The sequence below is a fragment of the Hermetia illucens genome, chromosome 4 (assembly GCF_905115235.1).
Source record: "Hermetia illucens chromosome 4, iHerIll2.2.curated.20191125, whole genome shotgun sequence".
Lineage (NCBI taxonomy): Eukaryota > Metazoa > Arthropoda > Insecta > Diptera > Stratiomyidae > Hermetia > Hermetia illucens.
The window spans coordinates 145,317,006-145,449,029 of record NC_051852.1 but is presented as its reverse complement, the minus strand read 5'-3'; the positions used below and the strand labels follow the sequence as shown (position 1 = coordinate 145,449,029).

The following is a 132,024-nucleotide window of genomic DNA, read 5'->3' as shown; positions in this document are numbered from 1 at the left end:
GCTATCCAATATGCCAAAAGTAGAGGCATGGGGGTAATAGCAGGATACGATGTCAACGCTCACCACATGTGCTGGGGAAATTCGAACATCAATGCAAGAGGATCGAGACTACTGGAGTATCTAGTAGCAACCGATTTGCAGATCCTTAATTTGGGTAATGAAACCACTTTCTTCAACGTGGTCAGGCGAGAGGTCATCGACATCACGGTGGCATCTCCTGACATCGCGGCTCTTATCGGAGAGTGGAGAGTATCAAACGATACCACACTCTCGGATCACATACGCATTGATTTCGTAATGGGCATGGAACCACCTCTACCCACTCCATTTCGGAATCCGGGGAAGACAGATTGGGTGATGTATAAAATAGAATTGAGCGCTCGAGTCACGGTCCCTGGGAAGCGCATCAAATCCATTGCTGGAATTGAAGCTTTCGAAGAAAGCTGTCCACTCAAGATGCCAAGGGTAAAAACCCATGGTGGAACCCGGATTTGGCAAAACACAGGAGAACGACAAGGATGCTCCTCAATCGTGCTCTGAAGTGTAGTAATTATAGAAGTATCACGTTGCCGAGTACCATTTATATAATATTTTCAATACTAGATCCGATAGCCCTATATGCCCACATTATCATTGGCCCATACCAAAGAGACTTCACTCCAGGCAATACAGCAACGGATCAGATTTTTTTTCCGCAACAAGCGATGGAAAAAACTGTTTGAATATGAACATCAGTTGCACCATCCCTTCATCGACTTTCAAACCGCCTATGTGCGAGGCCAGATAAAAGCAGCAGGATCACTCTCGAGACCATTCAACATCAACGACGGTCTAAGACAAGGGGATGGAGCATCATGCGTCACGATATTTACATTATGGAAAGAAGAATCCGGGATGTACAGTCTACCTTTATCCAAATCGAGCAGGCGGCGCGAGATCTTCGGCTGCACATTAATGAAGGCAAGACCAAGTGCATGGCGGCAACGTCAACGCCAAAAACCAAAGAACGAATACCATCGAATCGCACTGGTCAAACGAAAACAATAAAGACAGAAGACTACAACTTTGAGACCGATGAAAATTTTTCCTATCTAGGGTCCAAAATCTCAACCGATTACAACTATATCGATGAAATCCGCGCTCGGTTGTTGGCAGTCAACAAAGCCTATTTCAGCTTACAAAAACTATTTAGCTCGAAACATCTCACCATAGGGTCAAAGCTGTTACTATTATATATAAGACAATGATCTTGCCAGTCTTTATGTATTCTTCGGAAACCTGGGTTCTTAGCACGAAAAATTGCGAACTCTTGGCCGCGTTCGACAGAAGAATCCTCCGTGGCCTACATAACGACGAAATCTGCGAGAGATATCACGACCGTCTGATTGTGGATAAAATCTGGCTCAGTAGGTTGCGGTGGGCGGGTCATTTAGTCTGTATGGATGAGAATGATCCCACCCGAAAAGTCTATAAGGGCAATATCTATGGTAGAAAAAGAAGGCAGGCGGACCCTGCCTGAGATAGGACGATGGCGTAGGTCAGGACGCCAGACAGTTTTTAGCGGGGTGTCTGAAGTTCCTTATTTAGGCAGGCCTAGACCGGATACCGGTTGTTGCGCCGTTGATGATGATGATGATAGCTGTTAGCTTCCCTGGAATGTCAGTATTTGTATGTTACGGTGACTAGTCATTTCATTCACAAGAAGCTGAACTTGATCATATATAATATAGTTAAGAATTGTGGTTAAGTGCTCCTTCCACCTCTTCGAACGTTAACGTCCTTCAAAGGACCATCAAAAAATCTGCAACCACATGGAAGTTCTTTCGTGATGCGGTACACACTTCTGAAATCATTGCAGTTTGCGGCGTCTTCCGCTTCCCTGACCAGCGCAATAACAAATTTATCTTTTTTCACAGTAGATACTATATTGTACATCCCGAGATTCCACGCGGCATCGGAATGTGGCCAATGTACTGTGTAGCAAAAGAGCATTTTTTTATGGCAACTGACGGATAATAATAATCGTTGGCGCAACAATCCATATTGGATCAGGGCCTTGAAGTGTGTTAGAGCACTTCATTCAAGACCGAAACGGTACACTACAGTATACTGCAGGAGGCAATGTGGTCAGCATTGCGCTCGCCCGAGATTATTACCCTGATTTGACTCAGGTACTCATTCACAACTGAGTCGACTGGTATCCGACGTCAAATCACGATACAAATTCCACTGCCACCAGTGAGATTTGAACCGCGACCTTCCGTACGATAGCCTTGTGCTCTAACCACTCAGCTATCCGGACACATACACAAAACACAACTGACGGATGCTCATCAATATTCTCAGATATGTTACTCAGTGTATCTCCCGTTATACAAGCGGTCGATGTTGAACTTATGGGGTCGAAGCTCCCTAACCCTGCGAGAACTGGTGGACACAACACGTAAGCGACCATCAGATGGTGATCCCTTCCGAGGACGTTGTCAACGCGTCTCTTCTTACGTACATCCAGGAGACAATTCCTAAATTTACTGTTGATCACGAAGTGGTCCATTTGGTTGCTCATATGGTGTCGGTCAGTTGAAACCCAACCAACCTTATGATAGGCTGTGTGCTCGAATAATGTGCCACCAATGACGAAGTGGAACCGATGCGACCACCAAGACCTTGGCATTCAAATTACCCATCACGATCACAATGTGATTCTTAGCAAGTCTTCCCTGAACTACGTATAATTGCTCGGAGAAGGCATCCTTCGCCACTATATCGCTAGTGTCCGTTGGTGCATAGCATTATATAATTTTGACTGAACCGCTTTTCAGGTCAAGAGAGCGCGTCTTGCGGTAGCAACCAGATGTCGGATTGGCGTCTATAACCATTTGGCTTTCCAGAGTACAAAAGCCCATTACCATCGTTTGGACCCAGAATGCTTACATCCTTAGAATTTCCGCTTAAATTGGTGAAAGCGAGCATTCTGAGGACCCTCGCTACCATTGTCTACCTCGCTGTCGGACCGCGCGCAAATTCCAGAAAATTTTTTCTGGTACGTAGGTGAAATGCATTTACGCACGAAGTGCTGGCCTCCAGTCTCAGATAAACTATTGGTTAAAGTACCCTCTGTTGCGTTTAGGACACTAATCCAGAATCGTTTGACATGTTACCCCCAAAAAAGCATGCGATGGCGGCTTTACGGTTTCTTACCAGGACAGAGGCAAATCGTCAGACGCTGCCTCACCTCTGCCCTGGGAGCAGCGTGACCGTAGCGGCTCCACCGCCATCGTTTGCTTTTTTGAAAAGTTTGGGTGCTAGCCCTAAGCGGGGTCCGTGGACCAGGAAAGAGGGGGTAAGTTGCTCCCCATTTGGTCCGGTCCAGCATTAAGTTGATGCGGAGTTAGAACCCCATCATTCTCAAAACTAATGTTACCCCCAGTTAGGTCTATTCAGTGTAGAAGCACACACCTTGTGGTTCATGGATGGTCAGCTACTTTGCTGTCTCTTCTGTCCATCTCCCTATTTTTCGACTTAAGAATACCTCGAGTTTAACGTGCCACTCTGCCCCTCGTGCCCTCGCTCTCCAGAATGGCCTCAATTATGGTGTCCGAAGATATTTGACACTATTTCCTTAACAGGCGATGGAGATGCACCCCCAACTTCTATAGAAGAAAAGGATGTGGCAGGTATCTTTCGCCACATCCATGAAGTAGATACCGTCCAGCGACCACGATTTGGCGATTATGTGCAGATCAGACCCGTGCCGATGAGCAGCGAGGTTAGGTAAAAGTCTACCTCACCGTATTTTCATTTGAGCTGATTCGTTTTCCTTCGAATGCTTGTATACGCTGAGAGCGGAGTTCTCTCTTCACAGACGACGGCTTCCATCATTTTATAGACCTGCAAAATGGAGAGCGATCTGAATAAAAGCTATCACCATTACTATTGGCTTGGAGATTGTCCGTGATACTTGCGCAACATCTTCTTACTGAGGGCGCCAGCCTTCACTTCGAAGCCGTAAAGAAGGACGGACTGAACCACACACAGGGAAGGACACCTACTGGATAAGTGAACTCTGACATTAGCTATCAGTAAACAAATCTCAAAAATTCGAACTGCAGCCTTGTCTAGGGCGTTGCGAATCAGCTCGAAGAAGCTCGAGTCTATTATAATGCCAGCTCCAACAAGACCATAGTTTCACTAACCTAAACTCTATTCAGAACCGTGAGAACCCTATCATCGGTCAGGATGACCACTCGAACTAGCCAGAACCCATGGTCAGTTGACTGTTGACTCGCCGCGTTACCATTCCCAGTGTGAGCTAAGCTTGTTCGGCCGTACGTGCGGCAAATAGTATTACAACACCGTCCGCGTATCCGACGAGATGCAATTCATGCGGCATCACGAGTCGTAATACACTATCGTAAATCCTTGAACCGCCCGCAATGTGACCTTCATACTGCGTTGTGCGTCCCGGGTCTCGTAGGACAAGACGCGATTTTTCTTTTTCTATCTCCAAAATTTGTGTTTCCCGAGAATGTGGTTGAAAATCTCCTTCAACTAGAATTCTCCCATCCATATTTCAAATTTCACCTTCAAGCTGGCAAGCGGACATACATAGATTCGTTTGGTGGAAGGTATACGCTGAAAAGGACACTTCGTGCTACGAACTCAAATGAAGCCATCTCCTTGATCATGGCTCGCCGCTCGCAAGTTGAACGTAGCACGATGGAGAACTCCTATCTCGGTATTGCTCGCTGAGAAGTAACAAGTCTGCTCGCCTTTCTACTCCATCGGGTCGTGAGGAGTTGCACTCCTCTGCATGTTGGTTAATTATGGTGCTTGGCTTTTTATTTTTTGCAACTCGTCATTGAAGACAGGGCTGGAACATGAGCCACGTCTCTTTTGTGCAGATTGCGGTCTTCCTTTTCTGAAACGCAAGCTTTCGCGTTGTGCCCAGGTTCGCCATATTCGTAACACAAATGCTTCCGGCCCTGCTATGTGCCCGTAGGCCCAATACTTAAAATAGCGGATTGGAACGTTGTTGTGGGTCTTCGAATTGTTGAATAAATATATCGATGACATCTTCTGGTTTGGCATTATTGGTTATTTATCAAAGAACTTCCGCGAAAGATCGTCGTAGTTGACCTTGACTTTGCTACAGTAGAGTCACTGCCGTCGCTATCTAACTTGAGCTGTTGTGGTATTTTCATTTCTTTTCGATACTGCTTGTTTCTTTTGGTTGTCACTTCGTCGAATTCCGCTTGTTGCGCCCATGATGGACGATCTAAGTTTTTCCCTCTGGTCTCCTTTTATCAATTGTCTGTTCTCCCTCTAGCAAGCTGGGAGTACCGCATTTTGCGCAGAAAGGAACTGCGCTAGCGATTTGGTGTTTCCTCAGCTGCTCTTCGGCTATCTTCCAGGTGTTTTGTTGGCGTGTAATAAGGTCCGAGAGTTTCTTCAACTACATTAGGCCATTTTTGTCATCCATAATGATGGTCCTTTAGAAGTTTGCAGCAGTCTCCATTTTCGGTTAGACCATCCCGCACTTCTTGAGTATACTTTTCTCCTTTACCCTTTCGGATGAGGTCCATCCTCTCCGATGAGGTGCGTTTGAGGAGTTCATCACCCTTTTTCCTGACAAGAGAAGTCACGCAGCTCGGGGTCTGCCATCTTTTCTCGTTGCCCTTCTTCCAAAGAATTCAATGGTGTTGTGGTTCTACCTTGTTTGGTAAAGTGACACACTATTCATATTAATCCTTTCACATTTAATAATCACCATTATTCAAGTTAATTCTTTTACATTTAATTAAGAGCATTAAAATAGAAAATCTTTAAAATGTTTTTCAAATCAATCTCACTTCTAAGCTTATCAATATTATTGCTTTTAATTTAAAAATTAATTAATCGTCATTCTACTTTTTTCTCCTTGACACCGCCGGCTAATCCCATTTTTTTTTCTTAAGCTGACATTCCAAAAAACAATTCATTTTTTTTTTAAATTTATTATTTAAACCATGACCTGCTCCGCCACGGAGAACACCGATGGTGGCCACTGTCAATCGAATTAACAATATCTTATATATAAAAATCAATTGCTGTTCGTTAGTCTCGCTAAAACTCGAGAACGGCTGAATGGATTTATTTTATCTTGGTTTTGAAATGTCCGTGCAGGTCTAGGGAAGGTTTAAAAGGTGAGAAAAATTCGAATAATTGCCGGTAAAACCCTAAAAACAACACTTTTCTTCTTCCCATATAAACGTTTTTTTCTAAATAAAAATAAATAAATAAAAAATAAAATTGATATTCAATAAAGTTCAATCACTCACTATGTTCATCGGACCTCATATTACAACCAAGTGATAATCTTTTATTTCTAAAAAGACAAAAGACATCAAATGTTTCACAGCTCAGAACATGTTGTATTGGAAAATAGAATTTCTGTTTTTAGTATTTTTGTTTCTCATCGTTTAAACCTTCTCTGAATTTCCATAAATATTTCAAGACCAAACTAAACTACCTAGACCTAGACTAGATATTAAGTTTTGTTACAAATTAAATTTCTGAATGCAACGATAATATTTGACATTAGATTTGACAACCAACTAATATGTCAATCCATCCCCTTGCACTTTAGAACACGGAAAGAAGTATTACGATATTGTGTTAGGATATCTATGAGTGCACGAGAACTTTCTTTACTTTGGCGATCCTTTGTGATAGTGACATTCCAGTAAAATGTGCTTTTTTTTGATATTTTGCGATTGTGACACTTTACTGCTAAGTGAGCGAAAAATTTTCTCACTTTGATTATTTACAATTTAGGATGCCGAGGAGAAGACGACCTGACTTAGGTCGTCGCAGTCAATAAAATGTGCGAAGAGCTACCTCACGTTCTAACCGCACTAATGACCAGAGAAAGACAGAGCAAGAAAATAGTCGTATTGCTATGTCAGAATTGCGTTATTTAGTGAGTGATAATGAAGTAGAGAGGTTTAAAATGCAACGAGTTCGTGCACATTAAACACAACAACAGCAATCACAACATAATGAAATTGATCGAATCCGCAGACGGAATGCTCCTGTGATTCTTGAACGAGCTGCATTGCACTATGATCCGGCAATTGATTATAGTGCTGACAAATCGGTAACAATTGGGGAAATGAAAATAATTTGTAAATATTGTAAGGCGTTAAAATACACTCATAAATCTACTGGATTATGTTGTGCTGGAGGCAAAGTAAAATTGCCACAATTGCTCCCACCACCAGATCCTTTACGATCTTTAGTTTCTGGGATTGAAAATGATTCTAAGCACCTCTTGGCCAACATTCAAATATAACAGCTGTTTCCAGATGATATCATTTGGCGCTGCACATATTATACAGGACAATTTCATGCCACTTTCAAGGTTCTGGTATATAAAATTTTTTTATAATATTCAATATGTACTAAAATGTATGTATCGGAAATAATTAATCGACAAATTTTTAAAAATTACAGATACAAGGACAAATTTATCACTTATTGGGGACACTGTTACCAGTACCTGATGCAGATTATCAATTTTTACAAATTTATTTTATGGGCGGAAGTTATAATCGCAATAATCGTTATAATCGTTGTGCTCATAATCCAACAGTGAAGAGAACCAATGTCCATGAATTACAAATGTTTCTGCATCAGAATAACAATTTAGTAAAGATGTTCAAAATAGCATTGGATCAGATGCCATCTGATAGCCATAATATTATCGTTCGAGCTGACAAATCGATTGAGGCAGTTCGAAATCTGCCCGGTCAGCTAGTTCGAAATAAATTTTCAATGTTGTTAACCCCACTGCGCTACACCACTCCGTCCCCAGATGAAACCTAGGGGTTTCAGCGACTGCGAACGCGACGTAGATTTGGGACGCAAATACTTCGGTCCGTAGGTTGTGCTGACGACCTGCACACCCGATCGCCCTTTTCGAGCAGAAGACCGCGAGCGAACTCGCGACCTGGCGCTCGAACGCTGAGCGTCCAGCGTCGCCCTCATTTCAGCCATACTGGCCACTAGCGCGGCTATTTCACGCTTCAGCTCGCCAACTTCGCCCGACGGCTGTTGAACGGCCGCTATGGTCGGGCGCGCGTGCACCTTGTCGGCCGCAGCTGTCAGTGCTTCCAAAGAACCGGAAATACACGCGAGGACTGCCCGCACACCCTCCGGGAGTCGACGCAGCCAGAGCGACTTCATCAAGTCATCGTCGATCTTGCTCCTACCAATTGCCTCATTTCGCGAAGCAATTGGCTGGGAGTTGGATCGCCCAATGTTAAACCTGCCAGCAAATGATCCAGTTTTGCTGATTCACTTAGCGACAGGCGGTTGATCAACTCCGTCTTGAGAAACGAGACCGATTTTACCACGTCGGCCACCAGTAGGATGGACTCCTTATCTAGACCGACTATCGCGTAGTTAAATTTGATTGCGTCGGCCGTTATTCCGGACATATGGAACTGCGCCTCCAAATGGACAAACCACAGTTCTGGATTCCGTTGCCAAAAGGGAGGGACGCGGACAGCGAGGGCGGTCACATGCGGGTCAGACGGGCCTGCGCGTCTTAATTGTCAAACGACATAACTAAAGCTAAGTTAACGACGCGAGTGTTATCGAAGGCGTGGCTGTACCGGATTCTAACAAGGTCCTGCACTAACTACGGCAGACCGTACCTATAAATGCCCGCTCGAGTAAAACGCAGATTTAATTTTTTTCCTTTCGGTGGCTCCTTGCGGCGACGTCGTCGAAGTCAATTGATTGTTGAGCTTGTCTCGCCGAACTGGTTGCAGTCGATTTGCTGTAAACTTGGTGTAAGCAGACTAGCTGGGACTGGTGGAAGAGCCTGAACTTTGAACTGGCCGGAACTTGAAGTAGTGGAGCTCGATGGACTGGGCTGCTTCACCACGGAGAACACCGATGATGCCTACTGTCAATCGAACTAACAACATGCGCCACAATGTCTCTACTTTTTGACCGCCAGAACTCTTAATCTCTTCGATGTGACTCCCTTTTCACCTTCATCGTTGAGACAGTCGGCCTTTCCACTTTTTTAGTAGGTGACTGTCGTGACTTCACGTTTCTTGCAAGGGGATTTATAGCGGAATCTCCCATTTTAACTGTCAGCAGTGGTGGTGGTTATCCGGGGCTACCAACTGAGAGGTATGAGTGGACTTGGTTCGGAAATAACAGGGAACGTTGCCTTCCAACAACTTTGCCCTGTGTGTCTCAATTTTTTAAGGTTTTGTGTGAAACAAAACCTTATTAGAATCGATTCGATGTCTGTCTGTCCGTCTGTCTGTCTGTCTGTCTGTCTGTCTGTCTGTCTGTCTGTCTGTCACACCCGATTTATTCAGAAACGGCTGAACCGATTGTCACGAAAATTGGTAGGAGTATGTTATCTGCCGTTCCCTTTACATGCAGCAACTGACGCCATTTTGTGTTAAGTTTAGGGGGGGGCTCCCCATACATGTGAAAGGAGGGTGCAAAAATTTTTTTCATAAAATGTGGCCATGTGGGGTATCAAATGAAAGGTCCCAATTAGTACTTTTCGAAACTGGCTCAATATTTGATATTGGGTGAAACATAGGGGAGTGAGGGCTCAAAATATGACCCCTAAAAAGTGTAACAGGTCTCGTTCTCAGAACCTATCCAACCGAAAAATCTGAAAAAAATCTCAATAGTGCATCTCTACGAAATCTAGGCCTCAAAATATATCCGGTTCCGATATCTGCACAAATAAAGTTAATAATAGTATATTTCCACATTTTAGAAATTTACCCGGCAACCCCCCTTATATTCATCCCAGAAGTACAAAATTTGGCATGCATATAATAAAGAACATAGTGCACAAGTTAGTCAAGTTTGAAGAAAATCCAACTATTATTGACAAAGTTATAGGGGGTAAAACTTTACCATTTTTTTGTGAATTTCGGGCACTCTTCATGCATGATTGCATGACGTCATCATCACATATCAATTCGTCAATACCACAACCAAATGAGTTCTTAAGAATGGGGTCCCAAAGAATTATTTTGTTTTAGTTTTTTAGTCATTTGTATATGAATATCAATTGTGTATGTAGGTATATAGTATATGCCTGCTAATGAACTTTGCGGGTCGTGACTATTCAGATAGATATAAGAAGTAAATCGGAAATATGGGTACGATCAATTTATATACGTGCATATATGTGTACGGTATTCGGAAATAGGCAGATTGTTTGTTTAGGGTGAGCGTAATATCTATGGCTGTAATATGTACGTATGTCTCATAGTTTGGAAAAATATGAAGCAATATGTTGGGTTTGTAGCTATATACGGATAGAAAAATGTGCGTTGAAATTTCTTACATAAGATGAACACAAAACCTTTATACCCGAAGCGCGAGCTTCCGGTATTCCGACTTGTTTAGGATTACTAATGATCCTCATCGCGGCGATGACAAAAGAGAGAACATTGCTCTGAACAAATCATCATTCTGGGCACTCCGTTCCACGAAAAACTATATATCAGGAAAGAGCTTGGTCAATATTCAATAATCGTTGATAATTCTGCTCCAATGCAATCCAATGCATCCAATGGAATTTGTTCTCTAAGCGTAATCGAGCAGCAATGTCTACCATTCCTATTCAGGGTGGCACAGGATATTATACATCTCCAGATCCTAAACAGGTTTCATAGCCGATTCTCCATAGCCAATTAATATTGAAAACACAATCTCTATTCTTCTCCACCTTTATGACGTCATACTGGACGGAGGAGCGATTACGGGTCGACCAACTATAAATTGGAAATTAGAATATTTTCAGTGTTCTTCTTAGCGTTGGCGTGTGATATTAAAAAGTATTTACAAAATGAAAAAACCCGTATTATACGGAATGGATATCAGTTCAGTGTGCCGAAGTGTTTCTCTAGTGGCCAAAGCGATAGATCTTGATCTAGAATTTGTTGAAGTGAACCTTTTTGCTGGTGATCACAAGTCACCGGAATTTTTGAGAATGAACCCGCAGCATACAATTCCGACCTTGGACGATAACGGAAATTTTCTCTGGGATAGTCATGCAATCATACCCTACCTGGTCCAAACGTACGGCAGAAATGATGATCTGTATCCACAGGATGATATCTTCAAAAGGGCACGAATCGATCAACGTTTACATTTTGATAATGGGATCCTTTATGCCCAGCTGCGCAAAGCTGTGGTGAGTGTGCAGACAGGGACATTCAAATTATCTAAAATATAATATGATACATAATGTAACATTTCCTCAAAAACAGTTAAACTCCTCCTGTCAATTTGCATATTCTTGTATATAAGGAGGTTCAATCTAGGACCATGTCCACCGCGGTTCAGCTCAGGATTTCACAGAAATGATAAAGTCCTTCCGGCTTTGAGCTCTAATTAGAAAGTTTTCGCTTAAATCGTTTTATTATTATTAAAGTATATTCTAGGAAAATAAATACTGTAATATTTCCAATTTATAACAATTATTTCAGACGCCAATCTTCTTTAAATTCGGCACTACAATCCCACAAGAAGTAATTATAGAAGTCAATGCTGCCTATGAATTCATGGAAACGTTTTTGAAGGACGGCCTCTACTTGGTTGGAAATTCATTAACCATTGCGGATCTATCCTGTGCAGCAAGTATATCGTCCCTCTTTGAGCTTATTCCTGCTGAAGTTATCAGATTTTCCAAGCTGCATGCTTGGTTCCAACGGATAAGAGGGCTACCATATTACCATGAGGCAAATGGGAGAGGTAACACTAAATATATTGCATTGATTAGGGAGCTCAGAGAGAAAAACGCAATGTGCTAGCTTTAGAATAAGTTAATATCGAATGTGCATCATGTCAAATTCTAGTTTTAATTTTTTTTGTTTAATTAAATTATTATAGCTTTTTATTGGCTTTTATTTTATAAAATCATTTATGTAAGTGACGCTTTTTGAAATATTTCTAAGTCCAAGTGCAAGCGTGTTTAAGTATTGAAGGATCATAGGATTCCTCGTGAAAATAGGTCAAACAGAAATATAAAATTATTAAAGGCCTTTGTTACTAGATACGAAGACATTTTTAAACTGTATGGGCCTAAAAACCAAAGTAGTAGGATATCAGCCATGATTTTTGTATCAAAACATGCAAACTTTCTGGCATTTTTTTTTATAATTAATCAAGTGTAAAATATATTTGTGTTATTTCCTCAATATGTCAATAAATAAGTTAATACGATCATTTACTATTCCATTCATTTACTATTCCATTCCCAGCATATTCATCTGAGGTAGGCTGTTATTGGAGTTATCCCGAGTGAGCCCCCTTGAACTGAAAGAAACAGGAGGTGAGTACGAGATCCAAAATGATGCCGTTTCACTTTACCACCACCACTACTAAAACCACCTCCCCCCTTTCTTCTTCTTCCTTCCCTGCGAAATTGCCGCAAAGCAGTACTCCACGGAGAGGACTACGCTTTAAGCGACCAAATCTTCCGTTCTTCGCATCCTTCATGCCCGAGTTAACTATTCTATTGCTTGCGATACTAAAACAAGTCGGGAAACGGGAAGCTTGAAGCTTCAGGTATAAAAGGTTTTGTGTTTCCCTATGTGAGGAGCATAACGCAGTTCTTCATTGACTGATAACATTGGTTCGAGATATTTAAATCGCTCAGTTCTGTCAGTGGCAGTAACCTGCTCAGAACTGAGCGAATTAAATATCTCTTTCTCTGCGTAATGAAATTGGTTCACGCATTAACGCAACCTGGATGAAGTGGCATTCCACAATTGGTATTCTTTGTGATCGACGTATCAGCGCACGTCTCATATCTAAAATTGACTGCAATGTCATCCGGCTGGAGCTCTCTATAGTTCTCAGTGTTGGCCGACTATAAAAGGCAAGGAACGGTGTCTTGCGGTAACAGAGACGAAGATGTTGCATTGCACTGGTGGCGTGACACGTTTTGATCACATCCAAAATGAGAATATCCGCGATCGATATGGAATTGCACCGATCGTAGGAAAACCCCAAGTTAGGCATTTTCAATGGTGTGGTCACGTAAGTCACGCTAACGAGAATTCACTTACCAATATTGGTCTGAACATCTAAGTCAGTGGTAAGCAACCAAAACGCCGGCCGAAACAATGGTGGCTTGATACAATGGATGGGGATTTAAAGGACTCACGATTACATCCTGATTAGGCATTTGATGAAATAAAATAACGAAATCGTTCACGACGAGCCGACCCCGCTTGTGAACGAGGCTGAAGAAAAAGAAGAAGATGTGAGGAGCGACGAGTGCACGACAGTCCGTGTCACATAGCTAAAAATTCCATTGCCCTCTATTTTTTAGAAAGCAATTTAAATAAAGCATTTGATGAAAAGCCCTGTATTGATAATTGTCAACCTCATACGCTTCACGCTCTCAGTTTAATATTACTAGCAAATGCGAAGAATTCAACCTATATCAGATATAAACAAGTCGGGAAACCGGAAGCTGGACGCTTCAGGTACGAAAGGTTTTGTGTATTTTTTAGTACGTAGCACGTAATATATCCATATATTATGTGAGAGTATCCACTTTCGGGTGATATTGACGTTCATAGTCTTCAATTTTCAAAGAAGCAACAAATTTGAGGTATTATAACTTTGTTAGTAATAGTGCGATTTCCACCACTTGGTAAGATCATGCTCTATATTATAGCCTATATCACTGCAAAATTTCATGGTATTAAGGTGAATTTAAGGGGGGTTTCTAACCAATTACAAAAAATTGTAGTAAAATACTATTATTAACTTTATATAAACAGATATCGGCATGGAAGGTATTTCGGAGCCCAGGCACCATATAGTGGCAGCCTCCTGATTTTTTTCAAACTTTTCGGTTTCGTAGTTTCTGAGAATGGCCCCCTTAAAGAAGTGATCACTTTCAACCCTCCGCGCTCCCCACCCTTCCAACGAATGTCAAAACTAAGATCGGCTTTGAAAAGTAATCGAGACCTTTAATTTGATACGCCGCATGACTATATTAAATTCAACGTAAAAAGATGTAATTCGCGTTCACAGTTCCCACCTTTGTACCAACTTTGGTGTCAATCGCTATAACCGTCTCCGAGAAAAATGCGTGTGACGGACAGACAGACAGACAGACAGACAGACAGACAGACGGAACGAACGAATCGAACTCACTACCCTGCTTATAGCTAGGGTAGTGAGTTCGATCCTGCTCTTTGCAGCTCCAGTTTGGGGAAATGCGAAGTCTATCTCTCCTTTATCGCAGACGAAGAACGCCGAAAGGGAGAGATCGCTAAATAGATGGCAAGAGCGTTGGGAACGCTCGGGAAAGGGTCGGTGGACACACAGGCTCATCCCTGCCATCAAGGGGTGGTTGGAGAGACGGCACTTACTCAGTTTCTCACAGGTATGGAGGATATCGCCAGTACCTGTTCAGGTTTAAACTGGATACCTCACCCGACTGTCCAAACTGCGATGGAGTCCCAGAGGACCCAGAGCATGTATTCTTCCACTGTCCAAGGTTTGTGGAGGAAAGGAAGAACTTAGAGGAGACTCTAGGAGAGGTGCTTGTACCAGAGAATCTGGTGCGAAGAATGCTAACATGTCAGGAAGACTGGGATGCGATCAACTCCATGGTCGTATCTATCCAGAGCAAACTGCGAAAGGCAGAGGAGATCAGAAAAGCGCGGTTACGTACGCCGCGTAGAGACGAAAGGAGACGAAGCTAAAATGAGCTGACTCCGCTCTGTGATGTAATACCGTACGGTGGTTCCATGAGGCTTGGAGGGAGTCGGGGGTGGTTTTAGTGGGTAAGAATCCCACACGCTGGCGTGTCCAGGCCAGTTTCTTTTGAAGATTTCCACCTCCTCAAAAAAAAAAAAAAAAAAATTGGGGAGAATTAGATTCTTCTTAAGTGGAATTTCAATATTTCACTTGAATGTCAATTATTCTCGTTAATTACGACGTGCATTTCACGGGCTAAAAAATCAAAAGTCGCTAGGAGCCGATGGAATTACAGCCGAATTGATTAAATATAGAGACGACCAGTTACACCAAGTGGTTCATCAACTTGTGCTCAAGGTATGGAACAGGGAAACAATGCCTGACGATTGGCAAAGAGGCATTATCTGTCTCATACATAAAAAGGGGGATATCATGCATACTGTGCAGCCATTATAGAGGTATCACGATGCTGAGGTCGGATAGCCCCATAAACCCAGAACATCATTGGCCCATACCAAAGAGGCTTCACTCCAGGCAAATCAGCAACAGATTAGATTTTCTCTGTGCGGCAAGCGTTGGAAAAACTGTTGGAATATGCACACCAGTTGCACCATCTATTCATCGACTTTAACGCCGCCTATGATGGCATAGCCAGGGTAAAATTGTACACAGCCATGAGAGAATTCGGTATCACGACGAAATTAATAAGACTGACTAGGCTGAGCCTGACCAATGTGCGAGGCCAGATAAAAGCAGCAGGATCACTCTCAAGACCATTCGACATCAACAACGGTCTACGACAAGGGTATGCCCAATCATGCGTCCGCGTTAACCTGGCTATCGAGAAAGTGATCCCTGATGCTGAGGTACATGCAAGATGTACGATCCTCTGTAAGTCCACCCAACTATTGGCCTATGCTGACGATATCGACATCATGCGAAGAACCAACGACGAACAAACTGCTATCATCCAGATCGAGCAGGCGGCGCGACATCTTGGGCTGCACATCAATGAAGGCAAGACAAAATATATGGTGGCAATGTCAGCACCGAAGACGAATCAACCAACAACATCAAACCGCACTGGTCAAACGGGAAGAATAAAGATAGGAGAATATAACTTGGAAACCGTTAATAATTTCTCCTATCTAGGGTCGAAAATCACAATCGATAACAGCTACGATGATGGAATCCGCGCACGGTTACAAAAACTGTTCCGCTCGAAACGTCTCACCATAGGATCAACGCTCTTACTATACAAGACAGATCTTGCCAGTTCTCATGTATTCCTCGGAAACTTGGGTTCTTAACAAGAAGAATTGCGAACTCTTGGCCGCGTTCGAGAGAAGAATCCTCCGAAAAATTGTTGGCCCCCTACATGAGGGTGAACGATTCCGTAGCTTACATAACGACGAAATCTAGAAAAGAAGACGAGGCAGACCCTCCCTAAGATGGTGTAGGCCCAGACGCCAGACAGCTTTTAGGGATATCGAATTGGTGGACCTCGGCGCGAAACCGGGATGTCTGGAGTTCCTTATTAAGTCAAGCCTAGACCGGATACCGGTTGTTGCGCTGTTGATGATGATGATGTATTATGACGTCAGCATCTTATTTGAATGGCTTAGGATGCTGTTAACTGGCACGTAATTGATAAGTTTGAACTGCTATAACTTTGGCTTTGGCCAGATATCCATGAAATTTAGCACGTATATACGAAATATTGTCCTCTGTGCTGATACAAAATTGCGAAGTCCTAGGATGATTTTAAGGGGGGTTTTTCAGTAAAGTTTATTTGAACAGATATCGGAATGGGACATATTTTGAAGCCTAGATTTCATCTAAGCGCATCACCCTGATTTTTTCGGATTTTTGGGTTGGGTAGTTTCCGAAAAGGAGTCCTGTCTCACTTTAAGTGCGTACGTTTTGACATCTCACTCGCGCACTTTGCAATCCACGTCTATACTATTATAATATGAGTTACGGAAAGTACTAATCGAGACCTTTCATTCCAAGCCCTATACGACTATATTCGGTGAATCCCCCCTTTGCATGTAAATGGGGAGCCCCCCTTTAAATGTCGCCTAAATTTATGTCACTCACTGTATGCGTGGGATTTCATAGTTCCCATCTATTCACCAAATTTTATTCGGATCGGTTCAACCGATTTGGAGAAAAGTGCGTGTGACAGACAGACAGACATTGAATCGATTTTAATAAGGTTTTGTTTTACACAAAACCTTAAAAAAGAAAGAAATGTTTGAAACGAGTCTATTGATTGGAGTTTAAAATGACAATGAGCCCATGCCTGACCGAAAGAATTAAATTTATAATTTTCCTATTGCTGATGCAGCCTTACAATTTTTACAAAGGCGCATCGGTGGTTAATTGAACTCACTTTAAAATTGGATACATTGTGCTTTATTTGGCATGTGTAGGAAATCAGAATTAAATTATGTTGAATGTACGGCGTGTAGTATTTTGATTCCTAGTTATTTTGGGGCTTGTTACTCGCACTCCGTTTTTTCAAATTCATCCTCTATACTTTTAATTGCTGAGTGCACCAATATCCTTCCATCTTCAAAATTTCCCATAAAATGTTCTGCGGACTTATGCTAATTTTCAGAGAGTTTCTAGGTTCCTCCTCTCTGAGTATACTCTTAGGCAGTGAAGCATGCCCGAGTCTTCAGGTGTGCCACCACATCGAGGAGAAACAACCAACCTGAATTGGCGCAGATACTTCCTATAACCACCATGCCCTGACAGGAATTGTGTTAGATGATAGTTAATCACCTCGTGCCGTCACTGGATCTACTCCTCAATATGTGGAATCAAAGTTTGGGTGCAGCTACCCCTCTGCGAGTCATCCCATCATTGCTGCCACTTTTCCAGCGACTCTTCCCTTGTCGCCTTTCGGTATGCTGTATCCTTTTCGGGTGAATTCATTCTAATTTTCTCGTATAGACAGCGTGCATCATCTGCCAGAATCTCCATCGGGATCTTTCCCGCAATAGCACAGCGGTAAGTCATATCTATCCTCCTCTGATTACTCTCACACGCTAGTGCTTCCTCCCAAATTGGTGCCGCGTATAATAGTGCAGAGTGAGCCACTGTGACTACAAGTAATCTTCGATTGTATCTTGGACCTCCAATGTTAGGCATCATCCGCTTTCTTACAAACATAGTTCAGGTGTCCCAGGTGGGTGATGTGACCACCAACACGAACCATCTCCAGCCACGCTTTTATGGCGCTAATCGCTTTGTCAGCGTACACTTCAACGTCTTCACGTTGTTTCATGACGACAACCACAGCTAGATAATCTGCGAAACCGATTATCATGACCTCTTCTTCCTTTTCTTCAGCCCTTGTCCTGTTCACAAGTGGGGTCGTCTCGTCATGATCGGTTTCGCTATTTGGCTCTATCAAATGCCTGATCTGGTTGCAATTTCGAGGCTTTTAAATCCCCTTCCAGCGTATCAAGCCACCGTTGTTTCGGCCGGCCTTTTGGTCGTCAAGTGAATCCTCGTTAGCGCGAATTACGTAATCATGCAATCGAAGACGCCTAGTGCGTGAAACAATATCATAATGCAGTTCTCCATTGGCTCCATTTCTCCCTTGAACTGTGCGTAACTGCTCGTTCAAAGCATCCTTCCCCGCTATGCCGGAAGTATCCGTTGGCGCATAGCGTTGTACAATTGTTGTCGTCCAGGTTATGGACCGGAGTATCGCAGCCAGAAGTCTGCCAGAATTCTCGTTACCATTGTCGAGGAGCGTGTTCAAATTTCAGAAACCAATCATAGTCCGGTTTCGATAGCCAAAGGTCGTAGCCATGTGGCCAGTCTTATCCGTGGGGTTCGGTAGCAATAAGGTTTTAAAATTTGCAGGATGCTAGCCCATAAATATCTATCCCTTTTAGTCGCCTCTTACGACAAGCAGGACAAACTTTGAGTGAATTCTTAAACCACAACTCATTAGGCTAAAATTCTGAAATTCCAAATGCTTCACCTACATTTTTCAAAGGAACGAGGAACCTGCATCGTGATATTTTTGTTTCGGGTGTAGGGTAGGGGAATGCTTTTACGCACAGAGTGTTGGGTTCTCGCAACAGTACACTGCCGGACTGCCAACTAGACACCTTTCTAGCCTGGAACCATTTCCCACATTACTTCGGGCAAGCCCTCCCTCCTTCAAGTCAGGGAATCACTTTCACCAAAGGAGGAGGGGAGGAAGGGAGTTGTTACTTCAGGGAACCCCTTATCATCTGGTCTCTTCGCCGAGCAAATTCAATCTTCTTCGCAACAAGAAGAGCCCGAACATAATGCGCAACACAACTCCAGCTGCCAGTGCTCCTCAGCATCTCTCTGACAATGCTGTCTGGAAAGAGTTCCCCGGTGTCTGCACAAAGTTGCTGACGAAAGCCGCCCCATTTTTCACAAGAGAAGAAGGTGTGTTCAGCGTCATCTGCCACTGCATTGCAGAACACACAATCGGGAGATCCTCCCCAATCTTAGGTAAGGAAGTAATCAATCGTGCGTTCGGCTCAGCCACGAATCTAAATTGTTGATGAGCCGCGCAGTCCATCTGCCTCTTGGCTCATTTTGCCAAGAGAGTTGACCCTCGATAAGTGTGCGTTAACATTCCTCACGAATCCCGAATTCCTCACCTCGCTTAAGTTTTCGCCCTTACTTCTGTCGATAGCTTTACGCTCCTTGGCAAGGAGGCACCGGGGATCAATTCCGCGGAAATCATCACGCCCAGTTCTGAGGCGTGCGATAAGCAAATGCTACTGGCAAAGCTCCCCGTCTCTACATTTCAGCAAGTCGCTTACGATGCACCTCCTTATCAAGGGCATCGCCCATACTTCCGCGCCGTAGAGCAGAACGGACTGCGTTGCTACCATAAGAAGATTTCTTCTCGAACATATGGGACTCCAACATTCGCCATTAGTCGACTCCAGGCTGAGACTCCAACTGTAGCCCTGTCCGCCATTACTTTGACTTGCTTGAAGAAGCTCATCTTCGAGTCGAGCATTGAACCAGGATTTGCCCCTCCGTGCTCGAAACGGCGTCCTCCATAACATCAAGCCGTCGCGGAAAGTCCAGCATCGTTTTATTCGGCGTCAGGTAAACGCTAAAAATCGTTATCCCCAAACACAGAATCCAGGCAAAGCCATTCCCTCGGCCTTAGCCAAGAACACGAAGTCGAATGTCGTCCCGAACCCAGATGGCAGTGGTACCCGAAAAGTCGAGATGCCATGAAGGCGGGTGCCTATTCCAGTATTGCTCGCTGATTAGCAATCATCATCATCATCATCAACGGCGCAACAACAGGTATCCGGTCTAGGCCTGCCTTAATAAGGAATTCCAGACATCCCGGTTTTGCGCCGAGGTCCATATCCGAGGTTCGATATCCCTAAAAGCTGTCTGGCGTCCTGACCTACACCATCGCTCCATCTTAGACAGGGTCTGCCTCGTCTTCTTTTTCTACCATAGATATTGCCCTTATAGTCTTTTCGGGTGGGATCATCCTCATCCATACGGATTAAGTGACCCGCCCACCGTAACCTATGGAGCCGGATTTTATCCATAACCGGACGGTCATGGTATCACTCAGAGATTTCGTCATTGTGTAGGCTACGGAATCGTCCATCCTCATGTAGGGGGCCAAAAATTCTTCGGAGGATTCTTCTCTCGAACGCGGCCAAGATTTCGCAATTTTTCTTGCTAAGAACCCAAGTTTCCGAGGAATACATGAGGACTGGCAAGATCATAGTCTTGTACAGTAAGAGCTTTGACCCTATGGTGAGACGTTTCGAGCGGAACAGTCTTTGTAAGCTGAAATAGGCTCTGTTGGCTGACAACAACCGTGCGCGAATTTCATCATCGTAGTTGTTATCGGTTGTAATTTTCGACCCTAGATAGGAGAAATTGTCAACGGTCTCAAAGTTGTATTCTCCTATCCTTATTCTTCTTCGTGTCCGTTGATTCGTCTTCGGTGCTGACGTTGCCACCATATATTTTGTCTTGCCTTCATTGACGTGCAGCCCAAGATCTCGCACCAATCGCCGCCTGCTCGATCTGGATGAAGGCATTTTGTACGTCTCGGGTGGTTCTTCCCATAATGTTGATATCGTCAGCATAGGCCAGTAGCTGGGTGGACTTGAAGAGGATCGTACCTCTTGCATTTACCTCAGCATCACGGATCACTTTCTCGAGGGCCAGGTTAAAGAGGACGCATGATTGGGCATCCCCTTGTCGTAGACCGTTGTTGATGTCGAATGGTCTTGAGAGTGATCCTGCTGCTTTTATCTGGCCTCGCACATTGGTCAGGGTCAGCCTAGTCAGTCTTATCAATTTCGTCGGGATACCGAATTCTATCATGGCCGTGTACAGTTTTACCCTGGCTATGCCATCATAGGCGGCGTTAAAGTCGATGAATAGATGGTGCAACTGTTGTCCATATTCCAACAGTTTTTCCATCGCTTGCCGCAGAGAGAAAATCTGATCTGTTGCTGATTTGCCTGGAGTGAAGCCTCTTTGGTATGGGCCAATGATGTTCTGGGCGTATGGGGCTATCCGGCATAGCAGCATAGAATATCTTATAGATGGTACTCAGCAACGTGATACCTCTATAATTGCTGCACTGTGTGATATCTCCTTTTTTATGTATGAGACAAATAATGCGTCGTTGCCAATCGTCAGGCATTGATTCGCTGTCCCATACCTTGAGAACAAGTTGATGAACCACTTGGGGTAACTGGTCGCCTCCATATTTAATCAATTCGGCTGTAATTCCATCGGCTCCTGGCGGCTTATGATTTTTTAGCCGATGAATTGCACGGACTGTTTCTCCTAAACTTGGTGGTGGCAGTATTTGTCCGCCGTCTTCAATTGGCGGGACCTCCAACTCGCCGATGTTCTGGTTGTTCAGTAGCTCATCAAAGTACTCAACCCATCGCTCTAATATGCCCATTCTGTCGGAAATCAGATTTCCCTCTTTGTCTCGGCAGGATGAACATCGAGGTGTCTAATGCTTCATCCTGCTGACTTGTTGGTAAAACTTGCGGTTTCATTGCAGGTCTTCGCTTGGACCTACCTGACCCCTTTCCCGGCATGCTGTCCTCCTGTTCGGTCCTTTGCAAGTTGCTGATGTGTGTCCAAAGTTCAAACACATGTAGCGCTTGATGGGGATTATCCGCATTCGTACCCTGCATACCACCCATCGAATTTTGATTTTCCCGCTGTTAAGGAATTTCCTTGCATATTGCTCGGGGACTTCCACCAGGGCGAGTTTTTTTCCTCGAACATTTACAGAAGTGATACCTATCCCGGCTTTGGTTACCTCTGGACATTCAAGATCTCGGATTTCTAGAGAACACATACGCCCTAGACTAGAAAGAAGAACCTTGCTAGTCGTTTTCGGGCCCAATTCGACGAGAACTCCGCCACCCTTCGTTTTCCGTATGGAAGAGACCTCTTTCTCTTCGGGTTTGATCTTGTAGCGGATTTCACTTACGATTTCGCAAATGTCTTGCCTTCCGTCGACTTAACAAACAGAGCCGACGGTCTAGTCCTTCATCGTTTTCTCGCCTTTTCTGCTAATGGCTTTTGGTTTATAGTCTCCTTGTCTTTCGACAGACGGCGTAGTCAGTTGTTTCCTTTTATCCGTCTAAGTCTTCTTTTTTTGGGCCCTGGCAACTACTTTGATAAAGTCTTCTTCAAGCACGTAGTCCTCTTTCCGCTTTTTCCCAGCTCGCTTTGCGGTGGGCTATCTGCGGTCTGTTTGGTGCTAGCAGTGTTCTTAGCCGGAAGTGCGGCTTTTTCTGCTTTCCATGCGTCTTCTGCTGCTCCACACGTTCGTCTATACCGCATCTCCTTGGTCCATGAACAACGCAATTTTGTGCTGCGCCCAAACGCTGTCAGCTCTTCTCCTTCCCTGTTATTTCGTCAATTTTGTTTCTTTGTTTAAATTTATTTCCCATGGAAAATTCACCAGCGCATCGTGTGCAAGGGAGCGGGCCGCAATAGTCAGGAACGGGTGTACCCTCGGGGATACAACCTCTACCCCAGTTCCTGAGGGCTCATCTACGCTTAGCTGACCCAGGAACTCACGGACGAATCAGCATTCGGCCGGGGTAACGCGGTCTACTAACACCGGTTCAACGAGCACTACCTCCATCAGAAGTTCCACCTTGGCAGGCCTAGGCTCTCATCACCCTATAGATGTTGACAGAGCTTTCGAAGGCTCCGGGGACTACCAGTGGGTCCCGACGTGTACCCGTCATACGCGGTTTACTCTTCACCGAGAGACTTTTCCAAAGCTACTACCTAGGATACAGGTATATTGTCAGCTAGGGGGTCTGAACTACTTACTCGGGCAATTTGAGGACGTCATTTCCCATATTGTAAGCGACCCGTTAAAGGTCGCTGATGATCCCTGAGGGGGAAGAATTGATATAAACTTGATCATTGGGAACTGATGTTCAACCAATGTTAATCTTCAAGAATGTGGTGGTGGTGGTAGGACAAAAGAGGAAATATTGCATCCAATTTAGTAAATTTCTCCGGTGACAACAGGCAGATGGTTGGCATAGCTCAGAGACATGGATACCACTTACTATTAGATTTCCATGTAGCCGATATATTTGTACGATTCAGCACGTTTTTCTTTAGGGCGCTAATTTAAACAATATGCTTTTTTGTAGATAGTTTGAAAATTTGGACTGAATTCCAACCCCATTGTTAAACTTGATCCAATCCTCACCCTAAATAGACTCCCATCAATTCAGACATGAACCCCAGAAACTTTTCTACATCTTCAAGCTTAACTTTTCCACGGAAAGCTCATTTTCAACCCCTGGATGCGATTCCCGCATAAAAAAACTCCAACAAATCATCGGCATTGTAAGTTTCCTCCAGTTCCTGCTTCATATAAGCGACGGTGGTTGTCAGTCTAAATAACAACACCCTTAGATTGGAACGGTAATTTCGTTAGTTCCTTCTAATTTGCAGGAAAAGTGATAATATCTATCTTCAATCTTGACAGTCTTCCGTCGAAGCGATTACCTACCCTGTCTCGTCCTTAACTTTCTCTGCGGGAAAATTTCAAAAGGAAAATCCACTTTTAATTTTTCACACATAAAGATTTGATTCGGGAGCCTAGTATACGTATGAGTGCACGCCACTTACAGTGCTTTTAAATAATCGTGATTTTATTTTGGGGGAGTGCAAGGAGGGTGTTTTAATTTTTCACTTTTCTCCCTTCAGAGGAGATGTTTGTTTCGTGTATTTGCCATCCGATATTGACGGGGATGTTTAGAGAATTATAAACCCTCGTGGCAGAACATGTAACATTCTGTTTCGTCCGCAGTTTTGACGTCAAGCTCGTTTCTACCCCTGTACAGTGGTGTTGTGGCAATTTCCCTCATGGCAAAAAATTCAATGTCGCGTCTGTTTGGCCGTGTAAAGCCTCGCGACAATTGAATATGTGTACGAAAAAGTGCTAAGAGGTTTTCCGACGAGTACATAGGTTTTATGAAATGGTGGAAAATTCAAAGCTCGTAAACACATCGAGAATTACATAAAAATCGGAGCAGTTTATGGAGGTGTAGTTTGTAGAGCAATTAAGGTTTGTGTATGAAAAGTTCTTCGTGTTATATCTATCGTAAAGGGTAAAATCACCACTCGAAATGTTCATCCTGGATCCATTATTTACGTACGTGCGGAACCTGCCTCTCTAGCGCTAAAGCAATTTATCATTAGTCCTCGGCCTGAGAGTGTATGAATTGCCGGTCGTTCTATTCGCGGTGATTGTGTTGCATTCGCGTATCGTTCCAGATTCTATCTAGTATCTTTTCGACAACGATAAATTTGAAAGAGGAATTTAGGAGCCAACTGACAAGGAAAAGGATTCGAAAGGATGAGCCAAGTCTGTAAGGATGCACGCCGTATGATGCGGTAGCTTCCCTAATTTGGCAAACTCTGTAGCCAAAACGGTTGCACTGAGAAAATCAGGTTAGTATACATGTGATCAGTATTTTCTTTCAGATTGCAGGACCAGAAAATTCCACCATATATAACTACATCTGGATAAACAGAAATATATTCTGGATGTGGTAAAACTTCCAACTTTAAGAATAACTCGATTCAGATGCACCTGAATTTTAAATTAACACAAAAAGTAGAATCGGACAACTTTCCATGCTCCTATTGAACGGTATTCCCTAAGTCCAAACTTCGGTACAAGAAGGTCCTCAGCTCCTCAATAGATTTGAATATCGTAAACTCATTTTAGTGCGACTCTGCTTTGGATTTCGAAATTTTTATTTTTCCTACTAGCGTCATCCTCGATACAAGTTCACGGAAAAGAGCTTCTGCGATTTGAAAAGGATGTAAACCCTTTAACCCCTTTTACGTTCCCCGATTCCTGGAGGGTAGTTTCAATAGAATAGTAAAAAGGATTGCGACAGAAAAGATGGTGACATCTTTATTTCACCTTTATCTTCTTCTGAAATTCAAGCCCATGCCAAAAGAAGGTTACCGACTTCTTTCATATTCCTCTGCGGATGCACGATCCCGCTACTACCTTAACTTTGAAGGTTAGTTACATAACATGTTTATTTTCCACACAAAAAGTGGATGGCATACAGCCAAAAACCTATTTTTGAAAATCCCCAATTATCTAGGACACGTCTGGAACGGATATGTCAACTTTTTACTGCAAGACGTAGTAAGACGATATGTACACAGTATCCGTGTCCATAGCTTGAATTCACTGGTTGGAACTAATGCCGATACCTTTTTGAAGTTGAAAGGTTACAACCATTACTCGAACATCCAATATTTGTATGCGCATCGTAGTAGAACAAAGGAGCAACTACGTTGAAAATAGGGGTAAATCCGACATTATATGGCCTGTAATTGCCTTGACTGATCAGCCTAGATAAAATTTTTTCTTACTTTCAGATGCAATCAAGAACTCAAAAGACCAAAAGGCTCTAAATCGTTTCTACTTATGTACGTGCATGTTACCAAAGACAAGGACTCCATTTAAATTGCTCCCTTATCACTCGGAAGGAAATATCCTAGAAAGTTTACTGCTGCCTCCTAATGCTACTCGGGGAAAACGGACATGGAGTATGTACTCGTATGTGTCTCTTCTTTCTCCTGGTTTCCTACACGGAAAGCTCTTCTTGTTTTCATCTATAGACCGCATGTGTTCCCAGGGAATATATGTATAAGTGTATATGGTATCCTTATTATCAAGAAAGGATAAACATTGGGTGTCGTCACTGTTCTGCTTTCATAGTTAGTTAGTGCTGTCTGGAGGCCAACGTTGGCAGCAAATGCATAATTCAATGCAGGAGCATGCACCCCTGATGCAGTGCTCACATATTGCAATTATTAGACTCAATTGTAGCTAGCGGATTTTGGGGACGGCAGCAATGAGTCTAGTGTTTAGAACTGGTGTTAGCCATAGAGTCATGTCAGGATGCCCATCTATTATATATGTTCTGGTCACATGTACGTAGTGACATAAGGATAAAGGACTTATGCTGACCATGGAGGCAGACAGTTCCGGACCGAAGTCCATACGATATTAATAATATGATTACCACCAGCACTGTGGGGCTTGGAGAAGGAATGGAGCATCCAAATGAGAAGTATGAATAGAAGCAGATTTTCAAAGCCAATATTCCGATTGATACTTGCCTCTGAATTTCTGAAATTCACTATAAAATTTCGAAAGTTTTCCTCAAAGAACAGAAACTTCAAAGAAAAACTTCCTGGAGCTGATATCAAATGGAAGAGCTTCATGAAAAATGAAAACTCATGGCAAACTACTCTAGCTATTTGGAGAAAGAAAGCTGAAATAAAACTGCAAGTTTGCCAAATTTCAATTGAAAAATAATCTTTTAGCTACCCTGGGTCACATTTATTTAATCTAGGGTGTTGAAACCATTTCCAGAAAACAACTACCGCAATTAAAGTGTAAAATAGGAGTTTCTATGATTGCTCCAAAACATTCGTTAATATATTTTTTTAATGGATGGAGGTGGAAATTTTAAATAGAGGCTGCTACGTCAGGTTGTCAGCTCAGCTGTCGCAAGCTGAAACGGATGGAACGGGCGCCTCTAGCCCTGGTCGCGTTTTGTTTCTGGACGAAGGGCTTTAGTCAAGCTAAGGAGACTCGTTTGACCGTGCCCACAACGTTGAGTCTATAATAATGTCGGCCTCGCTCCAGCACGTCGAAAGAGCCCTCATAAGGTGGCTGCAACGGCTTCCGAGAAGCGTCCGTCCTAATTAGGACATGCGTACAGGATTCGAGATCCCTAGGAACGTCAACCACGGTTTTCGCGTGGTTGACGGATGGTGGCGTCTTCAGCTTTAATATTGTGTCATTGAACAGACGCAAAGACCGGTAGCGTTGAGTGCCGACCTGATGTCGAGAACAGGGTCGCTGGGGATGAGGCCAAAAGGAACGAGTTGCAGGACCTGTGACCAAGAAGGGTCGTCTTGGGCCAGTCTAGCGCCTTGAGCGTCCTGTGCCACTTTTCGAGCATCCCATTAGATTGCGAGTCGTACGTGGTTGTCCGATGGTGTTTAAAGCCGAAGAGTTTGCCGAACTGTGAGAAAAAGGAGGACGCAAACTGCATTCTCTGGTCGGTGATTACAATTGCCTTACCAAAATCTGGAATCTATTCTCGACACAGGGCCTCTGCACATGATTGTGCAGAAATGTCGTTCGGATGTATCGCTTCAGGCCACCGAGTGAATCTATCGATGATTGTGAGGCAATACCTGAAACCGTGCGAGTCTCGCAAAGGGGCAATGATGTCGAGGTGGATTCTGTGGAACCGCTTGGTGGGCTTTCCTCATATGCTTTATAGTTTTGCACTTCTGGCATACGATGCCCAAACATTAATGCGGCCAGAAATACTTCGCAGGTGACTAAGCGATTTGTTGTCTGAATGCCTAGGTGCGCCAGATCGTGAACGACGTAAAATACTTCCTTTCGGAAATCAGCCGGAATATATGGCCTTGATCACAGAATATACTGGCTGTTGAGCCGAAGATAGGAAACACCCTAAATGTGTTTTTGGAGTTGGTCCTCAAGCTCTGAAGAACTGCATCGTCGTTTTACGCATCGGCGATTGCCCAAAAATGGACGGCGGCAGAAATTGACCTCTGCAACACGTGACAAAGCGTCAGCAACTACGTTATCTTTTCCAGACACGTGTTGAACGCTTTGTCGGGGTTTTGTTTTAAAGGAAGCCTTGGTCTGCCTTCAAAGGAATAGCGAAAATATTTAATTGCGAGGTATGTAGCGAGTAACTCACAATCATAGGTGCTGTAGTTCCGTTGAGCGAGATTGCCCTGTTTGGAGAAGAAGCTCAACGGCTTCCATATTTGATAAGCTTTTAGATGAAAACCAGCACCTACGGCCATTTCTGAGGCATCGACGAATAGGCCTCTTCGTCCGAGTTGGTTCTATGACCACAGCACACTCTTAGAGCGGCACACCGCACTCATCTTTTGAGCATTGCAAGCAGTTTGCAATGCAATTTACCAAATTGGCATTGCGTAAAGTAGTATACAACTCACCACTCTAGCTATAAGCAGTGTATGAATGCATCGCGGGCCTCCAACGTTTGGCATCATCCTTGCCAGGGTTGCCAACATTGGACCTTGGCCTTGACCTTAGCCTTGGTGCAAACATTTTGCAAGTACTGCTTGAAATTCAGCCTCGCATCTATCATCACTCCAAGGTAATTAATTGCTGGCTTTGAAATGATGATATGCTTCCCTATTCTGATATGGCAGTGGTTTCCTTATGCTGCTTCGTGATAGGCACCGCCTCTGTTTTATCTCCGCGAGTGCAAGACCCGCAGCCACTTCTTTGTAGCAGTGATTGCTTTGGATGAATACAATTCCACATCCGCCGGATTTTTTGCAACAACAATCACCGCTATGTCATCGGCGTAACCCACTATTATTGCCTCGCTAGCAACTGGGACATTCAGGACATCATTATACATAATGTTCCATATTAGGGGTCCCAGAACAGAGCCTTGTGGGACCCGCGGAGACAATGTATCCTTGGGTTCCATTGTCTGTGTCAGAGTCTTCTATTTGTTACACCAATCGCCGCCAATGCCCTCTTTATAAGATTCCAACTGGCAGAGTTGAACGCACTTTGCACGTCAAGGGTAATCACAGGACAATACTTGCTAGTGCCACCCGTTCCGTGCATCGCATTTCCAGCTAAACCAGTGACCAGTTTGATGGCGTCGAGCGTTGATCTGGCCGTACGGAAGCCGAATTGTCGGCCTAAACGCCTCCCAGACTTTCCACAGCTGGGATTAATCTGTTGTAGCTTATTCTCTCCATCATTTTGCCCATAGTGTTCAACATTCATATAGGCCTGTGTGCAGATGGGTCACCAAGAGGCTTACCGGTTTAGGCAACAACATCAACCTTTATTTTTCCCATGTCTCAGGAAAGATCCCGTCCGCCAAGCATGCTTCAAATAACTCTACGAATATGTCTGGCCTCGACTTGACAGCCAGCTTAAGGGCTTTGTTTACTATGCGGTCGAGGCCGGGCCGGGCACTTTGTTGTCTCCTATCCTACCGCAAATCTAAAGTACTTCTTTTTTCGTTACTGGGGGTATTACAGCCACATCTAAAGATGTCTGTGGACTGTAACCGCTTATGTTCTCCTGAGGGAACAAACCCTCGACGATTTTCAGTAGGAGATAGGGACATGTAATTTGTAAACCTGCCTCACCTCTAAATTTCCCCATCACAACCCTATAGGCCTTGCTTCGCTGTATAGCCACCTTCAGGTTTCTTCGGGCTTCCTTGTAAGTTCCCTGTTTCAACTTCTGACCGATCGAAGGTCTGACGATTCACTATTCCACCAGCAGTTGGGCCTTCTACTGGGGAAAGTATAACGTTTAGGCACCGACGAGTCACCTTCGCGATACACTTCATGATATAGGGGGTTCTTTCCGATGGTGTACCTTGTATAGTATCCTGGTCCAAAAACACATTAATGAAAATTAGCTCGTCAATTGCTTTCGCAGAACAACCTGACATTCTCCACATTTTTGGACGAGTTGATTTCCAACCGCTTGACCTCAGGTTAAAGAGTATCGCCTGGTGATCACTATGGGTATACTGTTCACTGATGTTCCAGGACATATCGCGAGCTAGTGAAAGATTAACAAAAGTCAGATCCACAAGCGAACCGGACCCCCCTTTCCGGAAGTTAAAAACCTGACCATCGTTAGCCAATATAATAACTAGCTGCGCGAAAGCCTCCAAGAGAGAACGCCCTCTTGCGTTCGTCAGTGAACTTCCCCATTCTGTGGCCTATGTATTGAAACTACCGGCGATGACTTTTGGTTTCCGTCTTTCCGGCCAACGTCAGGTTTGGAGGAGCATAGCAGCTGTACACGTATATGCCATATATTTTTTCCCATATGAACCCACTTGTGAATTGCCTCATACATTCCTGTATGCCCATAAGGCCGGCCCACCTGTTGGATCGGCTACCTATACATTATTGTTAGGGTTTCCATAGGGTTCGCTTATTATAGCCGCTTGCCCCCCTTTCCATCACACAACATGGATTTGGGATCTTTGTTACAATCCCGAGTAATGTGACCTGTTTCACCACAACGACCAACGAACCTTACCTGTGCACACTCTCGCTAGGTGTCGGTTCGATAGACACTTGAAGCATCTCTTCAACGAGATTTGCTCTCGAAGGCAACAAATTACTTACCCAATACGGACCGTCCCAGCATCCAGCAGCTTGCGCGCTGCTTCTGCTGGCGGCCGGAAAGTTGCCGTTTGTGTACCTGCATACGTCTTTCTAAGGCTTACAATGGATGCCTCCTGCAAGTCGTGCAGCCTGAACTGTTTCGCTAAGTGCAGTGCAGATTTCCGCCTTGGAAGTGACCTCATTTAGATCCTTGCATTCAGCGATCTGTACTTTCTCCAAGTAAATTTTTGACTTGGCTGCAGAAGCCGTCGGCTTTGCTCTCTTCGGACCTTTGAGATAAGGATCAGCTTTCACTCTTCTTACTATGTCTGCATACGATATACTACCCGTGCTTGAAATAATGATTGCCTCGGGACGGATCCTCATACTCCCCTTCTTCTTTTTTTGGCTTCTTTGGCCCAAACTTATAGTGTACTTTTTGCGACATCGGCTCTCTTGGTGTTTTAAGCACTATTTTCTCGCCTACCGAGGTTTTAGCACCCTTTGTCAAAGCGGGTGGTACGCCGTTTTGTTTTTTGGGAACCTGCAGATGTCCGGATGCTCGCGCTTCCTTTTCCCCAACCCTCTTTTTCGCCTGCCCATCCGCAAGTATACGGTTGGGTGTCACCTGCGTCATCGGCGAAGGAGTAATTTTAGGGCTCGCCTTCAAATCTTTCTTTGTTGTATAGAACCCTGATGGTTCTCACCATATGCCTGATTGTTGGTGCACGTTATGTTTATCTTTGATGAATGCTGACAACTCAACAATTTTTACTACAAATAAAATGAAGGATGAATCTTCAGGTCGGACTTCTGTTCCAAAGTCTCCATTTTTCACATTTTCTTGCGTCAACGGGATTCCTGTGGCCCAGGCCCTTTTCCGCTTGGGTATTGGGAGAGATCTCACGATCAGTGAGCTTCTCCTAATCGAATGCGGCTCTTAATACTGAGAAGCCTGCGGCTTTTAACGACCAACATTGTCCCTTGGGCACATCCTTCTGCGCTATGCTATGGCTGTTCTAGGGAGCGATGCACTCGGTTTAAACATCTCCTTGTTGAAGCTGCTTGTAGCATTAGATGCCATGGTGGTGAAGATGTCCACCGCCGAGGCGCCGCAGTAGAGGGATATCGACGACCGGGAGCCTGCTTGCCCACTCTCAAAAGCCGTCGGTACTGGTTTTCCGAGCCCCTGCACCGTTAGTTTATACACCTTATTTTCGTCCGTATTGGTTTATTATTCTGGGCGTCCTTTCCACAGCCATTTTTATCCGAATTTGGTGGAAAGGTGGGATCTGTGAATACAGTAAGTTAATCGTTTTACGTCGAATTTGAGGGAGGGTCCCAATACATGAAACAGGGGGCGTAATTTTGTTCATCAAATATGGTTATATGGGGTATCAAATTAAAGGTCTCGATTAGTACTTTCACAATCTGATCTTAGTTTGATTTTTATAGAAAGGTGGGGAATGCAGGGAGTCGAATGTGATCATTTCATAAATCCATTCTCAGAAACTACCCAACTCAAAAACCTGGAAAAATCAAGGACCTGCCACTACATGGTGCTTAGGCTTCGATATACCCTCCATACCGATATCTGTTCAAATAAAGTTAATAATAGTAAATTACTAAAAATGCAAGACCTCCCTTAAGTTCATCCTAGTACCACGAAATTGCAATAATTTAGGGTATAATATAGAGCATTATCCTGCCAAGTTTGGTAGAAATCGCACTATTACTAACAAAGTTATAATGGGTCAAAGTTGCCGTTTCTGTGCAAATTCAAGTGAATGCCAATATCACGCAAAAGTGGATATTCTCATATAATATATGCATATATTGCGTGCTAGGTTCCAATGGGACAAATGCACACTTAAATTGGCTTTATAAAAGAAATACACAAAACCTTTCATACCTTAAGCCTCCTGCTTCCGCTTTCCCGACTTGTTAATAATTACAGGCACGAAATTCCGTTTGCTAGAAAATTTAAGGAATAACCTTTTGGTACCAATTCAATCAACTGCTGTTAACAAACAGATTCACAGATTGTTTTCAAATTGTGCACGATAATTAAGTACAGCATTGCCAGCTTGTATAAATGAAATATTTGAAAAATCAATAGCGCGGTTTATTGTAATTTCGGGTACTTCTTTGATCGAATGTACATAAGGCAGAAAAGGAAGAACCAGATCTTCTGAATAGGAAGGTGCGATAGAAGAAGTAAGAGAAACTCACTTAAAATTCGGCCTTAATGGCCTTCGCTATAAAGATTATTAAAATCATAGTTTCCGAGGTACTGTCATAATCAATCATATTAGAAACGAATTCTACCAAAAATTGGAGTTCAGTGGTAATCTCAAAAATGCATTTTTAAATGTTTTTTTCCGCACTAACAGTGACAGGATTTGCGCCAAACATCTCAATTTCCTTACGTTTCTCTGAGAGTGACAATTTGTGAGTTTTTTTCTTGATCACAATAGGAATTTTCAATTTAAAAAAAATGCATTCTTATGCAGAAAAGCCATATTCACGCAGGGGGGGGGGGGGGGAGGGGATCCTGCATAAGCTCTACAAATGATTTTGAACCCAAGCTATATCCCCAGATTAAATTTTGTTTCCATTTGCAAAGCTAAAAGATAGGACCCATGCCAACTTATTAGTCCTATTATAATTTTAGATTACCTTCCCTCCGTTCAGTTCGTCCTTAATTAAAAGCCATTATATCCTGCTTCGTAGTAACATGACCAAGCATCCCCCTCGAATTTTCAATAATTGAATGCCCAATAAACATTTAACAGTGTGTGTGGCTTATCCATTGTTAGTCACATGAAGCTTACATGACCTGATACAGGATCCTGTGGATATTTACAGCCGCCCTACAAATGAAGTATTACTGAAAATGCAACACATTTGCATACATGCTCGGGTTTTCGCATACATATGGACACATCCATATTTAAGCTGGTACAAGAGCGGAATCTCTCTGTGCCAAATGCATAACATTAAAACGTTAAAGAGGAGATTCTGTTGCGGCTTAGTTATGAATTTTCAACGATCCCTTAATGATTTTCCACACAATTTGCATTACAAACAAGGAACGAGGTTGCCAAAAACGTTATGCAGGCTTTTCTCTAATCATTAAATTTGATTTTTGTCTTTCCACCGAATGTTTATTAAATGTGCAGCATGCATGATTCATAGCACAGACGTGATATAACAACCACTTGGGACAGGATGTCGTGTTGAAAGTTGAGGGCATAGAAAAGTTTGATGTCGGAATAAATTATTTGGAGGATAGTAAGGGTAGAAATAAATAGTTTCAGCCACGCAACACTATTAAAGCTAAATAGGACTTAGCCAAATTGGTACACACAAAATTCAGTTGAACAGAGCGCTAAAGACGGTGAACGATTAGTACCACTTTTCAGGGTAAATAAAGGATAAATTCAAAATTGAATTACTGCACGAAATAAACTTTTTCTCTTCTCCTTTTATCTGACAGAGTGAAGGTTTCTTTCTTTTCATTCCTTAAGTACTTGAGAAGACTTCACATGGAGTGTGCAGTTGTACAAGGGAATTCTCACGTTTGCCGGAGAAAAATCAATATCCTTCTTCTAGGCCAAATGAACAAATCCGGTGGAAATTGCTGTATTGATGCATTCATGAAGACCTAAAATCCTAGTAATGTTGATCAATTCACGAGACATGCACTTCCGTATAAAGACGTTTGCATCCTTTTCAATAACATTTCGACTTCAAGAAAAAAGTTGCAGCTCATTCCCTTTATTATTCACGCTATGTGATCACTACACTTCACACGGAAGTATATGAGCTGTTCATAGTTTCCATATGAATGGAACAGAAGCAGAAAAGGGTAGTCCTGAACTTATGACGATATTTGCATTGGCGAGTGCTACACTTTTCCATATACATATGCTGGTGTATCTCAAATATTTCACAAGTATACCCTGAAATACAACCCATTCGCTGTAAAGTGCATATTCCGAACTACATATGAAGGAAGAAATATCGGTTTAAGGTCATATGCTCACATGGGGTTGAGCTTAAACGAATGCGTTCAGACGGGTCTTAATTGCCGGCTAGAGAGAAACATTCTAAATCCAATCCTTGCCATGCATGCTATATGTACCTTTTTACCTTTAATTTGTAGCTAGACATTTACCAGAAGCTTTTTTTCTTCAATTCCATTAAATGTTATTGATTGACTTTGATAACGTTTTATGGCTACATTGAAATATGGAGACAATAAAAGAGAAAGCGAATCCTTAGTATTCTCACCCCTACTCAATATGCAAAAGACACTAAATGATATGAGGGGGTGTAAAAGTGGCAGTGAAAGTCACGTAAGAATCGAATTAAGTATTTTCTTTGGTTTAATGTTGATGCCACTCACTCCTATTGACACTTTTATTGATATTTTGTCAGTTGTTTCTTAGTTGAGAAATTGGCTTCGTCTCAAAGTGTACAGTTTGCACCAAATGTTGGCTATTTTAAGTTATGTTTTGCTGAGCAGGATGGGTACTTATTTATATTTATTACAGTCAATTTTACACACCCGTATTTGTTACTCATAGAAACTGGTACCCGGTCCTTCCACAGGGCGAACATAATGCTAGCCACCCATGTAAAGCAAAAATTGTACCCGCGATAGAATGCAGTCATTATGACTTCCATTTGTAGGTCTTCTAAAGACGCTTCTGACCTAGTGGCAGCTACGTGTAGGATTCACACACACTGAAGTCACCTCCACCTCCACCTTTTTACCCATATCCTCGCAAATCAAAGTGAAATATTATAATACTTTGCGGGAAGGACTCTTTTTTACGTTAGGTTCACGCAGCTTTCTAAGCCGCACTAGGTTGCAGCAAAGTGTGCAAATCTCACCCTTTATAACCACCTTCACTCTTCGCGGATAGGTTTAGGTTTTAAGCGACCAAGCCTTCAAGTTCCGCCTGTATCCTTTTGAGTGCGAAATACACTGCGCACCAGTTTGCCATCTACTTCAGCACTTCCCGTACGAAGTTATGGAGGGTCATGCTAATTTTAAGAAAGTCTTCAAAACTCATCCTCCTTAAGAAAAATCATGGACAGTAAAACATAACATGCTCCGGACCCTTAAGTGTGCAACCACAATCATCTAGTCTGAATCGGTACAGGTACTTCCTGTAACCACCATACCCTAACAGGAATTGAGTTAGTTGGTAGGTAATCTCGCTATTTCGTCGTGTGTGTCTCGCCAGCCCTCTGCGAGTTGTCTCCATTCTGGATCCTTTCCAGGTCGATTCATTCTCCTTTTCTCGTATAAACAGCGTGTCTCACTTGCCAGAATGTCCATCAGGATCATTCGCGTAACTACACAGGTTGTCTCGTTTCAGATTGTCCTGAAGCCGCCCAAAACACTTAAATGCCGCTTATCCTCCTCGATTACTTTTGCACGTTAGTGCTTCCTCCCAGATCGGTGGTGCATATAACAACGTACAGTGAACCACTCCGGCCGCAAGTATGTAATTTCCGGTTGAATCTTGGACCTCCAACGTTATGCACTATCCGTGCTAACGATACGCTGGTAGTTGCCGCTTTCTTACAGGCGTAATTCAGATGTCCCTTGAACTTGACCTTTGCGTCAATCATCACCCTCAGGTATTTTATAACACCAACCAACGGACACAAATATTATTCCTTTCAATACGGTTGATAATCAAAACCACCCATGTCTTTTGTACCGGATTCCAGGTCAACCTGAACCATCGCCAGCCACACTTTAATGGCGCTGATGGTTTCACTGGTATACACTTCCACATCTTTAGATTGTTTCCCAACGGCAACTTTCCTTAGCACGGGAAGGACAACGACTGCATTGAAGATCCTTGTGAACCTTCTGTTATTCCAGGTATGACAACATACCGCTTAGGTCCCTCATCCGTACCGGACCAAAGTCTTTCTTCGGATAGATAACTTTCAAGGAGCTGAGTTCAACACCCATTTTATTCAATGAGCTTTTTAGTCACTCCTAGCTGGCTGAGGTGAACGCATTCTTGGTGTCCAGTGTTACTACGGAAAAAAATTTATTAGAAGCCATCGCATTTTGAGGCAGCTTCAAAATCACGACTGCGGCATCGATTGTGGTAGATGACCCTTTCAAGCATCTTTCCTATCGCGTCTATAAGGCATATGGGGCGGTATGACGCTGGATGTCCCAGTTGCTTATTAGTCTTCGGGAGCAAAACTAGTTTTTGCCACTTCTACCAATCAAGGAAAACTCCTTTTATCCTACATGTCTTAAATATGATGATAAAACGGTCCGTTCAGATTTTAACAGTGAGTTTAAGAACTCAATTGCGAATATCATCCAAATCAACAGCTTTATTACCTCTGATTCTCCGACAAATCTTCGCACGTTTCTCCTCGGTTACCACAGATATGGTGAAGTGCTCCAATGCTTGTTGCGAAGCATTCTCGCTTACTGCCTCATATAGTCTGCTTAAACCTATCCCGAAAGTTCGCGGATACTTTCCTTTTCTCGTCGAAGTTTGTAGACCATTAGTTCAAACTATTGGTGCGGAGTCGTCGCCTCGGCATGACAATATCGCATGCACTCGTTATGCCCTTCATCACCTATGCTACCTTTTCTGAAGACATTTCATCGGGATAATTGCCTTCCAATAGGTTTTCAAGGACCAGTCCTGACTTCCAACTCCGCGGAAACATTGCGTGGCCCATTTTCGGAAAATTATTTTGTGGTCGCTATGAGTGTAGTCCTCACTCCACCAGGACCTGGTGTTCGTAGTTCGACTGCTCCAACCCACAGTGACTTCTTACATCCGCATCCCTGCTCATAGATGGTCTGCCTCGCAATGGTTGACGTTGGTTTGTATCGACCTTACTTCATCACTGGATCCAAGGCTCTCCTAAATACTGGGTATCTGCTGCTCCTTTCCACGCACGGTTACAAAAACTGTTCCACACGAAACGTATCACCATAGGGTCAAAGCTCTTACTGTACAAAACTATGTCTAGAGTTCCTTATTAAGACAGGCCTAGACTGGATACCGGTTGTTGCACCGTTGATGACAATGATGATAATCCAGGTGTACCCTGAAACTGATCTTTGCGTCAGTCATCACCCCCAGGTAGTTGATAACCGGCTTTGGAGTGATGATGTGACCACTAACATGAATACTAATCGTATTCATTTTCCTAAGGTTGGTAATCAAGACCGCCTTCGTCTGTTTTTCCACAAGATCAAATTGAACCACCTGCAGTCACACTTTAATGGCACTGATGGCTTCGCAAGCATACACTTTCACATCTTCACGTTGTTTTGCAACGACAATCACGGCTAGATCATCTGTAAAACCGATTATCGTCGCCTCCTTTGATGTGGGAAAGACAAGGACCCCGGTGTCCATCACGTTCCATAAATAAGGACCCAACACTAAACTCTGTAGTACTCCGGCTTTGACCGTGTACTGTTTAGGCCCCTCATTTATACCATACCAAAGTGTCCTCTCCGAGAGGTAACTTTCAAGGAACTTAGTCAAATAATTAGGGAGACCGTTTTTAGCCAGTGGGTTTTTCATTCATTCCGCTAAATTGTTATCACAGCACAACATTTATTAGAGACCATCGCGTCTTAAGCCAGCTTCAAAACCACGTTTACACGTTTTTTTTTTTTACACGTTTACGTCGATCATTGAATGAACTTGACGAAAACTATCGCTCCAATACGTCATCTCTATATTTTATGATAGGGAAGTATATTTCAAGGAAAATCGAACGTTATGATGATGGTTGTTCTGGTTGCTTATTGGGCTTCAGAAGCAAAACTATTTTTTGTCACTTCCACTGATCGGGGATTACTTCTTCTACCATCCATGTCATGTGAATTTAAGAGTTCTATTGCAAGTAGCATCTCAAGCAAGAGCAAATCTCCGGAAATTCCTCCTCGGTTACCGTATAAGGTGCAAACGCCTAACGCTTGTTTATATATTTTTTACGCTCCCCTTTCTGAAGGGGAAGAGCTCCATCACTATATCGAAAAGAAGATGCGGCCAGTTGGGGTATTCGCACTCTTTTCTTCTTCATAACAACCCTGTACGCTGTTCCCCAAGAGTTTTGGTTTGCCTCCGCGAAAAGTTCCTTGAAACATTCTGGCTTAAGTCTACCTCGAAGGCTCATGTAAACTTCCCGTTTGCCGTCAAAATTTGGTCTTTTTTGAGATCGTTGACCGGAAGCATGCAACCCGCAACTCGATTTCTTCGTTCTCCCAATAGTTTGGCCGGATATTGGTGAATCTCCACTGCGTCGGTATGGAAGAATCGAGAGCTTTCCTTATGCGCTGCATCATCTGTACTACCTTTTCTGAGGCCATTCCTTCGGGATCATAGCCTCCTCCTTTCACGGACCACCCTTGATTTCCAACTCCGCAGAACGCACCTCGTTGCGTGGCCGTTGATTTGAAATTGCCTGGTATTCGCTATGAGTATAGTGATAATTGACGAAATAGACGATTCTCCACGCCAATGTGGTATTCATCACATATGTCAAGTCGACTATTGAGCACAAGTCTGTCCATCGAAAAGTGGCTACATTTCTCATGTTTAGAAGCACCAAGTGCAGCTCCGCAAAATCCTCGGGCAAAATACGGTCCCTGGTGTTCGTACTTCGTCTGCGCCAATCCAAAGCCCATACATTGAACTCACTCGCTATGATTTTGGGGGTTCGACTTCTTGCATCCGAGATCAGCATGCATAGTATTTCCTCGAGTTACGCTACGGTGGTGCTTGGTGGAGCATAGCAACCATATATGTAGTTATTTTCGTCCTTGTGAATTGAACTTCTCGAAACTTCGTCTTGACTGGCTTGATTTCCACGGGCCCATATTGCCAGTTTGTCAGTTACATCTGTAGCTCAGATCCCAGTCTTATTGTTGTGATAATGCTAGCTATTTGCGACAACTTCGACTCCCTTCCTATGGATGGTCTGTGAGAAAAACTGCTGAAATTGGGAGAAATCTTGAGAAAAGATTTAAACGCTTGAGAATTTCGAGAAAAGGAGCGAAATTCGTGATCACTAGTGTTGGGAGAGGGTATGAACTCCGAATTGGAATATAAGTTGCAGCATCTGGATGCTAGGATAATTGCTGAATTGGAGGAATCTTGGGAAAAATTTTAAACATTTGTAGGAAAATCCGTGATCACTGATGTTGGGGAGGGTCTGAGCTTTAAAATGGTATATAGGTTGTGGAGTATGGGTAGGGAGGTTGAATTGTATCAACCTTATTTCTTCGTTAGATCCAAGGATCTCCTAAATACTAGGCACACCCTTTCCCGGGGCAAGGCATACATTCAGGGTCAGCTTTGCACTCCTTAAATATATGGCCGTCTTCTCCTCCATATTTTTGCACTCTTTTATCCTACCGCTATGAGGCCAAATTCAAGGCATCTAAGGCTGAGGAACATTTGCTCTCTGAGCCGGCAAACGAACCAACATATTTTCACTTTATCAATCGCCAGCAGTTTTAACGCTGCTTCAGCCTTAAAGCAGCCTTTTGCGTTCCTCCAAATGTCTCCTCCTCTTGCAAACCGAATGGTCCGAATTGGTTTTCTAAGGCCTCATGGATAACATCCTTCGTAGTGACTTTTTCAGCGGCTTTATACTGTATCACAATCGCCTACTTGTGAGCCCGTACTTGTGTCTCTTCCCTTAAAGACTTCTCCTCCTTGCCGAGGGAAACTTTCAGCCTTCTTACTCGAAGACCTCTTTAGCTCCAGCATCAAATCGCCGCTTTGGGGACGACTAGTCTGGCTGACGCTTGCTGCAAAGTCCATCAGTTCAGAACTGGATTTCACCTCCCTGAGAATATCAGCGTATATCAAATTTCTGTTTTAAGAGATGATGATCAATTCGGATCGTAATCTTCTTTTACGTGTCACTTTCTTCTTCCCGGAAATCTTAGTCCATGCTTCTCTTGGGATCATTGAAGCCGGCGCCGCTGTTTCCATGATTTTGACAGGTTTTGTTGACCGTTCCTTTTTTTCGGTGAGGAGCCTTTTTGTCTTTCTCGTCCTACGAGGATGCAAAAGAATCGTTTGCTCCCGCTCCACTATTCTTTTCAAGTCCACCGCCCTTTGGATTTTGAAGGGGCGTCACTTGTGTTGCTATAGTTATGCTTGCTTTCTTCGAGACGTTTTTATCGTTTTTGCCACAGAACACGAATAGTCCTGACCACGGTTTTGATGGTCTGGTTTACATTGTGTTTGTCCTTTGTAAATTTAGACAACTATATTATTTTTCCTCTGAGAAATGATGCTTCGTCCGTGTTCAAACACTGTTTTTCTGTTTCTTTTTTCCCCTATGCATTTCTGTAGTTACTAACTTTCCGTGACCTTCCCTGATTTTCACTCTTCAGCGGCATTGACTTAGGAGAAGAAGAGCTTTTCCTAAATAGATCGGGTACTTGTTCATATGAGATTTCTCGACCAGGTGTAGTCACTTCATTATTTGCTGACGAATGCCTAGTCTGTGAAGCGAAATAGACTCGCTGAAGCGTTACGCGGTGACTTATCCCCACGGCAGTTTGGCTTTAGAGTAGCGAGATCTACAGTTGATGCTGTCCTGCAAGTCATGGGTGCCGTTCATCAAGTGGAGGCATACAGCCACCGAACTCGACAGGTTGTGCTCTTTGTAATACTTGACGTCAGAAATGCCTTTAATTCCGTAAGATGGAAGGACAGTATTGTCTAGCGTGCTTAGAATGACACTAGACAATACTCTCCACGTGCCGAACTATCTCTTATGTATATTGAGGGATTATTCTAGGAACCGCTCTCTACTCTATGAAGCGCTAGAGGGTCAGAGGAAGATGAAGGTCACGTCGGGGGTAGTGCAAGGATCCATCCTGAGGCTGGACCTCTGAAGCTCCTCCTATGATAGTCTGTTTAGACTCGACATGAAAAATAGTCGCGTCTGGTCGGTTCTGCAGATGATGTCGTGGCAGACTTGGCATATCAATACAATGGGTAAGCAGGTGGATGACTGCTCATGATGTCAGCCTTGCACTGGAAAAAACTAAAAAGAGAATCCCAAGCCTGCGTCCCATATCGATCGGCGAATCAACAATCGAGTCAAAACCAATGCTTAAGTACCTTGGACTGAAAGATAACATTTTTCGAGCACACTTCACGTAGCAGTAGACAAGACTTCAGCTGGAGTTTCAGTCTCAAATCGATTAATTGTAAACGTTGGGGGTCTAGCAGATAACGTCTCCTGATGAGTTCAACGCAGTCTGTTCTGCTCTACGGTGCAGAAATATGGGCTGACGCTCTTGACAAGGAAATGTATCATAAGCGATTTGCGCAAGTACAGTGACGAGACTTTTCGGGTGTCGTCTGCGTATCGCACTGTCTTTGAATCGGCCGGATGGTGATCGCGGGAGTGGGGGGAAGAAGCATAAAGCCATATAAGCCAAACGCAAAAGAGAAAAAGGGAGGTGGTTGCCCGTGAACAATGGCAACGTCCACTTGGATGAGTTTACGCAGATAGACTACGCTGCTCATCGGCAACTGAGGTGCGTGGCTAAATCAGAAACATGGTGAGACTGACTATTCCCTTACTCAGCTGCTAAATGGGCATTGAGGTTTTCAGTCTTACCTGCACAAGATTGTGTAGGCACGATCTCCTGATCTCTTTTTTTTTCTGGTGAAAGGTGAGATTGGATTCGTCAACAACTTTATTTATTTATTCTCCTCAGACAATATTGGCGAGCAGGTGCTGAGAAGTGCTGTGCTGGCAAGTAGAGCCGTGTTGCGCATTTTGTTCGGGTTCTCCTCATTGTGAAGAAAGCAGAGTTAGACCGGTGGAGGGGCCGGATGGTAGGGGGTTCGTTAAACTAACAATTCCCTTCCTCGCTAATTTAAGAGCTCCCCAAAACCGGAGAGAGCTCGTAGGCTACCCCGAAGGAATGTGACAAACGGTTCCAGGCTAGCTCTCTAACGATTAAGAGGTGTTTAGTTGGTAGTCCGACCGCATAACCCTGCGGGATTTCAACACTCTCTGCGTAAACGCATTCACATATCCTACAAAAAAAATATCTGAAGCATAATCAGACTAGGCCGTTCGTCTGCGGAGATAAGAGATACCTTAAGTAGCAATATCACCTTCCTACTGCTCTTTAGTCTTTACTCTCGCACAGGATGTATTGTCGAAGACACCTTCTATGTCCTTAAATATGTACACACATAGCTACTTCCATTCTATCGCCCGGAGGTGACACTTTGGCCCTATATCGTAAAATATAGATTCTAGAGAAAATCAAAAAAAGAAAGGCAGTTCATAGGGAAATACTATCAAATTCCCAATCTTCTTGGAACACAAATTGGTAAATAAAACATGTGGGTAATTCCAATCAAACCAAAACAATAACATTTCAAGATAATCATTTGCTAGTACAATTTGGAATTCAGGTCACGTAAACTAGAATATCTTTAATAACAAAAATGTCTCGGGGATTTTTTGAATACAAAAATTCAACAGTCTCAGCCGTACCTCATAGTATGGGCTTATTGACTACTATGTGTGGAACACGTTGCGGTAAGTAAACCATGGGGGATCTGCTAGTATGGTATCAAACTGCTACGGGTTTTGCATATTATCTTTGCGGTTATATGCAAATTATCTAAGATATATCCAAATTCAATATATGTATGTTACAGTGAATCTATTGATAATTCTATTCTGATATGCCTTGAAAATGTATGTCCAGTGAATGATCTGAAATTACTCTGAATTTGAGGTTTTTACGGGACATACTCTCTCAAGATGTTACAGATTACCTGTGATAGGAAATCAATTCTAACAAGCTTCATGCTTCTTCTTCTAATCCCTAAATGTATCTATTAGAGAAAGAAGAGCAGAGAGCAAATTTTTCAAAAGCTGGAGCAACTTTCTGATCATTACTCACAAAACCCTATTCGCGATCGATCCAAGAGCCAGTGTTATGATTCATGTCATCATTCTCCGGAAAAATCAACAGTGGAAGATCCAAAAAGATACAATATCCACTTATTGAATTGATATTCACAACGAAACCGAAGATTAACAATTACTTGGAAAGTTTTGTCGTCTTGTTTTCTTCAACTAATTTGTATAAAAGCATATCCAATTCAAGACCAACGTATCAGTACTTGTCTAGTTTTGAAACATTAATTATTATAGATACAATAAGTGGTTCCAGAACGACATCATGAAATTTGCTCTTGTCTTTTTCATTGTACTAGCCCTTGTGGCTGCCTGTTGGACATATGCAGCTCCTGATTTGGCGGATGATCAACAATTAAATCTCAGCAGTTTACTGTCAGCCGATCAACAAGAGGACGCGGACGTTTTGAATCGAAATGTTCGGTCTTTTATTTTTAATAAAAAAATCAAAGGCAAAAAGCCCAAGGGCAGTCACGGTGGCAAGGGTAAAGGCAAACGTTGACGTGCATAATGGCCAACTCTACCGATTCTTCAAAGAAAAAGTTCGAAGTTTCGATGCAAAGTGGAAGCTGGAAGTAAACTTTGTTATTCCATAATAAAGATATGTACTCACTATCTTAAGGAAATTTTTTACTACCTCACCTTACAGGGAAATCTTTAACACTCTCGATTACAATGTTGTAAACCTTCTTTCGCGAGTTCCTTCATAGCATGTGAGATTTTTCTTTTGTAGGATTTTATAGTTGGACTTCCGGGAGACCAGTAAAGTTACCATCATTATCAACGGCGCAACAAACGGTATCCTGTCTAGGCCTGCCTTAGAAAGGAACTCCACACATCCCGGTTTCGGACCGAGATCACCAATTCGATATCCCTAAAAGCTGCTGAGTGTCCTGGTCTACGCCATCGTTCCATCTCAGGTAGGGTCTGCCTCGTCTTCTTTTTCTACCGTAGATATTGCCTTTATAGACTTCTCCGACAGCCCAATCTTCTTCGCTACAAGAAAAACGCGTACGTAATGCGCACCATGGTTCCACTTGCCAGGGCTCCTCAGCATCTCTCTGACAAAATTATCCAGAGAGAGCTCTCCTGTGTCTGTATAAAGCTGCTGAGGAAAGCCTTCCCATGTTTCACAAAAGAAAACGGTGCGTTGTGCCGCCCTATTGCAGTACACACAATCAAAAAGTCGTGCCTTCCTGATCTTGTGCAAGTAAAACTGGAAACCTTTATTACCGCTCAGAAGTTGGGTATTTTACTACCTAATCAATCTAACCAGGCTTGTCGGAAAGTAACGAGGGCTCTGATGACTTGCAGATCCATACCAGGAAAAAAATGGGGTTGCAGCCCGAAGATACTACTTTGGATATATACTGCAATAGTAAGGCCAATGATTATCTATGGAGCGGTAATCTGGGCAGAAAGAACCCAACTCAGCATATAAGCCAGGGAATTACATAATCTCTAAAGGTTGGCTTGAGTGTGCATCAGTGGGGCAATGAGGACAGGCCCAACGGCATCTCTGGAGGTCCTTCTGGGATTAACCCCTCTCCATCTACACATACAGATGCAGGCAAGGAGGGCAATATCCAGGATGACCGATAGTATCAATGAGGCAGGGAGCTGCCCAAATCGAAGGAAAATTGATATTCTTGCTAGGCGGTGTCCCCAATTACTGATACCAAGGGATAACATCAGAACGTGGTTTCACTTCGATAAGGAGTCTGAAACACGTTGGAGTAACAAGGGAAACTGGGAGAGCGTGGTTGCGACATACGTCTTAAACCAGCATCTGATTACTTGGTACACTGACGGATCCCTCACAGCAGAGGGAGTGGGTGCCGGTATCATTGGTCCAAGGAAAATGTACTTTGAGCCAATGGGGAGTACACTAGCATATTCCAGGCGGAAATATACGCCATAGACAAATATGCCTCCTTTAATCTCCAAAGGAACTACAGGGGGCAGAACATAGCTATTCTCACCGATGGCCAAGCAGCGATCAAGGCACGTAGGTTCAACCAGGTGAAGTCTAAACTGGTGTGGGAATGCCTTGAGAGACTGAATACACTCGGCTCGTCCAACGAGGTCTGGATACTTTGCGTTCCAGGCCATGCTGAGTTGGAAGGCAACGAGGCAGCGGACGAACTAGGCAAGAAGGGGGCAGGGACGCCTTTACACGGGCCAGAACCCTTCTGTGGAATCGGAAACGGTTGCATGACTATGAATCTAAAAAAATGAAGAGGAACGGTTGAAGGAACTATACTGGGCGGGCCTACCAAGAATGGAGCAGTCTAGGGTACTTATTGGGGGATACGAACCCATGCGCACAAAGGATTGCTTAAACCTTACAAAAAAAACCTCCGAATCATAGTGGGAATTCCCACTGGTCATTGTCGGCTGAATTATCACCTAGGAAAGTTAGGGATATCTACGGACACTGCCTGCAGGTTTTGTGATGAGTATGATAAAACCTCTATACACGTCCTGGGACAGTATCCGCTACTTGTGCAAAGCAGGTCGAGGCATCTGAGAGAACACTTAATACCAGATGCGAAGCTGAAACATCTGCAAGTAGGGAACATACTAAAGTTCCTAACGTTTATAGGCCTACTTGAGATACTATGATCAATAGGTACACTCTAACCAGTAAAAAGGGCACAATAGTTCTTTAAGGACGCGGTGCTACTTTCTCTTAACAGAATAATAATAATAAGAATGTAATAACGACCTTCTGCTATGGAAGTTAATGTATGGTAGTGCTTTGCGGCTCCCAGTAGCTAAGCAAGCCGTTGTCGTCGGATTCGCAGATGACGTTGGAGTGGTCATGATCCAATCACCTCGACGAAGTAAAGATATTATATGCGAACGAGATTATACGGACGATCAAGTCTTGGTTTAAAGACCACAGGCTGGAGATTGTCAAACATAAGACGGAGTTGATGCTCTTTATAAGGCAGCGGAAACAGAAAACTTTTGAAATTTGCATCGGAGCGCATGCTGTTAGCTCTCAGCCATCGCTGAAATACCTAGGAGTAACATTTGACTCCAATCTGAGCTTTAAATCCCACTTAAAGCTTACTGAGCAGAAAACGACGACTATCAACTCAACACTGGCAAGGATGATTTCAAATATAGGTGGCCCGAAGCACAGCCGACGATTTCTTTTATCGCGAGTCGTCACCCCTGTCCTTTTATACGCGGCACCAGTGTATGCGTCGACGACTTCTTCAAGCTGAATATCGGCTAAGTGGTCTCCGAACATGTGGCGCTTATTGAACAACATCTTATGAGGTAGCATGCGGGATTACGGGAACGATCCCAGTGGATATTCTAGCCAATGAGGCAAGTCGCTTGTATCAGGAAGCGAGCCTAAACAAGCAAAGTGAGCGTATGACGTCAATTGCTGCATGGTAAACTGCATGGGACTAGGTGGAGAATCGTTGGTGGGCACACAAGCTTATTCCAGACATAAGTATGTGAACTATGCGGAACCATGGTGAGACGAGTTACAATTGGAATCAGTTCTCAACCGGACACGGTGGGTACAGGAAGCACCTTTATAGGTTTGGTCTAAATGATTCGCCCGATTGTCCTACGTGTAAAGATGCAGCCAAAGATGTAGAACACGTTTCCTTCACTTGCCAAGATTTAAAAGCTCAAGGAGAAACCTTGAAGCAGAGCTAAATACCCATTTAGCGGTGGAAAATCTGGTAAGGTACATGGTGCAATCAAATACAGCATGGGACGCGGTAGTTGTAACGGTGAAACGGATCCACTAGCAGCTAAAAGAAGCGAAAGGACAGCGGAGGCATAGAAAGAAAGCTACTGCAATTAACGCCACGCAAAGTCGTAGGAGCTCATTTAGGGTGAACAGCTAAGAAGTGAAAAGCCCTGCGAAGCAATACCAGAATTGTGATCTCGCGGGGAGAGTGTGAACGCGCGCGATGTTTTAGTCGGTAAGAGACCGGCATGCGTGTTCTAGATTCCAGATGCATATCCATGATGCATTTCGCTCAACCAAAAAAAAAGAGGGAATTGATTCCTGAAGAGGCGCATATCCCTCTGAAAGATAGATATAACCTTCAGAGAGAGACGGGTTGACTCCCAGGGATCTATATTTCGTGCCAGTCTATCATGCAGTTCACTGCTTGGCCCTGTAATGAACTTAAAGGAAATAGGAGGATCAGACGATCATCCTAAGTGGCCTAGAGGGAAGAGCTATCCCAGAAACCTAAAAAGTTGGCGAAATTAACCGTGAAGGTCCCCCCGCAAAGATTGAAGCTCCATCGACTGAGCTCTACTATTTCCTTTAAGTTCATTACAAATGGCGCCCAACATGGGGCCCAACATTACCTGGATTCAGACCTAATTTCTTATTTGCAGTTTTTTTGAATCACTGGAAGATAGCCTACTCCGGCTCACAACTTTGTTTAATGGTATCGGATTGAGAATCAATAGATTCTTAACATTGTCCCCGGCTAGGCCTTCACATTTCTAGTTTTAGGTTTCACGCCTTTTCCCCGGAAGCAAGTGTTCCTAAGCCTCAATTTCCTTTCGCACCTTGTAACGTAGAGTTTCCTGCCCTACCTTGGTAGAATACCATAAGAGCAAGTCATTTGTTTTGCTTGTCTTTAAGACTTAACGTCTCTTAGGTGATTGCCTTCCAGAAGCCTCCGGATCTACGGGCCTTTGCAGCTATAAGCTGAAAGGTATTCCCATTCGAGCTTCTGAGGAGTGGCTTTTCCTACCTTTATGTAAAACGGTCTCTCCTTCCTCTCCTCTCTTCGTTTCAAAATTTGGAAAAAAACAAAATATTCTTTCTTCTTCGTATGGATGAAGTGACGGGTGAGATGAATCCTTGATGGAATACGGAGGTAGTCGGTTATATGCTGTACCGTTCCGTCCTCGATGATTCATCTTCACTTTGTTCTCTGACTTCAGACGAGGAAGATTGAAATCTCGCGATCCTTTTTGTTGTTTGTTTTTTATTTTATTCTCTGCGACGGTGAGCAACTCGATTGTTGTTTCTTCGTTAACAAGCACCGTGTGTGGAAGTTTTTCTGCACACAGGCGAAACAATTTTTGAGGTTGAGATGGCATTTGACAATCCGAGAGCTTTGCGAGAATTGTGAATAAGGAGTTGACAATTTAAGGAAGGGAGGGAACCTCAGGGGACGCGCCTCAATCATGATCTGAGGCAGAAGAAACCATGATCTGGATTGCGATCCGTCGTGGATCTTCTCTCTCGATCGCGGCACTCGGGTCCGGAGACTTACGGTTTCACGCGTGCGGTCGAGGGTTTTTTTTATTTTTCAGTTTTAGCTCGCGTTCTGGTTTTTATTCGTTGGGCCGTGCGAATTCTTTCCTTTATTGTGTGTTTTGAAACCCGGTGCGGACCTACGCATCGGTATAGACACGTTGATTTTGTATTAATGACACGTGAGGGATAAAAGCACTCAAAGGACCTCCCCACATTCGCGAGCCTGGTTACAATAGAGGCGTGCAAGAACGTGTCGACCGAGCACTTTGATGCAGCTGAAATCTTTACGGGCGGACCTTCACGGTCAATTTCGCCAACTTTTTAGGTTTCTGGGATAGCTCTTCCCTTTAGGTGGTTCTCGGCCAGCTAGGATGATCGTCTGATTCTCCTATTTTCCTAAGTTCATTACAGCACGCCCTAAATTGGCAAACAAGTTAATTTTCTTAAAGAGTCTGTTGCCGCTCCTATGAGTAACCATCAGCTTTATAACTAATGACAGTAAAATCCAGATAGCCGATTCTCCCTGTCAATATCAGTATTAACGATCATTTCTGTTAAAGATAAGCCTCTTCGTTTTCTTTACAAGGCCATCCTTTCAAAGAAGTAGAAATTGGTAAAGTAATTTATCATTTATCTAACTTTATCCATTAGCTTCAAATGTATTTCCATTGCGACATTATAAATGATAGTACAGACGAATAATGGAAACACCCCCTCTTCGATTGACACATTTAGTTGCCTTTTCTCTGCAATACGGGCCACCTGCCGTACTGATGTCAACCATATGCCCTTAAAGTCGATTGTCGTCAGCAGAAGAATTTTTTATCACACATCGTCAACTAGAAAGCTCCATTATATTCTCATTAGCACAAGAAAACGTATCTTATTCTATTTGTTAGTTATAAGAAAAAAACGTAGATTTGATAACAAAAGGAATTCAGTGCGTGGCTTTTTATGTGTGTACAACATTTAATTTCGCTTCATAATGAGACCACGAATAATATACTTTCTACATATTTTCCAAGGGAAAGTACAGCCCGGCAGCCTTCCATGTAGGTCAATGGCTGTATTGAGCGGTTTTTATTCTGCGGTGTTACTAGAACAATGCAGTGAAAATCAATGCCTGAAAATCCTATGAGTCATGTAATAATAGACCGCAACTTTCCTCAGTATATCTTTTCTAAAGTTCTGGATAATTCTATTTACTTTTCCATGAGCAAACATTTTGTAATCGGCTCGAAGGTATATTTATCAAGGGAGCACGCGATATGCCACATGTGCACATAAATATATGTGTGGAACCCACTTTTCGTGAAAGTAGTTCTACCGTGTGATTCCATGTCTGCTTTCTCCGATTTCTCATTTTTCATTGAATTCTCCCTTTCTTCTCGTTGAATTGTTATTTCAATACCTGCACACGGTTTTTCTTCACGGAAACAATAGCCAGCAAAAGCTGCTAGATAAGCTCTGTGTGCTCCTTCCTACATGTTACGTTCATGACTTTGAACGACAAACTCAGTGATATGTGCTGTGCAGACAATGGTGAAGTTTAAATAGCGCCTAACACTCTTACGAACTCCAAAGTTTGCAAAAATGCCTAGCCTTCCTTAATCCTCTGAAATACAGCAGAAGTCAGGTCGTTCGTTGAATCCTTCTTAGATTTAGCTGTTCTAATATAAAACGCTGAATCATCACTGGCAAATAAAAGCCTTGAAGGAGGGACGAGAGTGAGTTAATTACCATCTATATTCGCAGTGACTTTTGTGGATAAATGGTTTTCCCATTTGTTCTGTGAAGTGATTACCAGGCAAAAAATTAACACAAGGATGTTATGTACATTTCAATCTTGATTTCACCATTAATTCTAATCTAGAGAACCGGAAGGTGTTTCCAAGTTAATTTTCGAATTTGGTATACCTGCAGGCTTTTATCATATTTAACTGACATCCAACACATGCTATAATCTAAACTTCGTTACAAGCGGTTCCGTCCCTGACTAAAGGAAAATATGAAGAATGAGGCGAAAGTTACTAAATAGTCAAGGAATATCTGGATTTCTCAACGAATGATTCAATGGTCAATCCCGAATACATAATATGAACAGCAATGCACAAAATAAGATAGAGTACTTCTTCTGGTTCCTAGTAAAAGTTAACAGAAAGGAAAATTGGAAGGTCAGCAGTTTGGTATTGACAGTTCAAGTTTGCTCCCTGAAATGCGCTTCAGCACGATTTTTTGAGATGCCTGCACTCCTTCTCTACTATTCTGCGCCAAATGCCATTGGAGCGGTCCACTCGTCTTGGAACAGTGGATTCCACTGCTTGGCATAGCCAACAATGCAATTGTTTCCCCTTCTTAAGGTATGACTTATCCACTGCCACTTGCGTCTTCCAATCACAAGAGGTACGGGTGCCAGGCCTATGCCCCAACCAAGTTCTTCGTTTATATTATAATAGTATCACGCCAGCGTACTCCGATGATATGACGCAATCAGGTAGCTTTTGAGTACCAGTAAGGGGCACTTTCCATGTTCTACCCCCGTATAGCAACACTGAAAGAACACTAGCATAGAACATTCTCAACTTGATGTTGGTGTTAAGATAACTGCATTTTCAAATTTCAGACAAGGTGAAGAAAACGGATCTAGCGTTGTTAATGTGTGGGCCAACATCAAGTTCGGTGCCACCGTTCATCATCCGCTAGATATACGAATTGATGGATGCCCTGCCCATTAATGCTGTAAGGGATAGTACGATAACCCGTCAGACTGAGAACCTTGGTTTTATTGGGGTTATCTGCAGTCCAATTTTATAATACTTGCCTCTTTTTCCAAATCCAGAGCCATTTGTTCAAGGTAGGAATGGTGAAAGAACAAACAGATATTATCAGTCATGGTCCACTTAGTTGTTCCATCTCGTCCGGATAAGGCACCAAAAAGAAATAACATCAGTAACAAGATGAAACCCTCCGGACTCCACTTAGAACCTCAAAATCCTCTAAGATTTTACTTCGGTGAAGCACATGACATTTTGCGCCATCATATGTCACTATGGTGTTAGCTATTAGTTTCTTCGGAATACTCCTCCTGCGTAGAGTTTGCTAGATACAGTCCCTGTTCACGTTATCGGAAGCTTTCTCAAAATCGATGAAAAGCAGAAGTAACGAAGAACTAAACTCCGCGGACTGTTCCAAAATGATATGTAAGGTGTTGAAATGGTGAACGTAGGAGGATCCGGAGTGAAAACCAACCCGCCCCTGTCGATCAAATTCTCGAGGTATTCATTGATGCGTTCGAGAATTATTTCAGCTATTATGTTTGCAACGGCAGATACCAATTGTCACACTCAGAACGAGTACCTTCCTTTGGAACCTTAACGATCACCCCCTTCTTCCACTTTTTGGGAAAGACCTCTGATTCCCAAGATTTCTGTATGAGTGGAAGTAGTAGATCTGCAATAACTGCAGACCATCAAATTCAGCGAATTTACTCCAATTGAAGGCACTGACGGCCAAAATGGTTTCTCTTCTGCTTGGAGGAACAGTCCATATCCACATGTTACGGTAACCAGCCATTTCATCCACAAAACGACAAACTTCAACGGTTGTGATACGATTAAGAAGCGTGCTGAAATGTTCGTTCCACCTGTCCAATTGCTCGTCATTGATGTCGACCATTAATGTTCTCCGCAGGATCATCGAAAGATTAGCGACCACATGCAAGTTCTTCCGTGATACGATGTCTGTAGATCGTAATGCTGCGGTATCTTCTGCTTCCCTGATCTATACAATAGTAAATTCTCTCGTGTCAGGGTGTCCACTACGCTGAACTTCTCAGGATTTTGCATTGGAGTTCGAGTGCGTTACGCTCGCCATCCATTACAGTGATCAATAGAACTTTCAACACCTTCCGTTCGTCGACTGGCTTCCATGTTTCCACAGCCCGTCAGATCTTCTGACGTTCCTTCTGGATGTGGCCGACGAGCTGCGTTCCATCTAAGAAAAGAGCATTTTTGATGGCTGCCCAATGTTCATCGATATTCTAAGATCGATTACTCAGTATACCTCCCATCCGATCAACGCGATAGCTCTCCCACTACTGAGGGGCAGGTGGATGACAGAAGCGGTCGACGTTTAACTTGGTGGGTCGCAGTTATCCAAGCCTGCGAGAAGTGGCGGACGCAACACGTAAACGAACGTAAGCTACCATCAAATGATGAATCCTTTCGAGGCCGATGTCAGCGCCTCTCTGGTGACGCTCATCTTGAAGTTAACTCCTAAATCTACTAATAATAATAATAATCGTTGGCACAACAATCCATATTGGATCAGGGCCTTGAAGTGTGTTAGAGCACTTCATTCAAGACCGTAACGGTACACTAGGAGGCAATGTGGTCAGCATTGCGCTCGCCCGAGATTATTACCCTGATTTGACTCAGGTACTCATTCACAGCTGAGTCGACTGGTATCCGACGTCAAATCACGATACAAATTCCACTGTCGCCAGCGAGATTTGAACCGCGACCTTCCGTACGACAGCCTTGTGCTCTAACCACTCAGCTACCCGGACACGCCCTAAATCTACTGGTGATGCCAAATTGATCGATCAAATTTTCGGTATCGGATTGTTGAAACCCGGCTGATCGTATGGCAGGCTCTGTGCTCGAAAGATGTGCCACCAGTAGAAACCAAAAACCTCCAGTTATTATCGTTACGGTCGCCAAGACTGTGATTCCGTATCGCATGTCCGAAGAAGGTGTTATCAAAGCCATTCAGTTCATCCATCACAATCACAAAGTTACCTTAAGGAAGCCTTCGCTGAACAGTGGGTAATTACTCATAGAAAGCACACTTCTCCACTATATTAAAAGCCTCCGTTGATGCGTAGCACTGTACAATTGTGATGCTCCTTAACCTAGGCCGGAAGGTTTAGAGAGCGCGCCTTGAAGTAATCATCAGAAACGCGACACCGGATTCCCGTCTCCCACCACTCGCTTTTCTAGAGTACAAAAGCACATTGCCTCAAGAAGGAGAGCAGTTCTCACCAGAGTCCCACCATCTTACTTTGCTGGGGCCCTGAATGCCCAGCTTATATCGCTGGAATTCCTGTTCAACTTGGAGAAAGTGAGCATTCTGGGAACCCTCAAACCAATCATAATCTTTTTCGATAGGCAAAGTTAGTAGCTGTGGGGTCAGTCCCCTCTGAAACAGTAAAATTTCAAAAATTTTCTTTACATTTAGACCCATTCACACATGAAGATAAAGAAAGGTAAAATTCTATTGAATAAAACAACTTAATCACTTTATACATGTAGGATGAGGGGTAGATGTGAATTCGGCGATGGCCAAAAGAAGCTGACGAAAGATGCCTCTCCCGACCGAGGAAAAGCTTCCTTCAAAGTTATATATTCTCACAACGTCAACGCTATCGCCCAGGATATAAGAGTTTTATAAGAGGACCAAGCTTCGAGAAAATTTTCGGACCGGCCACCTGCCTCGCCAACCTTGAATGATGTTCCTAATATAAGACTTTTAGTACCAAAATATAAGGGATCTAAGGACCAAACTGTCGTGCTTCAAGTTACCTGCCTTAGCATTCTAACATCACGTCATCTGTATTTCTGAAACCTATTTGGACGACAGGATTTTAGATTCCGATTAGGTTACTCTGTCTTTCGTCGTGACAGAGACTGCACTTGGCAAGTCAATTGGCGGAGTTCCTCTGGTAGCTGTTAAGTCCCCTTTCTGTACCGAAGCCACTTTTCCCGCTTTTCGTTCATCTACGGTTTTATCCCCGTCCGAGTTATTCCTCCAAACGTATGCTCCTTGAATATTTTCGCTGCCTTACCCCTTTCTTATACGAAGATTTCTTCGAAATACTATCAGAATTCGAACTCGTTTTGTTCCCCCCTCTGCCTTTTATCCTGAGTAACGGCTTTAAGCTTCCTAAGCTCTCTTGATCTATTACTCCCGGCCTTTCTTCACCCCCTAATAATTCGTATCACCCTTTATCCTTTATCCACTTTCATGAACACCAGTGCCGTCCTCTAGTTTAGAACCTTAAATCAGGTTCTTGAGCTTGTCTTCTCATGCTCCCTTTTGCTCCTGACGCTCATCATCATGGCCTCGGGTTTGATGTTTAGATCGCCCAAATCCACTCCCTTATTGTGGGCAAGCCTGTAAATTGAACTTTCATAAGGTAAATTTCGGAAGAGGTCTGAACTCAGCACTAGCGATAATCAACTGGGCTCCTAGTCTCTCCAGTAACATGTGACCAAGCACTCAGCTTCACTACTGAAGTCACAAAAAAATTTCTTAAAAAACTTGCAGCTAGGAAGAAGTTCCTGTCATCTAGAATTTATGCTGAGACTCCCAAATAACCATCCCATTTGGCTCCTCTCCTCCTGATCCAAAACCTTGGAATGGTATGTCGGCGACTAGTTGTTCACCCACTTTGGCCACATCGTAGTGAAAAAGCGAGACGGCTTTGTTAAGCACTCTTAACGTTCCCATATCACTTATATTATGGCTTGCCTCATAACTTTCCTACCGATCTTGCCGCGGCTCTTTTAATGGCTGCACATCCCGCGCCTTTCTCCCTTCTCTGGCGTCCCACAAGGCTCTATTCAGGGCCTTTTATTATTTCTATTCTTTATCACCAACTTGCCCCCTCTTTCCTTGTCCCTGTTTGCTCTATGCCTAACCTTAAGCTGTTATAAGCTATATCATCGCCTATAGACTATGTCTCCTTTCAATCAAACCTAGAAATTGTAGTTCGTTGGTTCTCTACTAATAGTTTAGCTTTAAACATCAGGAAGTGCCACTTTATGAGCTACTTGCTCAGATCCTCATCTACTTCCTTTTCCTACTCTCTTGATGGATATTCCTTATCAAATCAGAATCAAGAGCTCGGAGTCACTTTTGACAATAATCACCACATACCAATAAGGCTGCAAAATCCTTCGACCTTATGCTTCGCCGCTCCATTGATTTTGGCTCCATCCATCCTCCATTCAACTCCTTTGTGAGAAATATCCTCGAGTAATGCACGGTGATTTGGTCACCCTCCCGTAACTGTAATTGTCTTGCCCGTGAAAACGTGCAATGTAAATTCACTCGAGGGAGAGGGAATTGTGAAGTCAAGGACTTAGCTCTGCTTTATCTCAATTTAATCCAATATAACTCAGAAACTAAATAATAAATCAACACAATTGAAAAAATAAAAAATAAAGAAAGCATGATAAGTAAAATCCCGCTGAAGGCACCCGCCATTGGCATGAATTTTCGGAAATTAAGAAGAGGAGATTCACCGAGCCATAAACAACTCGTAGAACTGGAGCACTCTGAATCGGGTGCAGAATTTCTTGGTTGGCAAATAGCATAAATCTGGTCATTAATCGGCTGGAGGAATTTCCACTTTTCCTCATTGTGGGAATTATCTACCTTTTCCCTAAAAAAGACACAGTGCAGGACCCCGTGGACACAAGATCAACTACTTGCTTACCAACCCTCTACAAATTTATAACGTCCATTATTAGTGGAAGGATCAATGCGCACCTCGAGACCAACAACATTCCGTCCGGGGAGCAGAAGGGCTGCCGAGTCGGTTCAAGAGTAAGGAGTAAGGAGTAAGGAGGAGGAGTAAGGAGAGAGTAAATCATTATCGACTCGATAGTTATAGGACAAGCAACTAGAAGCCAAAGAAACCTCTTTAGTTGCTATATCGATTATGTCAAAACTTCCGATCGCGTCCCGCATACCTGACTAATCGATATCCTACGTCTGTATCGCATTACTCCGAAACTAATAAAGTTTTGACAACAGTCATAGATGAGTGGGATATGACCTTGTCAATACCCTCCTTTCAGAGAGCCCATATGTATACGGAGAGACATTTCCAAGGCGATTCTTTGAGCCCTCTTTGATTCTTTATGCCATTGAAGCAACTACACATCCACTGAGACTGAGACAGACTTCTGCAAGTACCTAGAAATTCTGTAATAAGCCCATCCTCGAGTTGATGATCTGAGGGATAGCCCGAATTCCTGGGACGTGTGAAGCTGGTTCGGGAATCACAATTCCAGATCTGGTAAGCGTCAGGGGCGGATGGAGACTACCATGTCCAAATTCCTATACTGATAAGCGTGTTGCTTTTCATTTAGTGAGTGCGACCTTAATGCTTTCTGGCGAATATGGCCAGACATTTCGGCGAAAATGTTAAACTGACTTGTCTATAGTTCTTTGGATCTGAATAGTCATCTTCCCCAGGCTTAAATATGAAGATTACATAAAGCTTCTGTCAAGAGGTAGGCACGTAGCCCAGAAAAGACATCATCCAAAAATAGTTCTAAGAAGTTGCTCTAAGTGCTCTATACCCTCCTTTAGCATCGCTGGATATATGTCATCCTTGCCAGGTGTTTTGAAGTGTTCGAATGACAGTATAGCAGCTTTCGCCTTTTTCTTGGTAAAAACCGTTCTTGCAGTATCCCAATTTCCTTTTTCGTCTTCCTTCCACTTCTGTCACCACCAAGAGAATCTGCACAAATTCAACTCTAGAGTTCGAGAAAGTTCCATCTGGTTTTCTAAGAGAGTCCAACTTGGCGGATTCATCCCTTTTAAAGACTCTTCACAGCCTGGAAGTGTGTCCATTTCCACACAGTATTCTCTAAAGGAGTCTCACTTCGAACTTCTTACGAGCCTCTTATATTTACGCTGTGAATTCTGACTCTAACCAGGCTTCATTCTTATTGCTTCTACAAACACGATTGGGAAGTCGTCAGGCTGATTACCTGAGTCCTTGCAGTTCGTGGTTCCACCATGGGACCGTTCTACTACTTTGTCCTGGGGGAATTGGACAAGCTTCTTCAAACGACCATAAAAGTTTCCGATTCTGAGTTTCCAACTGATCTTCTATAGCCAAAGGAGTCCTCAGTCGCCTTAGAAGCTAGACTTTGTTACCAAGAGATTCATTATTCTTTGTCCAAAACCTTTTCCTAGGATTCCGTGCTTGTATTAGTCTGTTCACCTGCAACAGTCAGAGTGAGAGTTCAGCTAGCATTTCCCAGTCTCTAATCAATTCTAACACCTTCAAAGTGCAAATTTTTAGGCCAATTACTTCACTTCTTCTCCATTCCACGAACTTAGGGATGCTGAATGTTCGCATCAGAACCTATTAAGAGTTCAAGACTACTTGATTCTGCGTACACTACCAGATCCCTTAGTCCTTGCGCTTGCGGAGCACACAAGGAATCATAGAATAAGTGAGCACGATGTTTCTCTTCTGGCCGTTAACCTGATATTGTAAGTTGGGCAGGAATTTCCCAGGTTTTATGCTTCACCGTGAATACCAGTCCACATTACATAAATCAGTAGACTTAATTCTCCCCAAGAGTGAACAGGTCATGTAAGAAGTGGGATGATATGATTCATCAGGAAGACAGTCTATTTTTCTTCGCAAGGAGCTACCAACACAAATTGCTCTAAAAATGCCAATTTTCCTGGTCCGATGGTTGAAAGCATTCATAAATCGCCCAGGATACATTTTAAGTGGCACTTGCCATCAGTCATTGTGGTTATCCTTCACGTCAACATATTGCAACATGGAAAATTTTCGTAACTTTTCCACAGATTGAGCGTGGCATGAATTCATAAATCTGAGTGTCATTTAGAATCCGCACATCCTTAGAAGCTTCCATGGTTCGAATTTGCATTTGCTCCCGTATAAACACATGATGACATTACAATGAGCAGACAAATTTTGCATTCTGCAAGCGCAGAAAAGTATGCATGACCTAGTTGGCGTAGATTGCAGTATCTTTTTAAAGTTTCAGTGACGTTGACTGGTATCTTTCTATTTTAGTTGCTTGTTTCTTCAAGTTGTTTTATTTCTGACTGCATAAATGAGCAGATATTGTAAAACCTTAACTGATTTAATCCGAAAAAGTAAATGTTACAATTGAGATCAATAAAACTGCTAAATATGCATCAGGACTATTTCACTTGTAGAAACATTTGATGCAAAACTATCAAATTCGAAATCAAGTTTTTATATGGCTTTTATATGGAACAAAGCAATTCGTTTGTTTGCCTTTCACACGCAAACTATTCAGAAAGGATTGTCAGGAAACTGTGAAAAACCGTGAACATTGTGAAATATCATGTATGCAGTGAATTGTACTATGTTGTGTTGATAGAAATCTTAATTACCATCTCACATCAAAAACTAGTCAAAAATATAGACCTGAACCCAATTGTTAAGGTTTTGTATAAAATAAATTTGTATCCAAGGCGAAGCATAATTTTCCTTTGGGTTTAAGGGGTGGGGGCTTTCCCAGATATTCAAAAGATGGCTGATGGACTGATGAAACATACAGACGAATACTTTCTAAATTTTTGAATAAAGTCTGCCATTTTGATTGACTGTAATTGAACACTAAGTAGTCGTATATAAAAAACTCAGTATTCCATGGGTCTCAGTGCTGACCGACTATAAAAGAGAATGAAAGATGCCTCGCAATATGGGAAGCAAACAAATATCGCGTAGGACAAGTGGCAAAGCGTCATCGTTACATCCGAAATGAAGGTATCGATATAGGGTTGCATCCATCATGGGAAATTTTGAGAATTCTTAGAAACAAGGCTTATCCGCTCTCCCTACATATAGGTGCTCAGAAGCAGCAAGGAAGCAGAGGGCAGCAACCCTATCTGCTAGGTCAATAGCAAGTGGCTAGAGGGGAACCTCCTAGTGCTGGCACCTGAAGACGCTGTATTCATATTCACTTGTTAGTCTCACAAGCAAATCTTCGCCATTGTAGAAACAAACTGGATCATGAGCGAATTTTAAAAAATGAAGGAGTCCGATGTGCGATCTGCACTTTTATACGAAATATACAGGGTGCAGGAACGATATCCTTGAATGAAATTGAATGTTGATGATTGATGGCTGCACCGGCTAGAGGAATCTGAAATGAAGGTATATCTTAGGGATGGGCAACGTTCCAGCTATACTTCAGTATGTCCACAGCGCTGACTTGCACATACTGTGATGGTCTCTTAATCTTCAAACTGGCTCGCCAGTGAAATGCTGTGGAGCTGAGGAGCTTCCCATATTCACAAAATCGACCAACAATGAGGGAAACCATTGCAACTTCTCAAAGTGCCAAGACATTGCTTTCCCCTCGTCATTTGGACCATCCCGGAACAACCTAATCTTTAACCTTATCTGTATTTGGGAAAACTGGTTGGAGCAAGCTCATATATTTATAAAACTCAAATCATTATGTAGTGATAACGGAATCCAAGACTAGAGAAATTTTTAAAGAGTCTAGGAGTCCTCTGCGATCCTAAAGTGTCGTTCATGATACACGGAGTTTGAACCAGTAGCTCTGATAGGTCCGCTGGTAATATAAATGCACCGTAGCTAATAGCCTTGAAAAAATATCTCGATCAGGAACGACCCGCAAGTGACTAGTTCACATCGAGACACACTGTGATTTCCCAAGCCGGGACGAGTTAGTTGCATGTATCAGGAGCCCTTTTGGCATCCTGGCCGAAACCGGTAGTAGTACACTGCGTTGCCCCGAGCGAGTGCTGATCCGTACGTAACTTTCGGGATCTCAGAAAACTTGGCTAGCGGCTTCGTTCCCGAGGCTATTCCCATTCCTTACTATTGCAGCCTGCTTCCTTTCACATGATGTGCTGGTACAAATTCCACCGAGAACAAAAATACCAAAACCTATGAGATAGTGGAGCAGGAAGGAGAGCTGGTTGCGTTTGAATACAGTAGGAAAATGCATCGCTCGTGATAGTGCCCAATCAAAGAGGTATCAACGGCTGAAACGGGAGAATTCAAAAGAGAACAGTACTGGAGCAAGCACCCAGTTTCATGACATCTCCATTTGTCAGATATCGCTGTTATCCGGATTCGGACTGTATTCGATGTTTAGGAAGAGTTCACTTCAGTTTTTCAGCGCATATATAACACCAAATCAGACAATATCGGTTATTCGAAACAGGTCTGATGCTCTAGAGGATGCGGTCTTTGGCGCTGAGGGATGGATCATTGGAGCTAGGAACTTGCATAGGCCGTAGCCTCCTCTAAACTTGGAAGCGGAGCATATCTTTAATCCATGCCAAGGTTCTGGTGAACAAACTTTAAATGGAACATCACCGATCCAACCATTTCGTTGAAATCATTGATTTATTTATTTATTTAATGAAGACAATATACAGAAAATAAATTCCTTGTTACATATTGTCCTCAGAGGGGGAGCAAGTAAATGGCTGACCTTACGCTTAAAACTAAAAAAGGAGACGGAGTCAAAGGACCCAAACTGTTGGGTGTTTTAGGACCGGTATAGCCTCGGGATCGGGAAGTGAAAGTAAATCTCGAGCTCGCGAAGGATACTTCAAAAATGTCCTCACTACGTGTGTTATGAGAAGCGGTGCGGAAAGTAATATCCAGGGAACACCAGAGGAAGGAGGGAAGGAACGAGATGAGTAACCGCGAAAAGAAACTCTGCAAAGATGTTATAAGAGACAGGAAGAAAGCCAGGAGATATTATTGTCAACAGTATCAAAGGCTTTGGAGAAATCAGTATAAATAGCATGTATCTACTGTCATGAATTAAAGCAACGAAGTTGGTAAAGACCAGAAGGTTTAAAGCCGTAGATCTATTTTTCACGAAACCATGCTGCTCTTTGACAACCTTGACCGAAGTGTGGGGTCAACCAGTCATTGACGTATCTTTCGAGGGTTTTGGAGGAAGAGGAGAAACGAGAGATGGGGCGGCAAAAGAAGGTACTCCGCTTTTGAAGTTAGAGATAAAAAGGGCCTCTTTCCAGACATGGGGTAAGTAGTATTCATCTAGACTTTAATTGTAGATTATTCACAGAGAGAGGGAAATATGTTTTCTACGGTTAAGAAGGAAGAGGTTAGGAAGCCCATCGGGGCCAGGTCCGACATTAGGGTCAAGATTACCAATGAGGAACTCATCCAAGGAAGGGGTAAGGAGAGGAATGGCCAGAGAGTCGGAACAGTAGGCAGTTATAAAAGGCGTAAAGGGTTGTGGTGGTCGAGGGAAAAAACACGGAAGAGAAGAAGGTGCAGAGAAGGTCTCAAGATTGTTGTAGAGAGATTGCAGTGGTGTCAGGAAAAATGATAGAAAAAGGGAGAGTTTGAGTAGGATGTCACACCAAAAGGGTTTTAAGTTACCGCGGACAAGGGCGGCTGCGACGCTTAATAAGTACCTTTTATGCGCTTTTTAATCCTTGACTTCATAGTGGAACGCATAGCCTTAAAGTGAGCAAGGTCGGCCCGAAACTTCTTCCGCAGTGCATGTTTCAGGCGAATGTTATTAAGAATCTCTGTGAGTACGGACGTAAGCAAACAGGGGAAGAAGGGCATAACAGGAAAGGAGATTGGATAACATATTATAAAAGGTGCTTAAAGCTTGATAAAAAGTTGAGTAACTTAATATGTGACCCAGTTGAACGACGCTAAAGCTGAGTTCAGACCGTCAAAATTGGTTTTGTGAAAGTTGAAACGGATAGCACCAACGACCCATATAAACATGATACCATTGGAGCGTGGAAAGGTGGCCAATCACACGGTCATGCGTCTATCTGGAAATTCCTTGACAAACATTCAGTAGCTCTGATGCCAGCCGATCATGCGGTTTCCAGATTCGTTTTTGAAAAGACATACACGGTCGTAATAACCAAAGGAGAAGAATGGTCGATAAATGGCCATGAGTCTCTTCAGATTACAGACTTAATAATATTCACGGATGAGTCAGTCATGGAAGGCGAATCGGGCGCACTGGTGTTCTCGGGGAATCCGGTTATGGAACTGCCTCGACCCGTCGGAATAATGACGACCATATTCTAGGCGGAGATATATGCCATTTCATTGCCAGCAAAAGATTGTCTTCGTGAAAAATGGAGATGTCGCACCATTCGAATCTGTTCCGACAGTTGAACAGCATTATCAGGACTAAACAGGAACGACATATCAAGCCAGTTGGTGTGGATTTGTCTGACTGAATGAAACAGGGAAGAGGTTGACAGACTGGCTCGCCGAGGGTCTGGATCCACAATGGTGGGGCCAGAACCAGCTTTTGGAATCCGGCCATCCACTGTCAAGTCTACTCTGAAAGGTGAAATTGGAAGGATTCACGTAGCCGAGTGGAGAAATTTAAACTTTTGCCGGCAAGCGAAAATCCTTGTAAAAGAACCTGGGGTTGCCAGAACGGTATTTTTATTGTCCCTTAAAAAGTGGGACATGAATACCCTGATAGGGCTTTTAATGAGACATTGCTTCTTAAACTACCATATGGAAAAGACTGGGTTGGTAGTGTCAGCTATGTGCAGCCAATGTGAGAAGGAAGAGGAGAAGACGGCCCTGCACTTTATATGCAGATGCCCGGTCTCCTCAAATCTCAAACGAAGATACCTTGGTTTTCTTCAATGAAGAATCTGCACACTGGGGAATGTTCTCAGATTCGCTGAAGCCTGCGAAGGGCGTAGGCGGGAAGTCATTGAATAGGCGATTTACAATGGCCTGAGTGCTCGGAGATGCGGCTCCCCCCAGTAAACTAAACTGAACTAAACTAGATATACTGAATAAGCGATTTCGTTAACGGTGAGACGCCGCCGGTCAGCTTCTAAGGCTCCCTTACTGTGATGAAAGTTGGAGAACGCATATGGGGACTTTAATTTTTCACTACGTCGTCAGAAAAACTTTCATGCCACTCCTGCACGCGGATTTTGGAGAGTTTCAGTCCTGAATTGCGTCCCTAAATGCGATCAAATTTATGAAGGTTTGAGCTCTTCTCGCGTCAAAACTTTATAATGGTCTATTACGCAACAGAAGTGCACACTGATTGCCCTAATATAGACTGAGTAGGAATAATATTGGAAGTGAATGCGGAGGAGAGGGTCAGGCGGAATTCATGAAAAACATTCAAAGGCTTCTGACTGTCTAACAATTCTTGATAACCAAATTCCCGTTTACATTTAACTCATCCTTGTATTTTCAATTTTAGTCATTTTCTAATGAAGTTATTGACTTTTGCGGGAAAATTGAAAGTTATGGCTGGAATTCTTGACTAGACATTGTATGTCATAATCTATCTTATTAGCGGAAAGGTATGCTTTGTTCAACGAGAGTGCGGAGTCGAAACACTTCTTTGTCACATTGAGATATTTACGCAGTAAGTATGGATAAGTTATACATAAGCGGGTAAGCGCATATGGGTATGAGCAACAACAGCGCATGGATAATATACGTGTTTATCCGTTTGTAGGTACGTTTACATAGTTATATGCATCTAAGTCACATGAATCCAATTCACAGTTACTATTGTTTACGGATGCTGCTAGATTTAAGAGTATCTGTCACGGGGCGCATAGAACTCCATAGTTTACATGGAAAAGTTATGCCAATCTAACCATTAATCACAAAACGTCTTTTAGATAAAGATTTTCCCCGCAATGTTTTCTAATTTTTCACAGCAAAAGTTCTAATGGAGTTGTGAAAGAAGCGAGTCATTACTACGCTGATGTAAACGTGTCGAGAGATCAAGAGATTCCCATGATCCATTTATCATTCAAGAAGAGAATGATCCCTATGCGCAAAATTTCTTACAATGTATTATAGATCTTTCAATTGAAGTGCTTTTAAGATTCAAGATTAATGATGCGATAACAGCTACTGTACCATGAAATGTACTCGCAAAGAAATACTGGAAGCCCAAATTAATGGGAGTTAAAACTGCGTAATAAGATTACAGGTTGAACGTAAACAATAATTAGATATAACTTGGATTTAAAGATACTATCCAAAGCTTTCGTCTAACAAAATATCCACTTATCTTTCCATTGCAAATAACCAACTAAACAAGCACACCCACATGATTGGTACCACATGAATGATGAATACTCTTTAAATAACGTATCAGTCGTCAGACTACCATGACTCCAGCTCCCAACTAAAATGTTGTTGCAGAGCTTTCCGAAAATGACGTAAATTGCACAAAACACATATTTATCAAACCTCATTACGCAAAAGACGCTTTTAAATGGTTACTATGAGTATTTGGCAAGCGCGAATGCAAGTATTGTTGTAAGAGTTCACCGACCAATCTTGAGATTCCTAACAAAAAAGAAGCTTCATCATCGAGAAACAATGAAAAGTGATAGTAGAAAGCAACTGGTTTCCTTTTCAACATCTTCCAACTTTATCGGCATTTTGTGATTTATCTCGATCAGATCGGTTCGGTTCATGTGTGAAATGTTATTTTGGTGAATATTTTCATTTATTGGTAACAATTATTGCACTTAGTATGCTGGGTGCATGTGATTGAAGTGCTGCCAAGTTAAGTTAGTGGTTTACCAGAAATCTTACAAGGATAAGCCTGTGGAATAGCTGTTTCAAATTTAAAGGTGAAATTAGCGCTTGAACTTTTATTCTCAATTTATTCACGATAAGTAGCATATTTTGTATGCCTAATATTCTCATATAGTAAAGCAAATGTGTCAGAAAGAATGGAACTGTGCTAAACAGGAAAATTCTCTGTGGAAAACCAACTGCCAATTTTAGTCAAGAAAGAATTTCGTTCTTCCTCTTTTATCTTCACAATTCCAAAGGCAGGTCTCCCTTACCTTGAGCATCTCTTCAATTATCGGACTCATCTCAAGGTCTTTTCTTTTGCTTGTGAATCTCAACCCGTGAAAAATCACATGCTCTGGATCTTTGAGTCATTCCGCAATGTTGTCCCTTCGAAAACTCGTCTCTTCTGCGTTCCCAACAACCATGCGAATCTATCCTTGTGAAACTTCTACGCTATGTGCGACGTTCCATACGTCTTGTCTGGTACAAAAGTCTTGCAGATCCATCAGACAGGAATCCGAATTCATCTGCTATATTTCACCGAACATATGGTGAGATGGAAAGCACTACTCCAATTATGGGGAACCTGTTGCGGTCGGTCAACATTCAGCAGCACCGACTACTTTTTGGCAAATATACTCTAGATGCCCTCTATATCTCAGTTTAGCGTCGATCAACATCTGAGTGAAATTATCAATAAATAACACTATTTCAAATAGTTACTGAACAATCGTAATAGTAACCGGTGCAAAGGGGACCATATTCTTCACTGACATCTTATATGGTTCGTGATATCAGGACTGCTTTTTCATATCAATCAAGGTCACCTCGGTCCTTTTCAACAAGAAATTCACATCGGTCCTTACCTCGAGCGCGCAAACCTCTGGTTTAATAACTACGACCCCACGGCCAAGCCATCCACTAAGCCGATAAACTGGCTTCTTCTGGAACGGAAAAAACGGGCCCTTCATTATACATCATATTTCACAGCAAAGAACTCAGAACCGAGTTTTGTATTTCCGCTTATTATCAACATATTCCTCTTAGTGTTCCCATTTGTCCCGTATCAGATGGCTCTTTCTGAGCGGTTAGTACCCTGAGTACTCTGTAACACACTTGCCAGTGGCGCAGTTAGCGAAGTTGAACACGGCAGCAACCTCTAAAGTTCACCACACCTTTTGCCAAGTTCAAACATCGTGGTTATTTGTACCCAAAATAGAGTAGGCGCGCCAAAACCCATCTTTACATTTCGATAGGGTGTTATCGTCTTCGATGATGGGGAGCGTTTCTTGTAGATGACTTTTTGCATCACCTTTCCCTTGGTATCCAACAAGCGATCGGCCGATATAATGTTGGATCTCTGGGTTATTTATTGGATTTGGGAAGCAACACCAACTTTTCCTTTTCCATTGGACACGGAATATTCCTACTTTTAGCAATGTCTCAGAAAGGACAACTGACGGTTCCGTTCAGTGTAGAGCCAACTCATTGGACGCTGCCTGCCCTCTGTTCTGAAGAATGAAGTTTCCTCCAAACTTATGGTCCATGGACTTTTCTTTGGACCACAAGAGTGAAAAAAAAAGTTTCTTCCCAATTGGTCCGGTCGGTTATCAAGTAAACTTAGGACTCCTACAATTCTTAAAAAAATAATGTCTGAAACGTATGAGTGAATTGGACAGGCGTAGTATTCCCTACTGGCTTGAAAGCTTTATCGGGAATGTCGTCCGAAACTGAGACCTCATTGTTGGCGAGCCCCCGGATAATTTCCGCAGTTACCCCTCAGGAGCTGAAGGTATTGCGCATTTGAAATCGCCCGCCGTTTACGTCTTGTTTTTTTTTTCTGTGAAGAAACATACTGGGAACCTTTTTGCTTGAGAAGGTGTGTCATCACCTGTGAAGTTTATCCTCGCAGCATTCTCATTACCATCCCATTATGTCATTCTGGAGTTGACATGCGTGTAGTAGATAAATTGATTTTGATCGTCAGCTGTCTTTCCTCGAGTAGGTCTTGGCCATGTACATGACATTCTGGCTGTGAGTCAGCTGTGCGCCACAAGTTCACAAATTTGTTTCATGGTTGGTGGGCTAAGCCGTTAGCAACGTACAATTCGGGGAGGTTACCCTGTCGGACTGTAAAGGAGGATATGTGTTGCGGTTCCCGCATCCTCTAGACTTTGTATTTATTTGTTCCAATTGAAATTGTTACATTCTGGAAACGATATGCATGAGTTTTATGGGATCGGCTTCTATGAGGAGCATGCATACTCTATTGATATCCGCTGCACAGATTTGCCGGAGATCCATACTCCATGTAAACAGGATGGATTAGGCAAATTAGAAAAAATGCATTTTAGACAAACAGACCGTCGTTACCATTCTGGGGTCTGTTCTCCATTGACTCATCATCAGTGCAAGCATACAGTTCATTGTGAAATCTGTGTGTACTCCTCCCTAACATGCCACTGCAAGTCTTTGAAAAGGGTAATATTGACGAAAGTGAGGTCCACTACCGATTGTAATTATCCCCTCCCCTTCCCTTCCGATATGTATTGACTCCCCCAGAGTTCTTCTCTTTCACTAGCCATGAAGTGAATTCCTCTAACGTGAGGCTGCGTAACAGCGATAGATAAATAAACCTCCTGTCTTGGTGCGTGTAAATCCCTCCTCTAGATGTTTTTTCGCGTCTTCTATTTCACAGCTCCATATCGCTGCTTTGCTGTTTTTGTTTGCTACCCATGCTCCGTTATGCAGATTTTCATATTGTTCGACAACGCTCCGAAAAAGCAAGTCTTGGGCCACTCGACAGGGATTCAGATTTAGTTCCTCAAACTTCCTTTGGACTTATTTATGAACGCCTTTCTGAACAGTAGGCATCTACTGCTTCCTGCAGTGTGGGCGCTGTCGCTATTTTTCATTTTAACACAGAACACGTATTTGGGCTTCCCGTCGTAATCCTTCAAAAACTTGTTCTCCACACTTGCGACATAGCCTAGATCTGTCTTGCGAGCTGGTACAGACTTTCGCAATGTGGCCGAACTGCCAGCACTTGAAACATTCATGCACTTGACTTTGTTCTCGTATCTGACAGACCACCCATCCAATTTCTACTTTGCCTGCTCCAATCGCCTTTTTTGCCGCTTCGATAGGAAGACTTATCCACGCTATATGTGTATCACCGTACTCCTACGCTGTGCATCCTAAGTCGCAGCACGTTAGCCTCGCTCACTGATTGTAGCCCTAATTAAGATTGCAAGGCTTCGCAGATCTCGGACTTCGTGGCGACTTGATCGAGGTCCTTGTATACTATCACAACCGAATCTCTGGTCATTTTGATGAAAGCAGCCTTGTCTAGCAACATTTCAATTTTTTTCCGAAGGTCTTCGCCTACATCTTCAACCACTTTAAGCTCTAGTAACAGATCACTTTTCTGCGTACGTCTTATACGCATGACGTTACAACTCAGTTCAGTCTGGGAGATATTTGCTTTTACTTTACGCAAAATCTCTGCGTATGTCAGCTCGCTGGTTTTTGTTATGATCAGCTCGTCAAGCCTGGCTCACCATTGCAACTGCTTCTTAGTTTCTACTTTGATCCTAGTAGAGCCTTCGGTGCGGTTAGTGGCCTTCTCCGGATGGGTCCCCAAGCTTCGGTCTCCTGACTTCCTAGGTTGCGCCTGCATTGGTTTCTCCTTTTTCCGTTTTGCTGTCCATTGAGGAGATTGTACCTCATCGGTAGGATTTCTTTACCGCTTATTGCGCATTGCTGAGATGCCTTTTTCACCTTGGATACCTTCTTTGCCAAAGAGCTTCTTGGGAAGAGATGTTTTCAACATAGTTTGTGTTATTCGTTTTAGGAATGATGGGGTCCTAAGTCCGCATCAACTTAATGCTGGACCGGACCAAATGGGAAGCAACTTACTCCCTCTTTCCTGGTCCACGGACCCCTCGCTTTGGGCTTGCACCCAAACTTCTCAAAAAAGTGAAGCGATGGCGGCTTTACGGTTTCTTACCAGGGCAGAGGCAAATCGGTACTATTCCTACTACGCGTGCTTTTGCATTCTCTTTAGGCTTAAAGTACACTGCCCTAATAGAACGCAGCTGGCCTTTGATAGCGGGATAGACGTTATTTCGCTGACCAACGTACTCCATCAGATCTCGGATTATTGATTCCAGCTGTGTGAACGCGTCAGTCTCATTTTCAGAAGTGACTCCACCACAGATACTCCTTTGATCCGACATCCGTTTCTCATTCTGATTCGCTGGAGGCAATCGCACTAATTTAGCGCTCCGCCCAAAAAGGATCATTTAGGTTAAAAACCACTAATGGCGACTCTACATTAGCCGTTTTGCTAGTGGGAAAAACCCCGAAATACTCAGCTTCCTGCATCAAATATCAGTGAGGCAGTTTAAAAACAGACCTGTAGTTTTTTCCAATACGTTCTAGCACATCGGGGATCGGACTCAGGGTCTTCTCACCCCCAAATGAATCTAAACCTGAATTTGTTTATTACCACTCAATGTTTAAAGAGGGAATATTTCGCGCTGCAACTCGGGATTGAACCTGGCTTCTGGCAACCGCGGTCAGACGCGGTTCCGCTGAACTGCATACTCTACTTAAAACGAGAACACTATGTAGTCTAGACCAGGTAATTATGACACTCTCCAAATACATTCTATAAAATCGGCTCGAACATCTAATTCAGCACAGCGAGAGAGCTGAATAAAGGGGAAGAGTTCCTCCCGTTCCCACTTCGTTTTCTCCAGCTTCATCAACCACGAATGAACCAAAGACCAATTTAAAGTTTAGATAGATGTTCCTCCGTTTTGGTCCAGTTTACGATTTAACAATTTTGTGTTTTTTTTTAATATAAAAAAGAAAGAAATATTCGCACGAAATCGAACCACACCCTACCTGCCCACGAGCAAGCGCGCTGTCACCAAGCTGCCTTTAACGTTGTCAGTTTTATTCCTGTGCAGCTTGTTCAATGTGAGGAGGATCCCCTTACATGCAAAAGGGGGGTGTAAAATTTTTGTCAGCGAATATAGTCATGTTGGGTATCTAATCAAAGGCCTTGATTAGTACTTTTCGATGCTAGTCTTAGTTATAATATTTGTTGGAATGACGGAGACTGCGAGGGGTTGAAAATGATGATTTCTCTAACGAACCCATTCTCAGAAACTACCCAACCGAAAAATCTGAAAAAATATGAAGTTACGGTAGCTCAAAGTTGTCTTTGCAGTGTAAATTTACTGCAACTAAATATCAATATCATTCTGTGAGTAATCTAAAATGCTAAATGCATATACATTACGGTTTCCCGATTTGTCTGCATTTCTGGAAGTGATGAAGCTCTTGTAAATTTCAAAATTTAATTGCTACCGAATCGTCAAAAACGACAAAGGTCATGCAACAACGACAAAGGTTGTTCAACCTTTAGTTTCCGAAAATGTGGATACGGACTACTCTTCTACGAATATGGACTGTTTTTCTAAGTAGAAACGAAATTATCACTAGCAAGAACGTGCTCAAACAGAGTAAAGCCACCGTTAAATTAACATTCTGAAGAAGGGTAGCTATCCTAAGTGTCACAGCTGGGGCCTGTTTGCGAGCTTCCTACTGTCACAAAGACGTAGCTAAATCAAATCGAAACCTTGATCGCCCTGGATCGTCCTATACCGACCACATTAACACCCTCCAAATTATTTTGGAACAGCGTGCAGAGTCTAGATTGCCACTCCACCTGCTCTCCATTGATTTCGCGAAACTTTTCGAACACATTAACAGGAAGTGTATCAGAAATGGAGTTGCATCCTAAAAAAACTAATAACTGTCACATGCTGAATCGGAGTAGAACCTCAGAGGAATTTAAAATCCGAAGCGGAGTTCGGCTATTGGTGATGTCCTTCATACTGTTTTTGTTGGAAGACATGGATGGGTTCAATTGACGATGTTATGTTTTCTCAAATACCTCGGATATGCTGACGAAATCTGCTTGCTTTCTCAATGGGTCATGGACGTTGCTCATTAGATTTGGAGAAGGAGGTAAGCAAAGTCGGACCAAAAATAACCACCAACTCGTTCTGAGTGGTCATGACATTTGCATTAACGGACATAGGTCCGTGTCTACTGCACGGTACCTTTTTAGTGCCTGAGCCGTTAGACCGTACCCCCTCCCTTCCGGGATGGCTTGTTTTTTGACTTTGACAGATGAGAGATTTTTTGCAAAGATGCGTCCTTACAAATCCCTCACCGGGGGATGCGACTCTAGATTGTCGACTTATTTAACACCACTTCAGCGACCATTAACGGGCAGAACATTAAAGTGTTGAACAGTGTTTTGGTAGCGTTGTTTCTGCCGGCGGCCGTAACGAACTTGATGTTGCTGGATGCATCAACAGCGATAAATCCGCTCTCGCTATTTTTGTTAAGATTTGAAAAAGCAGATATCTGAAAGCAATTTCAACCTGAGGTCGTTTGTTCCACGTTACCATCCTTCCTGTGCTGCTACACGAGTGTATCAGATGGAAAGTAACTATGACTATTACTCGAAAGATCCTAGCTATTACCAAGTCATGTCTTCATCGGATCATCGGGGTATTGTAACCTGGATGAGTAATAAATGGAGTATTTCCTCAGCATTCAGAGCAGCAACCACTAATAGCTGATGAGAAAGCGGAAGGTGAAGGATGCATATTGAAAAATATCGACAATTTTTGCGAGTTGAGCCATGCAATGCAATCCAGTATCCCAGATTGACCAACGATTAGGTCACCATAAAGTTACACGCCACAAAACGGTGAAGCAAGGGTGCAAGTTTCACGGAAAATTATGGAGCGGTGGTTGAAACACATTGAAAGCAATCGGCAGTGATACCGACAGATACCACGGTTTAGTGTTTTAGAGTCATGACAACCACCGTCAGAAACTTCGCTGACGAAAATACTTTTTGATCCCTCGGTTCCTTCAATTCATATTAAAATACAAGAAGTTGAAAAATCTCGGATAGATAATATAAGGAACCACAAGTCCCGTCTATCTATGAGCAACAAAAAGTGATTTTAACCCATTGGGGAGCAGGGAAAGACAAAATAAATGTTCAAGGCTTCCGACTAAGCGGTTTATATATCATAACATATATAATGCGTTAAACCAGAAATTTTCTCGGTTAAAGAGAATTAGCTGCAACGTGCAAGAAACATACATAAATCCAATTACTTCTGTGCGTATGTTAGGTACATAGGCACACACAATACACATATTTAAACAAATGAGAATAACATTAACAAAAATATGCCCACAGTTGAGTAGCACGTAGATGACACTCAATCGCCACTAACAAATCTATTATAATTTGAAGTTCAGTATGGAAATATTGACAAAGAATTTCCAAACTGCTCCCAACTTTGCGAAGGGTGGTAGCTCCATTGGCTACTTTCAATTCCAATAATTACTGAAATCGTGGTATACCATAAACTAAGGTACTCGTATAATATCAGACCCTAGGTCATAAAATACTATTCCAATACTTTAACGAATGTCTCACTTTCAAAGTTATTTACATTTCCATTCGATTAAAATTGACCAAATGGCAGGAACTCCAAAATCAACCCCCTCCCTACCGCTCCAATGGGAACTGAACAGATAAAAATGACTCTTTCCACAAGATACAATGTTATGGGCTACTAAGTTCCGTCCAAGCACCGCAGCAATTAAAGATTTACAATGGCCATTATATCGATTGATTAAACTCCAAACGAAGAATATATGGAAGCCATCCATATGTGCTTTTATAATAGAGCCATTCGAAAATCCTTGTTTGAACAATTCCTTACAATATTTCAAAACTGCCCGACAAACAGAGTTCCAGCCATCAGACAAGGCTACGTAATATCGTATGACAACGGAAAGAACAAATGACATCGTGTTTCCGAGGATTGGGAGCGAGGCATGGGAAGGAAGTGACCCAGAAAGCTATAAACTTTCACATTGTCGAACGGAATATCGGGAGGTGTAGGCAATTCTATCAAAATTGTAAGCACACGTAGCTGGTGGGTTAGATTACAAGTTTTCCTTCAGAAGTCGTCCTAGAAGAAGGTAATAACAATAAACTTGGCATAAATTCCCTGTCGTAGCTATTTATCACCGAAAAGTCTCCACGGTGTCTGCAGGATCTTTGTAACATATCAGCAAGGGTTATACTAAAATGGAGCGGCATACTATTTACTCAACTTGATTCTTGATCATTTTCAGAACTGACTGAAGTGCATTCTCTATCCTTTCCAGATACAGTGCATATCTCCCACCGTTCTGTTGAACATGGATTGGAGTTGGGCGCTGGAGGGCGTAACAGAAGCGATGCCGCGTACTACTGGCCCAGAATGTGTTGGATTTTTATCGACTAGACGAAAAATCGCCGAAGGAATCCTAATGACGGCAGTGTGCATCATCACTTTGAAATGGGCCATTCAAAGGATACAGCCCATAGCGAATGTCCCAAATAGTAACTATCCACCACACTATCCACGACATTCGTCGTCGACGCTGCCGCCGTCATCGTCCTTGCCCAATTCACAAGAAGTAGTGACCGGTAAACAACTATTACTCGTAATAATGACATTCGTCCTTGGGATAGAAATGGGGTTTAAACTTTCGACGAAGACGATGATTTTCGCATTGAATCCATGCCATATCACAACGATTATACAAGTAAGTACCGACTAGCTCGTAGATATACATAGTAGAAGCCTGTCCTAGGAAGCATGAAACATATGAACTCAGTTGTTTACAATCTTGAACAGCACACATACATATTTGTAGAGCCGATGGAAGCACACCATTTTCCAACCCCAACCACCTTGGATTGTACTTCGCTAACCCAGATTCTCCACGTGGCACTGTTGCGTATTTACCAACCCACTCACTGTTATGTGCAAACTTGTATGAGCACTGATTCCACCCAGGGACAAGGACATAAGAGCAGCAACCACTAAATAGCTTATTTGATTTTGTTGTCCCTGGAATGGCTGTGTTCACCACCACTTCAACGCAGTCATTCATGCTGGACTGTGATTGTTATCAGATGGCATTTACTTAACGGCTTCGAAAAATGTCTTTGGTTGCTGGAGTGTCCTCCCCCATTGCTCACTGCCATGCTTATAAGACAACCACTTTCCACGATTAATAGGACGAACAATAGAATGTCCTTTTGCGGAAGTGAAAATTAGAGATTTCCGAAAAAATTTCTCGTTTTTTTTTTAATGCTGTGTGTCGGGACATTGTTTTGTTGTTTACATAGATGCGAACTTGAAATAGGCAAAAGGACTTTGGCTGTAGATAAAAGTTTTAGTTCATATCCTTGATGAGTTTCGAGTGTTGATACTTATGTGTGCATGTTTGCCTCAGTACGAAATTCAGCCTTATTTGAATTTCAAATTGGATTGAATTGAAGTGTCTTTCAAAAGGATTTGAGTGATTTGAAGTCGAAGTTGTGGGAATCCATTCTGAATCTACGAAAAGTTTGCTACGATTGTTTAGATGCAAATGAGTATTCCATGTTGAAATATTGAAGATATTTGTTGGATTTACGAGTATGTCCCTGTTTTTGCCTTTGTTGCTAATAGAGGTTAAAGGATTGGGTTACTAGGCAAATTTCTAGCAAAGTTTGAACGCCCACAATTTGACATTTCCTTTTCAAGAAAGCGAAAATATCGGGGAAAATTGGAAAAAACAATTACATGTAAAATATTGAGTTAGAAGACTGTTTCCTCTATTGGCTAATAGTAATGTAAAATAGATACAGATACGTATTTCGACGACCAACTGTCCTTTCGTCAGTGTTTTATTTTCTGAAAATTTTCCATTATTATTTGGATTTTTCCAACAGGGGGTTGTTGCTGCCCATGTCCATGTTTAGCGTTTTTTCAAGAGGAATTTTCGAAATGTGGAGGCTTTCCTATGGTTCTAGATTTCTAGCGTCGTTTACTTCCTTCCTCCTATATCGGCGTTATCCAAAGACAAATGGTGTCCTTGCTTTATGGTATGTTTGGCTACCGAGGACCTTATGTGTGGGTTTCCACTTTTTCTTTCTCCTCTATGTGTTCTAACACTCGGGTGTGGACTAGCCGTTTTGGCTGCCCTACAAAAACATTTCCCAGTCTGGGGAGGAAATCTTGAATACGCCGCTTTTTTCGATGCATTCTGTTTTATCCGTAACCGATTGTATCCGAGTCCTCAGTAAGTATCGTCTACTGGTTGAGATAACCGGGAATCGACGTTTATGTAGTTGCCTTTTGATGTTTTTCGACAGATCTGAATAGGTTAATGCTACTCATTGCCTTGGCTCTGTGTTTGGCTCCTGGAGGAATGTCTTGTTGTTGTCTTCAGGTCTGCCGTAGTTTCTTTTGGATTCGATTTACGATGATATTCCTGTTGTATCCACTTTTCTTGTATCCAGGATGTAGTTTGTTTCCTTTTTTCTTCTCTCCTCGTTGAGGCGTGTTGTGGATCATAAAGTTGTATGCCACCGCTTTGTGGTTCGTTGTATTTGAGCCGGTTTCCTGTAAATGTCAAATTCAAAGTCCCCTCTTTACCGAATTATTTTTGAATCCAGAAAAGATATCTCAACTTCCTTTTCGATCATCATCATCATCAACGGCGCAACAACCGGTATCCGGTCTAGGCCTGCCTTAATAAGGAACTCCAGACATCCCGGTTTTGCGCCGAAGTCCACCAATTCGATATCCCTAAAAGCTGTCTGGCGTCCTGACCCACGCCATCGCTCCATCTTAGGCAGGGTCTGCCTCGTCTTCTTTTTCTACCATAGATATTGTCCTTATAGACTTTCCGGGTGGGATCATCCTCATCCATACGGATTAAGTGACCCGCCCACCGTATTGAGTCGGATTTTATCCACAACCGGACGGTCATGGTATCGCTCATAGATTTCGTCATTGTGTAGGCTACGGAATCGTCCATCCTCATGTAGGAGGCCAAAAATTCTTCGGAGGATTCTTCTCTCGAACGCGGCCAAGAGTTCGCAATTTTTCTTGCTAAGAATCCAAGTTTCCGAGGAATACATGAGGACTGGCAAGATCATAGTCTTGTACAGTAAGAGCTTTGACCCTATGGTGAGACGTTTCGAGCGGAACAGTCTCTGTAAGCTGAAATAGGCTCTGTTGGCTGCCAACAACCCTGCGCGTATTTCATCATCGTAGTTGTTATCGGTTGTGATTTTCGACCCTAGATAGGAGAAATTGTCAACGGTCTCAAAGTTGTATTCTCCTATCCTTATTCTTCTTCGTGTTTGTGTTTGACCAGTGCGGTTTGATGTTGTTGGTTGATTCGTCTTCGGTGCTGACGTTGCCACCATATATTTTGTCTTGCCTTCATTGATGTGCAGCCCAAGATCTCGCGCCGCCTGCTCGATCTGGATGATGGCAGTTTGTACATCTCGGGTCGTTCTTCCCATGATGTCGATATCGTCAGCATAGGCCAGTAGTTGGGTAGACTTGAAGAGGATCGTACCTCTTGCATTTACCTCAGCATCACGGATCACTTTCTCGAGGGCCAGGTTAAAGAGGTCGCATGATAGCGCATCCCCTTGTCGTAGACCGTTGTTGATGTCGAATGGTCTTGAGAGTGATCCTGCTGCTTTTATCTGGCCTCGCACATTGGTCAGGGTCAGCCTAGTCAGTCTTATTAATTTCGTCGGGATACCGAATTCTCTCATGGCCGTGTACAGTTTTACCCTGGCTATAATATCATAGGCGGCTTTTTCGATCACCGTGCTTAATTTGGTATTTCTGTGCGCCCGGTTGAGTTTCTGGAAAATCGTATCATATATCTGATCCAGAATTCCGGGGGTGTGCCAGCCTTCTCGATTTCATTCTCCAGATTCTTCATAAATACCTCGCATGGCAGCGGTGAGAGGAGGTTGCCCAGTGCTACCCCGGAGGTTGTGCTATAAAACTCATTTCTGAAGGTGAAATAGGACTCACCCATGCATGTACTAGGGGTCTAGCTAACGAGAACGGACACAGACTCATAAAACTCACTGGCAGCACAAACATCGCAATCTAATCGACTTGCTTTCTCCACCACAGGATCTACTGAAAAAGGTGGGAAACGCACTGCGTGTAGTATCTTTGACGTGCGTTCATATCGCGGGACAAATGGTGACAACGTTCGCTATCTCATCTAAGCAAGATATCGCTACTAGATAATATATAGATAAAGGAGTAGCAGCCTAACTTCAGGTTCGCTATTGAAAAGCTTCAAAGCGGGGAAACGGCGTCGAAATATGTCGAAACGTTTGAAAAACCAACCCTGCAGACGCTACACTGACACCGGGAAGCAGATAGCATTGATATGATGTGAAGTCAGTTGAAAAACGGCTCAGTCGTTAGAACGCTAGGCTCTCATAGCAGTCGCGGTTCAAATCTCACTGGTGGCAGAGGGATTTGTATCGTGACTGGATGTCGGATACCAGCCGACTCAGCTATGAATGACTGCTTGAATTAAATCAGGGTAATAATCTCGGGTAATTGCAATGCCGGCCTAATTATCTACTACAATATACTGTAGTGTACCGTGACTATCTTCAATAAAGGGCTCTAACACACTTCAACACCCTGATCCAATTGGATTGTTGTGCCAACGATTATTACTTTTATAAAGAAAACCATCGGATGCGAACCTTGGCACAAAAGGTAACGATGGTTGGCATGTAAATACCACCAGGAGCGACCCTCGAGAGCCACACGAAACAAATACGTAGAATTAAGACATACCTTTGAGACTATCTGTAGAAAGAATAAACTAAAGCATAAAGCAGATTGAACAATTACTTTAAGAGGCATAATTTAAGATCGGTTTATAGTCTGAAGAAGGAAGTCACAAAAGGATTCCAACCCAGAACTATATTTTGCCTGGATATTGATGTGCATACGCTCCTCAATAACTGTGTTCTCCAACTTAAAGATAAAGGAGAGGATTTCTGCGAGGAATTAAATGCAATCCAGAAATGCTTCTTAAAGGTGACATAATAATCGTGATGGTGGTGTGTGGATTTCTGCAGCTTCCGTCACCTAGCCTTGGAACATTGTGGGATATGTGACATAAGGTTACTTGTGTTTCAGCTGACAGGCAATATACGAGTAATCAGATTGACCAGTTTACGAGCTGTCTTCTGGATGTCCCTAGCTAAACAGGCCTCAAAAGGAATCATCATCTAATGGTCGCTTGTCTTCGCTTGCGTGTTGCATCAGGCACCCTCTCGCAGGGTTGGAAAGTTCCGACCCTTCAAACATTAGGGACCCATTAAACTCTTACGGTTTTTCGATCGCTACTCAGATCGTCTCTACGTCCCGAAGAGGGATCATCAAATCGGGCTGAATGGGTAAGCGAATGAATGCTCTATAGACCGCTGTGAATATTGGTGAAGGTGACACGCCGAAGTGAGACCGCGCTTAATTTCGAGAAGTTCAGCGTAACGCATGGCGTGGCAATAAGGGAATTTGTTATTGAAGTTGTCAGGGAAGACGAAATTACCGCAGATAGTAATAATCTCAAAAACATATACCGCATCACGAATAAACTTACATGTGGGCGCAAAGCTTTTGATAGCTCTGCGGCGGACATTTTGCGGACCATTTTGTAACAATTCACAACCAAACTTCCCTAATCGGCTTGCCAGCCGTGAACATCGACTGGACGATATAATATGTGGAACCGAACGGCACGTGCTGTAGCTAACCCGACCGTTAGAAGTTCGGTAAGTTGAGGGCCGGGATTCTTGGTTCTCCAATATTATTTCCTTGTCAGGGCACAGAGATTTTACTCACGTACCTAGACTCAATAGTCACAAAATTTAAAACCACCCGGGTTTTTTTTGGGGTGGGGTAGGTGTATGCATTTACGCACATAGTGTTGGAATCCCGGTTCGGTACGTCGTCGGACTATCAACTAAACACCTCCCCATCGTCAGAAAGCTAGCCTGGAACCGTTTGTCACATTACTGCGGGCTAGTCCCCGAACTCTCCCGCCTTGCGGAGCCTTCAAATCAGCGAATTTCTTTCACCAACGGGAGGGGAGAGAAGGAAGGAAACTGTCAGCTCAAAAAACCCCCTGCCATCCGGCTCCTCCACCGGTCGATCTCTATCTTAGCAACGAGAAGGACTCGAACATAATGAGCAAAACGGCTCCACCTGTCAGTGCTCCTCAGCATCTCTTCGACAATGTTATCTGGAGAGAGATCCCCTGTGTTTAAATAGAGCTGCGAATCCCATCCCACTTCCGCAAGAAAACAAGTGTGGTGGGCGTCGTCCACAACTCAATCCGAACAATCGCGCCTTTCCAATCTTCGGCAAGTAAGACTGAAAAGCTGCATGCCCTCTTAAAAATTGGGTAAGGAAATAGTCAGTCTTACCATGCTTCCGATTCAGCCAATCACCTAAGTTGCCAATGAGCCGCGCAGTCCATCTGCCTCCAGTTTCATTTTCTCAAGGGAGCCGCCACTCGTCTAGATTGCGTTTCCGTTCTTCGCGAGCAACAACCTCCCTTGGCTCATCTCCCTTGAGCTTGTATATGTCCTAATGCTCCTTAGCAAGCAGGGCAACGGGGATCATTCCTGCGATCACCATCACGGCGAGTTCAGAGACAGTGCAGTACGCAGACGCCACCCACAAAGCTCCTCGTCTCTGTAAAAGCGTCAGTCCATACCTGTGCGACGTACAGCAGGACATACTGCGTTGAACTCATCAGGAGACGTCGACTGCTTGAGGTAGGTCCTTCAATGTTTGCCACTAGCCTACTTAACGCCGAAATTTCAGCTGCAACCTTGTTCGCTGCTGCTTTAATTTGCTAAAAAAGTTTATCTTTGAATCAAGAGTCAACCCGAGGTACTTTACCGCTGCTTTTGACTCGTTTATCGACTCCCAGAACGATATGGGATGTAGGGTCGGAATCCTCCTTTTAGTCAGGATGACTACTTTGGTTTTGTCCAGCGCAAGGCTGAAAGAATGAGCAGTCATCCGTTCGCTTACCCGTCGCATTAATATGCCAAGTCTATCCGGCAACAAACGCCGCAATGTCGTCTGCATAACCGGCGCGACTCTTCGGGCATATTGAGTCTCAGTAGACGATCGTAGGAAGCGTTCGAGAGGTCTAGCCCTAGAATGGATCCCTGTTCTACTCCCGACGTGATTTTCATCCTCCTCTGGCCTTCTTGCGTCTCAAAGAGCAAGGAGCGGTCTTTCAGATAGTCCCACAATATCCGCAAGAGATAGCTTTGCACGTGGAATGAGTTTTCTAATTTTCCTAGCTTTTCTGTCCATCTTACGGAATTGAAGGCATTTCTGACATCAAGCATTGTGAGGAGCACTATCCGTCGAGATCGGCGGCTGTGTGCCTCGGTTCGATGAACGACATCCACGACCTTTATAACAGTATCCACACTGGATTTGCCTGCTCTGAACCCGAACTGCATTGGGGGAAAGTCCCCGGCAGTGTGGATCGCATCAGCCAGTCTACTCCTGATGAGCTTTTCGAGCACATTTCCGGCCGTGTCAAGCATACACAGCGGTCGGTATGCAGACGGGAATTCCTGGTCTCATTTTCCTTTGCTGATCAGCGCGAGTCTGGCCACTGTGCTTTTCGTAGGTACCTGTCTCGTGGACATAATCCCACGGTCTTCTTAAGACACGGATTGATTTCGTGACCACAATCAGAGCCCCGCTGTGACAAACAACAACGGTCTATACCGAGTGCATGGCTCAGCGTGCTTACTGGTGGATGCAAGACCTACCGAAATAAGGAGTACGCCACCCGTGTTGAAATGCAACACCACGCCGAGGCCCGAAAGTCTCTGTTCGCCTGAACAAACTCCATGAAACTCCCACTAGCGGGCCAACCGCTACAACCACGCTGAATGCACATACAACTGGAATTCTCTTGAAGTATGTGAATCCAGGGGGTATCCCGGTTCCCATGGTACCAGTATACCCCTGGTAAGGTTTCGTAACTAATTACCACTTTATATGAGTCCCCGTGCAAACTCGGGTCTGATCGCCCTAATTAGGCCCTTGGAGCATTCGCCTACTGCATCACCGTCGGCAAGTCAATGCGATACAGTGTCTCCCAGTGCCACCACTATGGAGGTTCTGTTCGGCCACTTGTTTTTGGTTCGGCCGCGACCTCTAAGCACCACCTTCCAGCGACAAAGAAAAATGCCCTCCTTCAAACAAGCGTTGAACACCCCAAGCAACAACTCTAGTCGTTTCCGGAACACCAGTTTGTAAACTTCCGCCGCGATATCATCAGGACTTGGGCCTTCTTGTTTTTCATAGTGAGAACTGCTTCTTCGAGCTTTCTCATTGTAAAAAAGAGGCAATCCTCGAGCGATACCATGACCGTCCGGTTGTGGATAAAATCCGGGTCAATAGATTACGGTGGGCGAGTCACTTAATCCGTATGGATGAGGATGATCCCACCTGGAAAATCTATAAAGGCAATATCTATGGTAGAAAAAGAAGTCGAGGCAGACCCTGCCTAAGAGGCGTAGGCCAGGACGCCAGACAGCTTTTAGGTATATCGAATTTGTGAACCTCGGCGCAAAACCGGGATGTCTGGAGTTCCTTATTAAGGCAGGCCTAGACCGGATACCGGTTGTTGCGCCGTTGATGATGATGAATCCTCGACGCTTTCCGCACTATTGATATCAACCCGTACAGGATGTCTGGAGAATAATGCCCGTACAATGCGGTCCATCTGATCGGTACTTAGTATGTAGGGCAGCCACGATTTTGCGGGTAACAAGCTTATAGCCAAGTTCCTTCGTTTCTCCATTCACCTCGTAGACCAGGTTCTGCCATTCGTGAGCTCTGCTTTTACTTATCGCGCTGCAGAGTCTCTTTTTTGCTAATCTATACTCTGCCTTTATGGCGCATGCCTCCTCGTTGGCCTGTAAACTTTGTGCCAAACGGCGGAGCTTATGACACTCCCTCCGTAGGATGGCAATTTCTGCCGTCCACCAGTAAATAGAAGGCTTGCCACGGCTGGGGCCCCTCCGCACACGCTGTCGTTATCAGGTTCATCACTGAATTTACGGCAATGCCAGCTGCAACGCTACCACCTCCAGCGCGACTCTGCCTGTTCAACAGCGTCAGCGAACTTCCCGATGTTCATCCTCGCGACATTTTACAGGCAGGGAGAACGTCGGGTTGATGCACACCGGCAAGTAGCGTCAACCACTTCGAACGCGATGTAGAGTTGATAACTTGCCGAAAAGTCTTCCAGGATTCGCTACCCGTCCACTGACAGTGCCAGAAATTCCACATAGGAGTGAACATGCATAAATGGCTCCATGTAATCGGCACTATTATTATTATTTTTTTAAGGGAAAGTCGCACCGCGTCCTTGAAGAACTATTGTGCCCCTTTTACTGGTTATAGTGTACCTGTTGATCATAGTATCTCAAGCAGGCCAGTAACCGTTAGGAACTTTAGTATGTTCCCCACTTCCAGAAGTTTCAGCTTTGCATCTGGTATTAAGTGTTCTCCCAGATGTATCGACCTACTTTGCACAAGTGCCGGACACTGTCCCAGGATGTGCATAGAGGTTTCGTCCTCCTCCTCACAGAACCTGCAGGCAGTGTCCGTAGATATCCCTAGCTTCCCTAGGTGGTAGTTCAGCCGACAATGACCAGTGAGAATTCCCACTATGATTCGGAGGTTCTTTTTGGTGAGGTTTAGGCAATGCTTTGTGCGCATGGGTTCGTATCCCCCAATGAGCACCCTGGACTGCTCCATCCCTGGTAGGCCCGCCCAATATAGTTCCCTCAACCGTTTTTCTTCGTTTCTTAGATTCATAGCCATGAAACCGTTTCCGATTCCACAGAAGGGTTCTGGCCCGTATAAAGGCATCCCTGCTCCCTTCTTGGCTAGTTCATCCGCTGCCTCATTGCCTTCCAACCCAGCATGGCCTGGAACCCAAAGTATCCAGACCTTGTTGGACGAGCCGAGTGTATTCAGTCTCTCAAGGCATTCCCATACCAGTTTAGAGTTCACCTGGTTGGACCTAAGTGCCTTGATCGCTGCTTGGCTATCGGTGAGAATAGCTATGTTCTGCCCCCTGTAGTTCCTTTGCAGATTAAAGGAGGCACATTTGTCTATGGCGTAAATTTCCGCCTGGAATATGCTAGTGTACCTGCCCATTGGCTCAAAGTACATTTTCCTTGGACCAATGACACCGGCACCCGCTCCCTCTGCTGTGAGGGATCCGTCAGTGTCCCAAGTAATCAGTTACTGGTTTAAGCCGTATGTCGCAGCCACGCTTTCCCAGTTTGTCTTGTTACTCCAACGTGTTTCTTCTTATCGAAGTGAAACCTCGTTGTCATGTTGTCCCTCGGTATCAGTAATTCGGGATACCGCCTAGAAAGGATGTCAATCTTCCTTCGATTTAGGCAGCTCCCCGCCTCACTCATGCTACCGGCCATCCTGAATATTGATCTCCTTGCCTGCATCTGTATGTGCAGATGGAGAGTGGTTAATCCCAGAAGGACCTCCAGTGATGCCGTTGGGCATGTCCTCATTGCCCCACTGATACACATGCAAGCCAGCCTTTGGAGCTTATGTAATTCCCTGGCTTGTGTGCTGAGTTGGGTTCTTTCTGCCCAGATTACCGCTCCATAGGTAATCATTGGTCTTACTATTGCAGTATATATCCAAAGTAGTATCTTCGGGCTACACCCCCATTTTTTTCCTGCTATGGATCTGCAAGTCATCAGAGCCCTCGTGGCTTTCCGACAAGTGTTTCCGACATGTGTCTTCCAGAGTAATTTTTGGTCTAGCGTGATTCCCAAGTATTTGACCTCTGTTTCTCGTTTCACCTCCATATCATGTAATGTTATGGCTTTCAGGTGATCCAGCTTACGCCTCCTAGTGAATGGTACTATGGTGGTTTTGGTTGGGTTGATCCGCAGTCCCACCTTCCTGCACCAGGCACTAGTAACCCTTAATCCAGTTTGAATTCTATCACATAGGGTATCTTCATATTTGCCCCTACAGATTAGAACAATGTCGTCCGCGTAGCCCTGGATTGGTATTCCAGTATTAGTTAACACGTCCAGGAGTTCGTCCACTACCATACTCCACATCAGCGGCGATAGTACTCCGCCCTGTGGACAGCCTTGAGTGGTGTTCATGATAATAGAATTTGTACCTGTTTGTACCTCTATTTGTCTGCTTTCTAGCATTTTGCCCATCCAGAGTGCCAGGGTGTTTCCCACTCCTTTGCGGCTCAGGGCATCCTGTATCTCTGTGTGCGATGTGTTGTCGAATGCTCCTTCGATATCCAAAAACGCGCACAGTGTAATTTCTTTTGTTTCAATGGCGTCCCGTAGTACCTCTGTCAGCTGATACAGAGCAGTTTCAGTTGACCTACCTGCCCGGTATGCGTGTTGACAGTGATGTAAGGGATTACGCTTTAGAACGTTAGTTCTAATATAGTTGTCTATGACCTTCTCCACCGTTTTGAGTACGAACGATGTTAGGCAGATTGGTCTGAAAGATTTAGGGTGAAAAGGATCCTTTTTACCCGCCTTCGGAATAAAGACCACTTTTGCCCGTCTCCATGCCCTTGGTATGTAACCCAGTGCTATGCTCCCTCTTACCACCCTCAGAAGAGACTCTAGGATAATTCCTAGGCCTCTCTGGATAAGTGCAGGGAAAATGCCATCTGCTCCGGGAGATTTCATTGGTTGAAAGGTTCCCACTGCCCATCTTAGCCTAGCTTCTGAGCATACCTCTTTTGCTAGTTTCCAGCTCTCTTTCCTTCCCCTTTTATTCGTTGTTGGGGTGTCAGGCAGATATTGTCGCCTGCCGCCGAGGGGTAGGACCCCGGGAAATGAGTTCTGAGAAGCAGGTGTACCCTGTCCTCCTCATTCTCGGTGAATGTCCCATCTTCCTTTTTCAAGCAAACAGAGAATATTCTCCCGTCTTTGGCTACAGCCTTGTACAGCCTAGTTGCTTCTGTGATCTGTTCAATCCCTTCACAGAATTCCCTAAAGCTGTTCCGTTTCGCTTCCCTGATGGCGTTGCTATACGCAGTCAGTGCATTTTTATACCTCTGCCAGTCCCCGGTTCGTTTTGCCCGGTTAAAGAGTTTTCGTACCTCCGTTCTAATTCTGGCTAAGTTTCTGTTCCACCATGGTACATCCCTTGATGACTTGACTGTCTTGGCCGAACAGCTGGCCTCATATGCGTCAATGACGATTGTGTTGAGGTCTTCCACCACCGTCTCTAATTCTAATTCGCTCCTGATGTCACCGCTCCCTTGAAGGTGGGCAATGTTGTTGCTCAGGTGCATTGTGTAGGATTCCCATTCCGTTCTCTTGGGATTCCTTATTATTCTTTTTATTTCGGAGTTACCCTCAATGTCGAATCTGATTATCCTGTGATCAGACATTGAGGGTTCATCCGACACCCTCCAATTCCTGACCATCCCGTTCATTAGGGTATTTCCTAGAGTTATATCTAGTACCTCTTGTCTGGTGCTGGTCACAAATGTTGGAGTGTTCCCTACGTTGTATATTTCTAACTTATTACTAAGAATAAATTCGAGAAGGTACTCACCTCTACGATTAGTGTCACTGCTTCCCCACACTACGTGGTGGGCGTTGGCATCGCAGCCGAGAAGAAGTGGTAACGCCCTCTCCTCGCAATACTCCGTCAGCTTTGCGACTTGTTCCGGTGGAGCCCGGCTCTCGTCTCCTGGGAAGTATCCTGATGCTACCACTACCTTTCGAGTGCTCCTCCCGGCTTCCAATGAGACTTGGATAGCCACAAGGTCCCCGGTTAAGAACTCTGAAAGACATATGTATTTTAGATTACGTTTGAGAATTATGCAAGCTCTTGGTTTTTCACAAGACGAGTCCCAAATTACCTGCATGTCTCCTCCTTGCAGACCGCGAATCTGCCCCCGGTACACCCAGGGCTCCTGAGCCAGCACTATTCCAATGTTCTCCTTGGAATTTGCCCTTGCAATCACTGCAGATGCAGCTCTCGCATGGTGGAGGTTTATCTGGGCTATCCTAGTGCTGGCCATTGGCTCCGTTATTGTTTGGAGCTCTTCTCCACTGTCGGAGTGTCACCCTCCTCCTCCGACATGGCGCTTTCCTGCGCGTCGCTGTCCACCCCGAGCCCTAGCAGTCCTAGGTCTAGGTCGTCCAGCTTCTGCTCTTCACTGGGCAGCAGGTCTATTTCCCTGGTTGATCCCGTTCTTTCCGCCTCTATGGCTTCCGCGACTTCTTCAGGGACCTCGGTAAGTTTTCCACCCGATGCCTCCTCCGAGGTCTCTTTCCTTGGCTTTTCCTTGTGCACATGCACGGGTGTGTTGCCAAATCGGTAGTTGATATGACAACTCCGACGTTTAATTGCCTCTAGGGATCGGTCATCTACCCCGATCGTGAGGAGTTTAACCTTTCCCTCCACCTTGCTTCTGAAGACTCTCCATAGTCGAGTATGGAGATCTTCGTTCTGAGCAATTAGGAGTCTCATGAGGTCTTCTGTTACTATTGCCGCGGCCTTTGGGAGAAAAACTGTCACCATGTGGGCTCCTGGTATATCATCTCCAGCACATGTTGACAGTTCCACCCCTTCCCAGTCTGGCAATCTAGGAATTATGGTTCTGACCCATTCTGCGGTACCTTCCGTCGCGCAGTCCACCAGTATAAGGCCTGGTCGAAAGCGTATCCCGGTGAACACCAGTTTCGACGTCCATCCCTTGATCATCTGCTTGACGACAAGTTCTTCAATGGTTTCCTGTTCCTCCCGAGTGAGTATTTGCTCGGGAAACCTTTTTGGCAGTATGGCCAGTCGAATGCCCTTGACCGCACTAGCATAGCTAATGCCGGGCTTCCTGGATCCTGCCTTCACTCCTGACCTGCCCGGGTTTTCTCCTCCCGTGGGTTCAGGTCTGGGTTTTTTGGGGGCATTCCCTTCATGCTCCCCGCTTTCTCGGCTCCGGTAGAGATGGCCTAGGTCTGTCCTGAGCCTTCTTAAGGGCCTCTTCTGGTTTCAGGCCTTCCTTCAGATAGCGCAGGTACCATTTAACCCCGGCGCCACTGAGACCTGTCTCCTTCCTGACGTCTGTTATATTTATCTCAGACGTGCTTTTGCTGGTCCCTGCTCTTTGAGCAGTGGTGTTCGTTGGCTGTAGTCCATGCAGTATACCAATGCTCACCTTGGATCCACTGCTTGACGTCCCAACTTCTCCCTTCTTGGGTGTAGTCACCTGGCTTTCAGTAATTCGGAGACGTGCCTCCACCTGATTAACCAGTTTTGGTGCGGTACGGGGCCCCGCTTTTTTGGTTTTTGTTTTTTTTTCCAATTTAGTACTCATTTGATTCCCACGAGTATGGGGGTTAAGAGGTCCGCCGTGCCATAGCCCCCCGTAGCACGGTAAGATCTAACTTACTCACTGAGGCGACCAGGTATCAGTGAGGCTCCGTTCGAATACAGTCAGTTACCCCCGACTGCAAACTATCCAATGGGCACGGTTCGCATGACACCCTGGATTGGGGGAGGTGTTTTTCGACTCCCCAGTCTAGATCCGTAGCGTTTTGTTAATAGTAGGGTCACCTCGTACAGGGTGTGGCTATCACCACTCACTAACGGTCTTGGTAGACGAGAGGCTTGGCCCCTGAAAAGGCACACACCGTCCCAGAGGAGAGACAACTCATCCTTAGAGAAAGATAGGTTGGCCTCAGGGAGCTATGTTCCGCATCAGTCTATCCTGCAGTACACTGCTTGACCCCAATCGGCACTAGATGCGTGGCTACAATCCGCTGGCTGACGGCTACCGCAAGTACGTATGATGCGCAAAAGAACTAAGGACAGGGTAAGAAACTGAGAGAGGCCGCTGCTCCAATATATATATAGCCCTAATATATTTGATCCATTGTACTCCACGTTTAAAATTCTATTCGTTCGTTCATTCCATAATTCAACAAAATTAGCTTAGAAGTGAAGCAGTAAACTTCTTATTGCGTCACCGCGGTATATTCTATTTATATCTTTAAAATTTCCAAATTTATACTTGCTTTGTTTCTGTATACGTCATATGTAGATACCCTTATCCCATTGTATCTTTTCCTTATTTAAACGACCTTCATTTCAGTTGTTTAGATTGATTTTCTCTGTCAACTTCTTTTTATAGATTTACCTCTTAGCAGCAAAGCCTAGTAAAACAACGACGGCCTTATTTAGGATACAAATGAATTATCTTAATGGACCATTGCTAGCATTTTTGTTTCCAGAGGTTGACTCCAGGCAGTTGCCATTCGAAGCCACCATCTACTGGATCCAGCATGGTCTAATGTTTATTATCCCAATTTATCTACTAAGATTAGGAGGTAAGGTAGATTCCAAGGATGTTAAATTGAATTATCGATTGCAAATTTAGGATTATCCTCAACAGTCTAAATCATTTGTATTGTATCTTGTATCTTGTAGGTGCCTATAACATGGAAGACATTCTAGACTTTAAGTGGAACATTATAGCGTACACGTTGTTGATTATTTATCATTTTACTGCATTGCAAATATTGTCAGTGGTAAGTGGTGTCTTTGTAATGAACTAGGATTTATCTTCCATCTGAAAATTATAATAAATATCCGACTTTATTCCAGATATCGCATATTAACTTGAATCATATGCTTTGCTCATCCGCATCGGATCCGTTCGAAGGACCTAATTACAGATTAGCCGCTTTTGTTCATCAGGCGTTTCTCTGTCCATTCCTATGTAAATTATGGTGTATCTTATTCACACCTGCAAAAAATCCGAATCAAATTCAACTAGATGTTAAGATAATTACGAATAGTAGTCAGCCATTGTACAGTGACTACGATGGTCAATTAATTAATTCAACGACATCCTCGTCCGGTATCGACAATAACTCAGCAATAGGAAACATGGGTGGCACCGGAGTCGGTGTTGTGCCAGCACGGATTGACGATCGAATTATGACCACCAAAATCGATTAGTATTTAGTAGAATCTGTAAAAATGCATAATAATTACTTACTGTAAAAAGAAAAAAAAGATGAAGGACTACAAAACTTATGAATTAAAGACACAACATTGAGAGTGATCTAGGTGTAAGGCAGATACGAGTAGAAATGGTTTTAAAGCTGTGAAATGGCGAAAGCATTAAAAAAATTGTCTGATTAGATAATATGGAGGAAAGAGTAGAAAGTTGATTTCAGTTATTCTAGATGAGCTTGGGTGGTTGAACCATTTCCAATCTAGACAACTTTCTGTTAAGGGTTGAAGCGGTCAAAAAGCAACCATACACATCCTTCACTATATCATAACCTTCGTCAATTTTATCTTAGATCTACTTAAGCCAATTTCGGACCCCAATGTTACATGTGAAAGTTGTACATACAAAATACAGATATTTGCTTTAAAATTCACTAATACAACATAAACTAGATTCAATCTTTTATTCACTAAATTAAATTCATAAAATGAAAATTAACCCAATTTTAAAGTATCTTTAGCCACGTTGACAATAAATTCTAATTTAGAAAAGATTTCTAAATAAGTTTTTATAAAAATGCTAAGAAAAGTAAGAATTGATTTGCCCAAATATCATCTAGAATAATACTTTTCAACGAACGGGTACGTCTATTAGATATTACTTAGTAGGTTTGGCGTTCGCTTTTTAATGAATTTAGTTATTTTAATTTATTGCGATTTACTTCAACTGAAATCAAATCACAAAACTTAATTCAGTGATGACAAGATTGCCTTTTAGATATGTAAGTGTAACTAAGTATATCGATTTGACATACCAAATGAGTCCAGATGGTTTTAGATTAGAGTAGATACAATATTGGCGCATGTTCGAAAGAGTTGGTGAGTTGATGGAACTTTAGTGTAATCTCTCAAAAATTGACTTTTAACAGTAAATAGGACGAAAGTATTATAGGAATAAATTCGAAAGCAGAGTAATATTTGACAATGTATCTTTCGATCCAAAAATTTCTTATGTTGAATTTAAGTAGAATCTGTTGAAATCCATTTCTCGCTATTTCGCTTTTCTCCGTTTCAACCCCCCCCCCCCCCCCCGCCCCCCCCCCCCCCATCTTCTTTTTCTTCAGCATTTGTCCCGTTCATAAGCAGGGTCGACTCGTTGTGATCGGTTTTGCCATTTTATTTTTTCAAATGTCTGATCTGGATGCTTTTAAATCCCCACCCATCCAGCGTATCAATCCACCGTTGTTTCGGCCGGCCTTTTGGCAGTTTACCATCTACTTCGATGTTCAAACCAATTTTGGCGAGCGAATTACGTAAACGTCGCGGTCGAAAGGAGGTTTCGGGTCTGGAGAGATAGGAGGATTTGAGGGAACAGATGAATTCGTAGAGGATTCTCAATCTGCATGGCTTGGGAGATAAGAAGATTTAGATGGGATAGATATTTCTGGAGGAATTTGAAAGCATGACGGGCTAGGACGGCGTCGATGCGTGGCATTTGACAGGAGTCGTAGAGGATCTGGTTGGAGATGTATTTGGAGCGATCTTCATTTTTGTAGGTGTTGGAACAATGGCGTAGAATTCTGCATTCTTTGTGATGGAGTCGTTCGACTTGGGTAAAGGAACTGTCGGACCAGAAGATGAAGCTGAAAATGAGGAGGGGACGGATAAGTTGCTTGTAGCAAAACAGCTTGACTTTCGGAGGCGTTGGGCCGCTGTATTTCAGGATTGGGTAAAGGGATTTGAAGGCACCAGTTGCACGGGTCAGTGCCTTCGTAATATGTGAGAGGTGGGATAAACGGGAATTCATAGTTACCCCAAGGTAGGTGACTTCATTTACGGTTGGGATTGGGGCGTTACGGATTTTCAGGGATAGGGTTAATATCATCATTATCATCATCAACGTCGCAACAACCGGTATACGGTCTAGGCCTGCTTAATAAGGAACTCCAGGCATCCCGGTTTTGCGCCGAGGTCCGCCAATTCGATATCCCTAAAAGCTTTCTGGCGTCCTGACCTACGCCATCGCTCCATCTCAGGCAGGGTCTGTCTCGTCTTCTTTTTCTACCAAAGATATTGCCCTTATAGACTTTCCGAGCTGGATCATCCTCATCCATACGGATTAAGTGACCCGCCCACCGTAACCTATTGAGCCGGATTTTATCCACAACCGGACGGTCATGGTATCATTCATAGATTTCGTCGTCATTTAGGCTACGGAATCGTCCACCCTCATGTAGGGGGCCAAAAATTCTTCAGAGGATTCTTCTCTCGAACGCGGCCAAGAGTTCGCAATTCTTCTTGCTAAGAACCCAAATCTCCGAGGAACACATGAGGACTAGCAAGATCATTGTCTTGTACAGTAAGAGCTTTGACCCTATGGTGAGACATTTCGAGCGGAACAGTTTTTGCAAGCTGTTAGGTGCCAACAACCGTGCGCGGATTTCATCAGCGTAGCTGTTATCGGTTGTGATTTTCGACCCTAGATAAGAGAAATTATCAACGGTCTCAAAATTGTATTCTACTATCTTTATTCGTCCTGTTTGACCAGTGCAGTTTGATGTTGTTGGTTTCTTGGTTTTCGGTCCTGACGTTGCCACCATATACTTTGTCTTGCCTTCATTGATGTGCAACCCAAGATGTCGCGCCAATCACCGCCTGCTCGATCTGGATGAAGACAGTTTGTACGTCTCGAGTCGTTCTTCCCACGTTCTTCCCCCTTCTGTTTACCTCAGCATCACGGATCACTTTCTCCAGGGCCAGGTTAAAGAGGACGCATGATAGGGCAGACCGTTGTTGATGTCGAATGGTCTTGAGAGTGATGCTGCTGCTTTTATCTGGCCTCACACATTGGTCAGGGTCAACCTAGTCAGTCTTATCAATTTGGTCGCGATACAAAATTCTCTCATGGCCGTGTACAGTTTTACCTTGGCTATGCTATCATAGAGGGCTTAATTCGATGAATAGATGGTGCAACTGGTGCCCATGTTCCAACAGTTTTTCCATTGCTTGCCGGACAGAGAAAATCTGATCTGTTGCTGATTTGCCTGGAGTGAAGCCTCTTTGATATGAGCCAATGATGTTCTGGGCGTATGGGGCTATCCGGCCTGGCAAGATAACGGAGAATATCTTATAGATGGTACTCAGCAACGTGATACCTCTATAATTGTTGCACTGTGTGATATCTCCCTTTTTATGTATGGGACAGATAATGCGTCGTTGCCAATCGTCAGGCATTGATTTGCTGTCCCATACCCTGAGTACAAGTTAACCAATTCGGCTGTAATCCCATCAGTTCCTGGTGATTTATGATTTTTTAGCCGATGAATTGCACGGACTATTTCTCCTATACTTGGCGGTGGCAGTATTTGTCCGTCGTCTTCAGTTGGCGGGACATCCAACTCGCCCATGTTCTGGTTGTTCAGTAGTTCATCAAACTACTCAACCCATCGCTCCAATATGCTCATTCTGGCGCAAATCAGATTTCATCTTTGTCTCGGCAGGATAAGCATCGAAGTGTGTAAAGTTTCATCCTGCTGACTTGTTGGTGAAACTTCCGTGCCTGGTGCAGTTGCTCCCTGTACTTTTCGAGTTCACAGACTTGTTGGTTCTCCCAGGCTTCCTTTTTTCGTCTGTGAAGTCGCTTCTCCGCTCGATGGAGTTCTTGATAAGTCTCTGCGCGTGCCCGCGTTCTTTGAGAATGCAACATTACTCGGTATGCGGCATTCTTCCGTTCCATTGGTAGCTTATATTCATCGTCAAACCAGCCGTTCCGACACCTTTAGCCGCTGGGGCCAAGTATGTTTGTAGTCGTATTAATGATAACGTTCTTCAGTTGATTGTGAAGATCATTTGTTGATGTTTCATCTCCAAGTTCTCTGTTGACTGCGGTTATTGCGGCATCCACTTCCCTCTTATAGGGTTGATATGCCGCTCCTTATTTTCGCGCTACCACAGAATACGATAGTCTTGCATTTGTGTGGGTTCAAGGAGAGTTTGCAGCGGGTGAAGTACCGGTAGAGCTCGTCTAAAGAGGAATTCAGGGGAGCTTCACCGGCCGGAATGTATCTCGTGGGGGTGTGGAGAGTGAGGTCATCCGCGTATTGAAGGATTCGGATTGAATTTGGGTATAAGGTTGGTTTGTGTAAATCTGCGGCGTACAGGGAGAAGAGAGTAGCGGAGAGGACTGATCCCTGAGGGATGCCGGCCGGGTTTGAATAGGGAGAAGAGAGGTGTCCTTGGAGTTGAACTTGGGATTTCCGCCAGTCAAGAAAGCTGAGATTTAGCTTGCAGTGGAGCGGATGGAAATGAAGGACTTCCGAACGCTAATTAGCGACTCCGTATTGCCATACCGAGTCGAAAGCCTTCTTTATGTCGAGGAGACAGGCTATGGTCGGCGCATTCCGGTTTAAGCTCAGGAGGACGTCCGATTTGAGCACGAGGAGTGCATGCTCAACTGAGTGTTTGGGTCGCTTGGCGAATTGAAACTCAGGGAGTGAATGGTTGGAGTCACAGTGCTTGTCGATGATGGCTTTTATGATCTACTCGAAGATCTTGGCGGAGGATGAAAGGATCGAGATAAGCCTGTAGCTATTGGGATTTAGAGGGCTCTTTTTTGGGATAGGAACTATCTGGTGGAAAGTGGGCGTTAATGTGGCAATAGTTGATGATGGAGGACATGGTGGGAACAATGTCACGATGGACGCCATGACGCAGTCCGGACTGACAAAGTGGATGGGGAAGGTGTTCTCACGTTGACTTGGTTCTGCGAGTGTTTCGTTGAAGGGATTTTGAGTTGGGGAAGGAAGGGAGGAAATGAAGTTGGGAAATTTTTCCGTTTACCTCGTTCCCAAAACGTGGTTCACGGAAGTGGAGGGTGAATTGGTGTGCTTTAAGGAAGTGATCTGCGAGGACGTTCGTGGAGGAGAGGATATTTTTTGGTGGGATCGCGTTTTGTTGAGCTGATTTACCTAAGCGCGCTTAAATGTTGGAAAAGCGGTTGTGGAGGTATTTGGTGTAGAAGGTCAGGACTCTTTCGCGGATGGACTTGTCTAGTTCACGAATTTCGGCAAGAAGGCGAGAGGATTGCGGAGAGTATCTATTTCTAAATATTTAAATTTCTCCGCCTGAGGGTCTTTGTGTACTTGATATCCTTCAGGATATCATCAGGGAGAGTAGTGAGGTTGCGGTAGACGGGATGGGACCAGTTCGCCGCAAACTTCTTGAATTGCTTCTGTGTATTGATGATCTGTTTGGTCGATGGTGTCATTGGAAACTGTACTGCTGGATGGGAGTAGGAGGGGTTGAAATTTAGATATGAGAGCGTTCAGGTCTCTACCGATAATTAAGGACCACGGCAAGTTTTTGTGAATTTCTCCTCGCCACTACATGAACAAACTTTGGGTTCTGAAATTTTCGAGGTAGCCGTTCCTCTCAGTTAATACACTTTTGTGCCTGCTTTGAAGTTTTGGCGCACTCGCCTGGACCATGAAGCTGGTCACACTTGTCGCATCGGTACTGAAGATGGTTGGTTGATTGCCGCGTGTCCTATTCGTTGGCAATTTTTACATTGTAGCACCAGTCTATTTCTGATTAATTTGAAACGAGCGATAATCTGATGGATGGATTTTACGTTGCGCTACTGTTCTCCGTTCAACGTTGCATAAAAGTGGCCAGTCACAGGTCGAGTTGCGCTCAGGGTACTAAGCTAAGCTTTTAGTTCGTCGACGATCTCCTGATGGGAGAACGTCGCGTCTAAACCTCGCAGGATAAGGCTTGTTCTCTTCTGGGCAGGGAGAGTATAAGTGAGGAACTTATTACGGCTCTCCACTAGAATCTGCCTGGCTATCTTCTAGGGTGAACACCTGGTACTACACGTTATAGGCTTACAGTGGAAGTGAACAACTGGGTTTTCGTCAGGTGACTTCCTTTTCCGCATCTTAGGTACAATTTCGGTCTATCTTGAGAGTTCGTACACTTTTTACGTTCAACTCCTGCACAATTTCTAGTCCTAATTCTTTCTTCATCTACGTCCTTGTATTCAACCACAACATTTGGATGGTTTATGCGGTTGACAGCCTGCTCGCTAAGCGATGTCTCAATATTGTTTGTAGCATAGTTCGCCTAACTTACGTCACATTGTCATGCCTGCCTGTCTGTGGCATCGAGCTTATCCTAGAAGAGTTACACTGTTAACACGAATTTAAAATTAAAGGAGGAATGAAAATCGATTTACGATTACAAAATTCGGTCCTGTGTGGACATTTTGTAAACAAATATGGAGCTATTTATTAATCATAATAAAAAAGGAATTATTTGAACCAATACCAATTGTAATTTAACTCTGTGTACTGCAATTAATGCAATAATTATTTTAACGTAACCAAATCACTCAACTGCGCCAATAAATTTGAAGAACTGCAATATCCCAAGAGTGTAAAAAAATAACCCAGCATAAGAAAATAATTAATTAAAACATTTTTAAGGGAATAGCGTATAGAGAAAAATTACCATTTGTTGCTAATTCCGGAATCCATGCAATATTCAAAAGGCAATTAATTTTTGAGAAAAGGAAAAACCATAAGTCAAATTGAATGATATTAGTAGTTAAACAAATCAAATAAGTAATAACTCAAAACCACTAAACACAACGTGATAAAACACGAGTGATAACTCAACAATGTGAAATAATATTATAATATGATTGCTAAACAGTTAATAATTTTTCTCGCTAACAAACACATAACCTAACTATGATTATTCAAATAAAAAGACAGAGATGAATATCAAATCTTCATTCTGAGAATGCTATTCGGAGTTCAAAAAAACCATCATAAAGACGACATTGTGAAATTGAATTGATTCAAAGTTAGCTTTTATCATAATTATTAGTACCTCATTTTGGAATGTTATTAGGAATAAAGTATATTTTTTACAACAATACTTTTTTTGGGATTTTCTCAAGTATCATATATAGTACCTTGATCGAAAAGACCTCCCGACTTGCTACGACATGCCACTCCTACCTACCCTGTTGCTGACGTTCCCTTCAAATTTCAAGGTCACAAGTGAACCGTTGTCAAAATGAAACTGTGTTTCAATCTGTAACAACGAATTTTTATCAAATTTAGCATTAAAAGTCAAAAAGTGCTCATCCGATCCAAAATTCATCGAATGAGTCTTTGCTGGAGCTGAGACTTGGGTTTGTAAGTACAACATGCAAACCAGACACCGGATGAGTGAATGATTTACTACAATAAGCCGGGACCAACAAAACACACAATTTTCAGTCAAGAAAAGAACTGCAAGCTTTCAGGAACTTTTGAACAATAGCTAACCAGGAAAAATTCAAAACTTTTATTGAAGCAAGAAATAACTGGTTACCGACTACGAGGGAGGGAAGAAGGAAATCCTAGCATAACACGTGGATGAACATCTGGGGCCAAATCAACTGGCTCAAACCCCTTCCGGATCCAAGGGAGCATCTCGATGCTTGGGACGACACGAAGTGCCTCATTTTTCTAAACCTCATAAAAGGACACTATAACACTACGGATCCCTTTCCTTCTCCTCAGCTCAGGCTATCCCCTTTTTGCAGATCTCCAGGAGGTTCTCGACAAACACAAAAAGTTCTCTGCGCCAGGAACTTCCCAAGTCCAGTGGCTGAACCAATCAGCACGAGAAGTTCTTCTGGATGCGTTAAATGATATATGGCTATCCTAGAATGCACCAGGCGACTGGCGTGATTTCAAACTAGTCACGATCCGCAGAAGGGTAAATCTCAAAATTATCTCAACAACTTTAGGCCGATCTCCTTCCTCAACATTTACTAAAAGTTATCAAATGCCATGGTCAAATCCAGGGTTGTCCTAGCTCTGGAGGATCTCTGCCTGCTCCCAGAAAAGTTTCGCCTTTTGCTTCCAGGAAACACAGGCACACCTCCTCGTGTCTCAGTAGCTTGCTACTTCACATCGGTATTGAAAAGGGCCACGCAAAACATGTCCTTGGCCTATCTCTGGATATCAACAAAGCCTACGAGAGGATGGACCTATCGTTCCTCATGGAAATTATGGCTGGCATGCATCTTCCCCCCGACATCATCCTATGGATATGGAACATCATTCGCAGGGCCCTCATGTCCTGATAAGCAACGTCAATTCCCAAGGGTGTCTCCTTAGGCCAGTTATCTTCAACGCTTATACAACCTTTCTTCGCAAGAAATGCTCCAGCAAAATGGACATTTTCCAATATGCCGATGACTTCCTAATTATAGCCTCAGGGGATTCCCGAGAGGATGCAGAAAACATTATTCGACTACAGACAGATCTCTTCATAAATCAGTGTAACTTCCTAAAACTCCCCGTCAACCTATAGAAGTCATGCACGATTGCTTTTGATCGTTCTCGGCTCGATGCTTTCAGGCTCAACATCAACAATGTCTTTCTTGAGCAGAGCACCTTCCTAGGAATAAACATCTCTGTCTTTCCCGCAGTTAAGGCGCACATTAAATACATCGCGGATAAGGCCATGAAGACGATCAGGGTCATAAATGTTGCCACCGGGACCAGCTGAGGACTTCGCCCTTGAGAAACGCTCAAGCTATTTAGAGGGATTGTTAGACCAATCATGGACTATGCCTCGCCTTCAGTTTCCACTCCCAAATAACTTCAGAAGAAAATCGACCCTCCCACGGCGGCTTCCTTGAGGCGTTGTCTTGGACTCATTAGGCTTTCCCCAATACATGTCATCTTCGCGCTAGCAGGCGAACCTTCTCCTTCCTAGAGGAGATATTTATTGTGTGTGTGTATATGTTTGAGATGGGGGAGAGGCAAACCCTCTGAGCACCCCGACCTTAGTGGTCCATTGTACTTGCAGTATATCCTGACACGCATTCTACTGATTCGTCCCAGTTTTCTCTTGGTTTCAAGATAACATCATATCTTCTACCAAACAGATGTATGGGAATCAGAGAGCATTGTGAAAACTAGAGTCAGTTCCCGCAATGACTCTTCCAATGCTCTGTGACCCCCATGGCCACTGTTTTCCCACAGATCTAGTCGAATTAGTTAATATGGAGCTCTCATTGCAGTGCTCTGAATAAATAAATCCAATGGCTGCAAATTGAGTAATGCATTCAGAGTTGCGCCGGATGTCGTACTCATTTCATTTAGTGGGCGCGACCTTCTCTCGAATGTGGCGCTCAACCAGTCTCTATAGACATTCCAGCGAAAATGATGTTAAGCTGATTTGCCTGAAGTTCTTTGTATTTGAATAGTTATCTTTCCCGGGCTTTGGTATGAAGACTACCTTCACCTTCTGCCAAGAGGAAGAGACGTAGCCCGGAGCAAGACATGCCCGAAAAATATTTCTTAAAAATTGCTCTAAGTGCTCTATACCCTCCTTTAGTATCGTTGGGTAGATGCCGTCGATACCAGGTGCTTTGAAGTGTCCCAATGATAGTATAGCAGCTCTCGCCTTTTCATTGGTAACAACCGCTCTCTCAGTGTCCCAATTCCCCTTGCAATAACTTCGTGTTGAAGGGTTTACAGAAACCGCCAACTCAATTCTTCCCCCTTCTGAGACCTGTTCTCCCGGGTTGTGTACTTCCAAGAGAGTCTGCCTCTGGAGTTCGGAAAAGTATCATCCGGTTTTCTAAGAGAGTCCAACTTGGCCAACTCATCCTCATTAAGGACTCTGCACAACCTGAAAGTCTCCCTTTCACTTTCCAGTTCCTCACAGTATGTTCTAAAAGAGTCTGGTTTCGAACGTTTTACGACCAAATGTTATGATGCCTGAAAAGACTGACGATCTGCGTAGCGTTCGCGAAAAGATAATTTTTGATGGGAGTCCATTGCTCATCAGTATCCACAGGCGGGTTACTCAGTATATCTGCCGTCCGATCAGCAAGATAGGCTGGCAACCCATTGTCGAGCGACAGTTGGATCGATATTGAACTTGAGGGGTCGCAGCTCTCCGATCCTGCGAGAAGTCGAGGACGCAACACGCAAGCGAACGTAAGCGACCATAAGATGGTCATCCTTTTCTAGGCCTCGTGTTAATCCAGGAGACAACTTCTAAATCTACTGCTCATCGCAAACTATTCTTGCAGTCAGACTGCCAGCCGTCAGAAACAATCGTGACACCGGAATCACGACTGCTACCACTTGGCTTCCTAGAGTATAATAGCACATTAGAGTATGGCAAGAGGAAGAGAAGTACTCTCCAAAGTCCCAGCATCTTACTTCGTTTTAGCCCAGAATGTCCAGCGTATATATTGGGAATTTCCGCTAGAGCTGGAGAAAGGAAGCATTCTGAGGACCCCGGGAGCGTCGGCATATTCCACAAACCAATTCTAGCCCATTTTCGATAGTCAAAGGTCGTGCCTGTGAGGTCGGACCCTATTCGAGACAGAAAAGTTTCAAAATGTGTAAGCTGCTAGTCTATAAGTTTCTATGCCTTTTGGAGCATGGAAGACTTTGAGTGTATTTTTATCTCCCAACTTTCAAGGCTGTTGATCAGGGGTGTCGAAAAAAAATATCAAAACGGATTAACGGCTACTCATTTACTATTAGTTTTAAATAGTCACACATACATTCCTGCAATTATACGTACAACAATACTTCTCTCTGTATATCGACCGTATAGATAGAAATGTAAACATCCATTTTCAAGAAAACACCTAGTAAGACCGTACTGCAGGAGGAATTGGTTCAACGTCCTTATAAATAGGACAATCAATAACTGGCCTATATTTGAATGTCACAGTTCCTTTTTTATCAATCCAAGCCAATGTATGCTTACGCCAATGGAACTCTATTTCGCGTTTCTGCTGTGTTAAGACCGGTTTGCTGTAATCCTAAAAAGGCAGGAATTATTATTGGCACTTCCAAAAAAATATAAAGTTTCACACATATTCGTCGAGCCTTTCCTTAAAGTCTTCGCGGGCATGAGCACCTCTTGACTCTTTCCGATTCTCTGCACCCGAAATAGTCACCATTGCTAAGTCTAGCAGATTTTGAAGTTCCATAGCTTCAACTAGTTCGGTATTCCAAATTAAGTTCCTAAGATAGTGAAAGGTAAAGAGAAATTGAATTATTCACAGCCATATGTTGAAGAAATTGGTAGTCCCTGTAGCCTAGTCTACTATCGCAGCATCAATTGTATTATCTCAATGAAAATTGTGTTGGGTAAAAATAACAATAAGTGAGGCTGCACTTCATACTCCACAAAAAAGAGGCATATACTCAAATTCGTCATGAGGAGAGGAGAAAACTTTCGGGTGATACTGACATTCAAAGTTTTGCATTTGCACTGAAGCGACAATTTTGTTATATTATAAGTTTGTTAGTAGTAGTGCGATTTCTACCAAAGTTGGTGCTGGCTGCCAAAACTAAGACACACTTCAGAAAATACTAATCGAAACCTTTAATTTGATACCCTACATGACTGTATTCCGTGAAAAAATGTTACCCCCCCCCTTAAATTCAACGTAAAATGATATAGCTCACTGAATGCGTAAGCGTTCACAGTTTCCCCTTTTCCCCAAAATTTGGTGCCAATTGCTGTAACCTTTCTCGAGAAAAATGAGTGTGACAGATTTTAATAAGGTTTTGTTTCACACAAAACCCTAAAAAACGCAACACCAAATTTTGATAAACTCACCTGTCTGTTAGTTTCAAAGACGCAAATTTCTGGTAACATTCAATCACTTTGCAGATACCCTCTTGAAGGAGCTTTTCAATTCGAAAGACTCCTGCATATGTTTGCATAGTTTTTTGCATTTCCAACTGAAGGTCTGCTGGGGGTATATCACCCTTAGCGGAGCGTATCCAATCCAAATTTGCGATTGACTTCTCCCCAGCATCCTATATAAAAAAAATTGCTTACTAAATCGAATCAAACTTATTAGGGCATTTTTTATTAATACCTCACTTAAACACAAAAAATCTGCTCCAGGCTTATCATTCTTCATTATATCTCTTGCGCATGCTTCACCAAAGATGATAACTTCAAGCAAAGAATTAGCTCCGAGTCGGTTAGCACCGTGAACCGATGCTGCAGAACATTCACCGCACGCATATAATCCAGGAACAAAACAATCATTACAATTGCTGTCAACAGAGAGAACCTGTCCCTTGTAATTAGTGGGTATACCTCCCATAGTATAGTGACAGGTAGGAATAATCGGGATATTTTCACTCGTTACGTCTATTCCAGCAAATATTTTTGCAGACTCGCTTATTCCAGGAAGCCGTTCATGTAACACTTTGGGATCCAGGTGATGTAATTGCAAGTGCATGTGGTCTTTATCCTTCCCAACTCCTCGTCCTTCTTGTATTTCAAGGGTAATGGCGCGTGATACTACATCACGTGAGGCTAAATCTTTGGCATTTGGGGCATATCGCTCCATAAAACGCTCCCCTTCAGAATTGACCAGATAGCCACCTTCTCCACGTGCACCTTCAGTCATCAGGATACCGACTGGATAAAGGCCCGTTGGATGGAATTGGACGAACTCGCAATCTTGCAATGGAAGTCCCTGGCGTAATATCATGCTGCAGCCATCTCCAGTACACATGTGGGCCGCTGTGCATGAAAAGTATATTCTTCCAAATCCACCAGTAGCAATTATCGTGTTTTTGGCCATGAATCTAGAACAAAGAAAGATTGGTTGAAGTTGACTGTTACGCACGAAGAAAACTCCGAATACACCAGGAATCTTCAGTTTCAAATAACCTCTTTACATTGGTGGTCAGACTAGGCAAGTAAGAGTTCCTTCCTGGGGTATTCAAAAAAAAGAGGGACTCCCCTTTAAAATAAAAACCAAATGCGTTAGAAGGGAAGAAGGAATGATTAGCACTTGCTTTCAGTCAGGTGACAGTGGTCTCCAATCATAGCATAACATCCCTTTGCTAAAGCCGACTGCGAAGACCTCCGATAGTGAGACGAAAATAGATTACCAGTTGCCAGGCGGGAAACCATTGTTGTGAACATGGATGTGCACCCTCACCGAAACCGCAGACGTTGAGGGCTTGAAAATAACGTAAACAGGGACGCCAGTTGATGAAACCGAAACTTGAAAAACAGAAACCTGTCGAAGTTCTTCTCAAAAGCCAGTACCCGAGTACCATCCATACGCTGGCCAGAGGTGAAGTCAAATACATATTAAAACATTGTCACTGCAACAACAAATGAGCACGCTAGCAGAAGGTGTAAAATCCCTATGGTAATAGAAAACAAGTAAACTCATCAAAATCGAACCGATATCAGCCTCTCAAGAGTGTACGCTCCTCGAAGCCTACAGGTAACGCTAATAGATGGTAGTTCTACTAGTGGTGGAGTGGTCTATAATGCTATACGAGTACAGCCTTGATAGTAAAACGGACCAAGGGAACCGGTACCACTTTTGGCTCGTCAGCAGTTCTCCTGAGATTATCTTAATTAACGAGATTCCTAGAAGATCTGTTACTTGGGGTTATCTTTCGAAAGTTTACACTGACAAAAGTAAGACCGCCCGTTAATCGAGAGCGTATGAAAGCCGTACAAAACGCGGATTATAAACTACGGTTTAGGAGTAGAAACGCCAATCCAAAACGCCCACGAAATGTTACCATAACCCTGCGTTTGGCAAAATATAGCAAGTAGGTTTCCAAGAGTAACAGTATAACAAATTCCACAACCAAAGCAGAGCTCGACTGGTAGAGATTCAGAGTCTATATTATCGCCAAAGACGACCTACATACTTTTCTCTGACCTCACCTAACTTTCAGCAATTTGACCGTAGTCAATGGCTAGGAATATAGAATTAAGATATTTCCTCCGTTTAGATGGTTCTTGCTCGGACTACAGGTAAATACTTTTAATATGCACCTCATGGCAGAGGACTGATCTCCCGGTACCCCAATCGGTAACATTCTCATCATAGACGAGCAAAAGTCAAATGCTGAAACTATAGAGAAGGCAATGGAAGTCGCCTTAAAAGTGTTATAGCCAATAAAATGCAGCAAAAAGTTACTACCGCCATGATGGACTGAAGATCTATCTAGCCTTAGGAAGATGGTCAGAGAGACGATTGGTGCTTTCGTCCAGGGTAAGAGCAACTCATCACACGTTTCTTCACTTTTGTCCCGAAACAAGCGTGATAGAACTGCCTGGTATGCTTTCTTATACAAATCCATAAAACAAGATGTGGATATGAATTAAGCCGAGAGAGGCTAATCTAAATTAAGGGAGTCTAAAGTCCGCCATCCATTTATTGGTAGACCGGAAAAGGTGCATTGACATCTGCGCTCTGCAAGAAACCCGATGGTCTGGTTCCAAAAGCAGCGACATTGAACGCGAACGCGGTAAAAATGGCTACAAACTTCTCTATTTTGGTAACCCACACACTCAATATGGTGTTGGCATTGCCATCTCAGAGGGTTTCCGTGATGCCATTAAAGAAGTCGAACGATTTGATGATCGGCTGATGAAGCTCACCATTATATCAGCTAATCGCACTATTCACTTCTTCACCGCGTATGCACCACAGACAGGTCGACCTGATGGCGAGAAAGATGCCTTCTGGCAACTTCTCGATGAAAAGACTTGTTACGTGCCTGCTGACGATTACAGAATCATTGCCGGCGACCTTAATGGTCATGTGGGTGAAAAGGCAGACGGTAACAGGTGCCATGGGGGAAAGGGGTTCGGAGCGCGCAATGAAGGTGGCGAGCGTATAATCGATTTTGCGGACACCCATGACCTTGTACTTATGAATACATGGTTCATCAAACGATTGTCTCATCTTCCCACATTTTATAGTGGGAACAATAAAACGCAAATCGACTATATTCTCATAAGACGCCAACATTTGACCACTGTCACTGATTGCAAAGTCGTTCCCTATGAGACCATCGCACCTCAACATCGGCCGTTGATTGCTGTCCTGCGAATTAAGCCACCGATAAAACGGCGTGAGGAACGCACTGGCCCGCCGCGCATTAAATGGTGGCGATTTGGTGAGAAGAAAGAAGAAACGGTCTCACTCATACAATTGCCAACCATTACGAATGTGGAAGAATCATGGAACCAAATGAAAGACACGATCCACAAAGCGGCCTCTGCAACCCTCGGGGTCACCAAGCCGGGTAAGCGGTACATCAACCGAGATACTTGGCTTTGGAATGATGATGTTGAAATGAAGGTCCGTGAAAAGAAACGCCTCTACCACAAATTTCTCGACGATAAAACGCCTGCTAATTGGCAAATTTATAAGAATGCCAACCGGGAAGCAAAGAAAGCGGTCGCTGTCACCCGAGCGAACCATTTCAAAAATCTTTACGATAAACTGGATACTTGGGATGGCGAGAGAGACCTGTATGGACTTGCTAAAAGCCGTGATAAACGCACACAAGATATCGAACACTTCTGTTGTGTTAATGGCAAGAACGGTACTTTGCTTACCAACTGTCGAGCCGCAACGGATAGATGGCGAGAATACTTCGAGCAGATTTCAATTGAAGAATTTGCTCATCCTCCACTTCCACAATCATTGCCGACATTTGGAGCAGTTACACCAGTCAGCGCAACTGAAGTCGAGGAGGCAATAAAACAAATGAAATCGGGGAAAGCAACAAGACCTGACGACATCGCATCTGAGCTCTGGAAAGCGAAGAGCTGGGACCCAACACTGTGGCTCAGTGAATTTTTTAACCGGGTTATTCAGGAAGGAAGAACACCATCTGACTGGCAAGAAAGTATCACTGTTCCAATATGGAAAAAGAAAGGTAACCCAGCAGAATGTTCAAATTACCGTCCGATCCGGTTACTTTCCCATACCATGGAGATTTTTGAACGCATTCTTGACAACCGTATTCGCGAAATCGTTGAAATAACCGTCAATCAAGCCGGATTTGTCAAGAACTGCGGAACTACTGACGCAATACACGCTGCGCGGTTACACCGTGAGAAGCATCGCCCTCTTTACATTGCCTTTCTGGATCTAGAGAAAGCGATTGACCGTGTACCACACGAACTCATCTGGTATGCTTTACGACAACACTTCGTGCCAGAAGAACTCGTGCGCTGGGTTCAATTGCTCTACCACGATCCGAAAAGTAAAGTTCGAAGTATGGCGGGTATATCAAAACCGCTTCGTGTCTCTGTTGGAGTTCATCAAGGAAGTGCCCTCTCACCACTCCTCTTTGTCCTTGTTATGGACACCGTCACACGGGATATCCAACGTTCAACGCCCTACACACTGCTTTATGCAGATGATGTTTTCCTAGCATCTGATAGCAAAAAATGATCTCGAGCAACTTATTCAAAAATGGAATGATCGCCTCATGCAACACGGTCTCAGATTGAATTTAAACAAAACTGAATTTTTGACGACCGATCCCCATGAAACAGGCACAATCACTGTCAGCGGCAGTGATCTGCCCAGAACTGAGCGATTTAAATACCTCGAGTCAACGCTATCAGCCAATGGAGAGCTGCGTTATGAAATTGCTTCACGCATTAACGCAACCTGGATGAAGTGGCGTTCCACAACTGGTGTCCTTTGTGATCGACGTATCAACGAACGTCTCAAATCTAAAATTTACCGCAATGTCGTCCGTCCAGTCGCTCTCTATGGTTCTGAGTGTTGGCCGACCATAAAAGACAATGAACGGCGTCTCGCGGTAATGGAGACGAAGATGCTACGTTGCGTCACACGTTTAGATCACATCCGAAATGAAGATATCCCCGATCGTTATGGGGTTGCACCGATCGTGGAAAAGTTGCGAAAGAGGCGTCTTCGATGGTATGGTCACGCAATTCGTGCAAACGAGAATTCACTTGCAAAGATTGGTCTGAACATCGAAGTCGATGGTAAACGACCAAAAGGCAGACCTAAGCAACGGTGGCTTGATACGCTGGATGGGGATTTGAAAGCCTCGAGATTGCACCCAGATCAGGCATTCGATAGAGGCAAATGGCGAAGCCGATCACGACGAGCCGACCCCGCTTGTGAACGGGACAAAGGCTGAAGAAAAAGAAGAAGAGAGGAAACTCATCGGAAGCTGCCTAACCTTTGCCTTGGGAGCAGCTCCCTGCCAACAGCTCCGGCTCAGGATTCACTCAATTCTTAAACATAATTTGCATGCAGAGACATCCTAAATAACTACTGAAAGCATGATGTCTCGGTTGGCAAAGACGACTGCGGGCTAGAAACTCCTTTGAGATGTAAAACGTAGGTTCAGTTGTCTCGAAAAAACAAGCAGCTTAGTAAGAAACAGCTTTTTGCAATATAAATCCTCTGGCCTAGACATGATAAAACAACCCGTGTTGTTGAAGTAACAAGATACGGTTGTCCTATGACTGTAGATTCGGACATTCCATACCGCCAGACAGGCAGACGTCGAAATGAATCTGCGGAGAATTTCAAGCCAAACAGGTTTAGATTCTTTGTGTGGATGACCCTAGAATGCATGATAATGCGATTAAGGAAAGATCGCTTCTTTCCAACTTTCAACATGCCGCCTCACGGAAAATCTACGGCAACTACGCAACTAGGAAGTAGTCAGTATGATTGTATGAACTTTATACCACAAGCAATATTCCTTATGTGCCCTTAGAGCGCTGGGCTGTCGTAGCGGTTTAAATCTCACTGGTGGGAGAGGGAATTATTATCGGGCCAGGATGTACAAGGAGAAAGGATATTTCAAAGCCCGTGTCGACCAGAAAGTAATGTCTGCTTAAGGGGTCGGAGGTCGTAAGGCGACGTGGTACTGCACTTCGGGTAGCCGTCGCCGAGGCACCCAGCGAGCCTAGTTTTATGTTGCGTTAAACATGCATCCGGTGGTACATTTAGTCGCCAAAGCTCCGTTTTTATAATGGTACATGCAAATCATCGAGGCCGATAAGGGTTCCGCCGTGCAACTATCCGAGCGCCCATTTCGGCCGTGATTGCGATCGAGATGATCTAATAGATTGGGGGATAGCCTTTTTGCCATGTGCCGACGAGAGCTGAACTAACTTAAAACGTAAGAAAATGAAGTACAGGTCCGCACGTGCCTGGGTTCAGCTCTACTGATGTGTCCTGAGACCCACTTGCGCTCCTCTATGCTAGCCAAGCTCAAAAGTGCGGGGTGAGTCCTCTTGACAGTTCAGTTCCTTATATGTCATTCACAAGATTCCCGCGAGTCCTTCAATCCGGAATCTGGCACCGCACCGCATCCTGCCAAAGGTACTCTTGCCACAGTCCCGCACCACAGTCGCCATTTTTCACTTCAACCCCTGTGGTTAATCTTGGTCAACCCAGCCTATTATTCAGCCATCTCCCATTTAAATGGTTCTTCAATCACATCCTGCTCCAATGCAAACTACAAAATAGTTTGGTTCATTTTTATACAAAATCATACCTGTGAATCAACCCATCTTCCAAACATAAAGCTATTGCTCCACGACAACCTTCTTGGTCAAAAAGCAAGTCCATCACAAAATATTCAAGGAAGTAGTCGACATCATAAAGTAAGCTTCTCCCATACAGACCATGTAAGATGGCATGCCCAGTTCTAAAATGAAAAGACTCAGTTTCTGATGTCCAAATTGGAAACCAGTTCTGAAAGCTTACCTGTCAGCCGCTGCGCAAGTCCTCACTGCCTTTCCACCTTTCCCATATTCTAACGATTGGCCACCAAATGATCGCTGATAAATCTTTCCTTCTTTAGTTCGTGAAAAAGGCACCCCTATATTCTCCAGCTCTAATATCGTCCGTGGAGCCTCATGTGTCATGTAGCTAATAGCATCCTGATCGCCCAACCAATCAGACCCTTTGACAGTGTCATACATGTGGTACTTCCAGTCATCTTGCCCCATATTCCCTAATGCTGCATTCACACCCCCTTGCGCTGCAACCGTATGCGATCTGGTAGGAAACATCTTTGTAATTACAGCGACTTTATATCCGTTCATGCCGAGTTCATAGCAAGCCCGTAAGCCTGCACCACCCGCTCCAATAACTATCGCGTCGTAGGAATGATCCACTACTTTGTAAGTTTTCGGGAACGTTGTTGATGCAGTTTCATGTTTGGCATCACAGTTTAACTCATGCGCCCCGCGGATTGAATTTGCAAAGATAGATTGGAGACGTTTCTGAAGATGCGAAACCGAAGGAATTTATTTCAAAATAATGATTCTAGAAAACTGCTGCTCTTACCACAGGAAATACTCTTCTTCCGAAGCTAAACGCTTTCATTTTCAGTATCTGAATGCTATACAGCTTTGTGAAACGTAAAAGTGAAATTAAAAAGTCAAATGTTCCTGTTTAGGACACTGCGATTAAAAGGATTTTCAGAAATCAAGAAGGCAGTCAAAGCAAATTTACTAATTCAAGTGGCCCTACGGTCTTGTCTTCGCCTTGACGCTTCAAGTATTGGACACGCACCAAAAAGAACGAGGATGTTACCAAACCTGACGAGAGAAGGGTAGAAAAGGGGCCTTTGATATTACTTCTCGGCTATGGAGACGAAATGAGGAACCACCAAGTGATGACAACTGCGAATCTATCGTTGAGAAGTTGCTAGAAAAACCCCTTCATGAGATAATTAAAAAACTTGCTCGGCCGATCGGCTTCAATAGCAGAGCAGAGGCGATCTCATTAGACGCTGCCTCGCGGCTCCACCATGCGGAGCAGCATCTCCGAAAGCAGGCCGTAAGGGTGAGTTCCCTCTTCCTTCCCTTGAGCCTGTACAAGCATTTAGAAATGATCTGATTATTGTATTTATTAACAAGTTGCGGCCACAGTAATATTCTGCAAAGAATCTGCAAGTGGTGCCTCCGAAACCGACCGGGAGTAAAAATTAGAAAGGCTGGAACTACCCTCATTAAGAACGACGCCGTATGCTATGGCAAGCATCATGTAGTTCTAATATCACCAGACCATATGATTTCCAGATTCAACTTTGAGAAAATATTCCCAGATAGGAGCATATTTCTCAGACGACCATAGGAAGAATAGACTTACCCCAGCCCAGGAATTAACGACTATATACCATTGGGGTTATCAGCGCTAAACTGTAATACAGTACCAAATCCCTTGGCAATGGAGCTGTCACCAAATGCTGCATTAATTCGGTCAATTGAAGGAAAGGTTCCTGATGTGGATTTCAAGGCACTGGGACTGGAATCTTCCCTGAAGATGGGGCTTTGCTACTAAAGAGATTGACCAATTTGTTGTCCGTCCCCGAATCCCTACTGCTGCTTGGCAACAGCAGTCCACCATTAGCTGTCAGAAAGAATAAAGCCAAAATGGAGGAATGGAAAATTTAGGCTCCTGTTGGCACAAGTCGTTTTCACTTAATAGGGGGCACATAAGATCTCCAGTAAGGTTCTAATGGGACGCTGTTCTTTAAATTATTGCCTAGAAAAGATCGTGGTTGTAGCATTCGCTAGCTGCAGTGAGTGTGAACATGAGGAGGGATCGATCCTATACTTCATATGCAGCTGCCCACTTTGCTCAGCTTCGAAAAATCGTGTCAATGAAGAATCTACAAACTACAAACTAATCTACAAACTACAAGCTTCCTTGCGAAGACCAACTTCGCGAAATCCCACGAGCAATATAAACGGAAGACCATTTGAATTCACTTACAAGAACATAGTGCAACGGGCGTACTATATTAATTAATACATAAAACACTCTCGATAACTAATAAGATCAGCACTGAACTTTATATTAGGAGAAGATGGAGCAGGCCAGATTGTCAGGAATTTCCAAATATTGCGAATGAGGGTACCTAATGAAGGTTTTCGTAGGCAAACATGGATATCTATCACCGGCTTTACCAAACAGAAAAATTTCAACAGATTTGTTTTTCGCTTGATTGCGACCAAACTGTCCACACTGCCCCACCAGCCTGGAGGACCATTACTTCCGCCTGGAATACACTGATGAATGCTGGAAAACCGTATGACTTGGATCCGCATCAACTCCACATACCATATTTGATCCATCAGTGAAAAATATGGTCTCAAAACCTTGCACTTTTCCTTAGTTAGAACGTCCCAAGCAAAATTCCTGACGAAGCTCGGACTGCGTGTGACATATTCCGTTTGGCATGCCCAGAAAAAACGTTATAATTCTGCCAAAATTGTCTACTTTCTTAAGTTTACTAAATAATAAGTTCGACAATAGGTAGGTGTCCTCGAACCTACTCAGTTCGACTCGGCATTAACTACACTTCAAGCTTCGCACTCCTCCTCATGCTCTCTGCACAATCATGACCATGATGGACGTGATGCTTATAACTTTTACGCACTTGCCGACAGGTCCGAATCCAGTAACTTTTACAGACTAAACGACAGATACAGACCTGACTACATGTATGGATAGAAAAGCTTGACTATGAGGATTTGTTTGGAGGATGTCAGAAGCGATAGCTTGATTCCATCAAAGCGAATCGTGCCCTGAAGTCTTCGGCAATCCCTTTTTGCGTTAAAGCCTTGATCCACTTAACCCCTGAGTGTATTTCAGGCTGCTGTGCGCATACCCACACGCTCTTTTTAGAAGTATACGGATTACCGATGGCCTGTCAGAGTGGACTCCTTTTCGTGGGGGTATTCGCCAATAGATTAAGGACCCTCTCGATGACTGGCATATCCTTGAACTGCTAGCTAAGTTGAAGAATTGCTACGTTGTGAGCGGAGACTCGAGACACAGAGGCATTTTCCCTTTTTTTTTACCAGTACGGTTCGTGAGATACGCAGCTTAGCGCAGCAAAGCGACGCGACGACCTAGAGAAACGTCTCTCAAGCAGGCACTCTGTCCAATTGCACAATTATCTTACTGAATTTGGAGAGGTGGTGAGCATGTAGTCCCATTTCTGGGACTCAGCCAAAATGATCAACATTTTAATTCTGATCTGATCTGTTGTCCCGAGTCTTTTGGTACGGCTGCGTGCTTCCAATCACACCCAAGCTTCTATGTCCAAAATGCAACGTTCCAGGATCCAGTCTCTTTGTAATCAGAGCATTTCTGTATCGAATGCACGTGACTGCGGGGATGTTGCAAAAGCGTCTTCCACAGACGCAAGTTATCGTACTGATGCGGTTAGATATTTCAGTTATAATAAACACAGATTTCACCTTTCCACCAACAGTTTCAAGGAAACTGATGCTTTGGTTCTGGGTGGACGTAAGACTGAAATAATACCAAGCGATCAGAGAACAAATTTTAGAAGTGGGTGAGATACCCCAATACTACTACACTACTTCGCTTACGTCAGCATTGGCGGCGAATATTCCCCAACTGTCGTCTCTTACTTCCCCGTTCTCACAAGCCCGCCCAGCTGAGATTTCTGACCTTACCTGGATAGGTCGGATGTAGACATAAGTGTAATCGACAAAATAAACCCCTCCCCCTCCCCCCCATCCTCTTTGGTAATCTAAATTGGGTCTGCCAAACCCTAACTCAGAAAGAAGGATGGCGTATACGAGGATACTTAGCAACTTCCAGGAATAACAAAACGCTGGATATCGATTGTTGGACTTATGACGATGATGAATCTGTCGAAAACTATTCATTTGAAGCCCCGGGTTCGAGGATAAAGAAAAAGTTGAAACTTAATGATTGTAAGTAAACATTGAAGCAGCATTTCTTAATAACTATAAAATTTCAACCAGAACACATAAGGAAGAATTGGAAAGTTTATAAAGGGGGCAAGCCCCCTTTTGCCCTAGCAGCCACCTCTTAACAAGTTATAGCTCTCCAAAATAGTAATTTTTAACAAATGACTGACGGTTTCCTCCAACGCAGAGGTAACTCATCAGATGCTGTCTCACCTCTGCCCTGGGTGAAGTGTGACCAAAAGCGACTACAGGTGAAAATTGCTCCTTTATGTTTAATCGCAAACACGAGTTGAAGGAGTTCAAAGTATGCACCCAGTTGATGTGGATCACAAATGTGGAAGGAGGTTTTTTCCCAATTAGTCCAGTCCGACATCAACTAGATGAAGATTTAAACTAGATGAAGATTTAAGACTCCCTAAATCCTTAAACAAAAAAATACAGTGTTTTAATATCATCGTGCTAGGAAGTACAAAAGAAGAAGAAAGTGTAAAGTTGCTCCTTTCTAGGCCCGCTAAAAATTTGAAGGGGTCGCCCCATCAAAAAAAGTTACAACGCCCAAAAGCCGTCTCTCTTCATGTCATTAATAAGCTTCTTGGTAGGGCAATTATCGGTGCGATTTGCAAAGAATGTTGAAGAGATGGACCAGCCCCCCCCCCCCCTTCTAACTCTCTCATCCACGCGTCGGCACTATAACTTTTCTAAGAAGATGACGGGGGAGTTGAAGAGGGAGGATCTGCTAATTCTCCCCTTTCTATCCCCTTTGACAGTGGGGTTCAAATTAAAACCTACCGTTTTAATCTCAAAGTCCCATTTTGAGCCGCCTTAACTTTTTTAGAGGAAAGGATTGCCACGATTCTTCGACAGGGCTTCAAACGAGCTACCTTCCATCTTCTCCTACGAACCTTTCCCCTTCCCTACCCTTCAGAGGTTAGAGCTGAAACTTCAAGGCTCACCATAATGATATCAAAAAACCATCCATCGATGTGCATGGGAGAGGGGTGACCACCACGAGCTTTCATTGAGATTGAAGAGACCTCCTCTCCCTCTCCATAAATTCTCCCCCACTTCCGGCGATGGGCCGACCGTTTCCATTGCCCAACCCAAATCGGATGCTCTATAAATGATTCATCATATTCTCCTTTTCACAGATAACAACGAAACCAATAAAACCAATGCACTAGGAAAGCAGGAATTTATTCTAAAAATAAATAAGCTATCAAAACACATTATGCATGTTTATTATATCAAATATTCACATGTAACCCCATATTTAAAATTGTATCTTTGTCAAATTATTCACATTTCAATAAGGTTCCACCTATTCTAAATATAATTCCATATTTATCATAATACATATATGATAGATGTGTTAGAGATCATTTAATAAAAGACCATTAACACTCAGGTTTGCCTGGAAACGTCCATTCGTTTCCAGAGCTGAAAGCCATTGCCAAATTTTCAGCAATGGCGAAAGCAGCAACAGCGACTCTGTAAAAATAGCGAAAAGAAAGGTTAATCATACGCAGGGAGAGCTTATCAATATTAACTAATACTTACGGCTGTTGCAGCTTTACTTCCTCGTAGCAGCCATCATCATCATTTCCCTTCATATTATGAGGCGAGTAGCGATTATATAGTCCCCAGATGGACTTCATTAGCTTGCTGTTGTATTTCACTGGTGTATATTCCAGCACTAGTAAATAAGAAGAAAAAGCATTACAAAAAGTAATTGTATAAAATCAATAATTGAAAAATCTGTTGACAAAATTGAGCAAGCGAATTCAATCTTAATCCAACAAGAAATAGGGCAGATTCACAAGATCTAGTTAATTATTAAGTGCAGCACAACAAGGGACTTCGTCACTACTGCCTACCGCGAATTTATCATCGCAAACTCCTTATGGAAGAAAAATAGTGTGTGGCGCAGCAGGGTTAACAGCGTTCGAAATTTATTTCGAATGTTGTTAATTCGACTGTCAGATGCCACCACTGGTGTTCTCCGTGGCGGCGTAGGCTTGGAAATGAAATGTGAAAAATAATTGAAGTTTAAAAAGTTGAATTGACAATAAATTTTTAGTCAAGCTAAACGAATTATTGAAAAGTTGTAAAATCTTAACTTGTCTCGCTAATTACTTCTTAACTTTATATCAACAAATTTATTTAAACTTATTTCTAAGTTTATTTTAAAATGTCAAGGCTCCGAATCGAAAGCAGTTGCTAGCGATATTCATATAAATATCTGAATAATCTAGAACAATCAGGTCCTATTAAGACCAAAAGTGTATACGACTACCAAGCCATCGTTAACTCAAGCGTTGACACCAGGTTAACGATGAGCGAGAGCCCGGCCTCCCGACAAACGAGAAGCTGCTTCTTGCAAATGAAATGCATAACCACCAAGCCGGGGAAGTCTTTATTTTTGAGCACCGCGAAAATTTACTTAACGAATTTTCGCCAAAGAAAATATCCTTTGATTTGCTGGACTTAACTAACAGTCATATTAAACGAAAAAGAAATACCGTCGCCATATTCCTGAAGCACCAATGACTGACATTTCGACAGACCTCAACCCTAGGCCGCAAGGAGGAAGTTACTCAAGAGTTGTGGTCAACCGATTTTCGCGGCATCCCCACATCTGCGGAATAACTGCGCCTACTGGCTGGATTTCAATCTGGTGGACTACCGCGTATTGTCTATTTGAGAGGCCAAGGCCTATGCAAAACGTCATAGAAATTTAGGATCGCTGGAGCTAACCAACAGTAGCACGGTGAGTTTCAAAGTCAACTTAACTTTTGAGCCCAACATGGCCCCCAAGGGAAGCCACTTCAAATCCGAACGTATAAATAACACATTACCCAATACATATATTATTATTATTCACTTGTTTTGGTAACTTTCCATAATGAAAAATATTTACGTACATTATCATGCCACACGCGCATCCCTGCATAACAAAAATAACAACCTTCAGTCTCAGAAGCATGACATTCAATGACAGAGAAAGTATTTTCTCTGCTACATTAGCTTTGTTTTGACTTTCCATCTACTGATAATAAATTACTTATCAAAAATACTAAGAAATATAGTACATAATAAATCAAAACTATTCGTAGTTCGCCTGCTATTTTCAATACCCGAAACTTCCATGTTTTTCGTGGGGCGGAATATTGAAAGATGCCAGCTTTTCAAAGGAATTCGTCTCATAAGATCTTTCGGCAAATTGATACCATCATCGAACCACAACTGAAATTTGCATTTAGTATTTACAGCAACTGTACTTTATCTAATTTTGATGCTATTGCAACTAGCCACCAAACGATCAAAGAATGTCCCTATTTAAGTCCTTTTTGCACAGCATCATTGTTTCAGAAAATAAGGGTACTTCGGGGTGTTGAATATCACTCACTTGATAAATTTACAAAATTAAATAGACACATAATGGTGTCTAGTTGTAGATAGAAAACACTTGAGGCCTTCGCCAATTCCACCGCAAGTCATCAGAATGATCCTATCTGAAATGACCAAACTATCATGTCAAGCTACTTAGACTTTTCGAAAGATACATTTTGTGATCCATAGCGTCGTGTTAAGGTAGGTCAAACTGAGGCATACATACTTAAACCACTAGAAACACTGGATAGTTTTTGAATAAGACATACCAGATATTGTGCCTAAACAAACTTTTAATGGTTTGTATTCTCATCTGTCCGTCAGTAGTTTAATACCTACGTTTCTGTGACATTCGATTATTGGTACTCGGAAAAACAGACAGTTTTGCCATAGAATCTAGGCTTGATATCTCTGAAATGTGTTGACAAAATACTTGTAAATGAAGATCCCATTATCATTTTAAGCATTAGTGTATTAACTAATAGTTTTACCTAGAAGTTGCAGATTTAAGGTTTGCCTGGTATTGGCATATTCCTAATACTGTGAGCTACCAGCAGAAAGTTGCAAATGTTGATGAGGGGAGATAATACAGGTTACCATGGGCTGTCAAGTAGCTCTCTTGATCAGGCAAAGAAACTTGCTATTAAGGTTGGACTATCGTGGCTAACGTCCAAACGGAATGGGCGTTACTGTTGTTGAAAGATATGACTGGAGATCTTATCTTCTTACTGAAGAAGTCCAACATGAACGAAGGTGATGGCATTAAAGATGCAATCAAGAAGGATGGCTCACACGTGTTTGTTCAGAAACGAACAAGCAAAATTCTAGATGATATCAATATTTCAATAAACTTCAAAAAGATCTCATGGAAAACACCAGAAAGGTGTACTCAGACAGTGTTAATAGACCACCAGCGTAGATAACGCATAGGATGTTGGTCCGCGGAAAAGCCTATATTGGATGGGTCGTTAGTCATCTGGGAAAAATTGACTTCATTTAATATTTCAATCTACGGAGACGCCACAAACACATGAACAAAAGGCAATGTTTCACCCGATTAGCACAGAAAGTGTTTCGACAAACTATATATTACTAAAAAATGCCACAGAGAACCTAAATGCGGGTCTAAAATGTGGGTCTAAAGAACAGCCATATTACTGATGATTGATGGTTTTGTCTAGGCAGATGCAACTCATCGGACGTTGCGATACCGACCGAAAATGGCTATAGGTTTTGGTCGGTTATTTTTATATATTCGCAGTGTTTTTTACACTGAATGTAATTCGCACCTACATCACCATGATGAATATATTACGAAGTAGGTATCACCGTCTATAACCACTTCCAGGCACCTTGCTTGCAGACCCGAAGTGAAACGGCGTGTGATAAACTGCTTTGACTGAACAAAACCATTAGCCGTTCTTTTAAGAAAATAAAAAAGTCGAAGAAAGTTTCTCCCCATTGGTCGGGTCTGCCATCAAGTGGATCCGGACTCAAAACTCTTCAAACCAAAAATTAAGTCAATTCTAGTCAACCTTGACCATTGCAAAGTTAACCTCCATCTACTCTTACAAACTATTTAACTAATCGCAGCTGGGTATTACTATATCAAAAGAACCATACAAAACCCTTGACGATAATCTGTAGGTCACCAACTCAGCTGATCTGACTTGGGTCATAGCTTACTTTGGTAGCTAACTCGTCTACACCAAGGGCGATTTTCAGCCAACCACTTTCAAACTAAGTAGAGAGGTGCAAAACAAGCAGCAGGCTTCAGAAGGAACAATACAAAAGTACATCAAGCTGGTCTACAAAACCTGTGTATCAGAAAATCTATGCATACATATGAAAATCTACAATGCATCGAAGATGCGTGAGGCTCGCCGATGACAAGAATTTATACCTTCGCCAACAGAAAGCCATCTGCTGATGGAATCATGAACTGGCTAACTTCCAAGTGGCTTGTGGCGGTAGATATAATTGACCAGAAACTATAAGGCCACGACAGAACTTACAAATCCCTCAATTTACATTATGAGTGAAGCAAGAAGGCTTACTTTAATGTATTCTATTTATAGATGAGCATACATAGTAACTAACCAGCTATGACGAAACCACTGAGGGACCGTCAACGTCTGCCGGTTATGTCTCCTAATCCCGTGCTGAAGATAATCCAATAATTATTTGCTTTGCTTAACAGGGATGACAGCTGCCTCGAGAAAGTCTGGCGCAAAATAGAGGGAACAACAAAACGCCTGGAAGTGGTTATAGATGGTGATCATCATCATGATCATCATCAACGGCGCAACAGCCGGTATCGGTCTAGGCCTGCCTTAATAAGGAACTCCAAAGTTGCCTTGCGTGCTAGCCTACGCCATTCACCGCCACCTATATAACCAGACGGTCGTGGTATCGCTCCTAGATTTCGTCGTTATATAGGCTGTGGAATCGTCCATCCTCAAGTAGTGGGCCATCAATTCTTCGGAGGATTCTTCTCTCGAACGCGGCCAATAATTGGTTTTCCAATTTGCAACCAACAAAAATGGATAACGGAGAGTTACAAAAAGCGGCAAAAGGGCTGAAACAAGATTCCCCACACCGATATCCTTCGGAAGATGAAAGTAGATCCGGATGTGGCGGACTCGGGCGGTAGTGTGAACCGTACCAAGCGAACAGGATCTATTATTAGAATTAAGTAGTTAATTCGTTGCACCTGGAGGAAAGATTACAAAATCCCTCCAATCGTTGTAGATGGTTTATTTGGATGGAGGGTTGAGGAGGTGGTGCTTAAGGGATGGGATGGGTTTGGGAAAGCGAAAGGAAGCGAATTAGGAACACCCGGAGCCGCTTTGTTTTGGTGGAGGTAAATAATGAGAATGGGAATAGCGACCGGTATAGAGGACTTCTCTAACTTCTCTGTCGAACCGTCGGATATCACCGTTATAAGAAAGAAGGATCTCGATCCGTCGACACTCGGAAACTAGGGGACTGGGATGTGATTGACACCTTTCTAGGAATTTCAACAAGTATCTGGCCATGACGGCATCAATGCGCGGCATATGCAAGGAATCATAGAGGATTTGGTTTGATATGAACTTCGTACCATCGTCCTTTTTAAATATGCCGGTACAAGCGTAGCCTCTCCATATGTCTAGGTAAGATATCAACCCAGAAGGCGAATCCGAAAGTGATCTAATTAACTGTTTATAGCCCCAAATTTTAACCTTGTGTGGAGTGGGTTTATTAAATCGAAGGATAGGGTATAAAGATTTGAAAGCGCCGTTTACCCGGCTTAGTATCATGTTAACGTGAGGGATAAGTTGGAGGTGATGGTGATGCCTAGATAGACGACTTGTTTAACAGTAGGAATGGGAATCGAATTGATATGAAGAGACAGGTTTTTGGCGCAGAAGACATTTTTGCATATTTTTGAGGATTGAGGGCTAATTTGGCAAAGTATCGGTAAAGCTCGTCCAAATATTAATTCAAACGAGCCTGCCCGCAGACTATGTCCTTCGTAGATGTGTAAATTATAAGGCCATCGGCATATTGTAGTATCTTGATAGGAATGTGGTAAGGAGCGGGCTTGGAAATGAGGATTGAGTTCAATATTGGACAGGCGGTTATGGAGGTGGTTGGTATACAGGGTAATGATCCTATCAAGGATAGAAGAATCGAAATCGTAGATCTCGTTCTTCAGAAAGCAATACTGCGGAAAATATGTACTTCTATCGGGAAATTGAATATGAAGGATAATGGCATCATGGTCACTGATGCCAATCACGGCTTCCAGAAATGGAAACGTATTTGGGCTCGGATTTATGCTGATGTTGTTGCTAATCAGGAAGTCGTCAAGGTATGAGTGTCAGTTCCTTGCGTTGTAAGTTGGGAGCAGGGGTGCAGCAGGATTTGATGTCAGCCAGCGGTGAAACTGACGGCCATTGTTGTTTACATAGGAGTCAGACCAGGAAGTATGTCTGAAGTTTAAGTCGCCTCCGAAGACTAGGGGCCACGATTTTCCAGTTTAGCTGGGTGGGTTCTCATAGAAGGATATGATGGTGGAGAGATCGTTTAGTTCAAAGAGCTGGTTGGGGCAATGTAGGGATAGGATGTATACGAACCTGCACGTAGTTTCTATTGAGGTGATAGTTACCTCGAGGTAAGGCAATGGATACCCTGCTGTGGCTCCTGGAAGACAAAAAGTCTTGGCGCAAGCATTTGCGAACGATCTAGCCGTAATAATTACCGACAAGTTTACGGACATAGTATGTGGCCACTTGAATGCAACTCTGCATGAAATCTACAGTTGGTGCCTCCGCAATGGACTCACGGTGAACGGTAGGTAGACTGGACTAATTATGTTCACTATGAACGTCAGGTGGGTCAGTTATACGCTACCCATCTTAGCAAGGGCGGAAATCCAGTGGGCACAAACAGTCAAGTATTCAGCAGTACATTCCGACTCCAAGTTAAGGTGGAACGGAAGCACCTTATCCAAGAATAATCTCAGAAATCCTGCAGATGGCCCTGGTGCTGTAAGAATGCGATAGGTAAGGCTTCAGAGCTTTAACAAAACGGATACACTAGATGCATACATTCATACTAAAGCCCATTTCTATGTTTGCATTGTTAACAGCAGGAACTTGCTAACGCATTCACAGGTGAAATGGAAAACAGCCAATGACGCGTATAGACTCAATACTATTAGAGCGTGGAAAGGCGACCAGTCATCATGCGGCTATCTGGAAATTCCTTGTCAAACATCCAGTAGCTCTTATTCCGGCCGATCATATGGTTTCCAGATTCGTCTTTGAAAAGACATACACTGTCTTAATCACCAAAAGAGAATGGTCGATAAATGAGCATGAGTCTCTTCAGATTACAGGCTTAATAATCTTCACCGACGGGTCAGTCATGAGGGCGGATCGGGCGCAGGGGCGTTCTCGGGGAATTAGATTATAGAACTAGCCCGACCCCTCGGAAAAATGATGACCATATTCCAGGGGGAGATATATGTCATTTCATTGGCGGCACAAGAATGTCTGCGACAAAAATGGAGGGGTGGCACCATTCGAATCTGTTCTGACAGTCGGGCGGCATTATCAGCACTAAATAGCAACGACATATCAAGCCTGTTGGTGTGGAGTTAAACTACCATGTGGAACAGATTGGGGTGATGGTTTTAACTATATGCAACCAATGTGAGGAAGAGACGGCCCTGCACTTTTTATGTAGCTGCCCGGCCTCCTCAGACCTCAGACCAAGGCACCTTGGTAAGCTTGAAGAAGAGCTGAGGAATCTGTATACTCTTTGCCTCTGGAAAATGTTCTCAGATTCGCTAAAGCCTGTGAAAGTGGCAGGCGGGAAGCCATTGAATAGGAAATTTACGGGGATCATACAATGGGCCTAACAATGGCCTGAGTGCTCGGAGCTGCCCCAGTAAATTAAACTAAATTAACTATCTCGAGGGATTTAAGGGCGTTCTGGGGCAGAAAGAGTTGCGTGGCTTGGAATTTTTCGGAGACGAGTATTGCAGTGGGATTGATTGGAAAGAATGGTCGGTCCAGAAAAGGTTAAACTCATGAAATGAGGGCTTATGATGGTAGTGCCACTTGGTTTCACACAGGAGAACTATTTGGAGAGTTCAGCGATGAACAGTTGGTCTACGTGTCTATGAGCTCGGCTGGTTACAGAATTGATGTTCAACTCAATGATTCTAACATCCTTGCTTAAATGCCAGAAGGTTGATCATTGTTCTGAACTTCATTATTAACTACTGTGATACCCGGCCGAGTGAAAGATGTCGTTGAGATAACACGAGGTTGTCATATTTGACGCAGCCATATTGGAGATGGCAGTTCGGTGCAGCATGGCCGACTGGCTGACAGTTTTTGCACTGCAGAGTCTGTTTGTTCATGGTCCACTCAAAGCGAATCAAAGAGCGGTTTACGGCCTTAATTGGAGTGAGATCATCGATCTCGAAGGTTGCGTCAAAAGTAACTAGCCATAGGCTAATTCCATTGTCCTTTACCTTCGCTTTGTGACGAAGGGTTTAACGGAAAGCACGCTGGACATGCCTTGGGCCTTCAGGTTCGATGCGGAATAAGTGTGGCTGTAGGCCACGAATAGCAAGGGATGTGGTTTTCTCCGCGGAATATAGCTGAAAAACTTCGCCTGGTTCATAACGAGAAGGTTTTTGGTGGCTGCGTAGTCCTCCTTGTTCTTGAGGAGGATTTGATGATTAGAACTCCCTGATTTCTTAACCAAGAAGTCTTTAGTGACGAAATTTGTAATGGAGCTTTGCGTGGCGCTAAAATCCTCTGGCGGTTCAACAGCAACGATTGGAGGAATTTCGGTTCCCACCTGCTTCCTCTGAAACGCTTGCTGTGGTTGTTGTTGCGGCTTAAATGACACTGAAAGATTTAGATGGAGCAATAGCATTGAACATTTCTTTCTGTGGCGCTGTTGTGGAGGAGATGGTCGGTTTGGAGATAGGTCCACCGTATGTCGACTTTATTGTTGCCTCTATTCGTCGCAGGCTATGGATTAAGCCTTCTAAGGACTTGCTGTTATCAAGAGCTTCCTCAAGCTTTCTAAGAAGAACCGGGTTTTACTTTTTTGGGAAGCTAATCTCCTCATTTACAGGGTTGTCATGACCTGCCACAGGATCAATGTTTTTAGGCGTGACTGATTTCGTCGCTGAAGCAACTTCGTATTCCGACTCCATTTCTCAGGAGCCAGATTACCGTTGTTTTTTCACCTTTTCTTCGGCATCACCACTTGGGACGTGCCCTCCATTACCTGCGGTGAAAACACAATGCCCCGATTGTCACGTTGGGTGAAAGAGAAGGGGTGATTTTAGTGAAGAGGAAATACATATATCCGAACTCATAAGGCTCGGTAAGGGCTGTAGCCCCATTAGAGCAGCGGCAACAGCAAATATGTGAACTTCATTTAAAATTATCTCTGATTCAGAAAAGACCGATTCCTACTAAAAATATTAGAACATCCTTATCTTGCTTTCAAAAGTATAGTGGCTGGTATTTACTATAGTTAAAGGATTGGAACATGAACAATGAGCATGACTTCACTTCCGTCTCATTAAAAAAACCTCCCTAATGGAACGCTTATGGCCAAAAGAAATCGGTACTATTATACATATCTGTTCAAAATTTAAAGCCCTTAATTCATGCTTTCTATATAAAAAGCAAATCAACAACGTTTATAATAGTATTCATTCATATTCGTGATTTCTTGACAAAGTGATAAACACATGTGGAATCAGTGAAAAACCACACAAAGCCCTAGATCGATATTTATAAACATATATGCACTTATGTACAATTTGCCCTCAAATCGAAGATTGCCGAATGCCAAACAAACAAAGTAAGGAGTTGATAATAACAGTTGATAAATGCGCTGATAATTGCGTTAATAGTTCAGAATAGCATTTTTGAGAAATATTAAATATTTCTACCTAATTTTAGTAATTAAATCATTTTCGAAGGCAATTTTTGTAAATTATACAAACAAAAATATTTATAAATTCCCAAAATATATCTTATCTTTTCCTAAACATTTGTCAGCAATAAGTATACTTACATTTTTTATTATCAATTTTCGGCTCCGGTTTATCCGTAATTTTGATGGTTGAAACAGTTAGATCCTTTTCCTTTTGCGCACGCACCTTATAGGTCGCAAATGCCCCTTGCGGGATAGCAGGCATCTTTTCACACTCTTTGGAGTCAAGATAAACATTTTAATATTATTGAAGAAAGCTGAAAAAAGCAGCATATTCACCTTCACAAATCGCAAATGAGACTTCAGAAGCCCACGCAGAATCAAGGTACTCGGGTTCCGTAAGGAAGCGGAACTGATCCGGTAAATTATTGAAGTGTGGTTCCCCTTTTCCGCTCAGGACGACCATTAAAGTCTTTTTACAAATGGTAAAACGTAAAAATATAAAAAGTTCACTTATATGCGATGAGGTTTTAAGGAGCCAACACAAACACTATGTTTTGAAAAGTTGTTTAAAAAAGTTTAAAGTGTCAATAGATAGATTGCACGTATCTCGCTCTCAAGAGTCTGTTAGGTTGTCACCAAAGATTCAAAGGATTATACCACAAAAAAATCACAAAACTATAGTTTTCAGCACTGAAACTTAATTCACTGCAGGAAATATTTCGCAAAAATTCAAGAATTGCTGCCACGATCACTGTTCGGAACGTATTGAGAAATATGACTGTGGCCTGATAATTTTGTTAAGACAAGAAGGAGGTTATCATGTAGTTTTGAACCTTATCTGACTAAGGCTACATGTATGTATTATCAATTTGAATAAATTTCGAAAATTATACACTGCTGGTCACGTATGAAGAGAACACTGAATATTCTTCAAAAAATGAAAAAATTCAATTTTGAGGTTTCAGTGATGGATATTTTTCAAAATTGTCAAAATTAACTTCCAAAATTTTGAAAAAAAAACTAAGTTACTTCGAGTGTTCTAAATACATGAATGGTGTCAAATATTCTTTGGAAGCTTCCATTTCCATCGAGGTTCTAATACTTCTGAAATGCTGAAAGTATAGTATATCCGAGCTCTCAATGCATTGATCAAACTTCACTAGTTAAGGCCTAATTTATTCAGGTCAAACTATTTCTTTGAAATACTTAATGTTTTTCTTTATCACCAGGTTCGTTGAGAGAGGGATGGTTGATCCCCCTGGGCTTAGAGTATTTTCAAGGAGTCCGGGAAACCTTCCTTTATCAATATAAGGCTAATTAGGCAACTTCGAAAGGGACTTGCATGACTTTCACCCTGAGCCCAGATATTCTCCCTACGACCCTGTTTATTACTCACTGTAAGCTGTAAACGAACCAAATTGAACCTGTCCCCACATATTGATTATCACTGTATCTTTGTCTTAAAATTCGCTCATAGACTTTCTTACGAATTCAGCACTCCAATTACCAAACATGATGTGCATCACGTATGAAGTGTGGTGGAGAGAAATTTTCTTTCTTTCTTTCTTTTTTTTTTCACCACCCAGAAGCTATATTGAACCATTTTCACAGTGTCATTAAATCGTGTCATTATTTCAATGCTGAAAAATAACTTTTTATTGCTTTGAATGTACTATCAGGACCCGAGAAATATAGCTTTGACGTATTTTTTTGGAATTATATAATATTAATTAGGTGTAGCTGGTAACAGGCAGTCGACTTCTTGGATTTTACCCTTACATCAATATGCATTTAATTAATTTTATCAATATTTCAAATGCAACTTATTAATAATTTGCGATAGACAAATCGAATGTTAGGCAGATAAATTAGACTCCTAATCAAAAACTTTCGAGAAAACTACGGATCAATGAAATGTAATAAATCCGTTGAAAAATTTGGAAGTCTTACAGTATAAACTTCATCTGCTATAATATAATCTCAAGGGCTTAAAAGCATCATAAAATTAATGCAGCGTTATTTACATGCATCGGACTTTGCCAGAAACAACTCTGGGAAAACAAAATTAAAAGATCTTTAAAGGAATGGGGGTGTCTTCGCGCTAATATACAGCTTTGAACAAATTTAAAATTCAGAAAACTGACGAAACGTCGAAAAAATGAGCTAGGAATTGAGAATGATCGAAATGACTATCTGGATTGACTATCGTCAATCACAATGGCAGAGCAGACCTGACGAGAGGGGGTGAAAAGGGGCGGATTTCCCCAGGGCCCTGGTTTTTCTTGAGGAGCCGGAATAGAAATTTCAGGGGGAAAAACAAGGATGCCATGGGGTCCGGTATAGTTTTCAGCCCAGACTAATTTTATCCCCTGACCTGATTTTTTCGCATATTTGTCACCGCGAGCCCAGCTTTCCTCTCTGAGACCCTGGGGCAGAGTTATCCAAAACAAAGAGCAAGAACTAACGCGGCTTCTAGAAGAATACAAACAACCGATTGCTCTTTTATTTTGATGTTATATACTATTTTCCACTTCGCTGAGAGCGCTCTAGAGGTCTTTTCCCCTGACATTGAAAGGAAAGTAAGGAGAAAATAAAACAAGGTAACTATTAGCTTTTGAAGCTTGAGAAAATAGGCAGCGATGCCGGAACCAGGATCCAGGAACTACATGGTGCGGGACAATGTATGGAGGGTTGCAGGCTCGTCAGAAAATCGTGGAAGGATTTAAAGCATATTGCCAGAAACCGGAAACGATGGTGCGAACGTGTGGTTGATGCACTATGCTCCACATAAGGGTTTATAAGATCCATATACACAGTTCCGTCATTGAAGTTCGATGGGTCATGTTCAACATTGAATCAGTTTTGAGTCACCGTTTTCAAAACATAACGACGATTTTAGTTTGCGCTTACGGAACAAGAGGTTCCACTTGCAACTTAGGCGGCATGTCATTCACGTTTCCCAAGGGCATTCTATAATACTATATGTGATATTTGCTTTTTCTCCTATTATAGCACTTCTTAGCTTTCCCAATTACCCCTCTCAATTTCATTATTCTTATCCCGACATTCCTTTAGATCCAACATCTAACATTTAAAATATTTAATTCTACTTATATTTAAGGAAACCTAACAATTAGTCCCTTCCCCCTAGACTTAAAAATCCAATTTCATTTGACCAAATTTCAGTTCGAATGTGGATAATAACAATTTTTTAAAGCCATCGAACATTGACCGAAAAAAAATATACTTTGACCCTTTTTGCTTCTATCTAAATTGATCCCGGTTACATATTATTGAATGGATGACCTAAACTAGAGCAAATGCGGATACACTTAGCCAAGCAAAAAATTGATTTAATTTTTGCTTCTGCTCAGCCGAAGTTGAATTTGAAATTCAAGCCCAGGGAATCAGAAATGAACGGCAGCGGCTGATTAGATGGACAGCTGATCGGCTGGACACTGGAAGATTGTCTTGGTTTTTCGAGTAAGGAAAACAAGAGAAGTCGATTGAAATCTTGGTTTTTCGAGTAAGGAAGACAAAAGAAATCAATTGGAATCGGTCTGGTTCTAATCGTTTCCTAGTTGGTTCGTTAGCTTTTACCGGTAATCTGTGGTTCTTGGATCCCAATTTTTCTCGGAAGAATTCCCTAAGGAAGAAAACGGATCCGTATTTAGACCCACTCCTCTTGTTGGTATTGAGGATCCTTGGATTCATCTGCTGAAGCAGCGACAGCGATTCCGGACCAGAGGACAGGAATCGTGAGCAAAAGAAAAAGCAACTTCACACTGCTCTGAATGAGGTATTTGAAATCCTTTTAAGCCATATTCATATGATTATTTTATTTTAAGATTTCCCTTTTATTATATCAGTTTATTTAATTTTTAATTTACTCCTTCTTCTTTAAACTTATTCGTATTTTATTTTCTTCATCTTCTAATTACGATTGAATTGAACAGGGTATATTTTATTTTTTATTTAGTAAATGGTTGAGAATATATTTTTTTGCATGAATTTCAACTAAATTCCCTTTTGATTTGAGGTCTTCCTCTTCCTCTTTTCCTTTCTAATGCCGCAAGGCTCATATTAACAAAAGGGCATCCTTCACTAGAATGGCCTGAGGATGCAGGGTGGGAGCGTATAAGACCACGCTTCAATATACAACTGAGGCAGGTAGAACATTGGTTCCTTTCGATCGCAGCACTCGGGTCCAGAGTTTTACGGTTCCGCGAGTGCGGTCCAGTCGTTTATATTATTTTTCAATTCCGAGTTTAGCTCGATAGGTGCGCACGAATCCCCTTGTTTGTTCATTGTTCAGGATCCGGTACAATGACACGTAAGGGATAGAATTGCGCATTGGATCACCCCCACCCTCACTTCGATGGAGCTTCAATGTTTGCTAGCGCACCTTCACGGTTAAATTCGGCATCTTTTTAGGTCTTTAGGATAGCCCTCCCCTCTTGCTTGTCTCCGGCCACTCAGGATGGTCTTTGATCATCGCGCATCACATTTTATCGTCACAAGCCATCTAACAAATTAATTATGCGAAAAATTGAAAATAAAACTAGTTTCTTGCCAACTTATCGCCGCCAAGTCCCAGACCCAACTCCCAAAAAACCAGAAAGTTCGTGCAGTTTGTCAATTCAGTGAAATGAGGTATGTCAAGAATTCATACCAATACCCTTCTCCAATTTCCTCAAGCTTACCATACTGCGAAAAGATATCATTCAAGGCGTTCACTACAGGGAAAATTTGAGAGGACTATTTGTAAAAAGATATCCTGTGCCGTACTACTTCCTAAGAACGAGGTTCATTATCTCGACACCTGAATTCTTTAAAGGATCTTGAAACTATGAATTTGACTTCCAAATAAATTACCTCCTTAAAAGGCAAACGTCCGTGATAACCATTTCACGAAAGCTCACCACTTCACTCTACAAATACCTAACCAAAGCTTCTCGTAATCTACTCCACTTGGTCAAATCCGAAGTCGAGAAAATCCATCAAGCAGAGCAAAAGCGCAAAGTGCTCCGGGCTTGACAAAATGCCCTCCATAATCCTTAAAAAAATGCTCTCAATCAATTCAGCAAGGACTGTCTTCTCCTTACACGAATTCAACTGGAATGTCCATCGTTTCCGCTACTCTCTCACTTTTTACTGGAAATATTCTAAAATCCGCCTCCATACCCAACCAATTCAAGATTCTACTATGCAAGGGGCGCGTGTCTGCAAATCACTGTAGAACAGTGATTTCTCTGATTTAATAACCCCACGCAACCAACCAAGCAGTTAAACTAAGCACTAACTAGTTTCGGCTGAGTCTCCTGGGTCGGCACTTCTCCTCATCAGATGAAGAGGATACGTGTTAACAAAAGACTGATCCATCACCACTCATCATCATCAACGGCGCAACAACCGGTATCCGATCTAGGCCTGCCTTAATAAGGAACTCCAAGGGATTCAGTGTGAAAATTTAAACAAAGTTTGATTGATTTTGTAATTTCAAGGGGAGCCCGCAACGTACTCTGTACTATCCTCAGTAAAAAAACAAAAATAAAATGCTGAGATCAGGGAAAGAGATAAATAGAGTATAGTTGGAGTTATTCTACTGTGCGAAATCCTACCTGATCTCTCTTGGTGACAGGCCCCGCGACAGGTCGACCAAGAAAATGCATAGAATGTCGTTACAAACATGATGATCGGATTGAGTCACAAGCCTCGGAGAAATGCTAGGGCGTCCACCTCAGTCGACGCGGCAGGACGGACCCCGATCCTGTCGAGAAATGGGCAAGGGTTCTTGACACATGGACGGCGGCAGGACGTAAGCAAGTTAGTCCGCACACAACAAACAAAACAAATACGTGTCTGCACGCTAAATGTTGGTACCCTAACTGGAAAGACGGAGGAACTCGCAAGTGCCCTTCGGAAAAGGTGCATTGACATCTGCGCTCTGCAAGAAACCCGATGGTCTGGTGCCAAAAGCTGCGACATTGAACGCGAACGCGGTAAAAATGGCTACAAATTTCTCTATTTTGGTAACCCACACACTCAATATGGTGTTGGCATTGCCATCTCAGAGGGTTTCCGTGATGCCATTAAAGAAGTCGAACGATTTGATGATCGGCTGATGAAGCTCACCATTATATCAGCTGATCGCACTATTCACTTCTTCACCGCGTATGAACCACAAACAGGTCGACCTGATGCCGAGAAAGATGCCTTCTGGCAACTTCTCGATGAAAAGACTTGTCACGTGCCTGCTGACGATTACATAATCATTGCCGGCGACCTTAATGGTCATGTGGGTGAAAAGGCAGACGGTAACAGGTGCCATGGGGGAAAGGGGTTCGGAGCGCGCAATGAAGGTGCCGAGCGTATAATCGATTTTGCGGACACCCATGACCTTGTACTTATGAATACATGGTTCATCAAACGATTGTCTCACCTTCCCACATTTTATAGTGGGAAATAAAACGCAAATCGACTATATTCTCATAAGACGCCAACATTTTACCACTGTCACTGATTGCAAAGTCGTTCCTTATGAGACCATCGCACCTCAACATCGGCCGTTGATTACCGTACTGCGAATTAAGCCACCGATAAAACAGCGTGAGGAACGCACTGGCCCGCCGCGCATTAAATGGTGGCGATTTGGTGAGGAGAAAGAAGAAACGGTCTCACTCATACCATTGCCAACCATTACGAATGTGGAAGAATCATGGAACCAAATGAAAGACACGATCCACAGAGCGGCCTCTGCTACCCTCGGGGTCACCAAGCCGGGTAAGCGGTACATCAACCGAGATACTTGGCTTTGGAATGATGATGTTGAAATGAAGGTCCGTGAAAAGAAACGCCTCTACCACAAATTTCTCGATGATAAAACGCTTGCTAATTGGCAAATTTATAAGAATGCCAACCGGGAAGCAAAGAAAGCGGTCGCTGTCACCCGAGCGAACCATTTCAAAAATCTTTACGATAAACTGGACACTCGGGATGGCGAGAGAGATCTGAATCGACTTGCTAAAAGCTGTGATGAACGCACACAGGATATCGAACACTTCTGTTGTGTTAATGACAAGAACGGTACTTTGCTTACCAACCGTCGAGCCGCAACGGATAGATGGCGAGAATACTTCGAGCAGATTTCAACTGAAGAATTTGCTCATCCTCCACTTCCACAATCATTGCCGACATTTGGAGCAGTTCCACCAGTCAGCGCAGCTGAAGTCGAGGAGGCAATAAAACAAATGAAATCGGGGAAAGCAACAGGACCTGACGACATCGCATCTGAGCTCTGGAAAGCGAAGAGCTGGGACCCAACACTGTGGCTCAGTGAATTCTTTAACCGGGTTATTCAGGAAGGAAGAACACCATCTGAATGGCAAGAAAATACCACTGTTCCAATATGGAAAAAGAAAGGTAGCCCAGCAGAATGTTCAAATTACCGTCCGATCCGGTTACTTTCCCATACCATGAAAATTTTTGAACGCATTCTTGACAACCGTATTCTCGAAATCGTTGAAATAACCGTGAATCAAGCCGGATTTGTCAAGAACTGCGGAACTACTGACGCAATACACGCTGCGCGGTTACTCGTGCAGAAACACCGTGAGAAGCATCGCCCTCTTTACATTGCCTTTCTGGATCTAGAGAAAGCGTTTGACCGTGTACCACACGAACTCATCTAGTATGCTTTACGACAACACTTCGTGCCAGAAAAACTCGTGCACTGGGTTCAATTGCTCTACCACGATCCGAAAAGTAAAGTTCGAAGTATGGCGGGTGTATCAAAACCGCTTCGTGTCTCTATTGGAGTTCATCAAGGAAGTGCCCTCTCACCACTCCTCTTTGTCCTTGTTATGGACACCGTCACACGGGATATCCAACGTCCAGCGCCATACACACTGCTTTATGCAGACGATGTTTTCCTAGCATCTGATAGCAAAAATGATCTCGAGCAACTTGTTCAAAAATGGAATGATCGCCTCATGCAACACGGTCTCAGATTGAATTTAAACAAAACTGAATTTTTGACGACCGATCCCCATGAAACAGGCACAATCACTGTCAGCGGCAGTGATCTGCCCAGAACTGAGCGATTTAAATACCTCGGGTCAACGCTATCAGCCAATGGAGAACTGCGTTATGAAATTGCTTCACGCATTAACGCAACCTGGATGAAGTGGCGTTCCACAACTGGTGTCCTTTGTGATCGACGTATCAACGAACGTCTCAAATCTAAAATTTACCGCAATGTCGTCCGTCCAGTCGCTCTCTATGGTTCTGAGTGTTGGCCGACCATCAAAGACAATGAACGGCGTCTTGCGGTAATGGAGACGAAGATGCTACGTTGGACTAGTGGCGTCACACGTTTAGATCACATCCGAAATGAGGATATCCGCGATCGTTATGGGGTTGCACCGATCGTGGAAAAGTTGCGAGAGAGGCGTCTTCGATGGTACGGTCACGCAGTTCGTGCAAAGGAGAATTCACTTGCCAAGATTGGTCTGAACATCGAAGTCGATGGTAAACGACCAAAAGGCAGACCTAAGCAACGATGGCTTGATACACTGAATGGGGATTTGAAAGCCTCGAGATTGCACCCAGATCAGGCATTCGATAGAGCCAAATGGCGAAGCCGATCACGACGAGCCGACCCCGCTTGTGAACGGGACAAAGGCTGAAGAAAAAGAAGAAAGAAGAACCTTGTCAGTATGGTACTTGATCTCCATTGTCAATCGATTCAAACTGACGTAACCCAATAGCGAGTATTCAAGATGTGAGCCACAAATATAGATGCAGCCAAAAGTTACACCAATGATGCTTCCACTGCCATAATCTGCCACAGCGGTACATGATACTTTATACACAAGTCCCCATCCCTATAAGTATAACCCCTCATCTCTATTTGAGATGGTTAGGTGATGTATGTAATATTACAGCACGATCCAAACATTACAGCATCAGGTACCATTACCGCATCACGAAGCATCAACGCATCACCGGATTACTAACCATCATCGCATTACCTAACATCATCACATTACCAAGCATCATCACACTACCAAGCATCATCCAAGTACCTAGCATCATCCCATTACCTAGCATCATCCCCTTTCCATGCAAGCATCATCCCAGTACCTAGCATCATCCCATTACCTAGCATCATCCCCTTTCCATGCATCATCTCATTACAAAGGTGATGTTGTAATATAGCATCACCATAACATTAGCGCTCTTCGTAATACAGTTGTCGTTGCCGATGCTGAGTATCGAGCTGGCTTTGGACTTACTTTACTTTGGCTACTGGCTGGCTTTTGGGTGGCATCAGGCTGACTTTTTGACTGGTTTCCGACTGACTTTGGATTTGC

At 43.2% G+C, this 132,024-nt stretch overlaps 4 protein-coding genes across 6 annotated transcripts; 2 read left to right on the top strand and 2 right to left on the bottom strand.

The window, feature by feature from the left end:
- Positions 1–10,792: 10,792 nt before the first annotated feature.
- Positions 10,793–11,903, top strand: LOC119655113 (glutathione S-transferase 1-like). The gene is made up of 2 exons (XM_038060835.1): positions 10,793–11,227; positions 11,523–11,903. The coding sequence occupies exons 1-2, from the start codon at positions 10,880–10,882 to the stop codon at positions 11,844–11,846; spliced, it is 672 nt and encodes a 223-aa protein (XP_037916763.1). The 5' UTR covers positions 10,793–10,879; the 3' UTR covers positions 11,847–11,903.
- An 11,776-nt stretch (positions 11,904–23,679) lies between these two features.
- LOC119655636 (transmembrane protein 164) lies at positions 23,680–90,286 on the top strand. 3 transcript variants are annotated; one of them, XM_038061610.1, is made up of 5 exons: positions 23,680–24,768; positions 73,452–73,874; positions 88,380–88,575; positions 88,676–88,776; positions 88,853–90,286. In XM_038061610.1, the coding sequence occupies exons 2-5, from the start codon at positions 73,485–73,487 to the stop codon at positions 89,207–89,209; spliced, it is 1,044 nt and encodes a 347-aa protein (XP_037917538.1). In that variant the 5' UTR covers positions 23,680–24,768; positions 73,452–73,484; the 3' UTR covers positions 89,210–90,286. The 3 variants fall into 3 exon arrangements, with proteins under 3 accessions (XP_037917538.1, XP_037917537.1, XP_037917539.1); XM_038061609.1 differs by lacking the exon at positions 23,680–24,768 and adding an exon at positions 64,798–65,221; XM_038061611.1 differs by lacking the exon at positions 23,680–24,768 and adding an exon at positions 73,157–73,262.
- A 9,533-nt stretch (positions 90,287–99,819) lies between these two features.
- LOC119654484 (succinate dehydrogenase [ubiquinone] flavoprotein subunit, mitochondrial-like) lies at positions 99,820–108,507 on the bottom strand. The gene is made up of 7 exons (XM_038059904.1): positions 108,387–108,507; positions 107,802–108,322; positions 107,590–107,742; positions 101,130–101,853; positions 100,865–101,067; positions 100,113–100,263; positions 99,820–100,058 (listed from the first exon to the last, which is right to left on the bottom strand). Exons 1-7 carry the CDS (start codon positions 108,423–108,425, stop codon positions 99,882–99,884), a joined length of 1,968 nt encoding a protein of 655 aa, XP_037915832.1. The 5' UTR covers positions 108,426–108,507; the 3' UTR covers positions 99,820–99,881.
- A 4,503-nt stretch (positions 108,508–113,010) lies between these two features.
- On the bottom strand, positions 113,011–123,453 carry LOC119655969. The gene is made up of 4 exons (XM_038062202.1): positions 122,987–123,453; positions 122,789–122,923; positions 113,354–113,489; positions 113,011–113,284 (listed from the first exon to the last, which is right to left on the bottom strand). Exons 1-4 carry the CDS (start codon positions 123,111–123,113, stop codon positions 113,191–113,193), a joined length of 492 nt encoding a protein of 163 aa, XP_037918130.1. The 5' UTR covers positions 123,114–123,453; the 3' UTR covers positions 113,011–113,190.
- Between the last annotated feature and the right edge of the window lie 8,571 nt (positions 123,454–132,024).

Coding starts and splice junctions, on each gene's coding strand:
- LOC119655113 (XM_038060835.1), top strand. CDS start 10,880: ATGAAAAAACCCGTATTATACGGAATGGATATCAGTTCAGTGTGCCGA. Junction 11,228..11,522: donor CCCAGCTGCGCAAAGCTGTG/GTGAGTGTGCAG, acceptor CAATTATTTCAG/ACGCCAATCTTCTTTAAATT.
- LOC119655636 (XM_038061610.1), top strand. CDS start 73,485: ATGGATTGGAGTTGGGCGCTGGAGGGCGTAACAGAAGCGATGCCGCGT. Junction 73,875..88,379: donor ATATCACAACGATTATACAA/GTAAGTACCGAC, acceptor TTCTTTTTATAG/ATTTACCTCTTAGCAGCAAA. Junction 88,777..88,852: donor CATTGCAAATATTGTCAGTG/GTAAGTGGTGTC, acceptor ACTTTATTCCAG/ATATCGCATATTAACTTGAA.
- LOC119654484 (XM_038059904.1), bottom strand. CDS start 108,425: ATGAAAGCGTTTAGCTTCGGAAGAAGAGTATTTCCTGTG. Junction 101,854..107,589: donor GAAGATGGGTTGATTCACAG/GTATGATTTTGT, acceptor TCTTTGTTCTAG/ATTCATGGCCAAAAACACGA. Junction 100,264..100,864: donor TCTTTGAAACTAACAGACAG/GTGAGTTTATCA, acceptor TCACTATCTTAG/GAACTTAATTTGGAATACCG.
- LOC119655969 (XM_038062202.1), bottom strand. CDS start 123,113: ATGGTCGTCCTGAGCGGAAAAGGGGAACCACACTTCAATAATTTACCG. Junction 113,490..122,788: donor GAAAATTGATAATAAAAAAT/GTAAGTATACTT, acceptor CTTATTTACTAG/TGCTGGAATATACACCAGTG. Junction 113,285..113,353: donor GAAGTAAAGCTGCAACAGCC/GTAAGTATTAGT, acceptor CTATTTTTACAG/AGTCGCTGTTGCTGCTTTCG.